Genomic DNA, 144,179 nt, shown 5'->3' on the forward strand with positions numbered 1-144,179 from the left:
AGTATAAAGCCCCAATTTTCTTATTTTTCTCTTTGCCATCTCTTTCTACCTTAATTTCTTATTTTATTTTAGCCAGCCATAAGAACCTAAATTTTAGTCCTTTGCTTACAAATCCTAAAACAAAGTAACCTCTACTCTTATGTTCAGACCTAAAAACTAGACTTGAGAATTTTTTGTAGCCTAACCAATTTAGCTTGGATCCTTGACTCTCATTAATCCCTTTTCAAATCGCTATAGACGAATAGTCAGTTCAGAACCTATAAACACAATGTTGCCATATTATAACCTTTTTAGATCAATAACATAAGGAGTCTCTAATCCCCTTTAGATCTTATTTTTGCATTATACTATACCCCATACAACTTGAGGAGGCATTTCTTGCTACAATAATAATGCCAACAAGCACAAGAATGCAATTCAAGTATTAGAACAATCACTTTGTGCAAATATCAAAATTATGATTGACATTATTTGAAATTATTTGCATAAAAACTAAGGTGGCTAGCTCTAATTTTCCATGTGGAAAGGTCTTGGGCTAAAGCTTACTCCATGGGGATAGGGTGGAGAAAGGACCACATGATGCCAATTTCTATACAACTCATCAAGTAAACTTGGCCCTATGTAATATCATATTTATAACATTAGATAAATGACCTTGTACAAAGCGAGTTGAGTTAGGATAAATCATTCTAAGTCCAAGATTCTCCCTATTTACTGGACCAAAAAACTTGATCATTCTCCTAACTAAGATGGACTGGTACAATCATGCTGACCTTCCACATTCCATCCTTACACTATATTTTCTTGTAACCTAATGTTTATATTGTCCCCTAACTCTAAATCAATAACCCATTGCCTTGCCAAATTCTAATTCTAGAAAAAATTGAGGCTACAAAACCATCAAACCTTATAATGTATTAGGCCAAACTTCATTGTTGTCGTACTTCATAGCTATTACAAATCTATACAAAACATCCTAAAAGAAATTTTCTAAATTTTAAAACAAGAACATCTACCATGCAACATCTTTAGAAAAAATAAACCATGCTAAGACAATGTACAACTTATTTACTGTAATTTCATATATAGCCTTATTTTGCGTACTATGCTTCTCTAAAGAGACTGATGATATTATGATAATACACACTACACCAATGGGACAATTGGAGTTGAACTACATTCTATACTATATATGAATAATGGACAAGACAAAATTAATTCAAAATCCAAAGAAGGTTCCAACTTCCAAGACTTTGCACCAAATACAATGAGGGAAAGCTCGGTCTGGAGAAATAAAATGAACATGAATAAAAGAACCTCAAAAATGGAACATCAATGATTATATTTCCAAATCAGAGGCAAATGAAGCATATCTTACAATATCTAGACTTACCGTTGAGAATGGGGCTATGATGGTGAACTTTTAGGCTAAGATCTAGGTTTGATTGCGATGAAGAAGGCAAGGGCTCAAATCTAGATATGGATTTGAGATATCTCGACTACACAAAGAAGTTATTGACAATAGATATCAAAGATCAGTAATAGTCATTATCATTAGAATTCGACCAAGGTATGTAGGAAGCTGTGACAACAAATGCAAATGGTTAGCTTGTTTCCCATAATTGTTTGAAGAGAACAAAGTTTGCTAAAAAAATTGAAGTAACCTTTGTCCTTAATACCGATGCTTTTTTTTTATAACAAAATGCATATTTGTGTTGATATTCAACACATTTTTACACTTTTTCCAAATACTTACAAATCTAATCCAGGATGCATATTTGTGCTGAACTGGAATTTTAACCCCTTCCAAATGGAGCCTAATATGTAATAGCAATAATAATATCAAGGATGTAAAACAATTGAAATCATTTATTCCTATTATAGATAGTATTGATGGCCCTGAAAATCGACATTTTGAACCTTGCAAAACATAAGACATGTATACTTTAATAATTTACATGGAGAAAAATATTTATATTAAAATCCTTTATTAAGATGGTGTCTAGTACCAACTCAACTCAAAGCCATTGGATTGGGTTCGGATAGGGTTGCAAATGTTAACCATTATGTTTGAATTTGAATTCAAATTTGATCACATTAAGGTTAACCCTTATTTAATCCCTTTATAATTTGATCAAATATGGATCGACCCCTATCCTACCCAATAAAATTCAGTTCAATTCAATTTAAATGTATTTGCACATATATTTAACATTTATATTGTACTATTTGTAAAGTTGGTTTGAATGTCATGTTTTTCCTAAATAGTCATAGCCTTAAGTTTTATACAAGTTGATTTTGATTCAATTTGTTCATGGAATACAATATTAAAGTCATTTTTATTCATTTTATTAATAATATACAATATTTTGGTTATTTTTAGTTTATTTTAATTAACACTATTCAATATTCGATTGCAATTCAAATATGATGGATATGATCCAATTTTATTTTAAATATAAATCAATCAAATTTGGTTATTCCTATATTCAATTAGGCTCAATTTGTTTGCATCCCAGTTATTGTTGGGAGTTCATACATTAAAGTTGACCTCAATCTCATATCACCTATGTGTTTTTTTGGGTTATTTATTTACACATTCCCTTGACTTTCTCATAATTACTAAAACAACCCCTTTAGTTTTCATATTATTAAGACACACATTGTGGTTTGCAATTGTATTATTTATTTTATTTTATTTTTTATGCCCAATTGTATTACTTATTACTTGTTCTCTTGAAATTAAGTGGAACATGGCATTTTAAACCCTAAGATTTGCTCAAACAATTTAATCAAAAGAAAAGAAAGACCTAAAATACCAAGTTTTCCCATAAGAAAATTTATCTAGGAATTGATGTTGGTACCATCTTCACATGATCATTGATTACATGTTTGAATACGCTCATAAAATGATACACCAAGGTTTGGGTCTATTATTTTCAGCCTCTAGTTGTGCCAGTTGCCCCCATCCCTCTTTTAGGAATGGCAATGGGGCATGGCAGGACTGTGTTTTACATGCCCCATCCCCATCCCTACCCTAAATCCCATCGTGGCTAGAAATCCAAACCCAATCCTCATCCCCACGAGGAATAGAGATGACCAAATTTGTCATGCCTTGTCCTAGTCATTTCTACTTGCAAATCAGTTTTTTTATTTTTTAAAGCCTACAATATATTAGTAATTAAGCACATGCATTGTGCATGAAAAATTTTTCTTCATGTTAATTACTTAAATTTTAGATATATCATAGTTAAGATAGAAATTGAAAATTAACGAATAACAATATAAGTGAAAATAAACTTAAATGCTTGTAGTAAACGTACACGTGTATTATACGTGGAAGTTTAATATTACAATAACATTTTATTATTATTATTATTATTATTATTATTATATTTTGTATTCCACTTCTAGTATAAATAAAAAAATATTTTTTATTTTGACAATTATTTTTATTGAATATGATGAATTAGAAATGTTCCCAAATGATTTTAACAAAATTCTATACTTTTTCATTTTTGTGTTATTTTTTAAATATTTATTATTCAATTATGATGTCATGGGTTTCTTTGAAAAATTTGATCATTGACCCCACCATCTAGATAAGAAAATAACTTTGTTTTCATATTAGTTTTAAATTATATATTTCATCTACATTATATAAATAATCTTTGCTTATCACATTGAAAATTTTGGCATAATTAATATATAATTTTTTATATATTATTTTGATTACTTGTACTTTTTATTTTATTTAAGATTTATTATTTAATTATCATCGACTAGTCCATTTGATTTAAACCAGTAACCCACCACCCAAAAAGGAAAATAGTTTGATATCTAGTTTGACATTAAATTTTGTATTATGCTTAAATCATTGATAAAATTATTTCTTATGTATAATACTTATTGTTTTTCAATATTATGAATTACAATATTAAAGATGTAACCAATATTTTATTTTTTATAAATATATAACATTAGATATGTGCCCAAAATTTTCTCTATTTTTTTTTATTGTTGTGATTCTTTGTATTTTCTATTTAAAAAAATTATTACTTGACTATGACACTATTTCATTTTTAGGTTGATTTTAAATTTGGAATTCCATTTTCATCATTAATAAAAGTATTTCTTACATTTCATACTTATTTTTTGTTAGTATAATGAATATACAATATTAGAGATATGTCCAATTCTTTTTATTTTTTGTATTATATATTTTATTTATTTTAATTTTTTATTGAATTATGACATTATTTGTTAACCCATTTGACCCCAAATGGTCGAATTGCTTACCCACTATCGAGAGGGAAAAATGTTTTTGTTTTCAAAATATTTATTTTTGTACTATTAAAGTTAATGTTGTGGATTTAATTAATAGACTTTAATGATAAAATATATCTTAAATATAGGATTTAATGAGAGAGAATAATAAAATAGATTTATTTCCAATTGGTTTCAAATTTTATATACTATTTCCATCGTTAATAAAAACATTTCTTATTTATCATACTTATTATTGTTTAACATATCAAATATATGATGTTAAAAATGTTCATAATTTTTTTTTTAATTATTTTATGAGTCACGTGAGTAAATAGATGAAATCATAGATGTATATTGATAGATGGAACACAATAGGTGCAAACTAAAGGAATTGGGATTTGCTCTCCTTAAAGAGCACTCCTCGTGCCAATCTCATAGCCACATTCCACCGTATATTGGGAACATCTCCCACGAATAATAACATACGAGTATGAGAGATGTTCCTAATGTATGGTCGGTACATGCTGGCATGCTATGATGTCAATATGGGGAGCGCTTTATGAGGAGCAAGGGCCTGCCAGAGGTTGAGAGCTATGGACTTAATGTCTAGAAGCCGCTATTGGGATAGAAATAAACTTATTCAAAACTTTGGTCCAAGTGAAGTTAAGTTGATTGAGAACACTCACATATTCAATAATTATAAGAATTACTGATTCCTCTAGTTGGGATCTCCTCATGGTTAATTTTTGATGAAAAGTTTTATGACTTGACATGAAGAAATTTACATGCAAGAGAGATTAGATAATAACTTATTATAGGTAATTAAAAGAATTTGGATGTTGAGAATGCCAATAAAATGCAAATTGCTCCTTTGGACGGTTGGCTAGAGATGTTGTATATGCTAAAGATAGATTGGTAGTTTGTGGCTTGATTGTTGATAAATCTTGTTTGTTTTGTGGAAAGGGGAGTATATCCTACATTTGTTTTGTTATTGCCTGTTAGGTTTTTCTTTTTGCTTCTCCTCAGGGTATTAGAGTTAATAACGAGTAGTACAATTCCTTTGTTGAGATTTTGTTTGATGTGTTGAAGTTCTTTGGTTGATGTTCATAATTCCCTTGCGTTGTTAGTTGTTACAATGTACATTGTTTGGAACTAGGAATGCATGTCCATCAGTTTGTAGAAGGGATATTGCATTGAGTATCAAAATTTTTCATGAAACTAAGTGAACTTAATTCTGTGGTCTTAAATCCTTTGTTGTCTAGTTATGTGGATGATAAATAATAATAGAAATTTTTATAGACATGGAAATATAAAAAATTGTAGGAAATGTTAAAAACATATTATTTACTACCATCATCATCATCATTAAAAATTTGCTTACAAAGCACATGCTCACTTACTAATCTCAAAAACAATGCAAGAATATAGAAAATGATAGGGGTTAGTGCATCATAAAAATTTATCAATGATTGCTCCCTGAAGCTGCCACCGCAAGCTTCTTGCGCAAATGCAAAAGTCAATAGGGTTAGGGTGTTTTCTCTATTTGAAGGGCATAGGTGGTCATTTTGATTTTTTTTGGGACAATCTTGTCCCACTAAAATGAAATAAGTACTTATTCCTGTTTTTTTTGTCAAATAGGAATAAGCGCTTATTTTTTTTTCACTTATTATGTGCTCCCACCACTTATTTTAAGTGAAATCAAACAATACCTTAAAGCCCTTGTTTGGTATCACTTAAAATAAGTGGTGTTATCACACAATAAGTGGAAATATAAGTATTGATTCCTGATTCTTGCTTGGCTAAAAAGCCAAGAATAAGTTCTTATTTCAAAAATAAAACAACCTTTGGGATGCTTATTTTAAGTGCTTAAAATTTAAGTGTTTATTTGTTTTTCTTGGGACGAGTCTACCCCTAAAAAATTTTTGATATGATGAAAATGTCCCCATGAATGGAGAAAACCCTATCATATTTCTCCATTTGTGTAAGGTGCTTAAGCAACTATAGGTTGAAACATGGAGGGTGGCTTGAGGCTAGAGATACGGCCTAAGAACCTCATGTATGTGATTTGTTTTGCATTTTTTGGGCTCCTCATCCATTTATAGTCCAATTTGGACTATCTTTTGTGAGTTTTTATTAGTTGAAACTAGATTCTTGACATTTTTTGCATAGATATAGTTTCTAAATTAGAAACTACTGAAATTCTCACTGGTGGCAATGGGTACGACCATCCTAACCCCATATTTTGATTGTTTAGAATTTATATTTTGTTTTGTGTATTCCATTGAAAACATCCAATTATCTGATTTTTATTTGGATTTTTAGGAATATTACTCCAATAATATGCAATTCCTGATATTTTTGTTATTATTATTATTATTATTATCATCATTATTATGATTTTATTACCATATATGAATTATTATTGTTGTTATTATTATGGTAATAATGCCATGTGTAGTTCAATGTGCGTTACACGTGACCCATGTGTCTTGAAGGAGTGATGTGGTAATTTCCTTGAAATAAATAATATAATATTCAAAAACCAACAATTATATGGATTTGTGAAGTAGAGGCTAAAAATGTCATTTCCATAAAATTAAGTACTTGTTTGGGAAGTGGTTCACCAAATATCATCACCACAATAAGTGCTTAAAATAAACATAAGTGGTTTGGGAAAGGGGTCTCAAAACAGCAATAAGTACTTATTTTTTAAACCACTTATTTTCCAAATATAGCCAAAATAAGATATCTTAGGGCTACTTACTTTTTAAGTATTTATTTTCAAAATGAATACTTATTCTGTTTTTTTTTTTGCCAAATATAAAAACTTATTTTTCACTTACTGTATAGTCTCATCACTTATTTTAAGTGATACAAGAAAAGGGCTAAATATGCAATCATTGTTTTAAAAGGCTTAAGCCTTGAGACGAGGAACACATATTTTGCCTTTAGGCTTAAGCCTCACAACTTTGATGTAAGGCTTAAAGCCTTTGTTAGAGTAAGGAGTAAACCTCAAGCCTAAGGCATGAGGTGTAACCTAAGGCGTAAAAAGGCATAGGCCTTAGTATCAATGATTACTTAATGATTTAATGCAAAAAATATATATTTTTTAAATTCAAAACATATAGAAAAAACACTTCAATAATTATAGGCCAAATAAAAAAAGTAAAAAAGAAACACCACTAGGGCAATTCCAATTCTATTAGCTTTTTCTAATATTTTAAGAGAGTTCAATGTAAAAAGGACTAGCCAAGCTTTTAGTTTCTTTTTGACAAATGAAGTGAGGTTTTTATTATTATTCTAAATATAATGTCCCAAATTTGTTATTTTTCTCATTTCTTCTACTAATGGCTCTTTTTTTTTTCTTTTTAACAACAACAATAATAATAGTTGATTCTTCTTCTTCTTACTATTATTATTATTATTATTATTATTATTATTATTATTATTATTATTATTATTATTATTATTGTTATTATTATAGATAAAATCAACTAAGTTATTTCCTTTCTTATAAATTATTTTTTTACATGAAATGTACTATGTTATTAGTTATTATTTTATTTAATGCTTAAATGTTGAAATTTATTGATTATAAATTTCTAGTTTATGGATGTATACTTTTTATCATTTTAATTTGACATATTATCTATTATTTTCATCAATTTACAAATTTTAATTAATTTTTCTCTTAAGGCCTATTCGTTTGCTTTTGAAGTCTAACATCTGAAAGTGCAATAATTACATTAGGATATATACTAGTATTGGTGAACTTTTCTTTTCTCTGAAATCTGAATGCATAGATTATTGTTTTGAATTTTGAAAATGATCAAATATCCATTTTGACCCCATATATGAAAGTTTTTGTTTGTCTTTTTGGGAGTACCACTAGAAAACAAGTTGTATGATTACACTTTAAAAGGTAAGAAATAAGAGGAAATGAATAACCATTTTTTTCTTAAAATTAAAATATTCATCTTAAAAGATAAGAATAAGAGGAAACAAATAGACCCTTAAACTTTGAGGCTTATGTTTTGCAAAGCCTTAAGGCTTACACCTCACATTTTTGTGATGCTCAACTTTGTAATTGTAATAGAATTTTTAGAAACGGGTTTTCCTTCCCTTTCTTAGGAAGCTTTTTGTTTGATTAATTGTATTAGATCTTGTCTTATTTCTCTATTTGGCTAATTTTAATTTTTTACCTAGAATGTTTAATAGGAGTATTCATAAACTTGCCTAAATAACTAAATGTTTGAACTCGGAGCACAAACAAAATCCTCTTTTTGTTGTTAGTGGCAGTTTTTTTACTTATCAAAACACAAAAAACATAAAGGGGGTATCTTAATAAGAGGCATTACGCGTGGATGCTTTAATTAATACAGTAAAGTGAAAGGGGATGTCTTAATAAATGAGATAACTCCAATTCTCACCTTAACCCTAGATGCACACTGGTTTTAGCCGGTGTGGCAGCGGCTCTGATTTTGATGATAAACAGAGAAGTCAAAATGGTCAACCATCCTAAGCCTTGATCCCGCGTAAGATTCCAATCCAAGTGCCGATAACAAAAGACTACTCTTCGTTCCGCTGGTGCAGTGTCTGGGGGCTGGGGGCCGCCGGACGAGACGAATGTCGTCGAAAGGGCTAAAGAGGTCTTGTTAAGATGAATGATGAGTTTGAACTTTGAAACGGTGAAGAATGATGAAGAGGATGAAGAGTGGTGATCAAATCAAAGCTACATTGTCATTGGGTTTTACTTTCTTTTAATTTTATCTGGAAAAAGAAGAAAACAGAAGTTGAAGAGAGATTTGTGCACGAAACGCTCACATGTTATACGACGGCGGATGAAACGAAAAGTCCAAAAACGAAACTTCAGTCTTGTGGTCTCCTTCATCTTTTTCTAATCTAATCTAACTGCAATTTACCTCTGATGTCCCTGAGAAGATTTCAGTTGTTAGAACCAATGCGGAGAAGGAACTCCATCGAGTGTTGATGAACTTTGAACATTCAGTTAATGATGGGTTCGTCGACGATATTGACGCCCACGCAGAGATACGCGGCTGGGGCTCTTCTTTCTCTCGCCCTCCACCAGGCTCAGATCCATCAGACCCCTTTATCATCCCTTCTGCCTAGTGATGACGATACTGCCGAGGAACGAACGAGCAGCGGCAGCAGTACCGATTCTGTGACAGAGGATCCTCACATTTCTCACCTCTGGATCCACCAAAACTTCGCTCTCCTCCGCCCTGTATTCAGGTCTCGCCCTTTCAACGTGATGGATTTTATTGAAATCTGAATTCTTGAAACAACTCATACCAGGTTGCTTGTGTTAAATCCTCGGTTTATCTGTTTTGACTGAACGATGCTGTTGCTCTGATTTCTCGTTCTGTTTATGCTATGGTGTCAGTCACTTTGAGATTCACTATTGGTTCTGCATTCTTTTACAAGTTTCAAGTAGAAGTTAATTTGTGGAATGAATTGATTGAAAGTTAAGTTTTATCTCGACTGATGATATTCTTAATGTGAAATTTTAAATTAGTGAAATAGGGTTATTCTATTTTGGGTAGTTATGGTCTTATGGATGATTATTGTATTCGGAACTACGTTATACTACTAAACTTTACATTGGACGTTCACGTAGGATCCTATTTTCAAGAATTACTGGAATCAATTTTGATCGGTTCCCTTTATCCATTTTGCAGCATAAACAGGTTATGGAGCATTTTGTCTCATTTTCTTTTATTGTTTTTGTGCTATAAACAGGTTCCTACAGATAGATCCTAAAGCCTGGACTGGGCTGGAGGAAACTGCTCGGTCTTCTCCAGCCAAGCATCGTGTTGGAGCTGTATGCCTTCTTCCCTACAATTCATGCCTTTGAAATATCTTATCTTATTGCATAGGATATATATGATTTTTTTTTTGATTGGGTTTCTGCTCAATGATCTTAAAGAAGAGGTTGATGATACTTTTATTACTTTGCAATCCATAATCAAGAACCTTCAATCTTTCTTCATTAGAAAATAGTGAAGGTATACAATATTTTTAATAAGCATTTTTTCCAAGGACCAATGGTAAGTGGGAAATATATTTTGAATAAATAAAGGGATACTTTCCCCTGGCATGATGTTCGATCCACATGCTCCAGGGAAATATATATATATATTGGATTGATTTTAGAAGTTGAAAGTGTCAAATACTGGAGCAAGAAAACAACAAACATACTGGCAGTTTTCTTTTCCATTTAATGTAGAATTCAAAATTGTCATTTGAATGCCTGGTTTTGGATTTTAACGTTAATCTTTGGTTGCTCACAAGAAAACATTGCCATATTGGCAATTTCTTTTTCTCTGCTAATCTATAATTGAAATGTATCAACTGAATGGTAAGTGTTAAGTTCTCATTTTTTAATCATTGGGTGCTTTTGCTGCATTTCTGGTTTTATTTTTATGTATTTATTTATTGGTATAACTTTAGAATACAAAAAGAACTTTCATGACACCTGTTAATTATAAGTATTGGACTTTAAACTATTCCTTAGATGTTATTGGTAGGCCTGTAGGGGAGTCTCCAGATTTCCTGATATTTAGTCATCTGGCTAGTACATTTTGGTCCAAGAGATAACTCAATGTGACCTTTTCTGGTACCTTGGTTTGATAATTCATAACAAGGAGAGAGATTGAGGGGGGTGTCATCCATAGAATCGGAGTGGGATGGGCAAATTGGAGGGGGTGCACCTAGAGTTTTATGTAATAGATGGATACCACATAGATTAGAAGGAAAATTCTGTAAAAGAGTTGTAAAACCACATATGTTGTATGGAGCATAGTGTTGGACAGTTGAGAAACAACATGTCCAAAAAATGAGTGTGGAAGAAATACATATGCTGAGATGGATGAGTGGATAAACTAGAAAGGATGGGATCTGAAATGAAGTCATTTGAAGGAACCTGCAAGTATCTCCAGTATGTGATAAAATGAGAGGAAGTAGACTAAGATGGTTCAGTCACATGCATAAAAGACCATCAACAACACACATAAGAAGAAGTGATTTGTTGCAAGTTGAAAGGGTTAGGGTTAGACCAAAAAGGACGTGGGTAGAAGTAGTAAGAAATGATTTAAATGCTAATATTTTAACAATGGATATGACATTAAACAGAATGGAATTGCGAAACAGGATTCATGTAGCTGAACCCCATATGACGGTGAATTGGTGATGATTACTAGCACATCGTAGTCACCAGTCTAAACAAAGTATAGCAATCTATTAAGAAATATAATTAACCAAGTTCCATATTTTATCCTACACCATCCTCCCCCTTTGAAAGTTTCACCTTCTTTTGAAAAAATCAGGTACAATTTTATTGACCTTAATCATGTCCAGGAGCTAGTTATTGAGAAACTGTTTCCACCTGCTTGGTAGTTATTTCTCAGCCGTTATCATTTTCAGGTGTCTTAGTACAGATTATGCGACGAGAATTATGGGTATCTTATAAGATATGGCTTCATGTCTGGCTGAATCTGATATTCTTACTTTTATACAAAGATATATGAATTCTATGGCCATATTTAATCCGGAAAAAAAGACTTTATTATCTGGAGATAGATAAAATGGTGAAGTGGCATTATAGAAGAGTTGTGGTTCTTTATTTTAGATTATCATGTAGTATTATTATAAATTCTATTTTACCATGAATTTAGGCCTCTCAGGATTATAAATTATAACTGTGACAGATGGGTAACTCATATATGTCCCTTTTTTTTTGAGAATTCTTGGAGTTATGAGGCATTATTACTCTCTTTATTGTAGAGACTATGGGATTTTTACCTGAAGGTGTTCACTACCGTTGTGGAAGCTTCTAATCTTGCATATTTGTTTTTCATCATCAGCAGTCATCATTATGGTTAATTAATAATTAGTATTCATCTATTACAGTTTTTTAGGTTACTTTCAGAAGATAATGATGAAACTTCTTCAGAAAGGTTGGACCAGGAACTTGCTTTGGCAAAAGCTGTTGATGCTACGGAAATGAGCATGGGAATCAGTCCTGTTTCTTCTGAAGCTACTATAGAAAAACACCATGAGGATGGACATGCATGCCATGAGAATAGCTCCTCTAGGTGAGAAGAATTTAACATCTAAAGTGTCTGATGTGTCCATTGAAACCTCTCAATATATAAGTTTTAATATATTGTCCAGTAAAGAAGATGCATCTGATTGGTCTGGCAGGGGATCAGATGAGAATCTTGTGGAAGAAGAAACACTGCTCAGTTATCAGAGGAAAGTAGTTGTTCTGTATGAGCTCCTCTCTGCTTGTGTAGCAGATATACCTGAAGATGACAAGAAAGATACTCGACAAAGAAAAGGTTATGATGCTCGACATCGTGTGGCTCTTCGGTTGCTGGCAACATGGCTTGGAATCAAGTGGATTAAAATGGTTTGTCCACCAACAAGTGCCACTATTTGTATACACCTTTTATATATGGCTGTGGTACATTTTGCTACTTGTTTGCCTCTACATCGATGGAACATCTAATATGTAATGATATCCTTTTTGATTTTAGGCTCCAATAGTTTTTTTTGTTTTTCCATCATTGTTGGGACAATTAGTATGCTATTCTTCTTGATTGTAGGCTTTGGTTGCATTAAATTTTTGTGGGCTTAGTATATTTTATTTTGAAGGAAAAGGATGCTTTAAAGCATCAAAACTGTCCTCACTTTCCTCATTGGTACCATACTGATTATAGTACCTGTTATGTATAGACAGCATAAAATGGTAGTTTCTATTTATTTCCCGTTGTATGATACCCATCATAGCTTTATATGTTTTGTGTCAGAATTCATAAAGCTTAGCTAGATGTAGGGTGCAGAGGGCACTTTTCTATTGTTTCTTCTCTTTACCTACCATACTCTTTGTATTTGAGATTTTTTATTGTGGATATTGCATATGTTTAAGATCCTGACATGTAAAATTGTTTTTGCCATATATTAATACAACATCCATAGATCCTGACAACAACCAACAGTGGGATTAAGCAAGATCATCAAAACAATGAAACATGTGTTCCAATGTCCTAAAAGTGAGGTATTATGTCAGTTGTTGTCTCCTTGCTTTACAGGCTATGGATGTGCGGTTTGAATTAAGATAAAGAGAAAAAAAAAAGCCATCAAACTTATTTATTGCATTCTTCTCAATAAAATAATTATAAGCTCTTCTGCTATTTTGATTGTGAATACAAGTTTCTGACACCATATCCAAATAGCTTTTGTTTGAGAGATTTTCCTTGCTTATCACAAATTTGTGTATATGTATTATGGAAAAGTTGACATATATTTAATTATTAAAGTAAAAGAAACAGTGCAGGATGGTCTAGAAACCCTTGATTCCCCTAAAGTTGAAGAGAAAAGTGGAGAAGGAGATTGAATAATAACAATGAAGCTGAAATTGCAGCAACAAGTCTCCAAACTTGAAGTTGTTGATCAGTTCTGGATCAATTTGCAGCTGTCTATCTATGTGCAAGACTTGTCAAATGTAGGATTGATTTTAATACTTGATTGGTCTTTTGTCATTTTTTTAGATTAGCCGTACTATGAAGGCTCCAAATATGGTTTTGCTTGGCTGGAAGTACATAAACTGTTTTCTATAATTATATCATGAATGAAAAACTGGGAAGGGGTGTAATCGAGAGTAAGATGAGTGGTAGCTATCATCAACATGAGGAAGTTTGTGGAGGTAGGCTGATGGAAAAAAAAACTTTGAAGGTAGAAGCAAAGGACTTCTTGTTTGAAGAGATGAGGCTGAAAGGTATGCTGAGCTTAAATATTTTTTTTTGATAAATGAGTGAAATTTTATTAAACCAGTAAATAAGAACTATATGCAACCCATGGAAAGGCATGAAATGCGACCTTTTCTTTAAAGCTAATTACAAAATTATTAGTACAAAAGAAATTACACTGAAGCCCAAAATAAAGTATCCCAGAAAATCCCTTGTTTTGCAAGTGAATCAGCCAATGAGTTTGCTGATCTGCCTACCCACTGAACTCTGATTGTCATATTCCTTGTTAACCATTTAACCTTTTTGAGAAGATCTCTAAAACCCCAAATCACAGTGTCTAGATCCTTCAGCCAACCCACTATCACCTGGGAATCCCCTTCGATAATCAGATGTTCTATGCCTAGCTGATTTGCAAGCTGGATTCCTTGTACAGAAGCCAGTAATTCGGCCCTTAAAGAGTCTCCCACACCCGCAGGACCTGAGTACAAAGATTTCACGTTACTATCTTTGTTTCTTAGCACTCCTCCTATGCTTGAAGGTCTTGGATTTCCTCGGCTACTTCCATCAAAGTTCAGCTTGATAAACTCTTCTTATGCTGAGATTAAATATTAGGGAAGCAAAGAAAGGGATGGTGCTGCTACAAGGTATGGGGGTGATTGAATGGCTCAAGGACTTCATGGAGGAAGCAAGTTAGAAAGGTAAGCAAACAAACTGTAAGGAACATCTTTCCGAGGATGGAAGGAAATTTGTAGTAGAAAGCAAGAAAAACTCTAAAGGATCTTTTATACCACTGACCGAGTATTTTGAGAGAGCTGCTGCAATGGAAGGTTGCTAAACAAGAAGGAAATACAACAGAAAAGGAAACGAATAGTCTCTCTACAGCCCAAGATGGGTTTGACAAGCAAGAGTTTCTAATTGTGGCTAACAGTGCAGGGAGATACAGAATAGGAGTGAATCTAAAGAACGATGATTGGGAAAATAAATTTATAGTTGTACCAAAGTCCTGGGTCAAAGATTGGAAGGAAGTTGTAGACCTGTTAGTAGTAAGATTGAAGTTGAAGGATCTCATTTATCAAAAAAAAAAAAAAAACAAAAAGATTGAAGTTGAAGAAAACCTTCATTTTAACTCCTTTTGAGAAATGTAAGGCAGTGCTGGATCTTCTTGAAGACAGAGTAGAATTTACGGCTTTAAACATTCAAGCAGATTTATTTGTTGAAGATAGGGGTACTGGTGAGAATGTTAGATTTGCCCTTTTCACTTGTGGAAGCAAGAAATTGCTGAATCTATTGCACAGCTGTGTGGAGGGACTCATGATGGAGCTTATTGGGGAGATCTTCACTCGACAGCTATTCTTTTAAGTGGAGTAAGACCAAAGGAGATACCACAAAAGATAGAACTGAGAGTGGAATGGCAGTTTGTATCAGTATGGTTGGCTTCACCCATTGAAGCTTGTCTCTGGAATGAGGCTCACAGGGAGGGGAGATGAGAAGTTTGAAGAAGAAGCACTGTTTGACACTAAACGATTGGTGGATTCAAATAAGAATAGACTTTGCACCAAAATGGAAATACAGGCTCTGGGGAGACCAAAAGGCAGGGAACATGAGGGTAATCTCAAGCGTGTAGGAGAAGGAAACAATCTGACAGGTAGCTGGACCTATGTGCAGGTGTTATCAGCCACCAAAAAGTCAGTTTTAAACACTGGGGAGGTGTTGGCCGAGGGAGGGCCCAATCTTAGTTCCAAAGAAACTGAACCAGGTGTAGGCCTGAATCAGCATGCCCCTTGTAACGTGGGGTTGCAGGTGACTAAAAATGGCCCCCCAAAAGATAAAATTCCCATTAGTCAAGACCTATCGGTTGGGCCAAGGGCCAAAGTTGATAAAGAGGCTCATATTAGAGTTTTAGAATCGAGTAAGTGACGTGAGACTTTAGAAATTCACATGGTTGAATTTTTGAAAGCAACTATAGACCGGAAGGACAGTATATCATTGTCTTCCTCAAGCTCCTCTGCTGGTTGCTGCAAGTCTGGAGCGGATTCTCTCCCCACCAGCTCACTGCAATGGATGCTGACCAAGATTATAAAATCGATCTCACCTGAAAGGCAAAATTCCAGATGCGTAAAAAGAAGGGACCTGGATTTTGCGAAAGCTGGAGATTGGTCTGATGAAGAGGACAGTGAAGATTCATAATCGGATGAAACTGTAAGCTTGGATAGTGTCGATCTACAAGTAGAGGTGAACATGTGGGAAGAAGAAAGCCTTAGCACAGAACTTTTGTTCATTGTAGAGGAAATGTTCGGCATCGGTGAAGTCAAGGAAGACCACAGGATTGAAACACTGGCTTCAGGGGCTGTGCTTGCAACACCAACCATTGTCATGGGAGCTAATTCAAAATAGAAGCACTTTATGGGCATTAGTGTAGAGAGGCATAACTCGCATGTGCCTTGCAAAGGTAGGTTGGAAAAGGAAATACAGGGACAAGGTTCTCTTACGATAAGATTAGAGAGGCATGTCAATCAAACTCAAAACACTCTGCAGGATAGCCAGGATAAGGGGAAAATTGTGGCCTCAGACTTGAGTCTCATCTCCTAGCCTCTTCTAATGTTCCTTCGTCTTCTCAAAGCCAGGTACGACTGTCCATTTGTTTTCTGGTACTGATTATGTGTTGATCCTCCTGCAGATATCCTAACGCCTCATCTGGAAGGGGGCAGGGCAGTGACAGATCTAAGGGTGGAATTACAGTTGTTGTTGATGAAGGAAAAGAAAAGGCTGATTCTGTCTGTAGACTGGAGGAGAAGATTGAAAGGATTTGGAGTCTGATTTGGATGGACTTTGAGGAGCTTAAGCAGAGGGAAGAATTTCTGGAAGAATGTAATGAAAGGAGATTTTGGCCAGAAAGGAGGTGGAGGATGAAGGAGAAAAGGTAGGTAAAGGGGTAGCTAAGAAGGCAGAATTTGAAAAGGAGAGGGAGGCTTTGGAAAAATATCATAGAGAAAATGAGCGAAAGAAGGAAAGTAAAAAGAAAAAAAAGAACTGAGGTGGAAAAGATGATATTTGGCATTGAGGGGGACATAGAGTTTAGTGGAAGGGGAGATAGGAGAAAGAGCTCTAGGTGAGGAAAGGAGCAGGAGAGGGGTGCTAGAAGGGTCTTGAGAAGGAAGGTATTGATGAGAATAGTAAGCTGGAATGTGCGAGGTTTAGGGAGTGTGAGGAAGAGAAGACTAATAAAGGACTTAGGAGGGAAAAGCCTGACATCGTGATGTTGCGGGAGACAAAAATTTTCTGAGCTAAATGGAAGATGGATCAGAAGTTTTGGAGATCCAGGGGTATAAGATGGTCTTCAACTCTGTCTTGGGGAGCCTTAGGGGGAATAGTGACAGTCTGGAAAGATGAGGTAGTGGAACCTTTAGAGGAAGATAGGGAGATTCTCTGTTTCTATCAAATTTAGGCATGTGGAGATGGAGTTATTTGGATTTTAACTAATGTGTATGGGCCAAACTCCTACTGAGAGAGAAATGAAATGTGGGAGGAGTTGTTTGCAATTAAAGGTCTATGGGATGGTCCTTGGTGTTTGGGAGGGGATTTTAATGTCATAAGATTTTCAGATGAAACTAGTAATTCCCAACAGCCAATAATAACAAGTGTGAGGAAGTTTAATGACTTCGTAGATCAATGCGAGTTGAAGGAAATTCCATTATTGTAGAATAAATTCACTTGGTCTAGCCTCCAGAAAACCCTTTGTGCTCAAAGCTGGATAGATTCCTTTTCAACATAGCTTGGGAGAATAACTGGGGCAGCTTGGTTTCTAGAGCCTTGCCTAGGATCACCTCCGACCATTGTCCACTTAAGCTAGGGGTAGAATCCTTCATTAGTGGTCCTAGACCTTTTAGATTTGAAAACATGTGGTTAACACACCCAAAATTTTAGGCAAAAGTGAAGGAGTGGTGGAATGAGGAATTAAGGGGTGTAAAATGGAAGGGCATGAGATTCCATAAGAAGCTACGAAGTTTAAGATTTAAATTGAAGGAGTGGAATAGAGATCTTTGGAAGGGTAGGAACAAAAAATGAATTTATTCAATCAAATCGAACAACTTGATTATGTCTTAGGTACGAGGAAAAATAAGAGATGTCATATCTGCATGGGTGAACAGAATTGCAAAACAAGATTAAAGATGTTTTGGTAAGTGGGAAAAGGGAAGAGGAGGTGTTCCTACTTCACTTTCTTATGTGTTTGACTCGTCAGTAGTTCGTAGGTGGTTAAGGATGTTCTGGAAGTTGGTCAGAGTGTAGTTGTGGAAGCAAGAATGTGGAAAAAGGGAAGAGGAAGAAGATGGGGGCGGGGGGGGGGGGGAAGCCTGGTATAACCCAGTTCGTGCAGGCGTAGGAGTTAGAAGAAACCTTTCCTTCAAAAAGGTGACTACGGTTGGAATTTGGTATCTGGCCGAGTTTTGGTTAAACCTCCTTAAAGTGTTTGGGAGATAGGTCTTTTCTAGAAATGGTGGTAGATGGAGTACGAGTGAGAAAGCTCTTCTGCAAAGATGCCTGGACTGGAAAATCCCAGTAGAAGAGTTAGAAGCGTGGGTGACAGGAAGCTGGAGGGTGGTGGGAAGGGTGAGAGTCAAGAAACTAATTCAAGACTGCTGCCTTTTCATCTTCCCTTCCAAGGACGAGGCGGAGTGGGTCCTCTTGAATGGACCTTGGTATATCGGCCAAAACAGAATGGCTTTGCATTGGTGGATGGAAATGGCGGTGAGTTTGCTACCGGAAAAGCAGAGCAACTTGAACGATCTGAAGGAGATCTGGTTAAAAGTTTTTGGGATCACGTTCTCTCTGTGGTGCCGGAGCGTGATTGAAGGGATTGGCAATTTGTGTGGGGTTTTCTAGGGATAGATGGCTCTGCGGAAGAGCTGAAGACCTGTGAGTGGGTGGGAATAAGAGTGAAGGCTGGAAGGCTGATTCCGGAGAGGATAGAAATAGTTGCAGGTGATTTTTCCTGTTGGGTGTGGCTGTGGCAGGAGAAGATGCCGAAGTTGAGTCTAATAGAAAAGAGGGAGAGGGAAGAAAGGGAAAGGATTTCAGGGGGGTGGGTCGGGCCAGGAGGAATTGATGGTGGGAGAGATGGTGGTACTGATTCAAGATGAGATGGACATCTCTGGGGGGAGATCGCCGCTGGAGAATGTAGAGGAAGGTGTTTTGAAGGGGGAGGCTGGAGCTGGAAGACAACCCGTATCCCGAACAGGTCCTCTGCAACTTCCTCGACCGTCATATGAGGGTGAGATTAAGAAATCCTTTGAGAACCACTCTAAAAAATGATTCAAGGAAATATTATTAGAATGCCTTAAAGACCTGCATCTGCTGCCAGCTAGGGCTGTCAATTGGACTGGATTTGGTCTAATCCGATCCAGTCCAGCATTGGTCCATTTATAAATGGACTGGACCAAATCCAGTTCAAACCCCATAGAAACCGGTTCCAATCCAGTTCACTTGAAATGCAAATGGACCAGATTGGACCCAATCTGGTCCTAACTAAATGAAACCTCGAAAATTACATGAAAGCCCAGAAAATATAAAAAAATGCAGAAATATATTATTAAAAATTTCAGAAAATATAAAAAATTGCAGAAATAAAGCCTACATTAAAACTGTATTAAGAATTATACAGTTGTTGTATATGTGAGTATATTATACAGTTAGGCAGTAATGTCTACTTCCGAATTACGGAGAAATTGCAACAAGTATCAGATATTCTCGTATTCTTAAACAAGTATCAGTTATGCAGTAATGCCTTCTTTCACAAAAAGAAGACCACCAGCCCATATCATCTTCAGCTCCGCTTAAGCAGAACCTTGAGATATTCTGCAATAACTAGCACCTGCAGCACATAAAACACTTTGATCAGTTCTAATAACAAATACATAAGACACAAATTATCATCTTTTATGTCACCATAGCACCTGCAATAACACATAAAACACAACAGTAACATTTTATTCAAAGCGCCATCTGGTTTACCATTAATGGGAACAGAATTTTCCAATCCATAAAAGATGAGGTATGTTTTATGGCTCTTCCACAAGCAAAACTTTGCTTGTTTGTCCCTTTTAAATGGAAAACAAATACAACCTATGTGAAATTCCTCTCTTAGGCAGAAAAATACTGGGTGTTTGAAGCAGAGAAGCTATTCATGCAAAGGACCAGAAGTGTCCAATGTAAGAGAGAAGGTTATGAGAAAACAAAAACATAAGAAGCAGATAAATGACTGGAATGAACATTTCAACATTCATATTACAGCCCTTGTATGAATATAAAACAAACTATCAAATAATAGACCATGTGATCCAAACAGGCAATCCTCCCTCCACAGAAGGGTTTCTCAATGGGACTTAATAAAGGGAAGAGGGCAGAGAAAAGAATAGACCATGTGATCCAACCACAACAAGTGTAGAATGTCCAGTGACACTACCAGCCATTAAGGAACGGACCACCTGTTGCCAACCACAACGAATGGCTAGTGACTGTCAACCAGTGATTTCAATCATAGAATGGCCATTAACCCAAATTCAACCACAACTGGTGTAGAATGGTCACTGGTTCTGTTGACCATTGCTTTTACCAACAGGTAACCCTCCCTCGTGTTTGTTCTTTTTTTTTTAGCATAATTCATCAATGTCAAATGTGTCAGTCAAAGACTCAGAACTTTGATGTAATATTTCCAATGGAAACTCCAATAAATGATGCAAATTGGCTCACATTTACTAAATTTGTCAACTTCTAAAAGCTTGGAACTCTCTGTGCACACCTGTGGACCATCTAATCTTTTCAAGTGCATCTTCATTGTGCTGCTCTAGAATGTAAGGTTTACCATATCAGGCAGGGCACAGGATAGTTATGGCCTGGCTAGTGAGGCAGTTCAATAACAATCCTAGTCAATAACTTTCATTTCTATATGCAGTACATTGCATCGTTGATGGCATTACATCCTAAAAGTTTTCTTCATCTTATCAAGGATAAAGAAAATATTCCAACAAAAATCATTAGACAAAGAAAACAAATATCTATGAGGACAGATCCTTGGATGGGAGATGGAGAGCTCAGATCTTTGAAGATGCTACAAGATGGAGAAAGGCCTTGAAAGTGGAGGCTAAAGACTTTATCTTCGAGGAAATAAGAATCAGAGAGTGTTGCAGCATTAAGATAAGGGAATCTAAGAAGGCTAGAGTTCTGGTGGAAGGCTTAGAGACGGTAGAATGGATTAAGGATTTCTTGAATGAAGCAGAAACAAAAGGAAAACAAATCTGCTGGAAAGAAAATTGCGCAAAGTCAGGTGGAAGATATATAGCGGAAAGTAAACAGAATGCAAAAGGGTTGTTCATCTCCCTAACAGAGTTCTTCGACAAAGGAAGGAAACAAATGGTCTATTTCGCTGCCGGGAAAAACAGTCAAGGGTGGCGAGGAGTGATTGAGATTTTGACTGCTTTCATAGGTCGAAGGAGCCTACAGCAGGAGAAAAAGGAAGTTGCAAAAGAAGGCAAGGGATTATTTGCTGGAAACTCATCAGCATTGGAGGATGAGAGTATCACCCAGGGTTTTATAGCCATGGCAAACAGCAATAGTAACTCTTTATTAAATGCAAACTTCAGTATAAATCACTGGAGTAAAATGTTAGTGGTCGAAGCTAAGAATCTGATTAAGGATTGGAGGTTGGTTGCTGATATCTTGATGTGCAAGTTGGGATTAAGGAAGACTTTCATATTAACTCCCTTTAATAGTAAGAAGGCAGTATTGGGTCCTCTTGAAAACTTGGTGGAAGTTGAAGCTTTGAGCTTTCAAGAGGATATGGGATCCTTTACTCTGTATAAATGGTCTCCTTCTTCTAATTCAGAATCTTATGCCATTGAAGATGGAGTGATAGTCAGGCTGATTGGGCTGCCTTTCCACCTTTGGAAACATGATGTAGCTGTCTCTATTGCTGCATAATGTGGAACTCGGCTTGTTGGGGAGTTTTGGGGAGATTTGTGCTCTGCTGCCCTGTTACTGAATGGAGTTAAGCCAGAGGAGATTCCTAGGAAGATTACTCTTCGGGCTGAAGGACTGTCGTTACAGGTGTGGATAGTCTCCTCCATTGAAGCTTCCCTGTGGTTAGAAGCTAGACAGGGAGAAGATGAACTGGTGGAAGCACAGGTTCTGTTGGCAGTCTAGGATTGGAGAATGAGAGGAAGATGGAAAGTTTCACTAAAATGGACAAACACAGGTTAGACCAACCAAAAGATATGGGCAAAAAAGATGGTCAATTACGTGCGTTAGAAAGTAAAGGACTGACAACCAAAAGGTCCTTTGCTCAGGTGTTAGTTTCTGGCGCCAAAAGTTCAAATGAGTTGATCCATTCGATAAAAGTAAAATGTGGGTTGACCAAGGAAGTTGAGCTGGCTATTGAGAGGGTTGAGTCGATGGGTCAACCCGAAAGGGGCTGCCTTTTAAAAACTCATGTGACCAACCTTTTATCTCAGGCTGGGTCTAATGTATTGACTGGGCCTTTAGAAAAGCCCATTAATGGGCCATCTGGATATAGGCCATTTGATAAGTCACATGCTCCCTTAAAAACACACGTGACTGAAGCTGGCCAGTTGATAGACGATGTAATTCGTCCAACATCGTCCCCATCGAGCTCCTCCAAGTCTGTGAAGACTTCGAACCAGAAAACCTGCTCATTACAATGGGTTCCTTCGAAAAAGCTCCCTCGACCTTCCCAAGACTGTCACAATCCCAGGTCTGTTCGACGTAGTGATCTTGAGAATGAAGAAGATACGCCAACAGAAGTTGAGGGTGTTTCAGATTCAGATTCGGAAGATACTCTAAGCCTTGGAAGTGTGAATCTACAAGCTACAAAGGAGTTGTGGGAAGATGAAAATTTCTCCACTTTTTCTGGAGGAGGAAGTTTCTGGTTCGTAAGGCCTTGGAAACAAGGATAAAGGGAATCTAGCAGCAACTAAAAAGGATGGCCAGGGTACAAGTACTCCAGCAACCAAATCCATTCCAGGAAAGCAACCATCAAAGAGTTTCAGTATGGCAGGGCAGGAACCTTCTTTGCAGGTTTACAAAGAGGCACATACAGAGGATAACCCAGGAAGGTTATGTTAAAACTTCTGGGATTGGGAAAATTTCTGGGGGTTTCAATAGAGAGTTTGGAGGAAGAGACGATGAGATACCTGGAAAATATTGAAAAAAGATGTTTAGATGAGAGGAAAATTACTAGCGAAAAAAGGGAACTCGGGGGGTGAGGAAAATAAGGGAAATGATGAGGTTGTCTTGTGGATTTAAAAATAACAAAAAAGGGAAATAAGGGGTTTAGGGGAGCTCTCTGTTTTATATGGATCTGAAAATTCTTTCTTGGAATGTGAGGGGGTTGGGATCTGGTAGGATGGTGGTGTGTGATCTTCTGAATAGGTGGAAGTCAGATGTGATTTTCTTCCAAGAAACAAAGCTGGAGGTTGGGGTGGTTAGAAGCATCTGGGGGCAGGGTCAAGTGAGATGGGTAAGTAAGCCGGCCAGAGGTTCAGCTGGTGGATTACTAATTATATGGGACATGCAGAAGTGCAATTTGATTTCTTCTTAGGCAGGGGAGTTTTTGGTCTTTGTAATTTTGGAGTTTGAAGGAGGTAGCCAAAGGCAATTCACCAATGTGTATGGTCTGACAGTCAGCTTGGATAGGGAGAGACTTTGGGAGGATTTAGCTAATGCAAGAAGGGGGCTCAACATCCCTTGAGTCTTGGGAGGTGATTTCAATGTTGTCAGGTTCATGGAGGACCGAAAGGGAGAAACCCAGAGAACTAGGGGTATGTGAAGGTTTGTGGACTTTATTAACTAGTTTGATGTAATAGACTTACTTCTCTTAGGAGGGCAATATACCTAGACAATCAACTAATAGATTTTCTTTGGATTTATTTCACTAGTTCTCCTGTAATGATCTTTGGAGGCAGTGGGCAGCAGTGGATTAGTTGAACAGGACTGCAATCAGTCCCAGGTACAATGTGAAATAAATAAAGAAAAGATTGAGAAAGAAAGAAGAAGGCGAAGAGAAGAAGAGAAGAATTCAGAAAGAGAGAGAGTTGACTATCTTGTTGCCCCACTCTACAATTTATATTAATACTCAAATAAAAGGTGAAAGAGCCGAATTACCCTTACTGCTTACATGGCTGAAGAAATAAATAAAAAGAACTAATAAAACTACCAACTGAAACTAACTATAATCATAAACTAACGAACACAGTGGGGAACACAGTGGGGACCACATTATTGTTCTCTACACTCCCCCTCAAGTTGGGAATAGATGTTTGTGATTCCCAACTTGCATAGATCTGCTTCTAACTTTGTCTTTGCAACTGCCTTGGTGAGAAGATTTGCAAGCTGCATGTTGGAGGTGATATATGGAAGACACACTTCTTGAGAAGCAACTCTTTCTCTAATGAAGTGTTGGTCCACTTCAATATGCTTAGTTCTGTCATGTTGTACCAGATTATGGGTTATATTAATAGTAGCCTGATTGTCACTGTACAACATTAGGGTTTCTTATAAGTAATACTGAACTCCTCAAATAGTGATTTCAACCATAGTATTTTAGTCATACCATTTGCCATGGACCTATATTCAGCTTCAACACTGGAGCGAGCAACAACATTTTATTTCTTACTCCAAGAAATAAGATTACCTCCTACAAAAGCACAATATCCAAAGGTAGACCTCTTATCATCAACACACCCAACCCAATCAACATCTGTGTAAACTTCTATTTTCATGTGACCATTATCCTTGAATAGTGTAGAGAAGATGGCTGAATGGCCCATAGGCTGTTATTCTATGTTATATTTATGTTCTTCTCTGTAATGGGCCTTATTCTGGGCCCATACTCTTCTATGCTTTGTTTTTGTAATTTCTTGCCCAACCAAGGGCCTCTTTTGTAATTATTCAAGAATTAACTTAATAAAATTGTATTAGTGTTAGAGGGAGGGTAAGTTCGAAACTCTCATCCTCTTAACGCTCCTTGTCGCCAGCTCTCTCTCTCTCTCTTATCTTCTCCAATCTTCTCATTTGTTTGGTTTTCTGGTTTTCATCTAATCTTACACAGTCCCATACTTCAAAGGGCTGTTTTCAACTAATAGTATACCTCTACCTAGACACCTCTTCAAATATGCCAATATCCTCTAAACTGCAAGTAGGTGAGTAGTTTTAGGAAAGAGCATATATTGACTAACAACACTGACTACATAATTGATGTCCGGTCGTGTGAGACAAAGATAGAGAAGTTTTCCAACTAACCATTGGAACATAGTTTTATCTTCAAGGGGTTCTCCACCTTCTGCACTGATCTTCTGATTTTGTTTAATAGGTGTGTCAATAGGTTTAACACCCAACTTCCCTATTTCTTACGACAAATCAAGAACATACTTTCTTTGGGAAACAAAAATCCCATGTTTAGACTGAGCTACCTAAATACCCAAGAAATATCATAGCTCTCCCAGGTCTTTTACCTCAAACTCTTGATGAAGGAATTGTATAAGAGACTCAATCTCACAGGTATCACTCCCTGTCACAACAATATCACCCACATATACAACAAACAGTGTTAAGGATGAATCCATTTTCTTAATAAATGGAGTGTGATTTGACTGGGCCTGCACATAGCCAAATTTTGCTAGAGCTTGTCTGGATCTATCAAATCAGGCTCTGGGAGATTGTTTTAGCCAGCAAACCTTTTTTCCTATTTCTGCAATATAAAAACCAGGAGGCAACTACATGTAAACTTCTTCTTGCAAGTCTCTATTGAGGAAGGCATTTTTAACATCCATCTAAAAAAATGGCCATGAGTAACTGGATGCAAGAGATAATAAAACTCTGATAGTGGTCATTTTTGCTATTGGTGCAAAAGTCTCCAAGTAGTCTATGCCACATGTTTGAGTAAATCCCTTTACAACTAATCTAGTCTTCTACTTTTCAATGGAACCATCAACATTATGCTTCACAGTAAACACCCATCTACATCCAACCGGCTTCTTCCCTTTAGGTTGATCAACTAGCTCTCGTGTATTGTTCTCCAAAAGGGCATTCATTTCTATCTTCATTGCATCCTTCCACTCAGGTACTGACAAGGCTTCCTGCACTGTTTTGGGAATGGGAATAGCAACAATGGATGCCAAAAAGGACTTGTAAGATGGAGACAAATGATCATAAGACAAGAACTGGGAAATGTAGTGAGTTGTATATGAGGTACAACGGTGTTTGCCTTTACGGACTGCAATGGGAAGGTCAAGGTCATCCAATGGAGATGAAGGCTCAACAAAAGGGGGTGAAGACTCAACAATGGAAGGTATCTCATCTGTAATGGAAGATAAAGGAATTGTAGTACTTGGATCTGGATCCGCAGAAGGAATTGGGGCTGGCCTGGATTGCTGATGACCGAAATCAACTTGCCTCCACCGTTTGTGATAAACTCTCAAATCCCAACACCTCTAACAACCATCCCCACTACACTCTTCAGTGATTGGGACATGTAATGGAACTTATGATAAATGAACCTCACTACTCTCCCCCTGAGAAGAAACCCTAGGATAATAAGGTACATCCTCAAAGAAAGTGACATCCATAGAGACAAACCTCCTCCTTGAGTTTGTGCATAATCAAGGAAACCCATTCTATTGAGGTGTATGAGGACATGTACTTTGATGAATAATCCCATGGTCAAGGAAATATGAGGCTAATGTTTTTGCAAAGTACTCTTTCACATTATTGGATCTGAAAATTTTGATTTCGACCCCAAACTGGGTTAAAATCATCTGATGGAAGATCCATGTTAAGGTAGGAACCTCATCTCGAGAACGTATAGTCATCAACAAACAACAAGAAATATCTATACCCCCCCCCCCCCATAGCAGTGATGTGATAAGGCTACCCAAACATCGTTATGCACAATTTCAAAAGAAATACTACTTTTATTACTCAATGAATAGGTTGTTCTACAATGCTTTGCAAGCTCACAACTTTCACATTTCAAATTGGACATCTGGAGAGACTCAAACAAACTAGGAAACAAACTTTTTTAAGACCTAAAAGATAAATGACCCAATTGATTATGCCAAAGCATAACCTGATCAACAGACTGAGAAACAAAAGACCTCCTAGCTTCACCATCTTCCTCATGTGAGCTCCCTCCAAGCAGATAGATTCCATTCGTCTCACGACTAATCCCAATCATGCTCTTTGTCTCCAAATCCTAAAAAGCACATCGATCAAGGAAAAAAGTTACTGAGCAATTTTGGGTTTTAGTAATGCTACTAATTAAAAGCAAATTAGTGCTAAGTTTAGGAACATGTAAAACTGAAGACAAAGAAATGGCATTAGACAATTTGATGTTTCCCTTGCTAGAAATGGGAACAAGAGAGCCATCAACAATAGACACTTTCTGCCAAAGGATAAGTGATAAGTAGTAAACAGTGAGGACAAACCAGTCATATGATCAGATACACTTGAATTTGTCACCCAACAGGGTTCAGTGTTACCTGGGCTGAAGCATGATAAGCTGAGGCCTGTGTACTTGAATGAGCAAAAGTTGAAGTGGGAGGAGGAGATGTTGTGACTGACGGATGAGATAATGGTGCTGAATTACTAACTTCACCCTCCAACTGAGTCAGAGCAGCCTGGACAACAGCTAAGGTATCTAGGGATATGGCTCTTGTGCCTGATGAGGTTGCACAATTAGTAGTAACAGCCACATTGGCATTTCCCCTTTTGTTTCCGAGTTTTGCTGGAACTAGATGTGGATGTAACTTCCAACGTGTATCTTTAGTATGTTTAGGTTTCTTGTAATGTTCACATATTAGGTCCCTCTTATCTTCCTTTTTCATATCCCTCTCCTTATCACCCTAAAATTTGGTTTAACTATTGCTAAGGCTGATTCAAAAGGCTGATGCTGCAACATAACCTTTCTCTTATTGTCTTCACTGTGCATTAAGGAGTAGGCTTGTGATAAGGTCATACTTTCTCTTGTGAGAATTTGTTGTTTCACAATATCATATTCATAATTCAGACCGACTAGGATTTCAAACACCCTATTAGTTTCAACTTACTTTCTGTAAGTTTGTGTATCCTTCTGACTTTCCCACTCAATTGTTTTTAGGTGGTTAATTTCATGCCATAAGGATTTCAAGGTTGAGAAGTAAACTGAGATTAGTTTCTCTCCTTGCTTAAGATTATTAACTTCACATTTCGGGTCATAAGCCCTACCAACATTAAGGGGTTGGGAGTAGGTCTCTTTCATGATGTCCCAAATTTCCTTAGCTGTTTTTGTCCATAAGTAGTTTCAGCTGATGTGTGGCTGCATGGAGTTGCACAGCAATGTCATAACCAAATAGTTCTCTTGAACCCATTTGGCATAGGTTGGGTCCTCCTTAGTTGGTTCCTTTATATCCCCCAACAAATAATTCAGTTTCCCTCTACCCCCAATGGCCATTATTGCTGATTGGGCCCACTCCAAGTAATTTGATCCGTCAAACTTGATAGTGGTAATCTAAAAGTTGTTATCAGGCATGCTACTAGAACTACCAGCCCCCAAAAAACCTCCCCCTTGATTTTTAAACTCCATTGCTGCCAGCCCTTCTTAATTTATCGGTCAAAAAACCCCTTTTTAGAACTGAAATAGGTGAAATTACACCCAAAGTTCACTTGATTGTTAACCTAGAAGGTTTGGCCACCACCCAGAAAAGATGAATCAGATTTGTTGGTTTTCTAGAAAGCAGAAAACTCACTCTTGAATGCTGAAACTGGTCTAATTATTGCCTTAGAATTGGCAACAATCATAAACTTTAGGGTTTCAATCCTAGAACTGATCGTAGGTCAAGAAAGAAACCCTAAAATCTCAGGAGAGAACTAAAGATCCTCCAGCTGCACCTCCCAGATTGATAAAAAGAATGTCCTTTAAGGTTTGATCTCAAGAAAAGATGTCAACTTATTGAGAAAGGTCTAGCCGCCACCTTCAAACCAAGGTCTGAACCCTAAAATTGAGATTTCTTCCCTTCTGCTGACTCTTCCTGATTGCTGAACTCTCACCAAAGCCCTACAAACCTTTGGGCATCAATTGCATACTGCCAGCAACCTCCAAGAACCAGCTGATGAACATATCTCTGCTGAAACTTCCAACCCTAGGAAGTTCTCATGTAGTCGGCCTGATTAGACTAGCATAAGAACTCCTAGGTTGGCTCTGATACCATAGTCGAATAGGACTGCAATCAGTCCTAGATACAATGTGAAATAAATGAGGAAAAGATTGAGAAAGAAAGAAAAAGACGAAGAGAAGATGAGAAGGAGAACTCGAGGAGAAGAATTCAGAAAAGAGAGAGAGAGTTGACTATCTTGTTGCCCCACTCTACAATTTATATTAATACTCAAATAAAAGGTGAAAGGGCTGAATTACCCTTACTGCTTACATGGCAAAAGAAATAAATAAAAAGAACTAATAAAACTACCAACTGAAACTGCTATCTGAAACTAACTATAATCATAAACTAACGAACACAGTGGGGACCACATTACTGTTCTCTACAAGTGGCAAGTAGCTCCTCAAGAAAGAACAAGGTGTATATGACTTGGGCAGCCCTTCCTGAAGTTTTTATGAAATTAAATTTTGATGGCAGCAGCCAAGGTAACCCAGGCCCCTCTGGAATGGGAGGGATTATAATGAATGAAAGTGGTAATGTGGCTCTCTTATACTCTGGTCTTATTGGTGAGGGGGACTCCTCTAGGGCAGAATTACTAGCTGCCCTTTAGGGGGTACAATTTGCAGTACAGTTAGGAGTGCAACAGCTACTAATAGAAGGTGACTCTAAGGTGGTGGCGGGGTGGTTGCAGAACCCGGAGAATGTAATCTGGTGTTACAAAAATGAACTGAAAAAATTAAAGTGGCTGACCAGGAATATATGTGTAAGGATACAATGGGTGGGGAGATCAGCAAATGCTATGGCTGACAGCTTAGCCAAGCAAGGGGCAAATAGGGAACAATTTTACTAGGCACATTTGTAATTTGTCTTTCTATTTAGTCTGGTGGGAGGGGTTGCAGCTTGTGCCTCTCTCTAAACAGTTTTATCTTTTTATCTCTTTTTAATAAAATCTTCTTATTCATCAAAAAAATAGGATGGAAATTCTTAGAAGTCTTTTTTTTTTCCTCTTTTTTATCGGAAAGATCTATTGTATTTATCTTTGATTGACAATATTCTGGAAATCTCTGATATTTTCTGAAGTAGCTTTGCTTATGGAGAAGTTAGGTTATACATGCCCACAATACTTAAGCTTTTCTATGCTTTTCTTGTGCAAACAGTTGACTGCATACTGAACTGTAATACATGCCTGTTGAATTTAAACATTAGCTCTTACTGATTCTTAGGAAGCCATGGAGGTCTTGGTTGCTTGCTCTGCAAGGGATCTGGTGAAATCTGAAGAGCCAAAGGAGGTAGCCAAATCCCAAGACAAGTCATGGGTTAAATGGAAACGCGGAGGTATTATTGGGGCAGCTGCAATAACTGGAGGGACCTTGTTGGCAATCACTGGTGGTATGGCATAATCACATCCCCCCCTCCCCCCATATTTTCACAATCACACTTTTCCTCTGCAACTTAGTTTCTGACAATTTGTTTGTTTGTTTGTTTGTTTGTTTTTTTTAAATCTTTCACCTTGTATTGCATTCTTTTAACAGGTTTAGCTGCTCCAGCAATTGCTGCGGGCTTTGGTGCTTTGGCTCCTACATTGGGATCTCTTGTACCTGTGATTGGAGCAAGTGGATTTGCTGCTGCAGCAACTGCTGCAGGGTCAGTTGCTGGTTCTGTTGCTGTTGCTGCATCGCTTGGAGGTAAATAAATGGTTTATAAATGTTTGGTTTTCTCTTGACGACTTTTATGTTTTACATGGAACTTTCTACATTGGAAATGGCTGAAGGCAAGACAGAGTATGTATTCACAGAGATTCTACAAGTTTTATGGTCAGTTTTTGTAGGCTAGTATACACTACCTACCTCATGATTTTGTTCTTTCTACGTCAAGTTTCCCCTGGAATCACCCCCCACTCCCCACACATGCAAAAAAAAAAAAAAAAAAGAAAAAAGAAAAAAATCAACCTATAAACTCTTTCTCTCCCTGTTAATACAAATACCAACCAACTCAAACAATCAATTATTACCATGGGGGATAAGATCCTTGATAATGGATATAGTTCTATATTTCTTTTTGATCAATAACAGAACAATTCCATTAATTAAGGAGTATGATGGGTACAAGAAAAGAAAGGGGGAGTGATAAACTCTCTTAGCCCACCCCACCCTTCACCCCAACAGAAATTTTTATTACAACATAGTGCAAAAGAAACTATCCCTTCCCACTGTTTAGCAAGTGTGTCAGCAAAGGCATTGACATCCCTTCTCACCCATTTGACTTCACCTCCACCCCCCTGTAGCAATCTCATGACTTTTCTCTTCCGAAAGATATAGTACCATCATCCAGCCTCCTCCACAAGCTTCGAACCACCCCCAATGAGAAACTTTCTGATATTCATCTTTTTAGCCTTTTGGATGCCTTCCACAACAGCCATAATTTCAGCCCCCAATGAATCATCTATTCCAATTGGACCAGAATAGATCGCAATGACTTCTCCTTCCTCATCTCTGAAGATTCCTCCTATACCAGATGGACCCAGATATCTTCACTGCTGCCATCAAATATGAGCTTGAGGAAGCCTTGAGATGGAAGGGAGGAAAGAGGCCTAATAATCTCCAATTGATATAATTCTATGCTGAAGCCCTTCTCTAGCTAGTCCTTGTGCTTTACCATTTGCAGATCTACAGACCACTGAAATGATTTCTGTAAATTTTGGTAAAGGATTTTTTTTCTCTTATTTGATGCTAGAATCTCGGAGATCCATAATCTCATTTCTTACTATCCTATTATGACGTGACTCCTGACTGTATCATACTATAATGCCAGAAAAATCCTAAAGAAAGCTTAGTCCAAGACCCTGTAGAAAGGATAGTAGTTCTGCCCTTGTAGAATCTCCTATCCTTACAAGACTACAAAACAGCAACAGGATGTGCTGATGGTGATTTTTGAATACTCCTTCCAATTTTAGAGTCACTGGGTTTGCTGAAACTTTTTTTTCTTGATCAGCCTGGTGTTCTGAAACTTTAACCATCATAGTTTAGATCCAGTGGGGGTGGATTCCAGAAAGAGGTCACCACTGCAAACCTGTCAAAATGTCATTGCTGCTGAGCATAGAGAACTCTGTTCTTGATCTAATCCAGTGAACTGTCATGAGAGAAATAAGCTCCATCAAGCCTTCTATGATTTTCTTTTTGTCAAAATATTTTTTCATTCCTTTCTTCATATATTGACTAAAGGATGGTATACCTCATATATTGCCAAAGGATTTTCTCCTCTGTTTTTTTTTTTTGTTTTTTTTTTTTTTATCAGCAACTCTAGAAACTTTATTAATATTAAGGAACAAAAAGGTGCAAAAAGAAGTTGTTAGGGCAAAGACTCTTTACATCAAAATCCCCCACACAATTAATCTTGAGCCCAAAACAAATGCTGCCTATGAATTCTTTGCTTACCTAATCCATCTGCCGACCCATCAGCAGACCTCCTAACCCATCTTATATGGATTTGCATATTTCTTGATATTATCTTGAGTCTTCTGAAATCATTTCTGAATTGCCATAGAACATCTTCATTTTTCAACCAGCTAACGACTACTTTTGAGTCCCCTTTAACAATCAGCCTTGTAATTCCCATATCTTTAGCTTTTTGCACCCCAACAATAGCAGCCATAAATTCCTCTCTCATTGAGTCACCTTGATCATTAGGTCCTGAGTACAAACCACATATATTCCCATTCTCATCTCTAAACACTCCACCAATTCCGGAAGGCCCTGTATTGCCAAAGCTACTTCCATCAAAGTTCATCTTCATCCACCCTCCACTTGGGGGGCGCCAGGGCTCCAAGAGCTTATGATTCCTAGAGGAAGAAAGGGCAATTGACCTCCAGTTCCAGAAGAAGTCATCCATTGAGAAGTCTTGGAATACTTTCAGTGTTTTCACCTAGTGAGCTGCTCTTACAGTAACAATCTCCACTATTGCCTCCTTATTTCTTTCTCTCTCTTCAAAGATTCTTAAGTTCCTTTCCTTCCAAACTGACCATACCACCACTAGGATTTTTTCCTCCCAATCTGATACACCCATTGATACCCAAACTGACCGTACCACCACAGCAGATACGCCTCACGCCTCACGTCACGCCTCCGCATTTTAAAACATTGATAGCAACTGGCCCACTAATCTCTGATACCTTCCAACATCCTTCTCTAGCTCACCTTTTGAAGCATTTATCCTGTGGTTCTGATCAATGGGTGTATCAGCTGCCCTTGCCCCAAGTTTTCCTGTCTCTTGTAGTAAATCCAAAACATACTTCCTTTGTGAGATGAATATCCCATGCTTGGATCTTGACACATCAAGTTCTTCTTTAAGGTATCAATCTCACTCAAATCATTTCCTGTGACTACAATGCCATCCACATACACTATCAAAACTAACACCAGTGATCCCCTCCTTTTCATAGAATATGTTCAGATTGAGTTTGAGTATAGCTAAATGCAACCAATGCACTTCTAAATCTCTCAAGCCGAACTCTGGGTGATTGTTTCAAACCATATAAAGACTTCTTTAATCTACATACCTTTCCTTTAGCCACATCGCTATAAAAACCAATTGGAAGATCCATAGACACCTCTTGCAGGTTACCATTAAGAAAAGCATTATTCACATCAAGTTGGAAGAGGGGCCAAGAGTATGTAGTTGCAAGTGATAGGAGAATCCAGACTGAACTCATCTTTGCTACTGGTGCAAAAGTCTCCAAGTAATCTATGCCATAATTCTGAGCGTACCCTTTTGCAACCAGCCTTGCCTTGTACCTTTCTATACTTTCGTCAGCCTTGTACTTCACTCATACTTTTCAAGGTGCCAAGGCGAGGCTAGGTGGCCATGGGGTGCCCAGGCGCCTAGGCGATGGAATTTAAAAATAAGAAGCCAATGGATTTCTACCTCTTCTAAACTAGTTATTTTTTGGTTTTATGTATTCCATACTTTTGTGCTTGTGTTTCTTGTAGTGTTACTTAATGAGAACATGTATTAAAATAAAAGAAGAAAATGGAGAAGAAAAGTAGGGGGTGGAGCCCCTGTTCTAGACCTAGAAAAGCTAGTGAAAAGATATTAAAACAAAAGAAGCAATGTGAAGAAGAAAAGAAGAGGCGAAGCCCCTATTTCAGACACCAATGCTGAGAACAAAAAAGAGCTGGAAAAATACAAGAAATTAAGAACAAAAGAAGGGTGTGGAGCCCTTATTCTAGACCTAGAAAAGTTGGTGAAAAAATGCTAAAATAAAAGAAGAATATGAAGAATAAAAGAAGGGGCAGAGCTCCTGTTTTAGACACAAATAGTGAGAGAAAAAAAGTTGAAAAAACGCAAAAAAAAATTAAGAACAAAAGAAGGTGGCAGAACCCTTGTTTTAATCCAATAAAATGATTCAAAAAACTTGGGGAAGAGATACAAAAACGGAAGAGAAAAATGGGGTGTAACCACTGTTTTAAACCAGGAACAGAGAACAAAACGAAGAATTGTGGGGGAACGATGGAGGGCTGTTGTTCTCTCCTCTTCCTCTTCCTTGATTCTTTTGTCAAAGTGAAACCCCTCAAAGATTATTTTGTTTTTACTTTCGTCACAACAAAACCTGATAACATGCAACAAGTTCTATTATAAAGACTAAAACCAACCAATAAAATTTTATATATTTTGTATATTTTTTATTTAATAATTATTATATATAATATATGTGTTTCAGTCCCCTAAGCATGCACCTAACATATTTTTTCTTGGCGTTTGGGCGAGGCACTCTTTGAAAAGCGCCTAGTCGCCTTGACAACTATGACTTCACTATATAAACCCATCTACATCCAACTGTCTACTTGCCATCAGGTAATCCACAATCTCCCATGTCTGAATTTTAATCAATGCTTTCATTTTCTCTTGCATAGTTGTCTTCCACTTAGGTTTGGAGAGAGCCTCACTAACATTCCTGGATATAGACACAAAGTCAAGGGAGAAAAGGAATGTCCAATAGGAAGGAGATAATCCACTATAGGAAAGATAGTGTGAGATGCAATGAGCAGTACTCTCTTACCTTTTCGGGTGCAAGAGCCGTACCTGGATCATTTAGGCACCAAACCATTAGTACATTTCCTCTTCCCTTTTTAGTAGTGGTATCAATAGGAACTAAACCATCAGAGGAAACAAGGGTGTACCTAGACCTGTGTTAGTCGATTTTGGAATCTCCAATGAGTCGAAAGGGAATGGCGTGGGTTCCTTTGCATCAACCTCCCTGTGTTGTCGTGTAAAACACTAAGAGGCAGGATACAATGGAGGTGGCAAAGTGGGTGGAGTAGGTGGGTCAGACACTAGAGTGGACAAAGGAGCTAGAATAGGAAGTAGTGTAGATTGCTCACTTCCTTCCCCAAAACACTCCCCCTGAGAAGAACCCCTTGAGAAAAAGGGTGTGGACTCAAAAAATGTGACATCCATAGAAACATATCGACTCTCGGAGACTGGATCATAACAACAATACCCCTTGATTTCCTGCATACCCAAGGAAGACACACTTCTTCGCCTTAGGGTCCAACTTTAAGCAGTGAGAACTAAGACCATGGACAAAGTATACACATCCAAAAACCCTTAGAGGAATATGGAACATCTCTCCCTCAAGAAAAAGAAGGCTGCACGGAGTGCTATATCCAAGAACATAAGAGGATACTCGATTAATGAAAAAAATTGCTGTAAGAATTGCATCACCCCAAAAATGAGTTGGAACTACAGAACTCACCATCATGCTTCTTGCTACTTCCACAATATGTCTGTTCTTCCTTTCTGCTATGCCATTTTGTTGTGGAGTGTATTTACAGTTGTTCTAGTGGACTACTCCATGCTCCAATAGGTTTGATGCCGAGTTTTTTTTTTCAAAGTATTCCCTGACATTATCTGATCTAAACACTTGCACTCGTACCCCAATTTGCGTCAACACCATCTGATGGAACTGTTGAACCAAAAAAGGTACCTCATCACATGATCTCATCAAATGTATCCTAGAGTATCGAGAATAATTATCCACAAACATAAGAAAATATCGATACCATCCATAGAAGAAATATGATATGTCCTCCACACATCAGTATGAACAACTTCAAAAACAGAAGAACATCTTTTATTTCTTGCTATAAAGGAATGTCTACAATGCTTTCCAAATTGGCAACCCTTACACTCTAAGCTAACAAACTAACAAACTCAAAACAATTTTGGAAACAAAAAATACGAAGAAGCAAAAGAGAAATGCCCTAACCGATTATGCCAAAGCATAATCTGACCCACTAACTCTATCTCATTGTTCCTACTGACATGATGACTTTGATGATTGGGAAGCACATCAAGAAGATGGGTTCTATTCACCTCATGACCACTTTCAGTCATCCTCTTTGATTCTAGATCCTACAAAACACAATGATCCGGAAACCTTCGCTCTAGTAGCCAAGATGAACTCTATCGAAATCCTCTTTTCATTGGCATTAATCTTGATTGGGATCTTCACCAACTGGACATAAAAATGTATTCTTGAATGGTGATCTAGAGGAGGTGTACATGACTTAGCCTCTTGGTTTTTGTGTCAAAGGTAGCGAGCAGAAGGTGTGCAGGGTAAAAAAATCATTATATGGGTTGAAGCAGGCACCTAAGGCATGACTCAGTAGGTTTCACTTGGCTGTACAACAGATGGGGTTTAAACAATGTCAGTTATATCATACATAGTTTGTAAAGAAAGGTGAAGGAAAATTTGCAGCTCTAATAATGTATGTTGATGACATAGTGGTCACAAGGATTGGAAAATAAAATATAGAAGTTCAAGGTGGAAGATCTAGGTCCCTTATATTATTTCCTTGGGATTGAAGTTGCCCATTCTCAAAAGGGCATCTTTATTTCTCAAAGGAAATATGTCCTAGATCTATTAGAGGAAACAAGCAAGTTAGGAATGAAGCCAATTGATTCACCCATTGACATGGTTGGATGATAGTTAGGGAGAGAAGTTAGGAGTGAAGAAGTTCCGGAGACTTGTAAGGAGACTTTTATATATGTTCATGACCAGACCTAACATTGCTTATGTTGTGGTTGTCCTTAGTTAATTCATGCATATCCCCAAGACTACACACTTTGAAGTTGTAGAGAGGATTCTTAGATTCCTCAATTTCCTGGGGTTGGTTTGTTATTCTAGAAGTATGGGCATTTGAAAGTTGAGGTGCATACAGATGCTGACTGAGTAAGAGCAGTTGATAACAAAAAATAAACTAGTGGATATTGTACTTTTGTGGGAGGAAACTTAGTCACCTAGAGAAGTAAAACAAAAAAAAAAAAAAAAACAAAGTGTGGTGACTAGGTCCAATCCTAAAGCAGAATACAAAGCTATGTCCCATAGAGTTGCTGAAATTATGTGGATAAAGAACTTGTTAGGTGAATTGGACTTGTAGTCGGTCCCATGTCACTCTATTGTGACAACAAAGTTGCTATCAACATTGTAACCAATCTAATCCTGCATGACAGGACAAAACACATTGAAGTGGACATGCATTTTATTAGGGAGAAGCTTGTGAGTGGAGATGTAAGCACTCCTTATGTTAGCTCAGAAGAACAACTTGTAGATATCTTAACCAAGGGCCTCCATCACTTGCGACACAATGATTTATGTGACAAGTTGAGCATGATTGACATCTATGTCCCAACTTGAGGGGGAGTATTTTGTACTGTACATGCCACAAGGGTAGTAATGTCTTTTTACATCCTCTCTTCTCCCTTCTCTCTTCTCTATTGTTGCTACTCTCAAATATCCCCTCTCTTCTCCTTTCTCTCTTTTGTCTCTTCTCTATTCTTCCTCCATATTTGTGCTTTATTTTACTACTAATAAGAAATAAATAAAAATTACAAGAGTTTAGCTTAGATGCCATGTATACCAATAGCATATGATAAATGTGTAGTCGGTTTGGTTTAAGCTCTATTTACAAAGTCAAAACCCGCAACCAAACTGATAAGTCGGGTTCTACAATCAATAAGCTTTTGCTTCTACTTACCAAATCCCATCTAACCTTATGATCATTTCCTTCCTCCCTTGGTTCCCAAAGGAAATCTTTCATTACTTATTCCAACTTCCTAGCTATCCCCTTTGGAATTTTGAATACTAACAAAAACTAGACAAGCAAATTGACTAAGGTGGACCTTATTAGTGTGATTCTCCCTCCAAGAGATAGATAATTTTTCTTCGAAGAAGCAAGTCTGTTTTCAAATCCTACTACAACCGGATTCTAGAAATTTCCTTTCTCAAGGTTATCTCCTAAGGACAAACCTAAATAATTCAAAGATCATTTGGATACCACACATCTCAAGATACTTGAACAATCTAATACCTCCCCTTCCCCCATGTTTATTCCCACTATACAACTTTTCTTGAAATTCACCTTAAGATTTGACATTTTCTTAAAGAGTTGTACAATAAGTTTCAAATTCCTAATCTAGCTAAAATCACCTCCTTCACAAAAAAAAGTACCATGTCATCTGCAAATTGCAAATGAGTAATTGGTATCCCTTCCCTATCAATTCTTCAACCTCTTACCAAATTCCTAGAGTCTACTTTAGAAATCAGTCTCCCAAGGACATCTGCAACCAAGGTAAATAATAAAGGATAAAGAGGGTCTCCTTCTCTTATTCCTCTCAAGGCCAGGAAAAAAATCCATTGTTGTCCCATTCACCAAAACATAATAATGACATGTCCTAACACACCCCATCATCCATTTGCATCACATATCACCTCACCCAAAGCTTACCATCACCTCTAGCAGAAATGACCAATCTAATAAATCATATGTGTTTTTCTAAAACAAGCTTGCAAACCAGTCCTTTTTTTTGCTATTAAAATGATCAACTATCTGTCTCCCTTTCACAAGAGCTCCTTGATTAGGTGCAATAATGGTAGGAAGGACTTGCCTAATCCTAAGAGACAATACCTTAACTATAATGTTGTACAAACTATTCACCATGCTGATTGGTCTAAAGTCTCTCGGATGGACAACATCTCTCTTCTTAGAGACCAAAGCAATGAAAGTGAAATTCAACCCCATATCAATTATTTCCGTTCTGTAAAACTCATCAAAGACAAACAAAATGCCCTCTTCTAGTATGTCCCAACAATCTTTGATAAAATGCCATTGTGAAACTATCTGAACCCAGTGCTTTGATCCATCCATTGAAAACACCACTTCTTTTATTTCCTCCAATTCAAACTTTCTCTCTAACCATTCTGTAGCTTCTGTTTCTAATCTTGCCCACTCCAATCTACCCATATCATTCAATTTTAGGGGCCTTCTGAAAATAGGTTTGCAATGATCTACAAAAGCCCTAACAATCTCATTCTATTGGGTGATGATTGACTTGACCCCTCAACTTCTGATTTTGAAATAAAATTTTCCCTTTCCATTGCCACAACATGAAAAAGTTTTGTATTCCTGTCTTCCTTCTTTAACCATTTGTACCTTGATATTTGCCTCCAACTTATTTCCTCCTTGTACAAGATATCCTCCAACTATTTTTCTTCAAAATCCACTTTTGTTTCTTGTCACCTTCCTCTAGAGATCCTCTTCCTTCAAATCTAGTTCCTCAATTTGGTCAACCACAGTTTGCTTCCTTTCTTCTAGCCTCAAACTCCAACAAGTTCCACTTCTTAATTTGGTCAACCACAATTCTATCCTTTAGATATTGAAGCTTCTTATAGAACCCCATTCATTTCCATTTCACTCTAGGATTACTTTCCATCTACCAATCTTTAACCTTATTAACAAATCCCGATTGGCACAACCACATATTTTCAAATCTAAATGGAGATGGCACAACATTTCTTCGCTCTTCTTTATAGATCACTGTAGTTCAATGGTATGATGTTACCTCTGGAAATGCTCTAGAAATCAAACCTCCCCAATACTCTTCCCAATCTAGTGAAAATAGGATCCTATCCAACTTAGAGCAGATTGGATTTGTTTGGACATTAGTCCAAGTAAAGTTACTATGTAGAAGTGGGTGCTCCTTGATCTCAAAAAGTATCCACGAATTGTTTATTTCCTCATACTTGTCGTCACCCTCTTTCTTGAATTATTGGTTTCTTCTGTGAATCTAATTACATTAAAATCTCCTTACACGCATCACGATCCCTTCGAACCCCTAATATCCCCCGATTCTTCCCACATTTATTTCCTCTCCCTATAGTCATTGGGACCATGTACATTTTTCAAACACCCATTCAAATCCATTCTCCTCCCATCTGAATTTTAGAGACATTGAGAATTTACCTATTAGCTCCTTAAAACTTACTAATACATCAATTTTCCATAATCCCATATGCTATGAAAATCTTTTCCTCGCACTTCCTAGACCTCTAACGTTCCTACTAACTATTCTCATTTTAATCTAACCTCTTAGCTCCTTCTACCGCTGATAGCTATTGATTCCCCTTCCTCCTTTCCTCCTTGTAATCAATTTTTTATCTGCCTTAACATCCCTTCTTAATCTTTCAATGCCACTCAACTTCCTTTTCCTCACCTTAATTTCCTCCTTTTTTATGAAGACTTTTAGATAATTTGGATCCTTTAATTTACATCTAAGTTTTTGAAAATCTATTGCAGATTGAGTTCTAGCAAGGTTCAAAATTTCGATACAATATGCCTTGTATCGGGCGTATCATTTCATATCAGAAGCTCCCCGAAATCAATTAGGCAAAATCTTCAAAGGATGGATTTCATTAGTAACAAGCTGGGGCTTTATGATATATATGCTCCAACTTGAGGGGGAGTGTTAGAATTATTGACAGCAGGATTTGTTTGTCTCTTTTTCTCTTTTATATTTGGGCAGAATTGTAACCGTACATCATATTATACTAATAAATAAAAGTGGGTGGCAGTTATGAGAGAGTTTGAGTTTGACCTCTCTTAGGCTGAAATCTTTTTCTTTTCCCCCACTCTTTCTCCCTTCCTTTCTCTCTCTTTTTGTTCTTAATTGGACTGATATAGAGGTACTTCCCTCATGTTTATCCTTATTTTAAGAACTTTCTAAGGCAAATCACAACTTCAATAATATCTATGTTAAATATGTTCATATATATGTAATATGTGCTGCATGGGCACTATGGTCCTTTTGTATTCTCTTTATTATTAAGTTATGTGGCCCTAATATAAATAGAAGATCTGGGATGAGAGCTTTAGGAAGTGCGAAGGAAAGAAGGTTGATTAGGGAAGCTCTTAGAAAGGAGAAGCTGGTTGTGGTGTTATTGCAAGAAACGAAACTCCAGGAGATCGACAATAGATGGATTTGGAGGATTTGGGGTGCAAGGGGTTTGAGTTGGGTACTTGCACCGTCTTTGGGAGACTCCAGAGGAATTCTCACTGTGGAAGAATGACGATTTGGAGAGCCTGGAGGAGTTAATAGGACAGTTTTCAGTATCAATTAGAGTTAGAAGAGTGAAAGATGAAAAGGAATGAGTGTTGACAAATGTCTATGGTTCAAATTCTTATAGAGAAAGGGCTCTTTTCTTGGGGGAGTTAAGCGTAGTTAGGGGTCTGTGGGAGGGAACCTTGTGCCTAGGCGATGACTTCAATGTAATATGGTTGTTTGGCGAAGACAAATAACCCAAGTCATTTGTCAACATTCATTCCTTTTCAAAAAAAAAAAAAAAACCAAGTCAAAGTATTATCAAAAGTATGAGGAAGTTTAATGAGTTTGTGGATTCTTTTGAATTGAAGTAACTCCCACTGCTACAAGCCGAGTACACCTGGTCGAATTTTTAGGGCTCTTTGATCTACTCTAAGTTGGATAGGTTTTTCGGTAGATTGGAAAGTGATGTGGGAGAAATTGGCATCCCGAGCTTTACCTTGAGTAACCTTAGATAACTGCCCTACTTGCCCAAAACAAGGAAACTTGTTAGGTGGCCATCCACATTCAGGTTTGAAAACATGTGGTTGGAGGACACCACCTTTGTGGAAATCTTGGTGGCAAGAGTTAGGTGGTAGAGGTTCGAAGAAAGGTGTTGGTTTCTTGGGGATGTTAAAGAGACTAAGGGAGAAAATAAAAGCTTGGAATAAGGAACTCTTTGGTAAAGTGGAGGAATCTTAGGCAAGAATCAACACCTTTATGAATTTTGGGGAGAGGAGTTTTGCCCTCCTAGATCTTCAGTGGGATAGTGTCTGAAGCCTTGTCAGCAGCCTTGGAGAATATCTTTACCATTGAAGAAATAAAAGAAGTTGTTTTTTCGATGGATTGATCAAAAGGCCCAGGACCAGATGATTTCTCCTTGGCCTTTTATTAGGAGTGTTGGGACTTTATCAAAGGAGATTTGTTGAAAGTATTCAATGAGTTCCTTCATGAAGAGGAAATCTCTCGAGGAATAAAGTCAACTTTCATTGCCCTAATCCCTAAGGAGGCAAAAGTTCTAAAGGATGTTACTAAAAGTGACTTCACTGTTTCAAGGAGGCTTTGTTGAAGGGAGACAGATTACTGATCACATTTTGGTGGCAAGTGAATAGCAAAAAAGAGGAAGAGGAGAGGAAAGGGGTTGGTTTGTAAATTGGGCATATAAAGTCTTATGATTTCATTCATTACTTTTTTCTCCTTGAATTACTAGAGAAATTGGGTTTGGGTGAATGATGGAGGATGTGGATTGTTTGAGCTTAGTGCACTACTTAATCTTGATTATTGGTGTGGCTAGAGACTTGTTTTCCAGCAAAGAGGTTTGAGACAAGGGGATCCTTTATCTCCTTTTTCGTTGTAATTGTTGAAGTTCTAAGTATGATGATTGTGAAGGTTAATCGGGATAACCTTTTTAGAGGGTGAAGGGTTGGAAGGCTTGAGGTGGTAGTCACACACTTGCAATTTGAAGATGATATCATTTTATTTTGTGAGGGACACAATCAAGAAGATATAAGAAATTTAAGAGAACTCATCCTCTTCTTGGAATCTGTCTGAGTTGAAGGTGAATTCAGGAAAAGGTTGTATAGCAAGGATCAATCTGGAAGAAGAAGTTTTGAATATGCTAGCTGAGATCCTGGGGTGTGAGGTTAAATAATGGCCACTGGAGTATCTAGGACTACCATTGGGAGGGAATCCAACATCAGAAGTCTTTTGGAAACCAGTGATTGAGAGGTTTAGGAAGAAATTGGTTTAGTTGAAGAGGAACTACTTATCTTTAGGAGGGAAAATTTCTCTGATTAGGGCAACCTTAGCTAACCTACTAGTATATTTCCTATCTACCTTTAGGATCCTAGATAGGATAGCCAGTCGACTAGAGAAGTTGATGAGGGACTTTCTTTGGGAGCACTTGGTTGGGATGCAAAAGTGGTCAGTTCCTCAACTTCGAACTCTGCCTTGAAAGCAATACAAGAGGTATATCCAACCTTTATCAATCTTACCAAGTATGATGTGGGATGTGGATCTATGGTACTCTTTTGGGAAGACCTATGGCTAGCTGAAACTCCTCTCAGTTCTCTTTACCCTGACCTTTATTCAATACCGAACTACAACCTATCTCATATTTCGTTTACTTTTCTTCATCAAGTTCAAGTTGGGTTTAAGAGGGGGTTGAGGGATAATGAGTGTGAGGCCCTTATTCAACTTGTAGACAAACTTCATTTAGTTTTTTATTTATTTTTTGGTTCAATCTATGAGGACACCAGAGTTTGGTTAATCACTTCTAATGGTATCTTCACTTGTGCTTCTTTCTTCAATACTCTTGCGCAACCTCCTACAGGGGGGTGAGGGGTGGGGGAAGAACTTCCTGGTAAAAGAGAGATGGAGTAAGCCCATTCCACCCAAAGTTCAAGCATTGTGTTGAGAGGTTTTTCTTGGTAAGGTGAACACTTGTGGCATGCTTCCAAAAGGGAGGCCAAACAAATGTCTCTCCCCTCATGTGTTTTCTTTGTTTTTATTTTTTTGATAGGTAAATAAATTTTATTAAAACCCGAAAAGCATCAATACAATCAGCTGGGGGAGAGGTGAGAGATTCACCTCAACTAGCAGCAAAGAAGAAATAGGAAAAATAAATTACAACTGAGCCCAGAAAAGCTGATCGCTATTACCCTGTGCTTGGCTAGAAAGTCGGCCAACCCATTAGCTGATTTCCTGTGATATTGAAACATCATTGATAGATTAGCAGTGAGTGATTTAATCTTCTTCCATCATCCCTGAATTTCCAAATAACAGTCTCTGCATTAGCCAGCCCACTACAATCTTGGAGTCCCCTTCCACAATTATCTTGTTCAAGTTTAACTGTCTAGCCATTTGTAAACCTTGGACAACTGCTAACATCCCAGCTCTTATTGAGTCTCCCACACCTGCTGCTCCAGAAAACAGAGTCCACATGTCCATCTTTGTTCCTAAAGACCCCCCAATCCCAGAAGGGCCTGGATTTCCAAAGCTACTTCCATCAAAATTAAGCTTTAAGTATTCGTTCTCAGGAGTCCAAGAAACAACAGTTATATTGCTTCTAGTTGAACTAGCCAGCCACCTGGCCCCAATTACCCTTCCCCTCTTCTTAGGCCATCGAAACATGTTTGGATCAAACAAACCTCACCTCTAACAGTAATGTCCACCTGCTTCCAAAGAGAGAAGAAACAACCCCAGATTTCTGCAACAAAGGGACAAGAGACCAATAAATGGAAACAATCCTCTCCATTAGCCTTGCACAAAATTCACCAGTTAGGGGACAAGCAGAGATAAGGTTTCCTTTTTTGAAGATATCTATAGTATTGATTTTCCCATGAAACACTTCCCAGAAAAAAAGCACAAATTTTAGGGGGGATGGGGTTGCAGTAGAACTCCTTGAAAGGTACAAGGAGAACCTAGAAAGTGGAAGAAAGAGAGCTGAAAAAAGAGGCGCAAGTGAAAAGTCCTTACGAGTGTGGAACCCAAACGCATTGTCAGACTCAAAGAAACCAAAAGAAGCTTTTCCTAGAACCTTGATGTAATCTTAGTTATGTGCTGCAAGGGCACTTATGTCTTTTCAATTATTATTTTTTTCTCTTATGTTGTCGCCCTATTATTTAAATTAAAAGTCTGGCGCCGCCAGAATAGAACAGTTCGATCTCCATCTTCTCTTCTCGTCCTTCTCTTCTTCCTTCTTCTCTTCTCTTCTCTTCTCTTCTTCACTCTTGAATGAAATCATGGTATCAGAGGAGGACAGCACTCTGTAAAAAGTTTTTTTATTTGATCGAAGATCTTACAAACCACATGCCTGGACTGAGAGTGAGAAAACTTGTTCAACCTGCACTGAGAACAGAAACTGAGAAGAAAGATCCAACTCAGAGATTGGCGGATGATTGACTGAGTTTTTTCTATAGGTCGGTAGCTGTTTTCTTCTTCTCTCCCATTCTTCTCTAGACTGTAACTTCCAAAATCAGTCGAACTGATCAGGAACCTTGACTGAAGTTCTCTTTTATCACTGGCTCTTGGTATTGTTACCAAGAACATCCTAAAATCTGCCCTAGTTGAATGGTGTAGGCGTGTTTAATGACCTCTGTAGGTCGGTGATCCAAAACTGTGTGGATGAAGAACCTGTGTAGGTCATGTGTGACCTGGTTCAGATGAAGAATTACATCAGCAGAAGTGTAGATGTTATGTGTAGCTTAGACTATCCCTTGTGAAGTTGGATAGACCTGTAAATCTGTGACAGCAGGTGCTGTGTTTTTGTGGCTGCATTTTGACCTGAAACCTTCAGTGGGGGATGTGTGTTTGTGAGTGTGTGAACTGCGGGAGGAGGGTTGTAGGTCTGAAACTTCTGCTAGCTGCCTTGGTTATGGCCTCTGTGAACTTTCCAATGACCATTACTCCCTTAGATGACAGAAATTATTTGACATGGTCTAAGGAGATGTGGTTGTACATTACAGCCCGAGGTAAGGCATGGTATATCAGTGGAAAAGTGAAGGAACCTAGGACCGGTACTGCGATTATGGTAAGTGGGGCCAGGAAAACTGCATGATTATGTCATGGCTTTGGACTACTATGCTACCATCAGTTAAGCAAAATTTTATGTGGGCTGAGAAAGCCAAGGAAATTTGGGAACAAGCAAGGTCAACTTACTCCGAGCAGAGACACTATGCTAGAATCTATCAATTGCAAGCCGAGTCGGCAACATGAAAACAAGGGGAAAGAAGCTTATCCACCTACTACTCTACCCTTACATCTATTTGGAAAGAGTTAGATTACTATCATAACATCGATTGGTAGAGTGAAAAGGATGCCAAAGCTTACAAACAGTTAGTATCACAGCAGTGGATGTTTGCGTTTTTGTTAGGGCTTAATCCTATGTATGAACCCATTCAAGTTCAAATTTTGGGCAGTAAGGACCTTCCTTCTATCTAAGAGGTGTATGCTTTGGTCCAGTCCGATGAAAGTAGAAAATCTCCGAGGGAAAGACCTTTGTTTTAGCTGCAAGAAGTAATACCAATTCAGTGAAAAGGGCAGATGGTCAGAAAAGGGTTGATGATAAAGATAAATTGTGGTGCATTCATTGTTAGATATCCCGACACACACAGGAGACATGTTGGGGATTGCATGGAAAGCCAAAGTGGGCACAAGGCCTAAATAAGAAATCAGCTCAAGAACATAACAAGAAACCAAATCAGAAGAGGTACACCTCGACTAACTTGGCTTCTCATGAGTCGCAGAGTGGAGGAATTACTATGAACTCTTAGGATTGCCCCCCTAGGTATGATCTCAAGGAAAATATTATCTTTTCCTTCCTTGACCATTTGGAACAATATGGTTGGGCTCTCACACAAGTAGATTCTGGACCCACTCCTTCGACCTCCTTTGCTTCTACCTCAGATAACTTAGCTTTTGCATTCCATATGTCTACTGATACCTCCAAATCTCCATGGATTATTGATTCTGGTGCTTCCAATCACATGACTGGTAAGTCAACCTTTTTTCAATCATACACCATTCTTTCTGGCAAAGATAAAGTGAGGTTAGTCGATGGATCCTTCTCCTCCATTGCTGATCGGGGATCTATATCTTTGCCATTCGGCTTACCTCTATCTAATGTTTTACATGTTCCAAAATTGCCTATTAAACTACTCAGTGACCTTTTTTCCTCAATCCTGTGTCTTTTAGGATTTGGCCTCCGGGAGGACGATTGGTAAAGGGGACATGGTGAATGGTCTCTATGTGCTGGAGAATAAAGTTGGTCTTGCGGTGGTACAAAAGTCAAGGTCGAGATTAACAAGGTTCAATAGGCACAGATCATCTTGAAGCTGTGCAACCTATGCCATCGAACTCTCAGGGGTTGGATCCATCACCACATCCAGGTACTATTGTTCTAGTTAATGTCCCTGAACCTATTGATCTTGATACTTCTAATTGTGATCTGGACCTTCCTATTGCTAAGAGGAAGGGTGTCAAATCATGCACCACACACCACCCAATGACTCGCTCTTTATCCTATGAGAATGTTTCACCCTCTTTCCGTGCATTCCTCTCTGCTATTGATAGCATTTCCCTTTCCAAAAGTGTTGTAGAAGCTTTACTTATTCTTGAGTGGACAGATGCTATGAAGGAGGAGATCATTGCCCTTCACAAAAATGGCACGTGAGATTTGGTAGATCTTCTTGCGGGAAAGGAACCTGTGGGGTGCAAATGGGTATTCTCTGTGAAACATAAGGTAGATGGCACAGTGGAAAAGAACTTGTATGGAGTTGATTACGCGGAAACCTTTGCACCTGTAGCAAAAATGAATTCTACCCGAGTTCTCCTTTCTTTAGCAACAAATTTAGATTGGGAGCTTCATCAACTGGACATTAAAAATGCCTTTTTGAATGGTGACTTAGAAGAAGAAGTGTACATGACCCAACCTCCAGGTTTTTGTGCTAAGGGAAATGAGCAGAAAGTCTGCAGATTGAAGAAATCTCTATATGGCTTGAAATAGTCTCCAAGGGCCTGGTTTAGTAGGTTCCACAAGCCAATAAAATAGATGGGCTTTATGTAGTGCTAGTCTGATCACACACTCTTTGTGAGAGAACAAGGAAGAATGACAGTTTTAATTGTGTATGTCAATGACATTATTATCACCTGTGACTGGGACTCAAAGATACAGAGATTGAAGAGATTCTTGGCTACTCAGTTTGAAGTGAAGGATTTGGGGCCTTTACGTTATTTCCTTGGAATTGACGTTGCCCGCTCAATTCAGGGTGTCTTCATCTCCTAGAGGAAATATATTCTAGATCTCTTGAAAAATACAAGGAAGCTTGGAGCAGAACATGTTGACACTCCTATAGATGTAAACCACAGACTTGGGGATTGCAGTGATGAGCCCATAGCAACACAAAGCAATATCAAAGATTGGTGGGCAGACTTCTCTACCTATCTATGACAAGGCCTGACATTACATATGCAGTGGGAGTCCTTAGTCAGTTTATGCATGCTCCTAGGACCACACACTTGGAGGCAACATATAGAGTTCTTAGATATTTAAGAAAATTCCCTAGGACTGGACTCTTGTTTGAAAAACATGGACATATGAAAGTTGAGGTTTACACTGATGCAGATTGGGCTGGTTCTATGGATGACAGGAAATCGACTAGTGGCTATTGTGCCTTTGTTTGGGGAAATCTTGTTACTTGGAGGAGTAAAAAACAAAATGTGGTGGCCAAATCGAGTGTAGAAGCTGAATACAGGGCCATGTCTCGTCGTGTTGCAAAACTTCTATGGATAAAGAACCTATTGGGTGAATTGGGCTTTCCTTTCAGTGATCCTATGTCACTCTACTGTGACAATAAGGCAATCATCAACATTGCAGCTAATCCTGTTCTCCATGATAGAACTACACATATAGAGGTTGACAAACACTTCATCAGGGAAAAATTGGAAAAAGGAGAAGTTTGTATTCCCTACATCAGCTCTGAGGAACAACTTGCAGACATTCTTACCAAAGGATTAAACTCCATGTGGCACTATAATCTTTGTGACAAGTTGGGGATGATTGATATCTATGCCCCAACTTGAGGGGGAGTGATGTAATCTTAGTTATGTGCCACAAGGGCACTTAAGTCTTTTCAATTATTATTTTTTTCTCTTATGTTGTTGCCCTATTATTTAAATTAAAAGTCCAACGCCGCCAGAATAGAACGGTTCAATCTCCATCTTCTCTTCTCTCTCTTCTCTTCTTCCTTCTTCTCTTCTCTTCTCTTCTTCACTCTTGAATGAAATCAAACCTCTAGCAACGGAGCCATCTCTCTAACCTCACTATCTCTCAGACCCCTTCCAAAACCGAAATCCCAATTAGGAGACTAGAAATAGACTTCTTTTTTAACAAAGAAATACAAAACAACGAAGGTAAAAGATCTTTCAAAGCACAATTACCAATTGAAATGTCCTCCCAAAATAAAACAGAGTTCCAGAGCAAACATCATATGTAATAGACTTCTTTTTCAAAGCACAATTACCAATTGAAATGTCCTCCCAAAAGAAAACAAGCATCTAAAATGGAGTCACCAAAGTTGCCCTTGCAGAGATACCAACATCCCAACCATTTTCCGAAACACTGTGAATGCTAGCCACCACTTTACCCCCACAACGTTTCCCTTTCAAGCGGCCATCTCCACAACCATTTCCTAATAGAGCTGTGTTTTTCTTTGCTAGATTCTCTATTCCCATACATTGAGACATGATATTTACAAGAGACGGGATCAAAGCACTAGGGTCATGCTTACTATGAGTAGGAGACAAATCATAAACGAAATAACAACCAAACACACACATAGGAATAGAGAACAAAGAAGCCTTGGAAACAAAAGTTGATGTGGGGCCTTGTACTCTAACAACCGAGATGGCATATGGTTGTTGATATATGTAGTAGATATAACAACTTCCATATAGGAACATTTGGATACATGCATATGCAACAACAATCCATGGGTAACCTCAAGTAGATGACGATTCTTCCTTTCTACAACACCATTTTGTTGAGGTATTTTACCACAAGAATTTTGATGGAGAGACCTACATAAAGCAAAGAACTACGTGAGATCACTATGAAAATACTCTTTTGCAATGTCTGACTAGAAAATGTGAATCTCAATCTGGAATTGGGTAAACACCATTTGTTGAAAATCCTTTACAAGCTTTGGCACCTCATCTCTAGATCGCATTGGATAAACCCAATTATATAATAGTCATCAATCAATGTAATAAAGTACTTATAACCAATTTGAAAAGGCAAAGTAACAAGGCCCCAAACATCAGAGTAGTCAATATGAAAGGGAAAATCAAAACTTTTATTTCTTAATGAAAAAGAACATCTACAATGTTTGCTCAACTGATATGTCTGACACTACAAATCATTTATTGGCAGACTTAAATAATTTTGGAAACATAATTTTTAACAACTCAAAGGACAAATAACTAAGACGATGATTGTGCTATAAATAGGCTTGACTCTTACTAAACAAATGCAAAGACTCTATAGCCACAAAACCAGCTTTATTCTCTAACACATAGAGACTAGCCACCATATTGTTGTACCAACCATCCTCCTAGATGTCAAATCGTAAAACACAAAAGAAAGGGAAAAGGTTGCTAAACAATTTAAGGGCTGAGTAATGCTACTAATGGAAAGTAAATTAATAAGACAAAAGGAAGGAAGATGGTTCCTTGATTGGCTATGGTAAAAAACCACCCATTAGCCAATCTCACCTTATCCTTCTTGAAGAAGAGATTATAAGCCTAAAACAAATGGGACATTCTAGTCATGTGATTCGAGGCCCTAGAGTCAATTATACAATGTGATTTAGATGTATGGGTCCTATTGGATGACACATAGAAAGCAATGGCAAGTTACCTAGTGTTGGCACAAAAGAGGTAGAGAGAGTAGGGCCAGAATCCATCTACGAAGTATCATACGATACAACTCGAAATGATCACGAAAATAATTGATGATCTCTTCCTTGGGATCGGAACCTAAAGGATGTTCCTGAGATATAGTGGGGCTAGTGGTCTCTTGTGAGGCCATATTTGCAAAATTATACTTCTTTTGGTTCTGCTAGATTAACTTCTTATTTTGATCAGATGCTGATTTTTTACTTAACTCCTAAGCCCACTTTGGCTTCCCATGAAAATCCTGACAAGTCTCTCTAGCATAGTTGTCAAGGCAATGCCTAGGTGACAAGGTGCACTTGGAGGTTCGCCTCATCTAATCACCAAGCAATTTTGTACTTTCTATAATAAAATGCATTTTTGTTCTTTCTTTTTTGAGATTATAATTATAAAATAGACATTGTTAAACTAAAATATTCATTTTGTGTGTTTATATACTAATTTATTTTTATTATTTTCTTATTTGTTAGGGTTTAATTATCACACACATTGCTAAATGTTGTATTGAAATTGAACCCCAAAGATTTCAAAACCTGAACTAATAAGGAATAACTTAAAATTTGTCTAATCAACACATTTTCCTATAACAACAATAAGTGTTCAGCCCCTATGTTTTTTGAATTTTCTTTTGCTTCTTTTTATTCTCATGAATATGTTGATTCTCTATACTTCAACATGAACTTTATACTTTTATTATGAATAATTATTAAGGTAATATGGTTATGGTACACCTTGGGAACTACCCTAGGATCTATGTTCTTTTACATAAAAAAGTCCATCACCTAGGCAATGCCTCGGCGCCTCCCTAGGTGTCTAGGAGTCAAGGCACCCCTTGTCTCCTAGCCTCGCCTTGGCACCTTAAAAACTATGTTCTCTAGTGTGCCTAGACCATTGATAGTCCAGTGAGTGAACCAAATTTTATCCTTATCCTCTATCCTCTTCTAACCATTACCTTCTTAAAAGAGTTTCCACCTTTTGTATTTACACTTCTTGGACTAAAGGGAGATCCTTACTTCCTAGGATTTGCACCTTCATAGATTCACAGATAGGATTCAATCCCAATAGGAAAGAAAGCAGCTGTTGTTGGGAAACCAGAGATTTGTTGGCTTTGGCATCTGCATCACATTTCCATTCCATTTTCTAATAATGATCTGACTCATTCCAAATTGAAGTTAGATCTGAATACTATACTACAAGACTTCTCTCCCCCTGTTTACATGTCGAAGATGCAGCTTGCAGCTAAATAGGTGGACTTTGCTTGTTCCCAGACAAGCATTGATCCCATTTATCATGTTCAGCCCCCCCATACTTCAGTTCCTTAACCTTCCCATTAATGTATCCTATCATCCCTCTTGCAGTGATATAGAATAGAGTTTAATCTCCTTCGACCACTCTAGATAAATTAAGGCCATCTACAGGGATAACTGCCATGGGGAAATTCATATCCACTCCCCCACTTGGTCCATTGTGACTAGAAGAAACACCAGAGATAACTGTATCCTTTGAGGACACGGTGAACTAATTAGACTTCATTGTTCAGTTGCAGGAAAAAAATTGTTCACAACCTCAAAACCACCAATTCTACCACATGACAGCACTGTACAGGTCAGCCACTTCAAACCACACACTGATCTATACAGAACAGCACTACCGGAAGGCAATGGACTATGCGGCAGTTCCAGACACAGGGCAGGGCAAAACTACTATTGGACAGGCCCTACATTCACAGTGACTCCATTCTAGATGCCACACAGTCATCACAGTCACCAAAAAATTGTATCTAACTGCTATTACAACAAGGAAAGATCATACCTGATCTACAGCCCAATACCTGGGTGCAGAAAAGGATCACTCAATCCATGCAAGTGTTGGGAAGCTACAAAACCTTCACAACATTCAACCACCACAAATAAAAGATTTTATCTTGGCACACGACCAAGAAAAGGAAGAAAACTGGATCGATGTAGTTTTCCAGTGATCAAACTGGAAATCAACAAGAAATAAGAAGAGAAACCGGATCGATCTGTCTTCCGGTCCACAATATCTTCTCTGATACCATATTTTCTTGATTAAAATAAGAAAAAATGAGAGGAGAAAAGAAGAGAGAAGAAAAGGGAAGAGAGGAATAGAGAAGCAAAGGTTAGAGTCAAAAGTTGTGCTGGCAGTGCATATTCTAGCTTAAAAGCTTTATTCCAAAACTGAAACTTTGAGCCCCAAAACTACCAAACCCTTTTTTGAAAGCCACCCCCTCTTCTACCTCTTCTTACTCTTGTCCTTTCTTGTATACACCTTTACCCCTAAAGGCTTTTCTAGAGTGGCTTTATTTTTCTTCTTTTTAGGCAAATCCTCTAGTTCCATTGAGCTCTCTCTAATTTCCTATTCTCCCTTCTCTCCCACTGCCCTCTCATTTCCTAACTCCAAGTTTGTGAGGTTAACTGGTTCCAAAACAAGTAGCTTCTCTTCCTTCCCTTCACCCCCCAACTCCCCTACAGCCAAGACGATTCTATGCTTTATGGCAAAAATAATTTCCAGCATCCATAGGCTTTTGAACTAAGGTTGGCTCTGCAACCACAGAGGAGGACACAAAGCAGACAGTATTAGTATTGGATTAAGAAGAGAAAGTGGACAAATAACAGAGGAAGGAAACACTGAGTAGGGAACTCCCTGTACAACACTTTTGTAAGCTACATCCTTGGCAAGCACAAGCTGGTCAGAATCATTCGAAGGTGAAGTCTAAGCAGCCTCATGTGGGTAGGGATCTTGTGCTACTTCAGTCTGCAACAGGTTGCACACATGAATCCCATTGTTCTGTACCATCCTTCGGCTCGTGAATGACTTAACCGAAAGTTTAACAAAGAAGATAGAGGGGAATCTGGTGCAGATAACAACTAGGAAGATGTGTAGTTTGAGGGTGATGAGGAAGTAAATCAACCTTCCAGCGTAGGTAGCCTCAACTCCACTTAGGCTCAAAAGAAGCTGGGTGATGAGGATTTGGGTACCAAAGAGGTCCTTGTAGATTGTGAAATGGTTTTTCCTGTGTTTGAGAGGAAGAACTTAGACAAGTGGAATTTTCATCTACTACCATTCTCCAAGCTAGATTGTTGATTGTCTGACCACTTGAGAATTTCTGATGAACACTGATGGATTGGGAATCTGGCTTTACTAGGCTCTCTATCGTCATTGCAGCAATCAGGTGGGAGTTCTTACCCATCGAGGGGGACGATGATACACCCTTCTTAGCATCCCCTATTGGCCCAAAAGAGCAAGGCATGTGACTCTTTAAAGAGTCCCAGGCCTTACAAGGAGTGCGTGAACCCCCTTTGACTTAAAACTACTAGTTGAGTTGACCCGGCCCACTCCACTACCCGCCTCTCAACACCCTTAAAATTTGAATTTGGTGCCTGTCTATTTGGCTTGTTAGAGACGACAGCCTTTTCTAACACAATTTCAGCATAAGTCTTCTTTCTTGCCATCTGATCTTGAATAGAATAAATCCCAAACTTCTAGTTTATGGAAACCTACTAGAAACCTTTCCCCATGGGGAACGGTTGGGTTTCCTCCTTTGGGAACCTAAATTCTTTATGCTTTGACTGAGTGTCCACCATGTGGCACCAACCAATTTTCTCTTCAGTGCCACATGTCACCCACCCTTCCACATCACCTTCTTCCTCCTTCCTTCTTCCACCCCAGAGTAATGCTTCGGCTTTCAAAGCAACCCAAACTTTGTACCAACAACCTTCTATTAGCAGATGCAGGACTGTTGGAATCACTTCCCTTTTCACACCAACAACTCTGATTCTTGCTGCACTCAAATCTTTTGTATTGAAAGCTTCTAATAATCCTCCTAAAGCCACTGCAACTCTGTGCAATGTAGCTTCTATCCACAGATGGAACAGCAAACCACATAGTTTAATTGTGAAAGCTCCTTCAAGAATCGTGACCTCATTTGACAGGGGACACCAACAATGTATTGGCACCACACTACACCTTTGTTGGTTTCATCTGTTGAAGTCTCCAATGCCTTGTTCCCAACATCCAGCAGAGCCTTGCCCTATTCAAAAGGCCTTCTTTCCCACACCTTTAATACCTTCAAGAGATAGTTTTGGTTCACATGGCAAAAATCAAAGCGAGTCTATAGGATCATTAATATTTGATTTCTTTTGTACCCCTGTCCTGGAACCTGAGACTTGTTCCTTTGCTTCCTTCTCTTATAATCTCTTTCCTAAAGCTTCATCTCTTACCCCCGATCTTTCATTCATTATCCTCATGTCCTCTGTTAAAACTAGAAAAATGTTGTAAAGCTTCCCCCACTAGTTTCCAGCCCCCGCTTTGCTTCTCTTTTGGAAAGCACACCAGCCTTTTCTTCCATGGCTAAAGAACCCAACTAGTGTCACATATGCTCCATTTTTGTTTTCCTTTACCTCTGCCCAATAGATGGTATTTTCTTCTTTGTAGTAGACTGTCCAATTCACCTGCCTCTGTGAATGGATAGCTCCTTCTAGAAAAACTTTGAACCATAAGGTAGCTTTACTCCAACAAAATTGTTGTTTTCGAGAGTTCATTGAGTTTCAATACAACTCTTTTGGTGATGATTTCATCCAGCACAAACAACCTTGACTCAATTCTAAGTTTCTCTCTCCACCTTACAATGCGAACAAAGCATCTCTCTTCACCTTCCATTTTGCTTTTGTTGTATCTTCTGGGATGCTTTTATTTTATGAAATCTGATTTCTCTTAGTTATATCAGATTTGTGGTGATTGATTTAAGACTTGTTCTATTAGTTTAACTTTCTATAACACTAGCTCTTGTTGTTTTTTTTGCTGAAATGACTTCAGGCAAAAGGGAATTATTGTTCGTCAAATTTGATGGAGGGAATTATACTCTATGGAAGTTCCACTTCTAGTTTTATGTTGAGGGCCAAGGACTTTGGGGTTATGTGGATGGTTCGGTGGCCAAGCCTGATGAGTCTAGTATCAAAGGGTTAAAGCAGTGGAAGATAGACAATGCAAGAATAGCTTCATCTATCCTTGGTTTGATGAAACTAACATAGCTATTCGGATGAGGGACCATAAGACAAAGGATATTTTTTAATACATGGAGAAGGTCTACCAACAGTCCAACCTATCTAGATAAACCAAATTGAAACGAAAATCTTCTTACCAACAGTCCTAGAGTATTACTTGTTGTCTCAGGACTATGGAGGAACATTTTGACAAAAGGAAGATCATGCATTTATGACCTTGTTGGATTTCTCTAGGTTTTATATAGGGGGCGGTTTGGTTTCTGGGAGTATTTGAGCTCTCTAGAGTGATCGACTCACTTTTCTCTCCGGTGAGAGAAGAGGGATTTCTCTTTGGATAGGCTTTTCTCCTTCCAGAAGGGTATGTTACCCTGATATGTCCTGAAAAGTTCACACACAATTCTCAGACACAAGGCAAGAACTACAGAACTCAAATAAAGAGAAACTGATATTCATTTAGAGGCAAACATTAACAGTAGGTCGGTTCTTCGAGAGACCGCCGGCTCTACCAACACTCAAAATATTCTTCACTCCAGAAAACATCCCCCTCCCCATCCCCCATAGACCCTTCTTATACTCTTCTGACAGCATAACAGACTCCTCCCCCATAAATGCCCAGCTGGCCTAATTATAAATGCCCAACACTCTTCTTATTCATAACTGACATAGCTATAAATGCCCCAAGACTCTTCTTATTCCCTTCTGACTTCCTCTATAAATGCCTAGCTGGTAAGTCCCATGTTTTCAATTATTTCCCCCCCTTAACTGATTGCTGCCCTTTCCTCTTCCTAGCATACGTAAGGTTAATTGGGGGCCTATCATACCCTTGCGTGTGAGATCAATTTGATCTTGGGGGCCTTCTACCTAGTTATTTTTAGTTTTTGAACTATTTGAAGTTGAAATGGAGAGTTGGAGTATTGAGTAGAAGTCCACCGGTAACATGGGCACAATCAGCCAAGATAGCTATTGGTGCTCTTAAGAAACTGGGGTACATCATTGGGGAGAAGAAACCTGATACAGATTTCTCCCGGTGGGTACAAGAGAATTACATGGTGATGTCCTAGCTGTGTAATTCTATGTTACCTCACATTGGTATAATTTTTTTGTGGGCTAATACTGCAAAAGAAATTTGGGATGGAGTGGCTGAAACCTATTCCTAGAAACAAAATGTAGCTAGAGCTTATCAGTTAAGGAATCAGGTGATTAATACAAAATAAGGAGATAGGACACTTGCCATGTATTTCTCCATGCTGAAAAAACTGTGGCAGGAGATAGATCATTTAGAGAATGTGGATTGGGAGAGTATGAAGGGTGCAACAACCTATCAGAAGTTGGTATATAAGAATAGAGTCTTTGAGTTCTTGGCTAGATTGATCCTCGAATTTGATATTTCCAGGCAATACATCCTTTCTAGAGAGAGTGTGACTCTCTCTCAAGCTTATGCCTTTGTTTCTATAGAGGAGAGCAGGAGGAATGTCATGTTGAGATAGCCTGGGATTGACTATCGGCTATGATTAGTACAGTCAAATCTAAGCCAAATGGAGATAGGGGGAGTGGTGAAACTAGGAGGAAGAATAAGAAGGACTTGGTGTGTGACTATTGCAAGAAGACTAAGCATACCATAGACACTTGTTGGAAGCTCTACCCACATCTCATGCCAACCCAGGTCAAGAACAATATGGGAAATGCAAATGTAGCATTTGCACGAGACTCTTTGGAGTGGGCAATACATCCTTTCTTTTAGTTCATGAAGGCCTTTGTTTCGAAAGTCGTTTAAGTCTGTTCAATTATATAGTTTGGAGTGTGAAAGTTCTTTTGCTCTTGACATCGTTCACATTGATGTATGGCGACCTTATCATATTTCTTCCATGGGTGGTTATCTCCTTTTGTTTGTGGATGATTACACACGGTATTCTTGGATATATTTAATGAGATCACGTGATGAGGTACCTATTATGGTGTGGCAGTTCTACCAGATGGTTCTAACACAATTTGAAGTGAGGACTAAGGTTTTCAAATCAGACAATGCTAGAGAATACTTTTAGAAGGATTAGGCCACATATTTTTTGGAACATGGGGTGATTCATCAGAGTAGTTGTGCATATACATTGTAGCACAATGGAGTGGTAGAGAGAAAAAGTAGACACATTGTGGAGGTGGCAAGAAGTCTTAGGGTGTGTGCTTCAGTTCGTGTTCGTTTTGGGGGGGATGCAGTTCTCACGGTTGTATATCTGATTAACTGTGTACCTTCATGCATTTTGGGGTTTAAGGTGCCATTTAATCTCCTTTTTCTTGATAGGGAGATATTTCATATGCCTTTGAGAGTTTTGGGATGTATTTGCTTTGTTCACATTCTTGGTCCTCATTAGGGGTGATCATTTCAGCCCGGCTCGAAAAATCTGGGCTTGGGCCTAGGTTTTTTTGTTAAGGCCCAGCCCAGGCCCGCAAAATTTAGAGCCAAGCTTGGGCCTAATTTTTTAGGCCCAGCCCAGGCTTGGAATTTTTATGTATATATGTTATTTTAAAATATTTGATAATTGATGTTTTATACATTAAATAGAATAGAGATTTGTAGGAGATTAAAGATTTTAATCCTACGGTCTTAGATCTTACCAAATTCTAATCTAGTATTTAATGAAATATAGAAATTACTAAACCCTAATCTTCTCAGCTCTCTCTCTTTCTCTCTCTCACCAAAAGACGAATCTTCTAGTGATGAAGACTCCATTGATGAAGATAATCTGAAGTTTAAAGTGGTTGCAAGTTTTGGGTAAAATTGAAACCATTTTCAATATTTTATTACTTATTTATTTACATTAATTTGAACTATTTTTTCTTAGTTTGCTAATATCTTTTTTATTTCACTTTTTATTTGTAGGAGTTGAATGGAAGATGGAGCCCCTTATAGAGATGTTTAAAGTTGTACTGTGGATATTACATGACAATGGATGGTTATTTTTTGATAGATATTATAGGTTCTAGGTTGATTTTTTGTTGATAGAAGAATTGGTTTGTTAAAATTATCATTTTTAGCATACTAATGACCAATTGAAACTTATAAATTACAAGGTATAATTATTTAATTTATTTTATGTTAGAAGCTTTTTTCTTGATACTAAGTTTAAAGTTTCTTACAGGTTACTATAGTCTCCATGATAATAAGTGAATTAAAGTACAATTGTTCAATTTTGGAACTGAAATATACAATATTTAGGCCCAACCTGGCCTGAGCCCATGTAGGGTGGGGCCCAGGCTTATACTTTTAGGCCCATATTGCGGATCGGGCCGAGTCGAGCTTGGGCCTAGCCTAAGCCCATTGTTATAAAGGCAAAGCCTGGCCCATGATCACTCCTAGTCCAAACCGCAGGAAGTTGGATCCTAGGCCAATAAATGTGTCTTCCTTGGGTATGATTAAAATCAAAAGGGGTATTGTTGTTATAATCCAGTGTCAGGGAACAGGTTTGTCACTATGGATGTTACCCTCTTTGAGTCTACATTCTTTCTCTCGTGGTTCTCCTCAGGGAGTGTGTCTTGGTGAGGAAAACTCATAGTCTATTCCTCTTCCTGTTTCTTTTGATCCATCAGTCCCACCTATTGTTACATCACCAGCAGATCCAGTCCCATTACCTAATCCACTACGAACAACCTCACAATGTTATCAGCGTCAACGCAAGAAGAGGATTGACTCCACACATGCTCCAGTAGATGAACCGGCACCACTCTTCGTTAGTCCATCTGAGATTCCAGGTTCGGCTAATATAGTTCCAGGTATTTTCCTTGAGTCTGAGCCTGTTATTTCACCTGATGGTGATGTTCCTGTACCTAACACTATTGTCGCAATTGATCCCTTTGACCTTGATCTTCCCATTGCACTCTACAAGGGAAAGAGAAATGTACAACCCATTGCATCTCATGCCATCTCTCCTATAATGCCCTATCACCTTCCTACCGTACATTCCTTTCTTCCTTGGATTCTGTGTCTATACCCAGGAATGTTAGTGAGTCTCTCTCCAAACCTGAGTGGAGAACAACTATGCAAGAAGAAATGGAGGCTTTGATTAAGAACCAGATATGGGAGATAGTTGATCTTCCTATAATCAAAGAGACAGTCGGATGTAGATGGGTGTTCACTGTGAAGTGCATGGCTAATGATAGTATAGAGAGGTACAAGGCAAGGTTGGTTGCAAAAGGGTATACACAAACCTATGGCATTGATTACTTGGAGACCTTTGCACCAGTAGCTAAGATGATTTTAGTTCGAATTCTCTTGTCTCTAGCAACAACCTATTCATGGCCTCTCTCCCAACTTGATGTTAAAAATGCATTCCTTAATGGTGATTTGCAAGAGGAGGTATATATGGACATTCCAACTGGTTTTTATAAGAATGTTGGTGAGGGAAAAGCTTGTAGGCTAAAGAAATCATTATATGGATTAAAATAATCACCTAGGGCATGGTTTGACAGGCTCAAAGGGGCACTTGTATACACACAATCTCAGTCCGATCATACTCTCTTTGTGAAAAGGAGAGAAGCACTTGTGTTAGTACTAATTGTGTATGTGGATGATATAGTTGTTACAGGGAATGATCTGAAGGAGATTGATGCACTCAAGAAGTCACTACAACAAGAGTTTGCAAGATCCAAGCATGGTATATTCATCTCTCAAAGGAAGTATGTGTTGGACTTACTGCAAGAAACTAGGATGCTAGGAACTAAATCAGCTAATACTCTTATTAACCCAATCCATAGGATTAATACATTAGATGGTGAGTTGGTTAAGGATGTGGGGAGATATCAAAGGATGGTAGGCCGGCTATTATGTTTATGTATGACACGTCTAGACATTTCCTATGTTAGTGTTGTGAGTCAGTATATGCAGATTGGGCAGGTTATTTAGATAACAGGAGATCTACATCAAGAGTTTGCACCTTTGTAGGAGGAAATTCGGTTTCATGCAAGAGTAAAAAAATAGTCAATTGTGGCTAGGTCAAGTGCAGAGGCCGAATATAAATCTATGGCCCATAGTGCTTCAGAGCTATTTTGGGTTAGATCCTTGCTGAGTGAGATTGGGATAAAAGCTGAGGAACCCATGATGTTTAATTGTGGCAACCAAGCTGCAATCAATATTGCCCACAATTCGGTTCAGCATGATAAGACAAAACACATTGAGGTTGATAGACACTTCATAAGGGAGAGGGTGACAATCGGAGAAATTTGTCTGCCTTATGTCTCCTCTGAATTACAGTTAGCTGATGTCTTCACCAAAGGGGTTGCAAAGAACAAGCTTGAACATTTTTTTTTTTATCAATAACACTTTGATTAATTCATCAGTAGAAAATTTACAAGTGGAAGACAAACACACTTATCTTCCAAGAGTCACAAAGAACTTCAAGAAATTAAAAAAGAAAAAACAAAGATACAAATACACTAACGTTACAGCTTAGCTCAAAACAAAGAATCCCTTTCTGCCCCTTGTTTTGCTAAACCGTCAGCTAGGGAATTAGCTGATCTTCTAATCCAACATGTCTTAACTTCCATCTCCCGCACCAGCCATTTGAATTTACTCTTCTCTTTATTATACTTCCATAAATCATTTTGATCTTTAGTCAACCACCCTATCACTACCTCTGAATCCCCTTCAATTCTAAGTTTCTTGATGTTCAATTCCTTGCTTTTCGGGCTCCTTCCATAACTGCACATATCTCAGCTCTAAGGGAGTCACCCACTCCAATTGGGCCTAAGAACATAGCAGAGATGACCCCATTTTCATCTCTAAAAACACCCCCGATCCCCGATTGTCTCGGGTTTCCCCTACTGCATCCATCAAAGTTTAATTTCAAGAATCCACTAGGTGGGGGTCCAAGCCACACTCGTTATTGACTTGGTCTGCATGCAATTTGCAATTTCACCCCACTTCCTCAACATGTCATCCACAATGTAATCTGTGAATATTTCCAAAGATTTCAGCCACTGTACCGCCCTAAATTGTATGATAGCCCTCAGATCTGTTGTTCCTCTCTGAGTTTCTAAGAATATCCTGGAGTTTCTTTCTTCCCACAGTGTACAACATATTGCAGCCCTTGGTCCTCTCCACATTGTCCTTCCCCTTTTTAACCGCCACCTGAAAAAGGAAGGTGAGAAAAGGCTCTGCATGTCTGATGGGGGATTCCAGCTGCACCCAAATAAGGAGAAAGCCCAATTCCACAATGACCTTGCGAAGTGGCAAGACACAATTAGGTGAAAACCAGTCTCCCCATCTGCTTTACACAGAACACACCATGAGGTGACAAGCAAGTATTGGGTCTCTTCTTTTGGAGTAGATCACCAGTGTTGATTAGAACAAGCTTGAACATGACCTACGCAAGTTGGGAATGTGTGACATTTACCCCCAACTTGAGGGGGAGTGTTAAGGTTTTGGGCAGTTGTTCAGAATTAGTAGTTGTTTCTGTTTATTTATTGCTTAGATAGGAAGTGGGGACCACGACACTCTTGTTGGGTCCCTTTTCAGTGGATCTTTTAAGTTATATATGCAGTTTTATGTGTTAGCCGCCCTATAAGGGCATATTAGTCATTGTACCCTTTTTAATTAATAGTATAAATGCTAGTGAGGAGGGAGGCAAGATAATAGCTCTCTTTTCTTTTTGAATTTCTTCTCTTCTCTTTCTCTTCTTCTTCTTCTTCAAGAAATATCTTTTTCTTTACAGATTCTTTTGTTTAGCAGTTTTCTACTTTTGGCTTGGCTGGGTTTTGTTTTACTTTAGTTGGGTTGTCACTGGGAGTTTCTTTTCCCTCGAGTGATTGCTTATCACTTTAGATAGATAGATAGATAGATACACGTGGATATATTTTTTAAGACAAAAGTCAGATTCAATTTCTTGCTAAAAATCAGTTTGCTGCCAGTATTGGTGTTTTTCGATCAAACTCAGGGAGGAATACCTCGATGGAGACTTTCAGACCTACTTGAGAGAAAGGAATTCAATCACAAAGATCATGTTCTAGGACCCCACAACAAAATGGGGTGGTGGAGCGGAAGAATGGACACATTGAGTGTTGTGAGAACCTTGTTGCAAGACTCCCATGCACCTACTTGCTTTTGGGTGTAAGCATCCAACATTGTTGTATACCTCATTAATTTGTTTCTTTTGGGTAGAAGCACCCACTTCCTTTTGGGATCTTGTTCCTGCACGCTCAAATGCCTGAATCATTGGCAATAGATGGGCATATTCCATCAATCTGAAATCATGTGGTAGTCTTGATAGATACAAAGCTCGCTCAGCCAACAAGAGTTTAGATTATAAGGAGACCTTTGCACCAGTTGCAAAGATGATGAGAGTCTGATTGGTTTTGACTATATCAGTAATTAACCAGTGTGACATCCATGATCCATCAAATAGATGGTAAGAATGTTTTCCTTCATGGTCACTTAAAAGAAACAGTTTTTTTTAAGCCTCTTGGATATTGTGATGATTCAACTATGGTTTTCCGCCTCAAGAAAACTCTTTATGGACTGAAACAGGCACCTCAAGCTTGGATTGAAAGATTTCATTCTATCATTACATATGATAGATGGGTTTATACAAAGTCCTTCCGACTATTCTCTCTTCATCTTGAAGTAGACTCAAGGAATCAATCTCTTCTTCTGTATATTGATGATATACTTAATACCAGTGATGATCATGATGGCATTTCTCTCCTCAAGGATCTCCTGAGTCACTCATTTAAGATGAAAGATCTTGATCCTTTGACCTACTTTATAGGGCTGGAATTGACTCGTTCCCCTCAAGGGTATTTCGTACATCAGTAAGAGTATGTTATGGATTTACTTCACCTTGCTTGCCTCACTTGTTGATAGTCTCATACACCTTACCATGACAAAGCTCAAATCATATGATCGCGGTCCTTCGAATCATTTGGTACATTAGGGGTACCATCTCTCATGGACTCTTCTCATCATTATCATCTTTACATTTATCAGCCTATGCTGATGTAAATTGGGTTGGATGCCCTGACACTAAAAATCTACTATTGGCTAGTGTGTATTCATGGGTGATTCTCTTACTTTCTAGAAATGCAAGAAACAATAAATTGTCTCCAAGTCCTCCACTATGGCTGAGTATCAAGCCATGTCTTCTGTCTGTAGTGAAATTATGTGGCTTAGAGCTCTTCTTGGTGATTTTCATATTCAGCTTCTGACCCCTATTCCCATCCATGCAGATAATGTCAGAGATCAATTCCTTGTTGGAATCATCACTCTTTTCATGATTGCATTAAACACATAGAGGTTGATTGTCACTTCATCAGAGATCAATTCCTTGTTGGAACCATCATTCTTCCTCATGTTTTGCCTGGTCTTCAACTTGTTGATATCTTCACGAAAGTTATGATGCATCCTTGCTACAAGTTCCTAGCTGACAAACTAATGCTTCTACCTTGGCATTAGTTTGAGGGGGGTGTAAGGATAGTATGGGCTGACTTGGTTGGGAATAGCATGTTATCATGTATCTTATTTACAGTATCTTTTACACTATATACTAAAGTAGTCAGTGCCATGTCACATGGCCTCTGTTTTCTCCCTTACCCAATGGAGAACTCTCAGCCCTTCTTTCATATAGCATTTTTTGCTCTCATGAAGCCATGTCATCCGTGTCTTCTCCCTCTCTCATTTCAACATCTCAGCATGCCCAGTCCAGCCCTCTTTCCTCTATGTTTGTCCCTTCAGATATCCCCTTCAGTCACACTATGGCTCCCAAAATCACCTTCCACCATAGCATGGTTGGCCCAAGAAGGTGATGGACCATAAAGATCATAACAAAAGCTGACTATGTGACCTCATCCACAATGTGAGCACTCATGAGCTGAACTACGACCACCACCACTTCTTGCACCTCCTACCTCTCTACCACCACCACCTCCACCTTTGGGTCCATGGCCAAAGCCTCTCACACTACCTCTACTTCTACCACACATACTTTCCCAGTAAAACCTTCTCTAGAAACTACCATGGCTGATCTCCCTAAAGATGGAACATGATCACTATGTGGTGTTTGGGCTCTCCTTATGCAAGAGAAAACCTCAAATAAGGATGGAAGGTCATTACCATCTAAGATTTGGGCCTGCACATCTTCATAGTCACTACCATCTAACATCTAGGTGTTCTCTTCATTCCTTAGGCTTTTTAAGGAAGGGTGATATTCTTCAACACTTTTATCCTGTTGTTGAAGGGAAAAATAATCTTAATACAGCTGGTATATTCTTGTGACATTATCTTGTCCAGAATACAACTGCTTCGCACGGTCCCAAATGTCCTTGGCCATGTCTAGAAACATGAGAGACACCTTAACCGACTTAGCCTATGGTATATAATTAGTACCATTAAGTTTCATGGTGGTTAATTTTGAATTCATGAGATCTGATTGCACAACTACACTAGGTTTAGTATTACCACTTCATGAAGCCATGAGTTTGAGAAGAAATTACTGATTTTTCACTTAAGCAAACTGTCAAACAGCTGATATACACCTACTGTAGCATTTTTTCACTTAAAACAAAACACCAAAATCACCACACATTAAGGATCAATCACCACACAAGTCGAGACACCACAAAGATGCCCTCTTCAAACTACCAAGTAGAGGGACCTTAGAGAAGCACCACCAACTCACAAAACTACAACATGAGGCATTCCCTTCCTACAAAGAATAGTGTATTCTCTATTACTAGGGCACAAAAGAGAGAGACGTCAATAGTGACAGTTGGCTTTACTGCTTTGATACCATGTGCTAGCTTCAAAAAAGTGTAGTGAAGTTAAAGGAAAGAAAAGGAAGCAATGAAGAAAAATAGAGAATGCCCCCAGACAAGTAAAACTGATATAAGGGAGAAAATAGCAACCAGAAAAAGACAAGTACGCCCCTGTCAACTAATTCTAACAGTCATGATTTCACTTTTTCCTTTTGTCTTTTTCTTTTTATATAGATAATTACTGTATCAAATGGAACGTTCATATCATCTTCTTGTGCTTGCTTTGTCCAACTTAGCGGCTGGAGCTGGGTTAACTGGGTATAAAACGGCTAGAAGAATTGGAAGTGTTGATGAATTTGAATTCAAAGCTATTGGAAAGAATCATAACCAAGGCGTGAGTTGTTCTTGCCTTTCAGTTGGTGGTGGTATTTCCAAAGGGTTACTTTTCACTTAAATCCATAACCAAGTTTTTATTAAATGTGATCTATGGCTTCTGATTTCTGTTTTTGATGGACTTTTCCCATTTTCAGTGCCTGTCTGTTGGTATCTTCGTTTCTGGACTAGTTTTCGAGGAGAAAGATTTTATAAGGCCTTGGGAAGGACGAGAATTCAACTTAGAGAGGTAAACTATATTTACGAACTCTTCAGTGTTGCCTTACATGTTACATTCATCATGCTCAGTTTGATTAGCGTTTCTTCCCTTTCATTATGTGCTTTTCTGTTTATACATTAATTTAGAAAACTCAAATCATCAAATGCAAATGTGTTTCAATTTTTTGAAGATCTTCCTTATTGTTTGTTTCCCTTGTCATCATGATTGTTGTTATTTTGAAAAGTTCAACAATTTCAATCTGCAACCGTAGGAGAAAAAACTAGTTAAAATTTGTTCTTACAAACTATTGTGGCTTGTGAATGAGTGCAAAATGATGGGCAAGGTAATGCAGTCAACTGAGTAACACCGGCTACATGATAGTACAATACTTTTGTTGTGTTGTTTCTCGTTTGGATATTTTGAACTAATAGATTTACCTTGAATTGAATTACAAGCAAGCTTTTGGTTTTACCTAGAAAGGGACAGGAACAGGAATCAGCTTTTTTGCTCTTATTTCTTAGGAAGTATATCTGTACTGCCATGGGTCTTTGCAGTTTAACCTTTAACCAGACAACTACTTTTCAGTCTCCCTCCACCACCAAAGAGCTAATGTTAATGGATTTCATCAATGTAGAACTCAAGCCACTGCTAGAAATTCTGCCATTATGGAATTCCCTTGGCCCAATGGGTCCAAGAACATCACCAAGATTCAACCACAGCCATATATCTAAAGATCCCCCTAACATCTGAAGGACCCAGATGGCCTAGGCTGCATCTGTTAAAGTTCAACTTTATGTTGTTTGGTGGGGTTGGATCTCACTGCCAACAAACTGTGGGGTTTAGCTGTAGATGCAGAAGCGACCCATTGCTTATTTTCATGTATGTGAAAACTGTGAATTTAGCCTGTCTTTTGGCAGTACAAATCTGAACCAGATACAAAATTTGCACCTGGTTCTGTTTGGCATCAATTTGTTTGACTATGATTTGCACTTCTACCTGCTGAAAATTTTGCACTTTGTTTCAGTTGTACTCACTGTAAGTGCAATTTTGCATTTAAGGCTGCATTTGGTAAGAGTGCAAATGCAAATATGTACAGCTTATCAGATGTATTTGGTTGTCATAGGTACAAACATGAATTTCAAGACTGGAATCTATCTTTTTTACATTGACCAACTTTGAGTGCAAAAGTGTCAAAAAAAAGTTTACTTTCATTTTCAGTACAAAGACACATTCTTACCAAATGCCTGCAAAACTGAACTAGAGTGTAAATTCCTTTCAGTTCAGCATTTGCACTCTTCCCAAATGCAGCCTAAAAATCTGATGCAAAATTTTTACCACCTTCCTCCTACATTAATTCTTTCATGAAGTGACGACCACATCATTTTCCCTCCCAAACAAATAATCTTTTCTAATAAAATTTTCTGTTTGGGAGGGATAGGAGGTAAAACGGTGTGGTCCCCACTTGGTATGAGAGAGAATTAAGTGGGGACCACATCATTTTATTTCTCACAAACAAACATGACAAACTCAAATTTGAAGCAAAAGTAACCAGAACTTGCACTCCTCTGCATTTACTCAGGTTCAAATAAACTGAGGCCTTAATGAAATGTCTTGTGGAAGGAGTTTATGGTTGTTTTGTGACCATTGAGGTCTAACATTCTTGGGATACTTACAAGGTGTTATGTCTTGTTCTCTTTTTTGGTTCTCTCTATGTGCCAAGAATTTCAACTTGGATACAGGATTGGCTGTAGGGTACCACGAGGGTAGGAGACTGAATATCTTATCTCTCTCTCTTGTTGGAGAGGGTGTCAGTGTTCTCTTATTTCTGTGTTATTTTCCCTCCTCTTTTATTAATAATAATATTCTGATCTACTGATTCAAATGAGAATGTATTAGTTTCAATGTGCTCTATTTCTCTGCATCCTATTTTCCCTCTCCCTGGTAACACTGCTGCAATTTTATAGGTATGTGCTAAGGTGGGAATCTAAGAATCTGATACTATTGAGCACCGCAATCCAGGATTGGTTGGCTTCAAGTAATTGGCTTGGATAACCTCATAAATTGCTACATCAGTTTCCATGTTGACACAGTGATGTCATTTGTTGACATTATTCTTACCTGCTTCAGGAATTGCAATGGAATTGATGAAACAAGGTGCCATGATGACTGTACTAAGCTCACTTTTAACTGCATTGGCATGGCCTGCAACCTTACTTGCAGCTACTGATTTTATAGATAGCAAATGGACAATCGCAGTAGACAGGTTTGAATCTATGGTTGTTAACTGAATAACACGCTGCATTAGATGGGAGGAGAGGCAGCTCTCCTACCATCCTATAGTAGTCCTGTGGCTGGAAATGCTGCATTGGAAATTAAGGTCAACTGCATTGTGTGTAATAGTAACACTTAAAGTTCTTCGGTTAGTTATTTCTTATTAGTTTTTATTTTCTGCCTTTTCTAGATCAGACAAAGCAGGAAAGCTGCTTGCTGAAGTTCTAGCGAAAGGATTACAAGGAAATAGGTATCTGAGTCATATCCAAATTCAAGAAAATTCATATTTTGTTGCTTTGAAACCTTTTGGTTTCTATACATTAATTTACCAGCCCTTGGCTCTGTAAATCCTTGCTTCAGACCTGTGACACTTATAGGGTTTTCACTTGGAGCTCGTGTGGTTTTCAAATGTCTAAAGTATTTGGCTAGGATGGAAATTGAAGGAGGTACCAGAAAATCCATAGCATTTATGCATTAAATTGGTTGAATATTTCTTAATAAACTCCAATGTTTCTGCAGGTTCAGTTGTAGAAAGGGTTGTTCTTCTTGGGGCACCAGTTCCAATTCAAGATGAATACTGGGAGACTGCTCGAAGGGTATTAGAAACGCTTTACCATCTCTTCAACTTTTTGTACTGCAATTATTTCTCCACTGCATACGCAATGCTCTAGAATTTCTTTTTTGACTTGGTAATGCTCTGCAGATGGTAGCTGGGAGATTTGTTAATGCTTATTCCACAAGTGATTGGATGCTTGGAATTGCTTTCCGTGCAAGGTAATGTTTGAAATAGAAAATATAAGCTGTCACATGTTTTTTCAGCAGAGTAGGTCTCAAAGCAATGTTTTGTACGTCTAAACTAAGCACAACTGAAAAATAAAATGTCTTATTATAACTATCTGGCCTTGGATACCAGTCTTGTTTTGTTATTAAAATTCTGTTAAGATGTCTTTGATAACAATCCAAGCAATGGAACTTCTCTTGGATGGGCCATAACCATATTAATAATCATTGATCGGATGATCTTAACCATTCTAAGTTATTTGACTTTGGTTTGTGGTCCATAAAACACTTTGTTAATTAGATGAGTAGGATGATGGACCAATGATCAAATGGGGTATTGAGCTTGTGGCATATCCAAGGGATCTGGGGTAGATGTGACATTTATTAGGATGCTAATTATAGGTTAGACAACTATAAAATGATATAGCAGTGCTTAATGTACTAAACTTGGTCTTTTTCCTGTTGTATTTATCTCTTCGTTCTTCCTGTTGAATAAAATTGGTCAGTTTCCTCTTGCAGTCTTCTTACACAAGGATTAGCTGGAATTCAACCTGTTGAAGTTCCTGGAATAGAAAATGTATGCTTTTCTCACTTTCATGGTTGATTACTGTGGTCATCCACTCTAACCTTTGATTCCTACTTCATCTTTCAAAGAATAATGGTTTTTGTTTTGTTTCCAAAGGTTGATGTAACAGAACTAATTGAAGGTCACTCCTCATACCTTCGGATGTCACAACAAATCCTGGAACGACTTGAACTGGATGCATATTTCCCTGTCTTTAGGAGTTCTGAAAATTTGAATCAAGTAAAAACTTAGTTCCACTCCAACCTGCATCAGACTGAGTACTTCATCCTTTTCTATTGGCTTCCGAAACATTGTGCAGCACAAAGAATCAGACGGCTGATCAAATGTCCAGATTGATTCAAATCAGTAGTCATCTTGGTACCACTTGACCATTATTGACCTTAATCAGGGCTCTGGTGAAATTTTGTTGGTGCTGCTTCAACCACATGTCACTTTGCATAACAGGCTTAGGCTCAGCGCAGGACAAAAATTGTGGCAGTTCAATTTTCAATATCAATTATTATGAACAAAAATTAGTCACCGCGGACAACCGATCTACAAGTTGCATAAAAAATAGTTCACTTAGGCTTAATTTGTTTACGTTGTAAATTTCATTTGCATTGGTGTAAATGCATGGTAGTGCAAATAGGCAGTGTAAATTCTGGTTTACTTTTGCTGCAAATTTGACTGTCTTATTTGTTTGTGAGAAGTAAAATGATATAGCCAAACTTTATGAGAAAGAGAATGGAAGTAGGAGGAAGGTTATTTGTTTGGCAATGAGGTAGGAAGCAAGATGATGTGGTTCCCACATATGAGAGAATTGAGGTAGGAGGAAGGTGGTGCAAATTTTCCATGTGTTTTTTAGATCCAAAACTGGCAATGCAAATGAGACAAAACAGATAAATTTTGCATGGGATGGGAGTACAAATCGTAATTACAAACAAATGGATGCAAACTGCAAAGCTGAATTGGGTGTAAATTTTGTATTCGGTTCAGATTTGCATTGCAAACATATCTTTATGGTTTGGAACGACAATATCATTCCTCCATGTGACAGACATGAATGATTGAAAGATTCAAACCATCCATCTTGGAGATGGGGAACCAATGGATTGGCAACATTTTTATTCTCTTTTTCAAGCTACGTTCCTCTCTGTACACACAGGAATGGGTTCACTTGAAGGATATAAATACAAAAAGTTCAAATCCAATAAAAATTGATTGGGTTTGGGCCTAGGCTTAGATTCATCTTGGAGACAAATTCCAAGCTCAGTACGTAATTTCGTATAAAATTACAGGTTAGGTAATTACATGCACCTTTTTTTCTGCCTTCTTTTACTTATTCTTTAATGTTATGTTTGGTTTAAAGGAAAGAGTAGGGAAAGGAAGGGAAATGCAGGGAAACCTATACAAGATTTGTAAAAGTTTTCTTTCCTTTCTTTTCCTTTCCTTTTTTTTCCCTACTTTTTCCTTCAGGGGAACCTATACAAAGTTTGTAAAGATTTTCTTACCTTTTTCTTACATTCCCTGCATTTTCCTTCAAACCAAACATAGTCTAAAAGGGCTAATAACTTAAACATACCCTGTATTCTCACTAAGCTACTTGAATATACTTTGTAATCATTCATCTGTGAAGATGGACAAAAAAAATTAAGGAACTAAAGTGCTTTTAACAAAAAGCATTTTCTCTCATCCTTTCGTTCATTTCGGGTTGGTATCATCAAATAGCTGCTATGGTGCCTGAGAAGGTCGTTGTAGAGTTTATCTTACGCCCTGGGACCTGATTGATCTGGGGCATCCCAGTAGAGTTGGGCATTATGGCATTCAAGTGCCCAGCATTATGGATGTCAATTTTGGTTGGATTCCATTTAAATTAAAATCAATTTGGATAGATCGGACAGACCAACAGGGCATATTAAATTTGACCAGTTCAGATTTATGGTCCAAAGTATTTATTGGATTGGATTGGACTTGATCCATACATAATGGATTTATATTGGATTGGGTCGGATTGGATAAATATTTAGTCCATTGATAGAAGATAAGAATGCAGGTATCAATGGACCAGGTTTAATTGAAACCAATCTAAATTGAAACAATTTGAACAGATTAGATGATTTAGACATTGAATTGGACCGGTACAAAATGGTCTAAAGTATTCATCAGATTGGATTGGACCTGATTCTTGAGGGCCTTGACTGCTTATATATGCTCTGTAAACTTTCGATCTAGTTCCTTGGAGTCTTCCATCATATCATCTGTACCAAGTTTTCCACAAACTCTATTACAAATGCCATTTCCTTCTTCCAGTTATCCATCCCCTAACCTTTTATCGGTGATTTTAACTCGTCGGGAAAGCAACTTTGGTCTTTGTAATTGCAGAACAATGCCTTTATTCATAACAATAAGTTGGGAAGCGTGCAGCCATAACCATTGTTGGAATTAAGATTTCCCAAAAGAGCAAAGTTCTCTGTAAATCTTTCTCTTCTATTTGTTCATAAACTATAAATTTTTTTGAACCCAAAATTTACCGCAGGTGAAGGGTGGCCTCCTTAAGATTTTATTAAAGGTTATGGCTGCATTATCTCGGTCAAGAGTAAATGCACACATGATACACCCTTGTTGAATAGGACGACCAAAGGAAGATATTTTACACTCTCATCTTCCCTTTCTAAAGTCCACACGGTCATGGTTTCTTTGAAACTACTGACCAATAACCCCAGGTCCCCAGCTCAGAATTGCTAATATCAACTAGAGAAGTTTGCCCTCCTTATCCTAAATCTATTAATCATCGTCTCTATACCTCTTCGATGTGGTTGGCAGCTGGTTTGGTCAACACCTTTGCTCGCCGGCTACAAAGCAAGAAAAAGAGAAGAGGAGATAATAAGGCAAAAGTAGAATTTGAATAAAATATAAGACACATCTGATATCACATGCAAACTGCTGAAAATAACGTTTGATAAGGGCATATTTGTGTCAAGTGGAATCACCCCACAAAATTTGTATCCACACCATCCTTACAACACTTGTAGCCTTGCATTGGGAACATCTCTGAAAAATATTAGAATGGAGACATTTCAAATGCACAGCTATAGAGTTGTGAGTACAAATTCATCCATCTCAAAACCACAAGTTATATTTAAATAGCTTAGTAAAACCATAAAGTATATTTAGCTACCTCTTGATTAATTGAATAAGCCATCCACCCCAATACTAGAGCTGTCAATGGGTTGGAGAAAACTTCTTAGGCAGCTCTGAGAACATTCTTGGCATGACATGTTATTAACAGTATGGGGTAAAAGAGTAATTGCCCTTAATATTCCTTTCACCAAAAAGACAAACAGGGGACTAAATGGGTTGGCACGCCAATGGATTAGATCAACCTTGATGGATTCAAACCAACCGAACCAGTTTTTTCAATTGGTTATGGTTATGTGATTTTCTTATGATTAATAATTGGGGTTGGAGTTGATTCTAGTTGTTTTGAATCAACTAAGACCTGAATTGACTATATAGTTAATAATGTATAGAGGTATCTTGGTTTTCTTTAAAGTTTTTGTTATATTTTATGTTTAAGGGGATAAATTTTATAGACAGTATATAAGGTATTTTTTTAATTTCATATAATTTTATTATATTTTTTGTCTAAGGGCTTGCTCTATTATGTAGTGAAAAAGGTGTGGCTCATCTCATAACACACCACATTAGTATGATGTGTTCCAAAACCATGGTTCTAGAATGCACCATGCGTTCTGTATGTTGTAGTGTGGTGCATTCTGCGATGAGACACAACATATGATATGTTTTGCACTATGGTATGTTTTCAATAGAATATGTTAACGTAGTACACATGTACAATATAAACTGGTACCAATACCATATGTAATATATGAGTCACATTTTACAATTAATCAAAAGGAATTTTTGAAATTAATTTTTACAAATAAAGCATCATAAACCTAATAAAAAATAAAATAAATAAAAATAGAAAACTAACTTAAGTAAATCCAATAAAAATCAAGTGAACATAATACAGGATAATTTAATAATTAATTAAGCACAATAGAGTACTGATTATCTACTAAAAATAAAATGCCAAAGCTAAAAGAGTTGCAAATCTAAATAGAGAGAGAAAGAGAGAATTGCAACAAAGGACCAATGGTCAATTGGTGGAAGAGAAGCTTGGAATCAGATAGAACATTAAGCATGGGTGTAGCTCATTCCAAAACACAAGAAATTGGCAAGGGTGGAGTAGCATGATGTTTTGCCTTCTTGAACTAGTCATAGCTCATTTTGAAATGTGCCACAGGCTTAAACGAAGCTCATTTGTGTGCTTTGTTCTAGAATGGGCTGCGATGAGCATTTACCATGTTATCAAACACTACCTAATAAGGTAAATTTAAGGGGTCTTTTTTTAACAGCAATTTAAGGCAATTCAAATATCCTGCCCACAAGAATGCTACCCATGCCTACCCACCTGACACTACTGCTGTACATTGGGAACATCTCCCCATGAATGATAACATGCAAATATAGGAGTTGTTCTAAATATACAGCTGTAGTGAGGCATGGATAGGGTTCGTGTGGATAGGAGATCTGAACTCCATGGTCCCAAGTTGCACCCTTCACAACTGTTGAATGTTGATCTTATTCCATATAGGCCTTGATGGTGGGACAAATGGTAGAGAGACTGGTCTTTGATGAAATTAAGCCCTGGCCAATTCATCCATCCTGTTAGGCAATCTAAAGAAAATAGAAGAATGCTATTATAAGCGAGGGTGTTTGAGTTTTTAAGGTGATGTTTGATACTGTAGCCGTTTATTGAAGAAAAATTTTGTACATGATTTATCTTGAAAAACCCAAAAAAGTAATTGAAAAACGTTTTTTGCTATTGTTTGATAACTCCCATGCATTTGACCCTTTTTAAGTCCCACATTATTTTGGAGCCAGACATCATTCAAGATCGAGTTTTTTCTTGTTTTACTTGTTCTTTTGCACTGTCTATACGGTTTCAACATGGAAGAGCTTACCCCAAGTTTTTGCATGGGTTGTACTTAAGGGTGCAAGTCAAGTGGGTTACCCCAAGTTTTTTGTCAACCTAGGCCCAACCCTAAAATTTGGGCATAAGGCCTAAGCCCAAGGTCAAGTCCGATCTTTCTAACTCAAGCCCAGCCCGCATTATAATTTGATGTGCTCAGGTTGGGCTCAGGTTGCTCAATGAACCCACTCTAAAATTATACATGCATGTATGCATTTATGCAAATATGTATAATGTATGTATAGGTACATATTTATCGCTCAGATCATCAAAGTACAAAAGTCACCAAATTGATACCACATGGACACTTGCAATGAATTCATAACTCATCAGTTTCCCGTGATGAGTAACTCATCGAACAACTGCGATGAACACACGATTCATCACATGTCTGTGATAAACTTGTACTTGACACAAGTCAGAATAAACACTAGCTAATGTGAACTTGCAATGAAGATTGGACACACGTGGTTCTACGAAAAACCTCGGATGCATAGTAGCCCTGCGATGAACTTCGATCATGCGTAGTTTTGCGATGAACTCGAGACCATTACAAAATCATGGATCACTATGAACCGGAATTAAATATCAACTGCTCATGCAACTTTAAGTTACGCGCGTAATAAGGCACCACATCGGTTAAATAGGTCACAAAAGGAAGTAGCACATGCGGATTATGAGAATCCTCGAACAAAAGGAAAGTCAGTCCTTGAGAGATCTCATAAGACACGTGGTGGAATCCTAGAAGTGCTCCTTAATGACCGACAACAAGTCTAATATTCCCTTTCCTAATGGGAATCAAACTCTTTTGACTCCTTCATTTCGGGACCTCGAGATCCCTCCTTATAAATGAAGGTCCTCCTCATAATGATTTCATTCATTCAATCATCCTATCCCGGTACCTTACCACTTCCATTTACCCTAGTTTTCAAACCTACCTCTGACACCCGGTCTTCTTTCATCCTTCAAGTAAACCCCTAAACGTAGCCGCACCACCTCACTTACAGTATGCATATATGTAAATATCTATGCAAAAATTTACGTACATACATATTATGTATGTTTGTATGTATGAATGTGTATAGTTGAGTCAGGCTTGAGTTGGGGTCTAAACTACCTAAGGGCTAGGCATAGGCTCAACCCAAAAATAAAAAAGCCTAAACTCTTGGACCCGAGCTCAACCGATATAAAATTTCGAACTAGGTTGGTTTGTGCTCAGGTTGGGCTCACCCAAGTTGCACCCCTAGTTGTACTTGAGTTTTTGAGATTTGGGTTAGGTTTGGATTAGAAAACTTGGGCCTAACCTAAAGTTGGGTTGGACTTGAATACTTGATTTGGAGACTCAGATAACTCAAGTTTGGCCCAATCTATTATGCTTCTTAGATAAAGCCCTATAAAATTTGATTAAACAAAAATATATTCATAAATTCTTTTTAAACCAAATAAACATTCCTAGGTATGACCAAGCCCATCCCCACCCAACCTAGGCCTAAGCCTAGCCCAAAACTGTGTTGGGTTAAGCTTGGTTTGGTCTTTGGTTGCTAAATTTGGGCTTATATCATTTTAGCAGGCTTGAGCCTAAGATTTATACCTCAAGGTTTAGTCTAGATTGACCATCAATCTAATCCAACCTACCCAATCCAGATACCAAATGAAAATACCTACTTTCAGCCATGCAGCATAATAATAATAGAGAAGGGACGGACAGAAAGGGAAAAAATAAAAAGGAACTTCTAAATCTAGAAGACCTTCTCTCATATACCCAAATAATAGAGGAAGTTAGAAAACAAACTGTAAGGCCACCTGTGCTGGATCACTTGAAATTGGAAGTAGATGCTCTCAAAAAAGACATGTAGCTATTAAAAGCAAGGAAGAGCAATTAGAAACCTATAAAGGCTTGGTCTCACAAGAAATGGCAACAGAAGCTGGAACCACATAACCAACTCACTTCATTGAAGAAGAGGAAGAGTTTGTTTAGTCTATAGAGTGAATAGTTCTTTCAAACCAAAAACAACCTTAGAGTGTCTAGTTTTTTCTTTTCCTTTTTTTGATAGTAAAAAAGGAAAAGAAAAATGAACACTTTAAGTCTTAAAACATATGTATTCTTTTCACATTAGAAATTCTATAAATTTAAGCTTCCACGTTCACATAATTTAATAACCTTTCTTGCTATATATAGGACAGACCTTGTGTTTATCGGAATCAAACCTATTTTTCTACCCAATCAAGATAAGCATCAAGACATGTGGGACTACCTAGCTCTTAAAATCAATCCCTCCATTGTTATGGCATGCTCGTTAGCTGGGTCTTGTCGTGTGTGGGTGTAGGTACACTAGAGGCAAGTTTATATTCCCTAAAGTTTAGCCTTTCCCTCACACCATCTTTAGAGAGAAAGTGATGTATTTAGAGCAAAGGTTACTAATGAGGGGTGATTTGGCTCGATCTAGTAACCAGCGGACATGTGGACACAACCTGGTGATTAGACGCATGACTTAGCATCCACGGCCATTTTGGCAGGTTGTGCTACCTCGGGTATCTCGGTCACCTCTAATAGCATCAAAGTTTGAGAGTCTCGGGATGACCAAGCCTGCCAAAGTGGCACATAGCAGATCACTAGAGGCTTGCCAGCTATCTCCAAGCCTTTCGGGATCACACCTCGCAACCGTAGGCCTTATCCTCATCCTGCCCGAATCGGATGGACATGATAGGCCTTATCATCTAAGCACGTTATCCACCTTCCAGAGCAAAACGGACTCCTACACATCAAACCGAAGATCTTGGGAGTGTTTCGTGAGACACATGACAGCCTAGTTATATAAGGGCATCAGCCCCTGAGACCTAGGTACACGCGATTTAGTGCATTCTAGCATTCTAGTTCTCAAGCTTTCAGCTTGCTACTTACTTCCAGTACTAACTTAGGCATCAGAGCAATCTCACCGGGTTAGTCACCCTAGGTTCTCTGATTCCATCGATCTTGTAGTTCGTCTGAGCTGCCTTCCAGCTAGGAGCAACCAGATCACGCACCATCAATTGACGCCATTTATGGGAAACACGACTAAAAGTCAAGTTTCTATTTTCAACTATTCCGAGCAAATTACCAATGGCATCTTCAAGAAACATAGGAAAGAGCGTCGAGATGACAGTCTCTGGGGGAAGGAACAAACCTCTGTCAATGCAGAGTTCCCCATAGTCTGCATCGGCCAGTTCACCATCCCCCTCACTATCTCGGGGGTGCCAATACTACAGAGCCATCAACAGTTCCACACCCAGTTGTTGCACGCTCTGTTACCCTCGGTGAGCACTTCCACTTTGATCCCAGAGCCCTGAGTGGTTCCTCCCGGGGTCGGGCATCAGCAGTTCGACGACCTGGTCCAAAGTGTTTGAGTCATGCAGCTCCAGATGCAGCAAATCCACTAATTCCAATAGTATCAACAATATTATTTATACCAACAGTATTAGTAGCAATTTTCACCACTACAGAACCAGAATCAAAACCAGAACATTCCATATAACCGAAGCCAGAACCAGTAGTAGAACGTGTGCCAATCTCCTCCTCAGTGTGCGGGGGCATCCCGAGTCCCAGCTCCTCCATGGGACCGAACCCCACCTCGAGACCGCCCGGCAAGTCAGTGCATGCCCCCACCCTCTCATGTGGAGAACCAGAAGGACTGGCCCTCGAGCAATCATCACACTCGGACTCACATTGAGACCCCTCTATCCCATGCAGCAGCCAACATCAAGTTCACGATCGTGAAGACGCTGGTGATAGGAACCATCTCCCGCCTCATGACAGAGTTTGGGAACGTTAGTGCACCAGAGTTGAGGTGTCGGATAATACTGAGGTGAATAGCACCAACGTTGAGGCTGCGAAGAAGCGAAGTCATCGCAAGGCGCACTAGACATCAACCAGGAATAGCCCACTGAAGAGCAACCTGCCGTTGACACCGAGCAAGGTGAGGGAGGAAGTGAGCTCTATAGCTACACAACCAGCTCCAGTACTGTCGATCCAACCCTCCCCTAACACCTGAAATTCTCTCGACCCCAAGTACACAAGGATTTAAGGCGCCCACATTAGAGACCTATGACGAGAAGTTTGATCCTAATGATCAAGTTGACGGTTTTCAGTCTCAAATGTTGCTTGCCATAGTGGATGAAGCGAGCATGTGTGTAGCCTTTTCCACAAAATTCAGAAGGTTGGCTAGGTTATGGTACAAAAGTTTAGCACCGGGCTCAATCAAGAGCTGGGGTAGTTCGTAGACTTGTTTACTGCTCACTTTATCATTGATGTGAGATTTGAAGAAGAAATAGGTGAGAGAGAAGGAAAAGGTAGGGAATGGTGGGAGGGTAGTGACCCCATAGTTAAGTGGCAAGGAATGAGGTTCCATAGGAAGCTCTAGATGTTGAAAATTAAAGTTAATGAATGGAACACCATGGAATTTGGGAGACTTGAAGAAAAAAAGAAAACTATGATTGATCAAAGTGAGGAAATAGATTTGAAAGGAGAAAGGTTTGGAGAACATTATATTCCAAGAGAAAATAAGTTGGAGGCAAAAATCAAGGCATAAATGGGTAAAGGAGAGAGATGGGAATACAAAGCTTTTTCATGCAGTGGCAAGTGAAAGAAGAAGGAACAATTTTATCTCAAGTAAGAAGTTGGGGGGAGGCTGAAACTCTCACGTAACAAGATGATATAGTTGGGGCATTTGTGGATCATTTTAAGTCAATATTAGAATGCCCCTAGGTGGTAGAGTGTGGGTAGAACTAGAAGGATTGAAGTGGCCAAGTTTAGTGCTGGAGATTAAGGAGTGATTAGAAAGAAATTTTGATTTTAAGAAAATAAAGGAAGTCATCTTTTCTATGGATAGATCAAAAGCTGTAGGGCTAGATGGGTTTACAATGGCATTCTATCAAGATTGTTAAGATATCTTGAATGAGGATATTCAGCTAGCATTCAATGAGTTTTATAGGTGAGGAGTCATTAATCTAGGGTTGAATTCCACCTTTATTGCTTTGATATCCAAGAAGAGTGATGTTGTCCATCCAGGAGATTTCAGACCTATTAAAGTTTTATGTTGGGGGTAATATCATCTTTTTGTCCTTTGTTTAGTAGTCTTATGTTATATGCAACCATTGGAGGGTATTTTTGTAATTTTGTTTTTATTTGAAGTCCAATAAAACAAAGGTCAATAGGAGGAGGAGAGGCAAGTTCAAATCTCTCTCCTGGATCTTGTTTCTTCTCACTTCTTGATTTGGTTAAAGCATATCCTCCAATAGATTGGCATTCCTATTAGCAAGCTAATTAAGCTCTTCTATGATAATGAAGCTGCCACACACATTACTTTCAATCTAATTTTTCACAAAAGAACCAAACACATAGAAATTGATTGCCATTTTGTAAGGGAAAACATGACAAATGGTGATGTTGTCACAGCTGATCTATTCACCAAAGGTTTAAGTCATGCTAGGTTAGGTTATATTTGTAAGAAGCTGGAGCTTTATGATATATATGCTCTAGCTTGAGGGGGAGTGTTAAAGTTTATGTTGTAGGGTTAATATTATCTTTTTGTCATTTGTTTCCTAGTCCGATCTTATATGAAACCCTTGGAGGGTATTTCTATAATATTGTTTTTACTAGAAGTCTAATAAAACACAAGTCGATAAGAGGGAGAGAGGCAAGTTCGATTCTCTTGCTTGGACCTCATTTATTCTCACTTCTTGCTTTCTTCTCTTTTTTTTTTTTTGGACCTTGTCTTGATTGAATCTCTTCCTCATCTCTTTTCTTCTTTATTTCAACCTTTCTTCACCCTTTTTCTAGCCTTTATTACAAGATCAATTGATTTGGTGAAACAATCTATCATAGTTGTCAAGGCGATGCCTAGGCGGGCCCTTCGAAGTTCGCCTCACCTAATCGCCAAATTATAACTATAAAATAGGCATTATTAAACTAAAAGACCAATTCCCCTATTTGTTTGCTATCTCAAACTACAAAAGTGAGCTCATCTCTACCTTTTTGGTATGTTCCAACTCTATAATTGGGTATGGATGGGATTTGGGACAAAGAAGAGCCATTAGGCATACAGAGGTTAATAACATCTCAAGGCTACTTGATACTCTTGATAGGATTTTCTTGGAACCTACTAAATCTGACATTCAAATCTAGGCCCCTCCATCCTCTTGTGTGTTTTCTTGTGCTTCCTTCGTTAATACCTTAACTTCACCTAATGTTAATGGTGGAAAACTTTTCCTTTTAAAAGAGGTATAGAGAAAGCCTAGTCCCCCTTGGGTTGGGAAAGTCTTCCTAGAAAGAACAAATACCTATGATTTTATTTAAAGAATGAGACCTAAAAGTTGCTTATCCCCCCTCTTCTTTGTAAAGATGATGGTGAGAATTATTATCACTTATTAATTTCCTACCCTTTTGTTAAAGTTATTTGGGAATGGTTTCTTTTTTTTGTTTGGTGTAGGCGGTCCCTCCTGTTGAATGTATATAGTTTGTTTGCTTCTACAACTTTCAGTTGGCCAAAGAAGAGGGGAAGGATAATGTAGAGATGTATTAGGGCTCCTATAAGTTGAATTGTATGGAAAAAAAGGAACTCAAGATTATTTTCAAACAAGGAGAGAAACAAAGAAGCTATCATAGAGGTGGTTTTCAATAAAGTGGGACATTGGATTAAATCCTTGGAACTTTTTAAAGGCTTCCCAATTGAAGTTTTTTAAGAAGCTAAAAGGAAGCTGCCTTATTAGCCTCAGTCAAGAATGCCTTATTCCCCTCTTGGATCCCCCCAATTAATGGGTTTGTTAAGCTGAATTTTGATGGGAGCAATGTTGGAAATCCATGGCCCTTAGAATTGGAGGAGCTTTTAGGGATAAAGAAGGTAAAATCACTACTTTATTTTCAAGCCCCATTCGACGGGGTGCTTCTTTACAAGTTGAGCCATTGGTGGCTTTGGAGGGGTAAAAAGGGCAAAGGATATGAATATTCAAAAGTTAATCATTGATGGGGACTCCAATGCCCTTAGATCCACCGTTAAACATGTTTGATACCAATCCGATGGCCCCGAACGACCCCCACTTACACCTCAAACACCCACCTATGAAATCTCAGCCCAAAATACCATCATTTACCCTTTAACCACACCAAGATTCCATTTCAAGGTTCTAGATTGGTCAAATTACAAATTTGCTTGATTCAGGCCCAATTGGTTCAATCTAACTTTACCAATCACCCCATAATACTCAAATCCCTTACCTTGAGAAGTTTCATCCAAAATAGACCCTATTTGCCCTTTGACCGCACCCAGATTCTGTTTCGAGGCTCTAGATTAGCCAAATCAAACATTTTCTATATCTTCCTGATACGGGCCCAGTTGGACCAAGATGACCCCACAAATCACCTCATACCACCCAAAAACCCCACCCTATGAAATTTCAGCCAAAATTATTCTCATTTACCCTTCCATCTAAAAAGATTCTATTTCGGTCAATCTTGTTAGTACACTTTCACAAAACCCTTTTCGGCAGTCAAACCCATCTCAACCTTCCATTTTTTTACCCAAAATCTTGGCCATCCATCCAAAACCCCAGTTTGACCACCCTTTGACCTAGTTTGACCATACTTTTTTAAAATTACAAAAATGACCCTCAAAGTTCCCGAAATTATGAAAATGCCATTTCGTCGAACCAGCTACCCTCTCGCATCCCAGAATACCATCATTGGCATAGGAAGAGTCCCAAATCATTCAAACACATTGCAAAAGTTCCCGGTTATAAGCCACATTATAAATGAGTCTCCAGTCAATCTGGCGATAGTAGTTATCACCCGGAGATCTCTTCCCTTCCCGTTTACTTAACGATTTCAGGCCAAGATATTACTCAGGTAGCCTCACTGAAACTCTTTTTCCTTTCTTTTTTTTTTTTTTACTATGACGATTAAAGGTTAGGGAATAGATCGATGGAGTAGGTTTCATTGAGCTCAATCCCGTATATATGTTCTTTAGCTCAATTTGACCTAGAATTTGCTATTTTCTATGCTTCGTGTGGTTAGATCTATGATTAATTCGGTTATACCTTAATTCTGGATATCGAATGGATATGGATTTATGTCAGTTTTTTCTCTATGAAGTTTATGTTGTGTTAGGCCGATGAAATATAGAAGCGTTTGTCATTTTCCTTCTTTATTTTGTTTCATTTTGATTTATCTATTCGATTACAGAAGCCTGTTATTTTCTTCATTTTCCTCTAGTTCTTTTTAGTTTATTATTTTTTTGTTGTTAACGATTTATGAGATTGGGGTTTCTGAACTAATACCTGCTTGTTCATGCTAAATGATGAAGTATGCTTTGTTTAGTTTTATTTGATCTTATTGATGCTTTAAGATTGCATGTGTCTAGTCTTTTTGTATAAGAGCAATAAATCCCTTTTAACTCATCACTATCAATGCTTTTCAAAAGAACAAATATGCACGGTGTGGACACATGCATTTTTTTATTGCTTAGCTGAACTCTAGTTTGGCATTTGGGTAAATTACAAAGAATATCCTGTATTATGGGGTCTGTGACAAAGACCTCTTGTACTTTGTTTTGCGATAAAGGGCCCTTTGTACTATGACCGTGAGACAAAGACCCCCCTTCCATTAGCCTTCCATCCAAAAAGGCTATTGTAATATTTTTTAATCCCCATACTACCTTTGTAATAACTATTTTGAATGAGTGAAATACTGTTCATCTTCCCCGACCTCACGATACACAAATAGCAGCGACGGTAATCCCCATATGGGAATGGGATCGTAAAGCTGGCAAACGTCGAGCACCTTAATGGTAAAATAGCTCAAACTTCAATCCAGCAAATAGAAGTTTGAATTAGAGGTCTAGAGAGAGGAAAATAAAAAAGAGAAGCAAAGAGAAACAAGATTGAACTATGTTTGGCTCACCTATGTAGGATGATAAGCATATAACCAGTCCTAGGTAGACAAAATACAGAGCATACGACCGTCATTGACGATGATGACGATGCTTTGGCAGTGGTCGAGTGTGGACCTGCTTCGCTCTAATCGGTACAATGAAGCACATCCGGCTGAAAGAAGTCTCGGCTCTGATTAAAGTGATGCGCAATGGAAACCCTCAAGTAAGGCATCGTTCAAATGCCCTGGTGCAGATTTTCATCCTATTTACCCTACTAGCGCAGAAAACTAGCTAGTGATGACTTCTGTTGTATATTGTGCTAATTAATTACATACTTGAACAAATGTCCTCACTGATAATGTGCATATGAAAAGTATGATCTGTTCCAAGGAAGAATCCACCAATCCTTACATGATGAGAGATTTCCTCCATTGAACACCTGGCTAGTTAGAGGCCTCTAGCTGCAACTACTTGCCTTGTAACCTATCAGCCTCGCTGAAAGAAAACATAAAAAAAAAAAAAGAAGGAAGCACAGTGATGATGGAAATAATAGAACCAAAACACAAATGCACCCAAATGGTCGAACTATCAAACAACAACACAAATATGATCAAGAAAGTGCAAAATGAAGAAGAATTTCAACTATCGCCGCCACCACCATCACCATTGTGGCCCCCAATAACAACAACACCGTGATGAATAGTAACGCCTTTATTTTTGTCTCCACTATGACCACCACTATCATGATGTTGGGTAGCAGCTTCACCAAGATGTTCGATAATATCATGAAAACTGTTGGATTTTAATCTCATAAGAGTTAAATCCAATGGGTTTGATTGGTCAATTACATGAGAAATTGCATCTACACACTTGGTTGAAAAATCAGTTTTTCTCTTATAAAAAAAAAACCTAGTTTTGAACTTGTCCCACATTGGATAAATACAAGGTTTGTTTTCAGTATTTCAATAGGAACTGATTTACACTCCTTAGAATTAGTAGAGGAGAGTATGGGGATTCGATACCGCGCAACGCACGCGCACGGGTGTGCACGCATGTGTGTGGTGCAATGAGGCGCACTTTGCTCGCACCCGCGTGGCTCGCGATGGGTGGCTCTGGTTTTGGTGCGCTGATGACCGTTGATCACCGTTGATGAGATCAACGGTCACAATTCGATCAGGTGTGATCAAGAGGCACAATTCAAAGTTAACAGTCACCAACTGTTAACTTCTTTTTAAACAATCACAATATTTGAAATTGTGACTTTTCAAGGTGCCTTATCTAAACCAGCACCTACCTTTTCCTCATACCTCTTCACAAATTATTTAAGGAGCATGAATAAGACTCCAAAACACACAATTTCGAAATTCACTATCTCTCTCTCTCAGTCCGGTCTACTACAGTCTCACAGAAGGTTTCTTTGGAGACTCTTCAACTTTGCTGGTTGCAGATTCTCGCCCAAGGTTCTGTTGTATCCTGGGAACGAATTTGCCTGTTACCCAACAGCAAACTCAGTAAAACTGAGTGGGGGCAAATAACGTTCTAAAGACAGTGTCTTTAGATGCGCTTCAGAGCTTCTCCTCCTAACTTACAGTGACCCCATCTTCCCCAACATTTTTAGAATGTTATTCTGCAATGGAGGTGGAAACAAGCATGACTTCGATCAAGATGATGAACCAAGATCTTGTTCTATTAGACCAGTTCGATGGAGCAAATTTCAGCCAATGGCAAAACAAGATGATCTTCTTTCTGACCACACTGAAGTTATATTATCTGTTGGACCCGAATCTGCAATCACTTCCTAAACCCACTGACAAAGACTCTGAGAAACTAAAGAAGGAAAGAGCAAAGCGGGAAGATGACTCACTTCTGTGCCGATGACACATATTGAATGCCTTATCAGATCGGCTCTACAACTTCTACAAGGAACTTACATCTCCAAAAGAAATCTGGAAGGCCCTGGAATTCAAATACAAGGTGCAAGAAGCAGGTATGAATAAGTATCTTATTGCAGAATACTTTGACTTCACCATGAACAACCATAAACCTATACTGGAGCAAGTTCATGAACTAGAGGTGATAGTCAATAAAATTCGATCCCTTAACATCATCATTCCTGAATCTTTCCAAGTGGGAGCAATCATTGCCAAACTTCCACCCTCTTGCAAAGATTACAGGAAGAAGCTTCTGCACAAGGCTGAAGAACTTACCTTGGAGCAAATTCAGCAGCACCTTCGTATTGAAGAAGAGTCTCGAATTAGAGACAATAGGGATAAAACCCTAACCAGTATGCTGAACTCTAAGGTAAATTTTGTGGAAAACGGATCGAAAAAGACTAACCCTACATTACAAGTAAAGAAGAAGGATGGGAACTTTAAAAAGAGCAACAATAAGAAAGGATCCTGCTATGTTTGTGGGAAGAAGGGGCATTATGCCCAAGTCTGCCGACATCGAAAAGACGGAACCAAGTCTGCAAACATGGTAGAAGACAATCTCGTGGCCATGATTACTAAAGTCAACATGGTATAATCGTCTTCTTGATGGTGGTTTGATTCAGGCGCCACAGTCCATGTTTGTAAGGACAAGTCCTTATTCAAGACATATGAAAAAGTGACTGATGGCTATGAGGTACAGATGGGAAACCAAACATGTGTCAAAGTTGCTGGAAGAGGCAACATAGAGTTGAACTTCATCTCCGGAAAGACACTGACTCTCCTGAATGTTCTCCATGTTCCAGACATTAGAAAGAACTTGGTCTTAGTAAATCTTGTTTGTAAGAGGGGATTCAAAGTTGTCTTTGAATCCGACAAACTAATCATATCCAAGAATGGGATGTTTGTTGGAAAGGGATATGGTTGAAATGGTATGTTCAAATTAAGTATTAATGAAAGAAAAGTTTCTGCTTATATTGTTGATTCTTTCTCTTTATGGCATGATAGATTAGTACACTTGAATTTTAAATCCATAAAGAACATGATCAAACTAGGTATAATTGCTTACAATAATGAATCAACTGAAAAATGTGAAATATGTGTAAAATCTAAAATGGCTAAGAAACCTTTCCCTAGTGTTGAGAGAAATTCTCAACTTCTAGAACTAATCCATTCTGACATCTGTGAACTCAATGGTGTATTAACTAGATGAGGCAAGAGATGCTTCATAACATTTATAGATGACTTTTCTAAGTACACCTGTGTCTACCTTATGAGAACTAAGGATGAAGCCTTTGACATGTTTAAACTATATATGATTGAAGTTGAAAATCAACTAGAAAAGAAAATTAAAATCCTTAGAAGTGATAGGGGTGCTGAATACTTTAAAAATGAGTTTAATTCTTTCTATGAAGAATTTAGAATAATACATCAGTGTTCTGCTCCCTATACCCCTCAGTAGAATGGCCTAACTGAAAGGAAAAATAGAACACTTACAGAAATGATAAACTGCATGTTGTTAAAAGTTAATAACAAATGCCCATATGAATTATAGACAGGAAGAAAACCTAATTTGGCATATCTAAAAGTGTGGGGGTGCTTAACATATTATAGAGTTCCAGATCTTAAAAGAACCAAATTAGGACTCAAAGCTAAGAAAAGTATATTTGTTGGATATGTAGAACATAGCAAGGCCTATAGGCTTCTAAACTTAGAGTCCAACATAATAATTGAAAATAGAGATGTTGAATTCTTTGAAAATAAACTGTGTTCTGAACCTGTACAAAATGAATCCATAGAAAATGATAGAGAAACTCTGATCTCAATACTTGTTGATAATAATGGGACTGAAAAAAGAAATGGCACAACTATAACACCTGCAATTGGACTTAGAAGAAGTCAAAGACAAAGAACAGAGAAACACTTAGGTTCAGATTTTATCTCTACTCAGTCAATTGTATTTTTGGTTGAGGCTGATAGAGAGAATATTTTAAATAAAATACCCATTGTCCTAAACATTGAAAATGATCCAAAAACCTATAGTGAGGTCATGACCTCTAGAGATGTTGCATTTTGGAAAGAAGCTATAAATGATGAAATGGATTCAATAATGTCAAATAACACATGGGTACTAGTAGATCTGCCTCTAGGATTAAAACCAATAAAATGTAAATGGGTGTTTAGAAGAAAATACAACACTAATGGAACTGTGCAAACTTTTAGGGCTAAATTGGTAGCCAAAGGATTTAGTCAAAAGGAATGGATTGATTACTTTGACACCTATGTACCAGTGGCTAGAACAACTTCTATTAGAACACTTATAGCAATAGCATCCATTTATCACTTATCTGTTTACCAAATGGATGTTAAAACTGCTTTATTAAATGGTGATTTAAATGAAGAGGTTTACATGGAACAACCAGAAGGATTTGTTCTTCCTGGAAATGAGAAAAAAGTATGTAAACTGGTTAAATCACTAGCTTTTGGTTTTAAACAGAATAGTGCTGATAAATGCATCTACTCAAAATTCTCTAAAAATTATGGAGTAATTGTGTGTCTTTATGTGGATGATATGCTTATTGTGGGTACAAATATGGTTGGCATAAATGGAATTAAAAACTACTTATCCTCTGTTTTCAAGATGAAAAATTTAGGAGAAGTAGATATCATCTTGGGAATAAAAGTTAAAAAGCATAGTAGGGGCTATGAATTAAGCCAATCACATTATATTGAGAAAATACTTGAGAAATTTAAGCATTTAGGGTTTAAAGAATATAGCACACCATATGATTCTAGTATAAAGCTAGTAGAAGATACTGGTAGAGCAATTGCACAACTTGAGTATGCTAATGCAGTAGGGAGCTTGATGTATGATATGCTTTGTACCAGACCTAATATTGCATTTGCAGTAAGTAAACTCACTCGGTTTACAAGTAATCCTGGTGTAAAGCACTGGAAGGCAGTTGGGAGAGTTCTTGGGTATCTCAAGAGAACCTTGGAACTTGGCTTGTTTTATTGTGATTATCCAGCTATACTAGAAGTGTATACTAATGCAAGTTGGATTACCGGTAATGGAGATAACAAGTCCACATCTGGATGGATTTTTGTCCTTGGTGGGGGTACGATCTCTTGGGCATCCAAGAGACAAACTTGTATATCTCACTCGACCATGGAATCCGAATTCATAGCCTTAGCGGCAACTGGAAAAGAGGCTGAATGGATTATGAATTTATTATTTGATATAAAACTTTGGCCTAGTCCTATGCCTCCAATTTCCATTTACTGTGATAGTGAGGCAACTCTGTCAAGGGCCTACAGTGGTACCTACAATGGTAAGTCCAGACATATAAGTTTGAGACATGAATTCGTTAGGCAACTAATTCAAGATGGAGTCATCACTATAACCTATGTGAGGTCAAGTAAAAACTTGGTTGATCCTCTTACCAAGGGTTTAGCCAGAGAATTGGTAAGAATGACAACCAAATATATGTGATTAAAACCATTTACTTAGTCACCTATAATGGTAACCCAACCTGAACTGAAAAACCATCAGTATTGGGTTTAATGGGTAACAACAAGTTACAGCAATGTGACTGTTAGCACAGACATTGAGAAATTTCCCATCACAACATAAACAATGATGTCCGTTATGATGAGAAGTTGAGATAAACTCTTAATGAAGTTCTGAAATGTGTCAAATAATGGAGCACATAGTGGAATTTCACCTATGTGAACATAGAAGTGGTGCTGCTTCTCATGAGGGTTTGGGTTTGCTCTCGGGATTATTCATGAAACCAGGAAAGAAGCACATGGCCATAACAGCGCTGAGCAAAATTTGAAACTCTTGTAGAGACTGAACATTTTTATGTGTATAGGTGTCTCCGGTCTATCTTGAGAGTAGTTGGTTTAAGGTCTTACCACCAATAACTTTGACAAGGCTCTAAGATAACTATACTAACAAGAGGTTTAAGTTGATAAACACCTTTTGTATGCATAATTGTGTCATAGTAGTTTGGATTGAGAGAGAACTATGTAATTGATCAATCAATGTAGGAGATTGTTGGATTTTAATCTCATAAGAGATTAAATCCAATGGGTTTGATTGGTTAATTACATGAGAAATTGCACCAGCACACTTGGTTGAAAAATCAGTTTTTCTCTTACAAAAAAAAAAAACCCAGTTTTGAACTTGTCCCACATTGGATAAATACAAGGTTTATTTTCATTATTTCAATAAGAGCCGATTTACACTCCTTAGAATTAGTAGAGGAGAGTATGGGGATTCGATACCGTGCAACACGCACGCACGCATGTGCGTGCATGTGTGTGGCGTAATGAGGCGCACTTTGCTCGCACTTCGCGCGCACCCGCGTGGCTCGTGATGGGTGGCTCTGGTTTTGGTGCATTGATGACCGTTGATCACCGTTGATGAGATCAACGGTCACAATTCGATCGGGTGTGATCAAGAGGCACAATTCAAAGTTAACAGTCACCAACTGTTAACAACTTTTTAAACAGTCACAATGTTTGAAATTGTGACTGTTCAAGGTGCCTTCTCTAAACTAGCACCTACCTTTTCCTCATACCTCTTCACAAATTATTTAAGGAGCATGAATCAGACTCCAAAACACACAATTTCGAAATTCACTCTCTCTCTCTCTCTCAGTCTGGTCTGCTACAGTCTCACAGAAGGTTTCTTTGGAGACTCTTCAACTTTGCTGGTTGCAGATTCTCGCCCAAGGTTCTGTTGTATCCTGGGAACGAATTTTCCTGTAACCCAATAGCAAACTTAGTAAAACTGAGTGGGGGCAAATAACGTTCTAAAGACAGTGTCTTCAGACGTGCCTCAGAGCTTCTCCTCCTAAGTTACAGTGACCCCATCTTCCCCAACAAAAACCATCCCCTTTATCCTCGGCACCATTTCTAGAGATGCAGGCAACCTCAGTAGCAGCTATCGTAGTACCGCCCACACCCAACAAAATGGCCTCGCCACTATCTTTGGTTCTCTTGTGCTTAGTAGCTACTCCTTGTTGTTCTACATCATGAGAAGCATTGTGAGCCGAAGGCCTACGACCTTCACTTCTGGCAACCTTGCACAGTTTGATACTTAGCTTCTTATGGCCGCTCTTGCAAAGGTAAGCTAGAAAATCTCCGAGCAACATGGTCTACAATAGGCCCATAGGTAGTACTCAGGGCATTTGCAAAGGCTTCATCTTCCTTGTGGATGCCCCCCACTAAAGGTTGTTTATACTCTTCTTCTTTTTTTTTTTTGTCAAAGTTGGTTCTGTATAGTGTATACCTTAGATTATTAAGGTGATGCTCTTTTTGTCGTTAAGTTCTTGTTGTCATATGCATGTTCTCTTAAGCCTTCTTGACGAATCCACACTCTAATTGCGGACTATAGACAATCATGCATGGTTTTAGTGGAAATAGAGGAAAGCGGGAAGAAGAAAGGGGAAGGGAAAGAAGAGAGGTCGGGGGGAGAGAGAGAGAGAGAGAGATGTGAAGGAATCTGAGGTAGAAGGGATTACCGTTGTTGTTGTTCGTGTATCGTGAGGTCAGGGAAGATGAACAAGGTTTTTCTCCCAAATATCTAAATAGTTATTACAAGGGTAGTATAGGGATTAAAAAATATTGCAACGGCAAATTTCAACGGAAAGCTAACAAAAGGGGGTCTTTGTCACAAACCCCATAGTACAAGGGGTCTTTGTAATTTACCCTTGTCATTTAAATGCCTTCCTTTTATAAGCTAGCTATTGTTTGTTTAAGTAATTACTTTTGTTTCATATTGGAGGCTATAATACCATGTGGGCCCCACCTATTGGACTCGGGAGAGGGGTGCCTAACCCCTTCCCTCTCCCATCTCATTCTTACCCGGACTAGTTGGATCAATGCCTTGGGCTTTGGAGTCAATATTAAAACAAAGCATTTTAAAAATCATTCTCAGAGGTCCCATCACATTCATTTCCTAATCCGATGAGTGGTGAATCCATTTCCAGCCCAAGTGGCAAGTGAGTCATTTTTCCCGATGCTCATAGATTGGCGATTCCATTGGGGAGTTCTCGAACCATAGGTGGGGTCCACATGGGGCCCACCTAGCTTGATAGCCTTTTTCTTGTATATACACATGCTTTTATGTTACTTTTCTTTTATTAGAATAATAACTACTTATTTCATGTTGATTAGTAGATAGTTGTTTATTGTTTTATTTATGTAATTCCTTATTTTTTATGCACACTCTACACGCACCATTTGCATTAGATTTTAGCATCCTATCTCCTATTAGGAGGAGGGGCAATAGGTGCTAGGCCATTTGGACCGCACCGACAACCTGCAAACCAACCACTAACCAGAAAAACCCTGTTTGTTCGACGGGTGGAGGTTTGAAGGCTAACAACCTTGTTGGAGCCTTGAATCTAGGTGTCAAACTCTTCCCACATGCATCACTTTTTACATGTCAACCTAGTCATTTAGGATGTCAGCCACCATCACTTTGTTTGCTTGCATGCCCCCTGTGGGGCCCACATCAAATAATAACATAAAATCAAAAATATTAAAAAGGATAAAAAGTCAAAAATAAATAAAAATCAAAAGTCCAACACAAAAAAAAAAGTATAAAACCAAAAATTAAAAAAATAATTAAAAACAATACATATAATAATATAAAGAAAAACAGGTAAAACAAAAAAAGGGTAAAAAACTTGAAACAAAAAAAGGGATAGTAAGGTTTAGTTAAACACAAATACATATAAAAAATTAATTAAAAAACAAATTTTAATCTAAAGTTTTGAACTAAAAAGGTAAAAAAAGAAATAAAAAATGAAAATTAAAATAACCAAAAGTCAAAATCAAATACGGGACAAGTTTTTAAAAGAGAAAAAAGGTAGAAAAGATAAAATATATAAAAAATAAAAAGAGGGATAAAATCACAAATTTTTGAAAAATCCAAAACTAAAGTGTTAAAAAATAACAAAATGAATAAAACACAAAAATAATTGATTGAAAATACTGATGTAAGAGAAATCAAAATAAAAAAAATAATAAGATAAGGAATTCAAAAAATCAACAAACATAGAAATACTAACAAAATAAAAAGAAAGAAAAAATTAAAAAAGAGAAAGAGAAGAAAAAAGAAAAATGAGAATAAAAAAATGAGAAAATGAAGGAAGAAAAAGAAATAAAGAAAAATGTATAAAAAAGAAAAGAAAAAACAAAATCATTTAAATAAGAGATATCCTGAATAATTTTTATGGTAATTAAGAAAATTAATTATAGCACAAATATAAAAAAAATAAAAAAATAAGAGAACATGAATTAAAGATCTAAAATGAAGAAAAAAAAAAGAGAAAAAAGGAAGCAAGAACAAAATAAAAAAAAAACAAAAAAAATTAAAAAATCAAAAATAAAATAAAGATATTTTCAAAATAAAAAAAATAAACAAAAAATAAAATCACCTTAGATCAATCAGGAGTTACAAGTAAAAAACACAAAGAAAAAAATAAACAAAAAAACAAAACAAGAATTAAAGATCTAAAAAGAAGAACAATGAATAAAAAAAGGAAACAAAAAAATTCAAAATAAACAAAATAAAATAAAAAATAAGAAATAAAATAAAAATATTTTCAAATTCAAAAATAAAAATAAAAATAAAATCACCTTAGATCAATGACGGAGTTACAAGTAAAAAAAAAAACACAAAAAAAAATCGAAATGCAAAAAAATGAAAAAATAAATGTAAAACCCAAAAAAGAAAAAAAAGGAAAAAAAGGAAGAAAAGAAAAGAAAAAAGAGGATGAGGATGATCCAAATTTCTTTGAGTTTGTTTTAATTAACCAAAGTTTTGGGAAATGTAATAAGTGCGTTATCAAACAAAAAAATGATCAAAAATCATATCATTATAAAAAGAGAGAGAGAGAGAGAGAGAGAGAGAGAGAGAGAGAATAAAAAACGAAAAAGAAGATGTATACAAAGGTGAAATAAGAAAGTAAAGCTAAGAAAAGTATAAAAAAAAATAAAATAAAATAAAACAAAAGAAAGACAAAAGAAAAAAATTAAATAAAAAGAAAGAAAGAAGGAAATGAGAGATGCTCAAGGTAAGACATAAAAGAATAAGCAAAATATGAGACAATGGTGCATAATGATCTAATTGATGTCCTTTTTCATAAGAGGTTATTCTCCAAGATCTAGAATTCATAAGGCATTGCAGTTCATCCCGAATATTTTATCATGTCTAAAGTCCCTTCTAAAAATGATTGCATCCCTCAAGTGGCGGTCCCACCAAACACAAAGACAACAGTGTTGATTCATGTCCCGTATGGTGACTACCTCCATCTCCAAGAGACATTGAATGAAATGTCAATTAAGTTGGCCAAATTGGAAGCCAAGAAATCTCAAACTACTCAATCTGCTCCCGCAATGGGAACCCAACCATCTTTCCCTCCTACATCCTATTCCTTTGTATCCTCTTTATCCTATAACCCTAGTCCCATGTTAGAAGCATCATATTGGTTATCTCCCTTTGTTTTTACTACAAGAACCAAATAGACTCATCAATCAAGGACATTTCACACCTCTAATTTTGAGAATCCAACCTTACCTCAACCCACTGTTGTTTCCTTGGGAGGAAAGAATTTGAATATGACTGCCACCTAATCTCTGCTCCAAGATCCCTTCAAGATTGAATTAGAGCAGATTAAAGATGAGCTGAAGAGGTTGAAAGAAGTTTAGAATTTGGGAGTTACAGATTTCAAAGAGTTGTGCTTGTACCTTGATGCGGAGTTGCATGTTAAGTTCAAAATGCCAGACCTTGAAAAATATGACGAGAAAGGATGCACACAAACAAGAAATTACTCATTCAGATGTTTCAGAAGAGCGTTACAAGGAGTGCTAGAACTTGGTTTGCAAATATGGCATATGAAAAGAAAAAGACTTGGAAATGTGTTTCAAAGGCATTCTTAGACCAGCTTTCTTATAACATGGAGTTAGCACCTGATCAAACAGATCTCGAGTTTATGACTTAGAAGTCAGGAGAAAGTTTATTGGATTATGCATATCGGTGGCAAAAATGGCAGCTAAATTACGGCACCCAATGCCAAAAGAAGAGGTGGTGTGGTTGTTTATCAAGACATTAAAGGATCAATATCATACATTGTTGATTGCACAACTTTGAAGGATTTTAGTGATGTCGTGAAGGGAACTGTCAGAATCAAAGAGGCTCTTAGGTAGGGTCGGATCAACCCGATGATGATCCCCAGAAATTCACCATCATTCGGGAAGTCCTTTCCAAAGTATAATGAAGAGAATGAAGTGCAAGCTACTTCTGCTTTTAAGTTTCAAGTACCTCGAAACCAGGTTCGATCCAACTCGTTTGAGAAGTGCAAGCTATTTCTGCTTTTGAGTCTCGGGTACCTTAAGCTCATTTCCCAAAAGTTTCAAAGCTGCATTTTATCTCGAATCTTCTCAAACGAGTTGGATCGAACCTTAACAGACATATTATCCCTTGCCCATACAAGCACAGATGTATCATTTGCCTACCATTATTAGACAGTTATGCCCTTAGCTCCAATCAGATTGATGTAAATGAATAAAGTACATAATTGATTCATGTCATTGTGGTGTGTTTCTATGTAATACCCTTAAACTTGACACTTATGAGACTTGTGTTAGTTTAGAATCTTCACAATCGTTGGATAGATCTGGGGAGATTTATCCTGCCAAGGCTGACACTAATGTACCATCAAGTTGGTTGGGGTGGCTTGTCTCAGCTACCAATGTGAGACTTGAGGTACATGCAGTGTGAGTTTTCTTGAAGCCCTGAACCGGACCGAAATCACAGTATTGCCTTGGACCTTGGAAATAGATGGGCAAAACCGGAATGTTACATCAGACCCCTAGACTCAATTATAGTACTGCATCAGGTGTCGAATTGGGTTGCCTTTGATATGCCAATTAGTGAGATCCTTAGAGGGGGTCAGAACCTGGGTATGTTGGGACAGTTCGAGAATTCATCTGAGTGGGTGATCATAGTGACAAGATCAGCCCCTTTATCAGACAAAGTGAATGATCGGGGATGCACTCTCTCTGATGGAAACCTAAAATTGTCGGTAGTTGATTTCAACCGTTGAAATTTGTTTTTGCAAAATATATTTATATAAAGATACACATATGGTTTCAAAATGATTACAAAAGGTTTAATTCTCGAGATCCATGTTAGTAGAGAGTGCAGCATTGTTCCTTGCAGGCAAGGGAGATGTCCTCTCTTTTCGGGCATTGTTTGATCATTATGGGCTGAGAGGTTAAGTGTAAGACCATTGAGAGTAATACCTGGTGGGCTAATCTTGCATCTGCCCACAGTCATTGGGTTTTCATAGGTGACTGGACCCAATGACCATTTAGTGTAAATGTCGGGCCCATTAAGAGCGCATGGTGATGGACTTAGGGGTTCATTGTCTCCTATAGTGAATTCGTCCAGGCCTTGTAACAAAAGCTGAGTTAAACCCATGTGGCTGATGTGTAGATCAATGTTTGGGTTCCACGCCATACAAAGAAAGCCAACTAGGCAGCAGGTTAGGAGGTTAAGTGAGCATATAAACTTAATGGGCCTAAAGCCCAATTCGAACTGTGTTAATTAGATTAATTAAATAGGGGCAAATCTGGGTTTAGATCAACTGATGAGGATAAGAGGATAAGTCCTATCCACTTAAAGAGTCTAGATCCAAATAAAGATTTGGATCAAGAAACTTTTAATTTGATTAGGATCAAGCGGATCTTAAACTACAAATAAAATAGGGGATTATCCTTATCACTTAAAGAGTTCAGATCCAAATAAAGGTTTGGATCCGAAAACTCCTAATCAGATTAGGAGATTGTCTCTTTAAGGCTATAAATAAGAGAGCAGGGCGGACATGCAAAAACACAATTGACATTACAGCAGTCTGTAGAGTTCTCCCATGTTCTTGTCGCCCCTACCTAGTTTGATCTCCACTTATAGGAGTGATCAAGAATTATTCTTGATATGCTTCTTGGTAGAAGAAGCAATCTGAAGTCATGCTCACCAGCCCTCTACCTCATTCTTGCTGAAGAATTCGATTCTTGTTGAAGAGTTGTCCTGTTGATTCTGCTTTACCTCACACTGTGTCATCTTCAGTGGAAGCAGTTTTTTGTCTTCTCCTTAGGTGTGAATACTTTCATTGGAAGTTACTATTACTTTGTATCAAGTATAACCCTCTCCTCCCTTTTAGTTTCAGATCTAGTCCAGTTTGGTTCAAGATTGATCCTTGAAAATACAGTTTTTTAAAATAGGGTATGCAATTCCCATATGGGAGAGAGAAATTTTGAAATTTCACTCAACCTTCTTGTAGGGTTCGTCCAACCATATGATGGATCTCTCATCCCTTCACCCATAACCTCGATCACTCAACATTTTCCTCAAAAAGAAAGAAGAAAGCTTTCCCCCTTGCCATGTGCTCATTCTCAATTGTTCCTTGCTTTAGTTCAAGGTGAATTTTTGCGGTTGCTTACATGGAGGCCTCCACGAGAGCCCAAACCTAGAATTATGACAAGAATGCTCATTATGATTATCATCGAGGACCCGATCACGGTCATTGTTGGCAGTTGAAGTTTATAATTCAATATTTGATTGATGACAACATTCTCACTTACCAAGACCTTGTGCAAATGCAACATTTTATAAAAGTCCCCCATAACCCGTTGCTAAATTCAAGGGAAAATTTTGACACTTCCATCAATTTCCTAGGAGAAGGGAAGGCATTTTTTTATCCTAACATTTTCATTACTCCCGTTGGAACTCCACCAATAGACCATTTTCTTATAGTCAAATCATCAGCTAATTGGACCTCTCAACCTTGACCAAAGCATGCTATTAATTCTCCACCAACTCTCAGAAGAAGTAGTCATTATAAGGTGAAAATTTTGGTATTGATGCAACCATGATTGAGCAAATTCAATAAATCCAATTTTGAGCCATCATCGGTAATTAAAGACCTGACCTTTGCGTGGACTACAGACTATGTTATTGAAAGTCTACCTAAAGAAGACACCTCTGTGATCGATTTGGATGTTTCGCCAAGAGCTAAGAATAAATTTTCTATTTGCTCGACTATCTCAAATGTTGCCTTTGATATTGGGGCACCTTTTCTAGTTTAGATGTAACTTCCGAAGTAGGGAGACAATGCTCTCTACCCTACTACTCCACATTCATTGAGAGCACCTTTGTGTCATTGTATATAGCTCATATCCCTTTCTGTTTCTATGTTATTCAAAGACATATACTAAACTACGTTCGCCTGATCCTTCTCGTAAGAGTATGTAGAGTAGCCCATTTCACGGGTCTAGCCTATTTTTTCAATAAATTACCAGTTTTTCCCAATCCTTTTTTATCATTTGTTTTTCCTAGAATCACATAATCATGACTAAACAATAAACCCCTTTGGGTCCCATTACCCTTAGTATAAGATGAAGATTCCCCATTGTAAGAAAGTTGTATAATTAAAGCCTAAAAAAATGAAGGATTTGCAATGAATCTCAAAGTCATGTTTTCGTAAAAAGTTAGTTGACAATCATTGACTCGCATTTGGAGATACCCAACAAAAGGGGATATCCAAATGAACAAAAGCATTACTGCCCACCCTTACCCACCTCATTGAAGATTTCAAATAGCCTTGAGCATAAATCTCAACCTTTTTTCGGGAACACCCAAATATCCTAAACTGGGGCAATTCTAACCATTTAAGCATTACCAATTTCCCTAGAAGCAATATAGAGTAAGAATATCATCATGACCTAGTGCTTCACCAATTTATAAAGAAAAGGACTGGAGGCCGCCTTTGGCTATTTTTAATTATTAAGTGACCCTACCATTTCTTAAAATCCGCTAGTCAGCCTGATTGAGTCAATGCATAAATACATTTTCCTTGGTGAACTTGTTAATTCCTAGTGTGCCTTTTGCAAGGCAAAAAAGAGAGAAAATAAATAAAAAGAAAAAAAAAGTAAAAGTAAAAAATGAAATAAAGAAAAAAGAAAATAAGAATGAAGAATGAGCAAAGAATAAGAAACTGGGGCAACTTTAGAATTGAGAAATGATTACAAAAGTTTGGAAGATTGGAAAAACTTTGAAGAAATGAAAGTCAAAGAAATTCAAAGTAGGGAATCAGGGGTAGATGGAAAGCGAAAGGGAATGATATTGAAATATTTGCAAAAGGTTGGAAAAGAAAGAAATGGTGCAAAAATAAATAAAAAAATGGGGTAGAATATATGTTTCAATCATTTTAGAATTAGTTGGCTTGAGTATTTGTCTATTAATTCTCTAACATGTGAAGAACACCATAATCAGTGAAGAAACATAGTTCATATTGGAAGATGTGAAGTGTATGTAAGGAAAAAAAGAAAGAAAAATGAAGAAGAAAAGATAAACAAAAATGAGGATGAAGAAAAATAGCAACCCTACATAAAGGCCAAAAATCTGATTTCCCGTTGTAAATATGTTTTTTGAGCCTTTTTCCCTTCGTTTCAGATCCCGTGTCCTAAACCACGTTTCGTCCCATTCACTAAGTCCTCATCGATCCTTTAAAAATTGGTAATTTAGCATAGGATAAACCTAATTGGCTGGCGATGAAGGATTTTGTTTTGAACCTTCTTTGATTAATCATTTATCATAACAATTTTTCCTGTTAACCAAGAACCGGGGTAGTTTCCCATGAAACTCAAGTGTTTTCCAAAGCGAATATATGATTGTCTCTTTCGCATTTTCGATGCACATGCCTTTATAATTGCTAAGGTTTCGATCAGCTCTTTCGAAGAGGGGCAGAATACTTTTATCTTTTGCGAAGGCGTGACGTGGGTCCCTCTGAACATAATTGTTCTATCATGAAGCAATGCTAGTGGCATTTCCTGTTTCAGTCTCATAACTCCCTAAAAAAATGTACAATAAAAAGGAAATTAGAAATTTCCATCTCCTTTATGTCTGAGTTGCATTTTCCTTTTACTTCGGAAATTATAAAGAAAAAGGCAAAAAAAGAGAATAAAAAGAAAAGAAGAAAAAAGAGATAAAATGAGGATAGCACATGGCATTTGACACCCAAATCGAGCATTGATGTCTCAAAGAAGAAGCTTAAGATGCACCACTACAAAAGTCTTTCAAAAAGGAACTAAATTGTTCATTATGCACAAAATAAAGCAAAAAATAAAATAAAAAACAAAAAAAATAACATAAGCAATAAAAAGAAAAATGCGAAGTGTGGTAAAAATGTGAAGAGAAATGATCCCCAACAAAGTGGTCAAATGAGAAATGACAATTAAGTTAAACCAAATCTGTTGAGGTAATACTTCTTCAATTTTTATTGCAATTTGCATCTGGCATGCTGTTGGCATTTTCGAATTTTCAGTCTTATCATTTTCATCATTTTGCACAATAAGTTTTCCACTATTGCACAATAAGTTTTCCGCCATTGCACGTGATTTTTTTCTGCTATTGCACATAACCTTATCCACTATTGCACATGAATTTCTCCGCTTTATAATACATTAATTTTTTCGTTGCACAACACAGATATTCCACCCTTTGGCAAATCATAAATCAATGTTTTTTGCTATTAGCACATGTTTTTCTGCCATTGCACATGATTTTTTTTACTACTCCACATGAGTTTTCCACTATTGCACAACCATTTTTCCGCTATTACACATGAATTTCTCTACTTTATAGCACATGCATTTTTCCATTGCACAACACATGGATATTCTGCCCTTTAGCACATCACAAATTGGTGTTTTCCGCTATAATCACATGTTTCTATGCCCTATTATACATGAGTTTTTTCCGTTGAATAGCACATAAGTTTTTCCACTATACAACACATGGATATTCCACCCTTTTTATACATCACAAATCTAAATTTTCCGTTTTTTTAGCACATGTCTCTTCGCACTATAACACATATTTTTCTGCTTTAAAGCTCATGAGTTTTTCCACTACACATCACATGGATATTTTCCTGTTTCTTCGCCCCTTTAGTACATAATGATTTCCGCTATATAGCACATGGACATTCTGCCCTTTTGCACATCACAAATCAAAATTTTTTGATTTTTAACATATGTTTTTCCGCTCCATAGCACATGTTTTCCTGCTTTATAGCACATGAGTTTTTTCATTGTACAACACATGGATTTTCCGTCCTTTTGTACATCACAAATCAAAATTTTCTGCATTTTAGCACATGTTTCCCTACTATATAGCACATAAGTTTTTCGTTGCATAGTACATCGACATTTCGCCATTTCGCACATAACAAATCAAAATTTTCTGCTTTTTTAGCACATGTTTTCCCACTTTATAGCGCATTAGTTTTTTCTGCTGCACAACACATAATAAATCAGAATTTTCCATTTTTTAGCACATGTTTTCCCTACTATATAGCACACGAGTTTTTCACTGTACAGTACATTGACATTTCGCCATTTCGCACATAACAAATCAGAATTTTTCACTTTTTAGTAAATGTTTTTCCGCTTTATAGCACATTAGTTTTTTCTGCCTTTGCACACATAATAAATCAGAATTTTTCGCTTTTTAACACATGTTTTCCCTACTATATAACAAATGAGTTTTTCATTACACAGTACATCGACATTTCGCCCTTTCGCACATAACAAATTAGAATTTTCCATTTTTTAGCACATTTTTCTTACTTTATAGCACATTAGTTTTTTTCGTTGCACAACACAGATTTTCCTCCCTTTCACACATAATAAATCAAAAATTTCCACTTTATAGCACATGAGTTTTTCCGCTATACAATACATGGATATTCCACCCTTGGCATATTAGAAATCCGAGTTTCTTGCTGCATAGCACATAGAGTATCCGTCTCTCTGACACATAATGATTTTCGTTTTATAACACATGAGTTTTCCTACTAAAAAGCACATGGACTTTCCACCTTTTGACATATTTCAAATCAATCATTTTCGCTTCATAGCACATGTTTCTCTGCACTATAGCACATGTTTTTCTGCTTTATAGCACATGAGCTTTTTCGCCTCTAACGCATCATGAGTCGTGGTTTTCCACCACTTTGACACATCATAAACTATTGGTTTTTCACTTAATAGCACATGAGTTTTTCTGCCTCTAATACATCATGAATCATGTTTTTTCGCCACTTTAACACATCATAAGTCGAGTTTTCCGCTGCATAACATATAGATTCTCTACCATCTAGCACATTATAAATTAGATTTTCTTTTACATAGTACATGTGTTTTCCGCCATCTAGCACATCCAAAATCAAATTTTCTGTTGTATATCACAATCTTCCACTATTTGGCACATTATAAATTACCAAATTTCTAACTTCATATCACATAAGTTTCGCTGCATAGCACATAGTTTTCTTTTCGCCACTTTTGCACATCATAAATCACCGATTTCTTCACTTTATAGCGCTTGAGTATTTTCTATTACACTAGCACATTATAATTTTAATCAAGGCTTCATCATTGTTTTCATCGATACATGGCACATTATTGATTATGATCTTATGCTTTCTCACCTCACAACAAGTAGTTGACCTCACTCCATAAGATTATCTAATACTTGTTAGAAAGTTAACTATTGCCAAAATTAAATAGATTTCATACATTGAGATACTTTTGTCTTTGTTTTATATATTTTTTTAATGCTTTTCTTTACAACAAATGTACCTTGATTCCAAAGGTTCTTAATGCCTAAGGAGGGTCACCTTACCAAGAATCAAATGGCTTGAACATGTTGAAACGATGCTACATGAGAACTTCTTTTCGTCTCAATCCCCTTTCCTCCTCTTGCCCCTCTTCCAAGCTACCTTTCAAAAAACTATGTGCTTCTTTTGGTATTTGTTGTTTCATAGTTACCTACCTCACAACAAAGATAGGTAGTTGTCAGCACTCGATTTTTGCTCAGTTCGCTGCCTGAACCTCCAATTTACCTTAAATACTTGATCAAACCCATTCAACCTCTTCGAAAACACCCAAAAACCCAAAAAATCCTAACTTTTAGCTCAAAGGCCCTCAAATCAACTGTTAAAGCTATCCGATACCAATCCAATGGCCCCGATCGACCTTCACTTATACCTCAACCATTAGATCAAACTTCATCATCAGATCCCAACACCTCCAAATATCCACCTGTGAAATTTCAGTCTAGAATACCTTAGTTTACCCTTTAATCGCACCAAGATTCCATTTCAATGTCCCAGATTGACCAAATCACAAATCTGTTTGATCTGGGCCCAATTGGTTCAATCTAACTTCACAAATCACCTTAGAATACCCAAACCCTTGCTCTGAGAAGTTTCATCCAAAACAAACCATGTTTGCCCTTTGATTGCACATAGATTCCGTTTTGAGGCTCTAAATTAGCCAAATCAAACATTTTCTAGATCTGCCGGATTCAGGCTCAATAGGCTAAGCTGACCCCACCAATCACCTCAGACCACCTAGAAACCCACCTTGTAAAATTTCAGCCAAAATTATCCTCATTTACCCTTCCACTTAAAAAGATTTTGTTTCGGCTAATTTCACTAGTCCATTCACACAAAACCCTTTTCGGCGGTGGAATTCATTTCAACCTTCCATTTTTTTTATTCAAAATCTCGGTTATACATCTAGAAACCCGGTTTGATCAGACTCTTTTGAATATACAAAAATGCCCCTACGAGTCTCCAAAATTGCGAAAATGCCATTAACGCTATTATAAATACAGACCTAACTCTCTCTTAAAATCTAAGTAACTGTTCCCCTTTTCCCCGTTAGTAATAACAGAGGCGGCGGCAGCTCGGCGAGAGAACAATCCTTCACCGGTCTCTATCTCAGAAGTCTACCTCTCTCTCTTGTCTCCATCTCTCCTCCTCCTCTTCTTCTTCTTCTTCTTCTTCTTCTTCCCTTTCTCTGTGATTGCAGCGGCGGATTCGAACTCAGCAGCGATCTCCTCTCCGATTTCTCACCGCCGAGCTCTCTTCCATATTTTTATTCTTCTCTATCTTCCATTTCCCCTTTTGTTCCAGTTTTCGTCACCGCCCCTGCAAGCGGCAGACCCTCTATCTTTCATTATTCATTTTTTTTCTATTTGTGCTCCTTCTCACAGTTGCCGCCACCTCTCTCACCGCCGAACCAGTTGCCTTTCCCTCTGTCATTCTGCCGAACCAGTTGCCCTCTCGCATCCCGGAATGCTATCATCAGCATAGGAAGAGTCCCAAATCGTTCAAACACATTGCAAAAGTTCCCGGTTACAGGCCACATTACAAATGAGTCTCCAGTCAGTCCGGCAACAGTAGCCATCACCCGGAGATCTCTTCCCTTACCGTTCACTTACGAATTTAGGCCAGGATATTACTCAGGTAGCCTCACTGAAACTCTTAGTCCTGTTTTTTTACAGTGACGATTAGAGGTTGTACCTTAATTCCGGATATCGAATGGATATGGATTTATGTCAGTTGTTTATCTGTGAAGTTTATGCTGTGTAGGCCGATCAAATATAGAGGCCTCTGTTATTTTCCTTTTTTTTTCGTATTTTGTTTCATTTTGATTTATCTGTCCGATTACAGAGGCCTGTTATTTTCTTCCTTTTCCTCTAGTTTTTTTAGTTTATTATTACTATTTTTTGTTGTTACTGATTTACGAGATTGGGGTTTCTGAAGTAATACCTACTTGTTCATGCTAAATGATGAAGTATGCTTTGTTTAATTTCATTTGATCCTATTGATGCTTTAAGATTGCATGTGCCTAGTGTTTGTCTTTTTGTATAAGAGCAATAAATCCCTCTTACCTCATCACTGTTAATGCTTTTCAAAAGGGCATTGCTTTGTCATTTAAATGCCTTTTTTATTAGCTAGCTATTGTTTGTTTAAGTAATTACTTGTGTTTCATATTGGAGACAATAATACCATGTGAGCCCACCTATTGGGTTCGGGAGAGGGGTGCCTAACCCCTTCCCTCGTTGGATCAGCGCCTCGGGCTTTGGAGTCACTATTAAGACAAAGCATTTTAAAAATCATTCTTGGAGGTCCCATCACCTTCATTTCCTAACTAATGGGGTGGCGATTCCATTTCCAGCCCAAGTGGCAAGTGAGCCGTTTTTTCCCGACGTTCACAGGAGGACCTTGCCTAGGGTTACTTCTAACCATTGGTCCATCTGCCTTTTCTAGTGGAGTTCCTTAGGTGGCCCTTCATCTTTAGAGAATGAAAATATGCGGATCAATCATCTAGGTTTTAATGGAAGGTAAGATGTTGGTGGGATATGGATTTCCATGCTCTATTGCGGAAAAGCAAAAGGTTTTAATAGAAGCTACAAACGTTGAAGGTGGAAATAAAAGAATGGATAAAGTTGAATTTGGGAGATTGAAGGAGAGGAAGGATACCCTCATTCCTTAAATTGAGGATATTGATTGAACGAAAGAGGACAGCTTTTTGGAAGATGGGGATAGAGAGAGGAGGTAGAGTTTAGAGAAGGAATTAGAGGAAACTTTGCCAAGGGAAGAACTTGGGTGGAAGTAGAAATCGAGAGAGAAGTGGATTAAGGAGGGGGTAGTGACACTTGTTTCTTTCATGCAATTGCTAATGGAAGAAGATGAAAAGGCTTAATATCCTCTATAGTGGTGGAGGTTGAAGAAATTACAGACCAAGGTAAGATAGCAAAGGGCTTTATAAATCATTATATATCAATTTATAGAAGGCCTCTCAATGGAAGATGGTTAGTGGAAGGTCTTGATTGGGATGTTTTGGAAGCTCATCAAGGTTTTTTTTTTTTGGAAAGAAGGTTTGAGGAGGAAATTAAGGAAGTTTACTTTTTTATGGATAGGTTGAAGGCTCCAGGACTAGATAGTTTGACAATGACCTTTTATCATGATTCCTAAGACAATTAAATGCAATTTGGTTAATATGTTTAGGGGATTCCATAAAAGGGGTATAATTAGTCTAAGGATGAATTCAACCTCCATAACCCTGATCCCTGAGAAAACCAATGCTTGCCATCCAAGGGGCTTTTAGACTGATTAGCTTAGTAACAAGCATTTACAAATTGATTGGTAAGGTGTTATTTCTCAAGGTCATAAAGGTGTTGCCTTCATTAATCTCCTAGCTACAAGGTGCTTTTATTCATGATAGGCAGATTATTGATTAGATTCTAATTGCAAATGAATGTGTTGAGGCTCAAAAGAGATCAAGGAGGGAGTATCAATCAAATTGTGTTTGGAAAAAAAGCTTATGACTTGGTGGATTTGGGTAGCTTTGGCGTAAACGGATTAGAGGTTGGTTGAAATCTAGTCATTTCACCCTTAGGGGTAGGTTGGCTGAAATTGAATTTTGATGGTAGCAATGTTGGTAATCTGGCCCCCTCAGGAATTGTAGGGGTATTTAGAGATGATGGTGGTACTATATGTGCTTTGTTTTTAGGCCTAATCGAACAATGTGACTTGGTGAGAGCTGAATTCCTACTAGCTGTATTTGAGATTGAAAAAGCCAAGGAATTAGGAGTTGGTTGGCTGATAATTGAAGGTGACTCAAAGATTGTGGTGGGTTGGCAAAAAAAGGGTGTAGGTTATGTTGGAAGTTGCAAAATGAATTCGGGCACTTATAATGTTCCAATCAAATGGGCTAGAAGTGTTAGCAGTTTTGTAGATACTTTAGCTATGCAAGGCGGTCAGAGACAATAGATGTTTTGGGCACAGTTGTAATTTCTTGGGGGGTTAACTTTGTATTGGCATTGTTTTCTTTTCACAACTTATTGGTTGTACTCTGGCTCTGGAGATTCCCTACTAAATCTAATGCTCTTTGCAACTTTGTTGTAAACAAGTATGGGAAGGATGCGAATGCTTGGGACAACAATCACCACTTGGTCTGGGTCAAATCAACCAATCCTTGGAAAGGTAGTACTCAAACCTATAATATTTTCATTAAATTCACTAATTTCAGGTGGGGAATGGTAACAAAATTAAGTTTTGAACTGATCTTTAGTGGGGAGAGAGGCTTCTTACTGAGTCTTTCCGCCACTTATTTGGCCTTTCTTAGGTTAAGAATGCTTTCATTTCTTCTTGTCCTCGATGCCTTCACCCCACGGAAATAATCAGAAGTTGTTTCTTAGAAGACTTCTTAGGGATTATTCTTAGCTGAAATAAGTTACGGGCCTCTTGAACTTCTCAAAGTGGTTCACTTGCCCCCTAAGCCTGTGGCTATAGATTTTGGAAAATCCATCTGTATTGGTAAGTTCACCAACTCTTCAAGGCCCTTGTTTCAGATCTACAAGAACCCAAATTTCTAACTAAGAAGGTGTGGAACTCTATTATTCATCCAAGAGTATCATTTTTTGTGTGGGAGGTATGTATGGGGAGAATCAATACATGTTACATCATGCAAAAGAAGAAACTAGAAAGATTGTGGATATCTCCTTATGTGTGCATCATGTGCTTTCAGGATGGAGAAATAACAAATAACCTTCTTATTCATTGTTTAATCGAAGGCTTCCAATGGAACTTGTATTTAAACCTCGATGGTTATATAGCTGGGCTGCTTTGGAGCATATTTTGGACTTTTAAACTAGTGGCATCTGTGTGGCTTCGGTAGTAGAGGAGAGATTTATTGGAACATTACCACATATGTAGTAATGTGGGGCATGTGAGAAGAGAGAAACAGAAGATAAGGGTAGATCCCACCTTTGTAAAGGGTTCTCACATTAAAGGATTATTTTGAATGATCTCCAAAGGAATCTGGTGGAGATTCTTTACACTTCATGGGGTCTCACATCCCGTTGCATTCTCCAAGTAGGGTGGAGGAGGCTTCAATGAATGGACAACCTTGGTGCGACTAGTGCTGGAGGTGAGATTTAAGAAGAGATAGTAGTATTTTTTGGGTTTTCAGTTGGTGGATTGATGTGATTAACTCTATAAAAGCTGTAGTATTGGCTGTTTTAACAGGTTCAAGGCTAACTAAGCAATTGGGATTGTTGTCCCTTTCTATAGGAGACATTACAAATACCATTAATTGGTTAAGGGAGAGTGATGGCTAAAGTGTCGTTCTTCTTGGAGACTTGACGAATACCATGGCAATGTATTTGGATTTTGGAAATGTCAATGCGCCTCCAAAGTATCATTCTTCTTGTGGATGTGTAGTTAGAGGATTCTCACCATTGACAACTTCTTAACAAATGTAGCTAGAGAATAACCTATGGTGTATGGTGAAGGATGACGTGATACGAGGATGGTGAAGGATAATATGATATGCGGATGGCCAAAAAAATGGCTGAAGGTTGAAATGGAGTGGTCAAAATTGACACAAAGATGGTGAGAAAAAGGGTTGAGAGGATGGAAGTCATAAATGCAAGTTTAGTGAGAAGGTTTGGATTGGAATTGGAGTAAAAAGTGGAAGCATGGGTAGCATTTGAATGGGGTAAGGATAGAGTTTTAGGAGTGCGGAAGTTAAAATAGGGGCTTGTTTTTGTTTATGTTTCATAGTAGAAATGATGTTGACTGAGTTTTGGAGGTAGAGTAAAGGAAAGCAGGGACTACGACTTTAGATTAAGTTGGTAGTTTCCAGCGATAGGCTTGGCTCAATAAGTTAATGAGAATATAACATTTGGAAATGCATTGAAATATATAGGTCCTTGGTGTAAGCTTTCTTTTGTTACCCTTAGTAAGGAGTCACTAAACCTGCTAAGAGTCTCGTATGAAGTTCAATGTAGTTATCTGTAATCTTAGTTTGGCTAATGATTTTATGGCCACTTGTATGAGTCCAAAATGAATAAAATTAGACTTAGGTTTTCTTTTATAGGCTTCAATTGTCTCTTGACCTATTAGGTGGAAGTCTTCATATTTAATTCCTAATGTTATTGTTTTTTCTATGGTTTTTTATGTTAAAGTCTGTCTTAGACTAAATATTCCCTTTCTATATATTTTTGAAGGTGCTATTTTAGGAATTGCCCAATTCTGTAGAGATTTTTCTATATTGTTATAGCTAAGTTCTTCCATATTTTTAATGGACAGGGATTTGGTGATGGTTGGACTAGAGCTACTAGTCAGAAGGGTTCTCTTTATTAGACAAAGAGATTCAACCTAGCAAAGCAAATTGCCGAATTTGTCCCCAACGACACCGCCTCCCTACAAGCGGTTGCTTTGGTCATTCGTTTGTGAAACGAAATAGAGAAAGGGCTCCAACAGAATTCAAAAAATTTGCAAAGAAATAAATTTAATTTCTTCGGTCCTCCCTTCTAACATTCCCAAAATCCGCTTCGAAAACCTATTTTCCCTCAATTGTTCGTTCAAAGTCCAAAGAGACCATGAGTGGTGATTATAGCCGATAAGATTACTACATCGGCGAATCTCTCTCCTTCATACTTCTGTTTGGGAGGTTTATCTTTATCATGTAAAAGAAGATGAGAAAAGAAAAGGTTGATGTCTTGCGCTTCAAGGAAACAAATAAAACTCCCTCACTGAGTCTCCCTCTTTTTATCTATCTACTGGCACTATTTATATTGAAATCGGTGGAAAATCTTCTCGTCTGACCCTTCTCTTCAAAGTTCAAACTTTAAAGCTAAAACAAACCAAATTGAGAAACGTTGTTAATGAAGACGATGAAGAAAGGGACTCCAAAGATCGATTTCGTAGAGGGTTAAGGGATGGTGAGTCAAATTATGTTATTGAGCTAATTCATTTACTAGAATCTGTTTGCTTGGACCCCACTTCTTTTGATCAAAGGGTTTGGACTCCTCTTCCAAAAGGTACTTTTACTTGCTCTTCTTTTCTCAAATTCCTCAGTTCTAACCCCTTTTCCCAAGGATTCCCTGTCAAAGAAGTCTGGGCACGTTCCTTGTGTAAGGCCGAGAATGAGGACTGTGTCCATTTGCTGATCTTTGTTCCTTTGCTATAGCTATATGGAGGTGGAGCCTTTGTTTATTTGGAGGTAGGTGGTTTTTGCCTTCTGATTTAAGCTTGTTATTCAACCCATCTGCCTTTGTTTGGCACACTAGAAGAGGTAAGGTCATGTGGAAATGTGTTAGGGCAGCCACTCTGTGGACTCTTTGGGAGGAAATGAATGCAAGAATTTTCTTAGAGAAGGAAAGAGGGTTAGATGAAATGAAGGATTGTATCCTAACAAGAGCAATCCATTGGCTGAAAGCTGTGGTTATCTTTGATGATTTCTCCTTTGATGATTTGTGGAGAAATTGGCTAGTAATAGCTAACAGTTCAACAAAGAAAGATAGAATTCTGTCAGAATGGATTCCGCCTTTAGAAGGTGTCATCAAGCTGAACTTTGATGGAAGTAGCCAAGGCAACCCCGGGCCTTCAGGTATAGGGGGTATCCTAAGAAATAAGGACAGCAACATAATTTCCCTATTCTCAGGACCGGTGGGAGTGGGGGATTCCATAAGGGCAGAAATCCTTGCTGCAGTACAAGGAATTCAGATCGCTAACCAGCTCGGGGTGGAGCATCTCCTAGTTGAAGGGGACTCTCAGGTGGTAACCGGGTGGCTCCTATACTTGGATACCACCATTTGGGGCTACAAAGATCTCATAAAAAAAGTAAAGTGGTTAACCAGTAATATGAGAGTTGAGGTAAAATGGGTTAGTAGGTCTGCTAATTCTTTGGCTGATGCTTTAGCCAAATAGGGGGTTTCTAGGGAAGATCTTTTTTGTGCTTCTATGTAAGTTGTTATTAATTTGGAAATCTATACTTAACTAGCCCGGAGAGGTTGCAACTCATACCTTTCCTTGATGACTTTGTACTATTGTCTATTGCTGTTTTATAAAATCATTTCAATTATAAAAAAAAGGGGACTCCAAAGATCTTCTCCCTTTCTCAAAAATAGGTTGTTGACTGGGACCATTGGGTGCTTTCCTCGCTACACGGTTGCTCGCCCAAAACCAAAGTCCTCTCTTTGAACTTTGAACGAACAATAAAGGGAGAATAAGTTTTTGAAGCGGATTTTGGGAATGTTAGAAGGGAGGACCAGAGGAATTGACATTGTTTCTTTGTAGATTTTTTGAATTTTGGTGGAGCCCTTTCTCTAGTTTGGTTTCACAAACGAATGGCCAAAACAACCAGTTGTAGTCGGGCGGTGTTGTTGCGGACGAATTCTGCGATTTGCTTCACTAGGTTGATTCACTTTAATGGATCAAATGCGGCAAATGCTATAGATTGTATGTCGCCTGATTCTTCCATTAGGTTGTCTAATTCTTTCGCTTTGAAGTCGTCACCTTTTAACAGATTCGATTGCGATTGATATCTCAACTTGTTAAATCAAACAACAAGCGTGCATTTCTGGTTGATACATTGGCTTTGGTAATTAATCGTTAAAAGTCTTTTCATTATTGTTATATTATTGCTTTTCTTCAAGATTAAATTAAGGAAATATAAGTCTAGGATTATGCAAAATATTTTTTCAAGCAATTTGGTTTCTGTTGAATCAATTTTATCTTTTGATTTAATTGTCTTGAGAAAGTGTGAACTTGGATATCCAGGTTAGAAGATTGGAAGCACAAGTCTGGTGGATTCCTTTCTCTAGTTTCGTTTCACAAACGAATGGCCAAAGCAGCCGCTTGTAGGCGGGCGGTGGTGTTGGGGACGAATTCTGCGATTTGCTTCACTAGGTTCAATCACTTTAACGGATCAAATGCAGCAAATGCTATAGATCGTTTATCGCCTGATTCTTCCATTAGGTTGTCTAATTCTTTCGCTTTGAAGTCGTCACCTTTTAACAGATTCGATTGCAGATTGATATCTCAACTTGTTAAATCAAATGGCAAGCATGCATTTCTGGTTGATACATTGGCTTTGGTAATTAATCATTAGAAGTTTTTTCATTATTCTTATATTATTGCTTTTCTTCAAGATTAAATTAAGGAAATATGCAAGTCTAGGGTTATGCAATATATTTTCAAGCAATTCGGTTTCTGTTGAATCAATTGTATCTTTTGAGTTAATTGTCTTGAGAAAGTGCAAACTTGGATATCCAGGTTAGAAGATTAGAAGCACAAGGTGTGCCCTCGAAGCAAGCCGAGGCAATAACAGCTGCTATTACTGAGGTGTTGAATGACAGTTTGGAAAATGTTGCACAATCCTTTGTTTCAAAAGGAGAGATGCAGAAAGTAAGGAAGTCTCACCTGTCTTCTTTTAGGCTCCTTTTGGTTTGTGGGAAGATTTGGGTGGGATGGGTAAAGTTCACTTTCCATCGTTTGGTTATACAAGGAAAAATAATAGAAATATTCCTTTTTTGTGGGCAAATAAATGGAGAGAAAAATGTTTGGTTTACCTTTTTTTTTGTCAACTAAACCCAAAAATAAAATATTATGTTTTATTAAAAAAGATTTGTCCATCAATGCCCAATGAAGGGAATACCACAGTTTCTTTCCCTTCTTACAAATAGTTTATGCTATTTTATGAGCTATCTCATTTTTCTGCAAATAGCCCTATTACTTCATTCCTATATATTTAATCACAGCAGTTACAATCTAATTTTGATGTTTAAACACAACTACATATACATGGCATTCGAAAAAAATTTATCTGCTAGGTTTTGCCTTTATAGCTGCTTTTATTCCTTATAGTATTGCCTGCCATTTAGATTCCAAAGGATTCAGATTGAGATGTGCAACCTACCATTTGCTACACCCTGCAATTTTGCTTGATTTCTATAGCAGCAGCTATAAAGGGCTCTATATTGTTGTATCTTTAGCAGTAGTAGTAACTAGAAAGAGTGAATTACACCCATAGCTATAACCATGGGGTTAATCATGCAATATTTTGTTTATAACATCCTATATGAACCAGAATACAATAGCAACCTTCTCCAATGCTTGTCTCTATTTAGATTTAGCAATGTTATTAATGAGTTTTAATCTGTTTCCGTTCTGTGATGATTCCATAGAACATCTTAGTGCTTGCTAGAAGATGTTCAGATGGAGATCCAGTCAAATTTCTCTTGCAAAATGGCAGGAGAAAAGTAAATGATGCATTGTTTCCTAATGTACACCACAAAGAAGACATGCTTTATCTTCTTCATATAAGAAAAAAAAAAAGCTTGTCCTTAGTGGGAATTGCATCCCAGTAAACTCTCCATAGGAAAATATGGAATCCAAATGGAATTTTTAGCTACCATATATTTCCATTGTACCACTTGATGAAAATAGCTGGGATAGGACTTTTTAAAGAGCTTGTATGCAGGATTTTACTGTCTAAATGCAAGAATTTGAATGTTTCCATAGCAATTGATCATGGTGCAAGTGACCCGAAGGAATGATTATTATTTCCTCCATAGTGCCTTGAGGGAAAATTTAAACAAGAGTTTGTAAGTCCCATTGGTCATTTGGTGGGGATGAAAATTCGATACATCTTCTTGGCTTAAAAGAAAACGAGAAAAAGTTAATTGTTTAATGCCCCAAATAATCTACTACAAAGAAAAACAAATAAAAGGCCATATTAATTAGATATTACGAGTGTGCATAGTTAGTTATGAATCAACGAGCAAAGAAGAGGGATGGAGGTTTGGTGGAAGGTGATAAACTTAACTAACTAAATTGAAACAAGGCAAAACACCAAAAATGAAACAGGGCAAAACAAATGTGGAGGAATCCTGTACAATACAGACCCACCAACTTACTGAAGGAATTTTTGAAATGAAAGTACAGGTTAAGTCCTTAAGCTATGTTAGGGATAAGAAGAAATATGAAAATCAGCCTATGCATCAATGGAGGGGGTTGGAATTGTTTTGAGGCATTGTAAAAAAATAGAAATAAGAAAAAGCCCTTTTATCATATTTAGGAAAACCCAGATTTAAGATATTAAACTCAAGTGGGTGAAAAGTTTAGACCTAGGAAAACCCAAATATGAGATATTGAACTCAAGTAACTCAGACCTGGATTATAAATAGCTCAGAAAGGTATTGGTGCATAGAAACAATTGACATAGGCAGGCCGACCATCATTGTTAGGTACAAAGGAAGCCGCACTGGTGATAGCATATCAAAGTTGCAGACCAAAGGCAGCCATGGTGGTAATACCAAGTAGTGTGGAAATCATAAGGAATCTAAATAGAGTTTTACCTTGACTAAGAAACATGAGATGAGAACATAGCTTTTTATGTCATTTATTGGAGAGATCTGCTTGATGCACAAAATGGAGAAGACAAACTCTCTTTGACAAGCCCCGTTAAACTTTCCCTCAAATTTCCTTTCCTACCGGGGTTACACTGTTTTGGTGTGACCCAGCATCCCACTTTTTGAGAAATCGTGTCCCACAATTTTCCTGTCCCATCCTTGTGCATCCCACAAACCAAACTCAAGAAAATAGAATCTTTAAAGAATATTCCTATCATCCCTTTCTCACAAACCAAACACAGCCTTATGTTTTATCTTAAGCTTGTATTTCATATTTGAAGGCATTGGTAATTTTTCCCCAATAGCAGCAACTATACCCTTTGCTGTTCTGAAGAACAAACTGCTTTTTGATTTGTTAAATGCCACAAAATCCCCTCTTTTTTTTACTTCTAATTGTCTAATTTTGTTTTTTCCACAGAGTGAGATGACACAAGAATCTAGCCTGTCAAAATTCAAATCCGAAGTTAAGAGTTCTCAGGTGCTAATTGCAATTCCTTTCTATGAATACTAGATTTTAGTTTTTCATATTTATATATCTTGATGTGTAAAATATAAGGCAGTTTATGCATAACTGTTTTGAATGTGAAATTAGCTGATTGTCGACAACATGGCATTGGTCCATATTTTTACTGTTCTAAAATAGAGTTCCATTTAGAAAAATGACCCAAGGATGAAACAATTTTATTTGCATAACATTCATTGGAAAAAAAACTCATTTATGAATCTTTCCAAAGATAAGTTAGATTTGGTACCAAATATTACAAATCAAATTTGGATCTAGAAATATCCAATTTGATATGATCCTTTTGTAGCCCTAATTTGGGTTGGCAATGAAGTAATTTAGTTAATTGTCAAAAAAAAGCCCCCAGCTACTAGCAAAGAAAAGGAAACCTAAATGAAAAAAATAAAGAACACTTGCCTATATTATTTAGTGAACATAGAGCTGGTATCATGGTGGGTAGGAGATTGCTCTAATTATTTAATGTCCATATATGAGCTTTTACTGTGTTTTTTATTCTGCAAAAGCTGTTTGGTAAATGTTGCTTTCACAGCATTATTTTGAGAGTAAAAGTACAAACAAGCAATTGATAACATATATTTTACTTCACATGTGCTATGTCATATAATATAATTCATGTCAACGAATATTTAATTTTAAACTTGAAACATTCAGCTGCCACCTGTATTGGGATTGTTTTCTTTTCACAACTTACTGGTTGAACTCTGTTTTCTTTCATCTTTAATGAAATTCTGTTTTCTGGGTTGCTGATAAAAAGTAAAAAAAAGAAAAAAAAACTGCGGAAGGGGGATGGTGAGAAAAGAAGTTGTTGAGTAAAATGGGAGAAGATTTGCATCAAAAGGAAACTGGTGGGTTGGGATCGGGCATATCAAGGAAAGGAACATGGTTCTCCTACGAATATGGCTCTGGAGATTCCCTACTAAATCTAATTCTCTTTGCAACTTTGTTGTAAACAGAAAGTACGGGAAGGATGTGAATGCTTGCGACAACAATCACCACTTGGTCTGGGTCAAATCAACCAATCATTGGAAATGTAGTACTCAAACCTATAATATTTTCTTTAAATTCACTAATTTCAGGTTGGGAATGGTAACATAATTAAGTTTTGGACTGATCTTTAGTGGGGAGAGAGGCTTCTTACTGAGTCTTTCCCCTGCTTATTTGGTCTTTCTTAGGTTAAGAATGCTTCCATTTCTTGTCCTCAATGCCTTCACCCCACGGAAATAATCAGAATTTGTTTCTTAGAAGACTTCTTAGGGATTATTCTTAGCTGACAGAAGTGTGACTACAGAATTTGGAAAATCAACCTGTCGGGTAAGTCCACTAACTCTTTCTTTAAGGCCCTTGTTTCAGATCCGCAAGACCCCAATTTTCCAGCTAAGAAGGTGTGGAACTTTATTATTCATATGAGAGTATCATTTTTTGTATGGGAGGTATGTATGGGGAGAACCAATACATGTGACATCATGCAAAGGAAGAAACTGGAAAGATTGTGGATATCTCCTTATGTGTGCATCATGTGTTTTCAGGATAGAGAAATAGCAGATAACCTTCTTATTCATTGCTCAATGGCGATATTTTGATGGAACTTGTATTTAAACTTGGATGGTTATATAGCTGGGTTGCTTTGGAGCTTATTTTGGACTTTTAAACCAGTGGCATCTGTGTGGCTTCGGCAGTAGAGGAGAGATTTATTGGAGCATTACCATATATATAGTAATTTGGGGCATGTGGAAAGAAAAGCAAAAGATAAGGCTAGATCCCACCTTTGTAAAGGGTTCTCACATTGAAGGATTTTTTCGAATCATCTTCAAAGGAATCTGGTGGAGATTCTTCACACTTCATTGGGTCTTGCATCCCCTTGCAGTGTTCAACTGGGGTGGAGGCGGCTTCAATGAATGATTTTAAGAAGAGATGATTTTCTGGGTTTTTAGTTGGTGGATTGGTGTGGTTAACTCTATGAAAGCAGAAGTATTGACTGTCTTAACAGGCCTGAGGTTAACTAAGCAACTGGGATTGTCGTCCCTTTCCATAGGAGACTCTACAAATACCATTAATTGGTTTAGGGAGATTGATAGTGGTCCTTAGAGGCTGGCTAAAGTATCATTCTTCTTGGGGACTTGACAAATACCATCGACAGGGAACTAGTACCATGGGAATGTATTTGGATTTTGGAAATGTCAATGCCCCTCCAAAGTATCATTCTTCTTGTGATGTGTAGTTAGACAGGATTCTCACCATTGACAACTTCTTAATGAATGCATCTAGATAATAACCTATGGGTTAAGAATAACGTGATACGAGGATTGTGAAGGATAATATGATATGAGGATGCCAAAAAAATGGCTGAAGGTTGAAATGGAGTGGTCAAAATTGACACAAGGATGGTGGGAAAAAGGGCTGAGAGGATGGAAGTCATAAATGCAAGTTTAGTGAGAAGGTTTGTTGGATTGGAGTTGGAATAAAAAGTGGAAGCATGGGCAGCATTTGAATGGGGTAAGGATAGAGTTTTGGGAGTGCAGAAGTTAAACTGGGGCTTGCTTTTGTTTATGTTTCTTGGCAGAAGTGGTACTGACTGGGTTTTGAAGGCAAAAGTAAAGGAAAGCAGGGACTACGTTAGATTAAGCTGGTGGTTTCCTGTGGCAGGTCTGACTCAATAAGGTAGAGGAAGAAGAGTGATTTGGATCGGAGTTTTGGCTTTCCCCTGCATGTGTGGTGTATCTTTGCCTTTAACACGATTGGGGATTTCTGTGACAAGTTTATGAAATTGGATGAGAGGAATAGAAGGTGGGAGGAAATTGATGTTGTAAGAATCCTAGTGGAAGTTGAAGAGATCTTTGCTGTTCTAAGTTCTACAATGCTTATGTTTGAGAAGAGTACAAATTAAGGATTTATGTAGAAGGGGAAGATATCTCATTCTTTAGGGCAAAGGATGGCATTGAGAGGGGAGAAAAAGAAAGCAGGGGAGAGGAGAATGCAGATTGGGGGAGGAGTCTCGGGTCTATTGCTCTGGTGAGATGGGAAATGCGAACTACTGCTCAGAAGTGGAGGACGATGGAGGAGATAGGTTGAGGGGCAATGAGGAAAATTTGAGTAGGGATGAGGAGTTAATTAAGGAACACATGGATAAAGACAGTGAGGTGGTTGTGGAAGCATGTGTAATTGATGATAGATAGCTAAAAGAGGTTTTTGATGAGACACAACCGGTTATTAATGTGATTGGCATTGGAAGCTAAGGCCCACTTATTAATTCTGAAACATAGGTTTCGAAAATTGGGGAGAAAAAAAGGTCATGCCTTTAAAATTGGGGAGAAAAAAAGAGGTGCATTTAAACCCTTAAAAGGAAAGGCGGAGAACTTCGTTTCGATGGTAGCAAGGTAGAATAGAATTGGTAGGAAGACATTGGTTTCAAAGGGAGTGGGTTGGATTGAAGAATCTTCAAAGCTTTGTTTGGTGCGAGCAGATGACCATTCCAAGTGAGCTGATTGATGGGATTGTTGAGTTGGAGAGGTTGGACTCCAAGTGGCAGGTTGTTAATGTGATTTACTTCGGTTCCTTCTTAGTTGAGGTTCAAGCTGAAGTTGCTAAGGTGGGTGGTTCTTTTCTAGCAATCTGGGACAAGGAATGTCTTCAAATAGCTTGTTCTCAACCCTTTTAGAAACCCCCCCTCCTTTCCTCCCCTTCTCAATGCTCCTCCCCCCCAACTACTCCCTCCACTTTGTCTTCCACATCCACCTTTTCTCAGCTGATTGATGGGATTGTTGAGTTGGAGAGGTTGGACTCCAAGTGGCAGGTTGTTAATGTGATTTACTTTGGTTCCTTCTTAGTTGAGGTTCAAGCTGAAGTTGCTAAGGTGGGTGGTTCTTTTCTAGCAATCTGGGACAATGAATGTTTAGGAGGGAGGGAGAAAAGGTGGATGTGGAAGACAAAGTGGAGGGAGTAGTTGGGGGGGAGGAGCATTGAGAAGGGGAGGAAAGGAGGGGAGGTTTCTAAAAGGGTTGAGAACAAGCTATTTGAAAACTATAGAAAAAGGTAAGCCCTAGAGTTAATGCAACCTTCTTAGCCCTTATCCCAAGGAAAATAGATGCAAAGCATCCTAAGGATTATAGGACGATTAGTTTGGTGACAAGCATCTATAAAATCTTGGCCAAAGTGTTGTCCATGAGAATCCAAATAGTACTACCATCCATCATTAGTCAAGCACAAGGTGCATTCGTGCAAGGAAGGCAAATAACAGATCAGATCCTAATAGAAAATGAGTTTGTGGAAGGCATGAGAAAGTCAGGGAACCAAGGTTTTGCGCGTAAGCTAGACTTAGAGAAGGCTTATGATCTTGTGGGTTGGAGTTTTTTACTAGAGATCCTTGGGTGTTGTGGCTCTAGAGATAGATGATGCAACTGGGTAAAGGGATGTATTAGTTCCTGCCATTAATTAGTCTTGGTCAATTGCATGGTCAGAGATTTTTTCCCAGCTTGTAGAGGCCTTAGACAAGGTGACCCACTCTCCCTGTTTCTTTTCACCTTAGTGGCAGATGCTTTCAGTAGATTAATCTCTAAGGCAGATAGGGAAGAGGAGGTGAGTGGTTGGAGGATAGGAAGGAACAATGTCCGGGTAACCCATCTACAATTTGTTGATGATATCATAATATTTTGTGAAGGGGGTGACAGGCAAAAAGTGAGGAACCTTAGAGCATTGGTACAACAGTTTGAGAAGGCTTCAATTTGAAGATAAACATGGATAAGAGTTGTGTGGTAGGAGTCAATATGGATGAGGAGAGTATTTAGTTTGTGGAAAATTGTCTAGGTTGTCCCGTTTCTTCGTGGCCCTTGCAATACCTAGGTCTCCCTCTAGGGGCTAACCCAAAAGAGAGTAGTTTTTGGAACCCAGTTTTGGAAAAGTTTGAGAAAAGATTTGCTGCTTGGAGAAGGAACTATATCTCTATAGGGGGTAGAGTGACTTTATTGAGAGCCACCCTAGTGAACCTACCGATCTATTTCTTATCTGTTTTTAGGATTCCTAATAGGGAGGCTAAGAAGTTGGAGAGATTAATGAGAAATTTTCTTTGGGAGTTAGGGGAGGAAAAGAAAGATCATTTAATTAATTGGGAAATAGTATGTAGGAGCAAAGAGGAAGGTGAAGGTTAACTCTCAAGAATAAAGCCCTCTTAGGAAAATGGCTGTGGAGATGGCCTAGAGAAAGGGAGAGGTTGTGGCATGAAGTGATAGCGAGTATACATGCCAGATTGGAAAATGGTTGGGATGCGGGTGTATCACGGTGGCAAGAAACATTGGCATCTCCTTGGAAAGCAATCTAGAGTACCCTCCCTCAATTTCTCAACCTTGTCAGGTATGATGTCAACTCTGGTAACTCTGTTTTATTCTGGGAAGACACTTGGGTGGGTTCTATTGCTTTAAAGGACCAATTTCCGTTCCTTTATTCTATTTCCCTTTACAAGGAAAAAGTTATCTCTCATTTTCTCCCTTCTCCTTTTTCACCCTCGTCCTTAAGTTGGGACCTCGGCTTTTGGATAGGGTTGAGGGATGATGAACTTAACAGTGTTTCAGACCTGTTATCTCTGCTTGGCAATGTTTTTTTGGACCCTCTTAGTGTAGATGTGAGATTATGGTCCCCTCATCCAAAAGGTTACTTTTCTTGTGCTTCCTTTTTCAAGGCTCTTTGCTCTTCCTTGAGTTAGTGGGGTTTTCCAACTAAAGAGATTTGGTCTAGACCTGTTCCACCTAAAATTGTTATTTTCTGCTGGGAGGTGTTTTATAGAAAGATTAATACCTTGGATTTCTTGCAGAGGAAAAGACCTTTCGTGTGTTTATCCCCTAATTGGTGTGTACTTTGTAGGGCTAGTGGTGAGGATTGCTCCCACCTACTTGTATTTTGTTCCTTTTCTAGAGCTATTTGGAGTTGGATTTTCTCTTTATTTGTGTTTTGGAATGGTAGAATACTGATATGTTTCATTCTATTGCCAATGGGTGTATTTATACATTAAGCTACTGTAATAAATAGAAAGAAAGAAAAATAGAAAGAAAAGAAAACAGAAAGAAGAAAAAATAGAAAGAAGAGAAAATAGAAAGTACAAAAATAGAAAGAAAGAAATAGAAAAAAAAAGCTTTCTAAATCAATCCTTCCACAATCCTAGGAATATATACAATTCTATTTTTAGATCTGAACCAGTAACCCCACGTTTTCCAACACTCTCCCTCAAGCTGGTGAATAGAGATCCTACATTCCCAGCTTGGCTATAATTCTCCGAAAGTTTGTACTATTGGGCCCTTTAGTAAGTACCAGTTGTCCTTTTGTAGACACATAGGGAGTGCAAATCAACTTGCTGTCCAGTTTCTCTTTTATAAAGTGTCGGTCAATTTCGATGTGCTTCGTCCTGTCATGTTGAACAGGATTGTGAGCAATGTTGATGGCTAACTTGTTGTCACAATATAGTTTCATATGCTCTTCTCATGGAATCTTCAGGTCTTCTAAAATTATCTTCAACTAGAGTAATTCACACACTCCTTGTGCCATAGCCTTGAATTCTGCCTCTGCACTTGACCGAGCCACTACTTTTTGCTTCTTACTCCTCCAAGTGACTAAATTTCCTCCTAAGAAGGTACAGTAACCAAAAGTGGACCGTCTATCTATTGGAGATCCTACATAATTGGCATCTGTATATGCTTCAAGAGTCAATCATCCATTTCTTTTGAATAAAATTCCTTTTCCTGGATTGGCTTTCAAATAGTGTAGAATTCGATGAGCAGCTTGCAGATGAACTTCGTTAGGATTATGCATAAAATGACTTATTACACTTACAACATATGCAATATCCGGTCGTGTATGTGCAAGATAAATGAGTTTTCCAACTAGTCTTTGGAACATCTCCTTGTCTACACTTGCATTCTCGTTGGCTTCTCCAAGTTTATGATTGGGATCTATAGGCGTGGAAGCTGGTTTACATGCCATATTTCCTGTTTCTCTCAAAAGATCAACAACATACTTTTGTTGAGAGATAAAGATGCCTTGTTTAGAATGTGCAACTTCAATTCCGAGAAAATACTTTATTCTCCCCAAGTCTTTTATCTCAAATTCTCTAGCAAGACAGTTTTTCAATGCTTCATTCTCCTTTTTTTTCATTCCCAGTAACGATTATATCATCCACATAGTGCTTTAAACAATGTGTGGTCACCTTGACTTTGCTTGTAACCTGTACTCAGCATTACCTTCGTAAACCTTCCAAACCATGCTCTCGGAGATTGTTTGAGACCGTATAGTGCTTTCTTCAACCGACAAACTTTGTTCCCTTTAATGCCTTCTCCAAAACCCGGTGAAATGTCCATGTATATCTCCTCTTCTAGATCATCATGGAGAAATGCATTTTTTACATCAAACTGTTGCAAATCCCAATTATAGTTAGCAGCCAACGACAGTAACACCCTTACTGTATTCATTTTAGCTATTGGGGAAAAAGTCTCCTGATAATCTACCCCATAAATCTGTGTATATCCCTTGGCTACCAAGCATGCTTTGTACCTTTCTAATGATCCATCAGATTTGTACTTAATTGTGAACACCCATTTACAACCTACCGTCTTCTTGTTTCTTGGTAGGTCCATAACTTCCCATCTGTTGTTCTTTTCTAATGCCTCCATTTCCACTCTCATGGCTTTTCTCCACTCCTTATTAGAAAGTGCCTCGGCTAGAGTATTAGGAATTGGAATGGTGTTAAGGCTGGCTAGAAAACTTTTATGGGATTTAGAGAATCTTTGGAATGATACATTTTTGGCTAAAGGGTACAATGGGCGTTTGGTACATTCTCTGGTTCCTTTTCTCAGTGCAATAGGTAGGTCATACTCATACTCAGACTGTGAAGGTGTAGGTTCAGGGTCTGGATTAGGAGTTGAATCTTGGACTTGCATAGGTTGAGGATCTGGATTTTTCCTTCTAGAGTAAACCTGCATATATCTCACATTATCATGCACATCATTTGTGGGGTTAACAGTGTCCGAATTTGGTTCAATGGTCGGGTTGGTTGACTCTTGTTAAGACTCGGGAATGTGGGGCTCAGAGGAATGTGACTCAGAGGGATGTGATTCTTGACGATTGAATGTCTGTGAGGAGGGTAATACATCTAGGGAGAGTAGATTCGAGACCTTATCTTCCATTAATGAGGGCTCCCCCTGAAGATAAGGTTGAGTGAAAAAAGATTTTCCTTCCTCAAATGTGACATCGATGGAGGTGTAGAATTTTCTGGTGGCTGGATGATAACATTTATAACCTTTCTGAGTTGGGGAATATCCCAAGAAGACACACCTGATTACTCGTAGGTCTAATTTTCCCTTATTATGGACATTAACAAAGGTAGTGCAGCCGAAAATTCTTGGTGTGAGATTATTTGAAGCTCGAATATTAGGGTAAAATTGAGAAAGGACTTGTATTGGGCTTCGGTTGTCAAGAACTTTAGATGGTAGTCTATTTATGGTGTAGGCAGCAGCAAGGACAGCTTCCCCCCAATATTGTTTTGGCACCTGATTTTGAAAGAGAAAGGCTCGGGTGGTTTGCAAAAGATGGCCATTTTTTCTCTCAGCCACCCCATTCTGTTGGGGAGTGTTAACACAGGAGGATTCATGTACAATGCCTTCTTTCTGAAAAAATTGGGACAAATTTTGATTAAAATAATCTGTAGCATTATCAGATCGAAACCTTTTAATTCTCACGCCAAACTGAGTTTGGACCATGTTATGAAAGTTGGGAAGAAGCGTACCCACATCAGGTTTAGACTTAAGAAGAAAAATCCATGTGACCCTAGTGCAATCATCAATAAAGGTGACGAACCATCTAGAACCAGTAATGTTGGGAATTTGAGAAGGGCCCCATATATCCAAATGAATCAAATAAAAAGGAGTTGAAGATCTTTTATTGCTGATTGGGAAAGAAACCCTTTTTTGCTTAGCAAGTTCACAAACATCACAATGAAAGGTTTCAACATCAATTCCTTTAAACAAGGAAGGAAGCATTGTTTTTAAAATAGGAAATGAAGGATGACCAAAACGGAAATGATGACGCTAAATTAAATCTTTATTGGAGGTAGATAAGAATGACTCGTGTGTGACATGCATAACAGTGTGAGATGATTTGCTGGTTGCTTCAAGGTAGTAGAGTCCATCTCTTTCCTTAGCAAGTCCAATCTTTTTCCCCGAAACCTGGTCCTGAAATACACAGTAAGAAGTGAAGAACACAACATTGTAGTTCACATCCTGGGTGAGTTTATGTATAGAGATAAGGCTAGTGGATAACTTAGGAACATGAAGCACATTTTTAAGTAATATGGATGGAGTAATTTGAATATTCCCAATCCCTGCCACTGTGGTGAAAGAGCCATCAACAACAGAAATTTTTCTATTACTAGGACAGGGTGTATAGGCGAGAAAATGTAGTGAAGAGGGTGTCATGTAGTCAGTAGCTCCAGAATCAAGAAACCATGGAAAAACACTAGCCGAGGCATGTAATCCTAGAGATAAAGACTCACCTGAGAGAGCAAGAGAGGTAGAACCACTTCTTGGTTTCAAGGATTTCAGGAAGCACCTTAGCCTTTCAATTTCTTCATCATTAAATGGTCATTGACTTGAGTGTTCTTGCTGCGGGGTTGTGGAGACATTATGGACCTATTGAACTCCTTTTGAAACTCCTCGATTTCCCCATTCTTTGCTGGATGTGGGAGGTTTCCCATGAAGTTTCCAACACCGATCTTTCGTGTGTCTGGGCTTCTTGCAATAGGTGCACTAGAGGTTATCGTTAGAGTCACGGGTGGTTGTGTCATGAGCCAGATTGTTCTCACCTTTTGAACCACTGTAACTTCCTCCCCTTGCCACCATGGCCGAGCCTTCGGGATCTTTAGGCTCAAGCATGATTCCATGGCGGCTTTCCTCGGCTCTGACAAGGGATATGACTTCATTCAATGGAAGCACTTGTTCTTTGCCAAGAATTTGTATTCGAACCTGATCAAATTCAGCATTCAGTCTGACCAAAAAATCATACACCCTATCTCTTTTAATAAAATTCTTCAAGATCATAGCATCATCTGTGCACTTTGTCTCAAGAACCCAATAATGATCAAGCTCATGCCATAAATTTTGCAGCAGATTTGCATACTCTGTAACACTCCTACTCCCTTATTTGGCCGCCACAGTCTTTACTTTGACCTCATAGACACGAGCAACATCATGGGCTTTGGAATAGGTTTGTCGGACAACATCCCAAATAGCCTTTGCAGAGGGAAGAAACATACAAGTATCACTAATCTCGGGTGTCATTGAACTCCACAACCATGACATAATCATGGAGGCCTCTTCGTCCCAAGCATCAAAATTTGGCTCGCCCAACCTTGGTCCTGTTCCAAGAAGGTGACTAATTTTTCCTTTTCCCTTCAAATAGGCACTCACTAGTTGTGACCACTTCAAGTAATTCTGGCCATTCAGTCTATATGTTGCCTGAATATTCTGCAAATCACCAGTGTGAGGATGAAAATTTGTTGCTCCTTCATCGGTTTGGACGGGAGCACTTGTTGCAGTCATGTCGGACATTGTTAATGGAGGAAAAATAAGGCCAGCAGGAAAGGAGAATAAATGAACACTTCTGGCTACAGATCAGCACTGAAAGCCAGAAGAGAAAAACACAAAAAACTGGCAATGAAGGCCGAAAAAATCTCAAGGTCAACAAACCTAGAGCTCTGATACCATGTTTTGGAATGGTAGAATATTGATATGTTTCATTCTATTGCCAATGGGCGTATTTATACAGTAAGCTGCTGCAATAAATAGAAAGAAAGAAAAATAGAAAGAAAAGAAAACAGAAAGAAGAAAAAATAGAAAGAAGAGAAAATAGAAAGTACAAAAATAGAAAGAAAAAACTTTCTAAATCAATCCTTCCACAATCCCAGGAATATATACAATTCTATTTTCAGATCTGAACTAGTAACCCCACATTTTCCAACAATTTGAGTGTAGGTGGAATCTGTCCACAGACTTAAGCCAACTGTTCGATCCCTCCTTTTTTGTGTGGCCTACAAAAAAAGGAAAATTGATGAGGAGATGTATTAGAGCAGCTGCATTGTGGACAATTTGGGGAAGGAGCGCAAGGATTTTCAAAGAAAAAGAAAGAAGCATTCAGGCCGTTGAGGATTGTATCTTGACTAGGGTTATTCACTGGTTAAGAACTTTGGGCTTCTTTCATACCTTTTCCTTTGATGATATTTGGAGAAACTGGGTAGTGGTGGCTAACAGCCATACAAGGAAGGACAGGGAATCTGTAGTGTGGACCCCTCCGCCTGAAGGATGGGTAAAGCTGAACTTTGATGGCAGCAGCCAAGGAAACCCAGGCCCATCGGGGATAGGAGGGGTGCTGAGAGACATGGAGAGCAACATATTAGCTTTGTTCTCAGGCCCCGTGGGAATAGGAGGCTCTAATAGAGCTGAGATTTTAGCAGCGGTACAAGGTATTCAGATTGCAGAACAATTAGGGGTTCAACACTTGGTAGTTGAAGGAGACTCTCAAATTGTGGTGGGATGGTTGAAAGACCCAGCTTCAGCCATGTGGCAACACAGATTTATTAAGGAGAGTAAACTGGCTAACAAGAAATATGACTGTTACCTCTCTATGGGTGGGAAGATCAGCAAACACCATAGCGGATGGGTTAGCTAAGAAGGGGGCTACAAGGGAGCAGCTATTTTGGGCTGTTTTGTAATTTTATTTAATGTTAATTCTGTTTTATTTTGATGTAATACTTTTTTGAAGAGGTAACAGCTCGTGCCTCTTCATTGGTGTTTTTTCTGAATTAATAAATTTCTTCATTCATAAAAAAAAGAAGCTATTTGAAGACTGTTGTCATGTACTCATGTAGAGGAGGTGGATGAAGAGGGTGAATGTGATCTGCCAGATGAGGGTGAGGAATTATTGAACATCGAGGTACCAATTGGAAGCTTGGAGTTGATTTAGAGCAGGAAAGGAAATCTGCATTCAGTGTTGGAGCTGCTGGTGATTTGGAGGTTTTGAAGAAAGCTCGAGTCTGTAGTAAGTCTCACATAGTCCATGTTACTAAAATATTGTCAAGACTGAAATAAGGTCTAGTTGGGGCAGGTCCATGAACAAGTTTATGTGAGTCTATAGGAAAAAAGGAACAAAGGCCAAAGCCTTGAGTAAGAAGTTTGCTGTGGGTTTGAGGTTCAGGATTAGCTGGGGCGGACTTCCAGATTCTGGTCTCTCAAGAGTAAAGTTCTTCACTAATTTAAGGGTTAGAGAAGGAGAAAGATGGTGGCTGCCATGGCGAGAAGTGATATGGTGAGGAGTTGTTAGTTAGCAAGGAGTGGAGATTGAGAGTTTGTCCGATAGGAATATCAAGGTTGGAAAGAGCTTAGGCTTGTTTCTGGGGCAGAGAGGAGTTTGCAAGAAGAGCATTTGAAGCTTTTGCACGGAGTGGTATTCTCACTTTCAATAACTTTTGGACCTCTTCAAAACCACGTCAGGACTCATTCATGTTTCTGATCCCCCATGGCATGCCACATCTGCAGTATTTCAAGATTCAGGACCTCTGCTGTTCATTGATTCCTAACTAAATGCCAAAATCAGCACAGTTGGATGGTTTTGACCATTAAATTTGGGAACTATTTGTAAAGCTGCTTATTTTTAAAATTTTAACAGAAAAATATCCACCATCAAATTAAATACGGTAAAACCACTCAAGTTTAACCTTCTTTGCATGCTGACTTTTGGCCCATCTGATTTATCAGACAGTATACCTATCAAATGGTCCATCCTAGTCCATGGGGCATTGATATCCAGCAAACTTATTACCATCTATTGGGTTCTCTTCCCATGGGCCTCAGAATTGACAATCTTTTGATTAGTTTGGACTAAGAGTAAATTATTATGTTTGAATTATCAAAGGATTTTATAACCTTTTGGCTTTTTTCTATACAGTTAGAACTTTGGACACTACCTAATCTGATAACTAGCCAAGGCATTTGAAATAATTTCTTTATGTGTCAATAAAGAAGTAACAATCAGGATTGTTGCGGTTTTACTGTGCGATTATGCCTTTGACTATGGTCAAGGACTACTGCATGTCCTTTCCTTTGCCTGTAGTTTCTTTCCTTCTTTTTTTTTTGAAAGAAATGTTAGTTTCTATTGCCTCCACTTTCTATGACTATAGTTTGTATTTAGGTGTTATGGAATGGTACGCTTAAATCTAGCTGCTAATTAGCTATATGAATTGTTTGGACAACCTGTTGACTCCAAAAAATAAACTTGTTCATCAGCAGTTGCTGAAAACTGCTGCTTTTGCGTTGCTGTTTCCTAGGACTATCTGATATTTAAGTCGCTTAGTTATTTGGTATGGTTGCTGCATCTTGCTTTTATGAGGCAATTTGATCAGGTTCTGGCCTCTGAACTGGTTATGAGCTTGACTTGATAAGGAAAAGTTGTGCATTACTGCATTTGGTTTAAGTTGCTATTTCTTCTTGGCAGCTTATCACTGATTGGTACCTCAAGTATGCTATTCCCAACAGCCAAACATTCATATCTGATCATGACAAAAGATCTTGACTCATTCACTTGCAATTGAGATTAACTTTATGCTTGGTCAGATAATGTGGATATGATATATTACTTTTACCTGACATTGTGGAGATACTATTATGCTATATAATCATCATCATCATCATCGTCATCTAAACCTTGTCCTAACTATATGGGGTCAGCTGCCTACCAAACATGAAACCTAATTTGCCATTCCGTTTGGTTTAGTGCCATATCCATTGTTAAATTATAAACATGTAACTAACTAATTTGATAAGCTATAGATAACATATGTGGTTTTCTTTCTAATACATAAAGTTTATGTTTTTGTTCTTTCGTTTTCAACATCATGCCTCTGGGTTTTAGTTTTTGTTTTATTTATGCTTCAAATTTTTATGCCTATACTTCTCAAGATGGATATTATTTATTTTGGTGCAGGAGCACCATTTTTCTATGTTACAACGAGAGACTGAAAAACTTCGTGGTGATATAGAGAAGATGCGCAGTGAATTGAGGTATGTCTCAAAATTGTGTTGTTTTGTTTCCTTGTTTATTTATTTATTTTTTAAATTGTAAGCTGACGAGAACATTGATTTATTACAGGTATGAGATTGACAAGGTTACTGCAGGTCAGCGTTTGGATTTGAACCTTGAAAGAGGGTATGGAAAATAGAAAAATAATAAATTCCTTATTTTCTACAAGTTGCATGTTTGGATGTTTTGCAGTCAGGTGCCATATTAATTAGATGGTTCTTTGCCCCTGGTATTATATCCTTGGTAACTATTGGCCACTTAAATGTAGACGCATACGTGATGAGTTAGCTAATCAAAATGCAGAAACCACCAACCTTACTAACAAGCTTGATCGGGTGAGCTTTATGAATGAAGTTGGTACTTAGATATGGTTGAAACATAGTTTGGCGTATATATTTTTTTAATTATTTATTTTTGGTAATTAAACATACTTGGCTTATTGTATCGACTTTCTGGGCATTTTGAATCTTATCTATAGGAAATCCATGCATTAAGGGCTCAGTTGGAAGCAGCAAAATATGATGTCATCAAATATTGCATAGGAACTCTTGTGTCCATTTCCGCTGTTGGCCTTGCTGTAGTTCGCATTCTCATGTAAGTAAATTGCTACTTTTGCTATTTAAGGTAACACAAGCATAAGAAATTTGAATTTCTTCATTTTTTCCTATGTGGACATTGGATACCAAAAATTTTGAAAATTTGTTGGCGATGTCAATTGGAAAATGTGGCTGGCTCAAGGGAGCATGCCACTGGGCTTGAAGCTCTGAACAGTTAGTTACTTTACGGTATTAGACTATTAGGTTTAAATAGAAGAGAATTGTATTAATTTAGGAAGAATGCATATGAATCTAGCGGGAAATGGTAAAGATTGAGTTTCTTGGGATTTAGGTGGACGTCGGTGTTGCCTTTTCTTTGGCAGATTGGTTAGATTGGTTTTTGTTGGCCAGATTGTTGTTGTTCAATGGAAGGTCGGTGTTGTTTCTGCTTGCAGGATCATGTTTTTCCCTAATACATAATTTATATTTAACGATTTTTTCCCCTGGTAGCGACCTTCAATTATTAAATCACTCCATATAAAATACCAAACATACCACATCAGATCCTCATTTATGAAAAGAAAACAAACAATTGCAACCCGCTGGTACGTTGTGTTCTACGCAATTAATAAGAATGGGCTTAGAATTTATCTTTCGTAGGCGGCAAAGGGCTGTGAACCAACAAAGCTGAACTGACCCAAATTATATGGGTATGGGTATGCAAATCTTATCTTTTGGTCTAATGGGCTTTCATTATCCAAACCAAGGTTTAAGATATCGTAATGTATCAGTTTGTATCGTTTGATGCATACCGTTTTCATAAGAAACCGATACACGGAACATGTAAAATTCATGTATTCTGTTTCTTTTTGTATGTATTGGCTGATACAGGCCTGTATCAGGCTGCTTTGGATCTGTATCGGCCTAAACAAATTGAATCGTTTTGGTTCCCAGTTTTGGATCTGTATTGACACAAACTGAATTGTTTTGGTTCTCTTGATTCAATTAATCTATATTTAACACCGAACTTCTCTCATTAATGTCTTTTATTATGTATCTATTTAAGTCTAACTTTTTCGTTAGTTAGTTAATTACTCCTATATTTAAGGTAAATCTAAATTTAAATTTGAATTTTAGTGCCTAATCACACATCTCATTAATTTTATTATTTAACGACTCTCTCTCATTAATTTCGTTTTGTTGGTGTAAAATCTACAAATTTTAACAATAGTAAGATTTGAATCCTGGTCACCAAATTTTAGTGCACATAATTTTTCCACCAAATCTCTCCAATTTGTTTGTTGTAATTACATGCATTTTTAGTTTTAAGACGATTGTTTTTCTTTTCTTAGTAGTGCTTATTAATAAATACTGAAATTAATTATTAAAATTTATATATTAATAAATAATAAGATAATTATATCGGTTATTTGAAAATTGATGTATATACATTAATGTTTTAGTTTTTGTTTTGTTTTTTCACATTTTAGTTATCCCATCATTTTTCAAGTACTACTAATCTTGTCTCAATGTCACATTTTATAAAAAAAATAAAATTATGGTTTCTTACATTCATATAAAACTTGTAAGCATTGTTAATAATATATTTTTTATGATTTATTTGAATTTTTTAATATATTTATGCGTATTTTGATTTTTTCTGTATCCATGTGTATCTAAAACGTATCCCAATATGTCTCTTAAAATTATCTTTTTGATACACCTTGCATTTTGGTACTTAAAACCTTGTTCCAAACAAGAAAAAGATAGTTTTTGGTCTTTTGGGCTTTTAAAAGCTCATTAGATCTTTCAAATAGATTTGCCAAACAGGATCATAATTATCGCTTATTATAAAGGCATCCATTCTAATGTGTATTTTTTCATGATCTATTAAAACATATGATATTTATGTGTCAATAAATATGTTATCAAATTACAACCTACAAGTATAACTATCAATAATAATCATGGGATTATTATTTCTGGACCAATTAGTTCAGAACTGGTTCATCGAGATCGCCGGGCCATTGTCGGCACTACATAGGTGGGACCTTCTCACTGGTAGGGCCTGATTCTCTGACCATGCAACTGGTGTCAAGTTAATGTGTGATGTCCAACATAACACATTATCTATAGAAGGAATCATCGATGGCTCCATCAATTGTCCTCTCAAAGAAGTTGCTGATTCAACAAATCCAACTAAGAATATCAACCCAGAATACTCCAACTTTGGATTGCGCATTTCTCATTCGGTTTGGGAAGCTTTAAGTTGTGTTTGGTTTGAAGGAAAAGGTAGGGAAAGGTAGGGAAACCATCTTTCCCAACCTTTTCCTTCAAACCAAACGTAGCCTTAGAGAACGCCTATGCTCTCCTTCACCAGCTAGAATACTCCAACTTTGATTTCTATTAATGATTATCAAGAAGGGATCATCCACCATAATATAATACATTCAACAAGTAAAAAACATGACCGGATTTACTAGGCACAACATATAAGCACATTAAATGAACACTTTACATGTATTTTGACAAGTGTCATAAGTGAGTTTTAATCTTTTTTAAGGGACAGGTGTCAAAATTTTTTAAGTACTTGTTGAACGTGGTTACAACGTTGTGCCTACTAGATCCAAACTGGTAAAAAACATAGCTGATCAATTTGCAGGCTTCAAGCGATCCAGTACATCCTTGAGGTCTTTTCAATGTGCATTACATGGTTTCAGTGCTGATTATCAATCTTTCATCACATCAATCACCACAAATTTGGACTTTTGCTCTCTTACAATTGATGATTTACATGGCTTACTACGAAATCATGAGATATGGTTGAATAAACGATATTCTTCTTCTATTCTTCACCACATACTAATGTTGCCAATCGCCAACAGTAGAACACTCACTCACTACCTTTAACTTGTTTCGTACCTTGTTATTCCTAAAGAAGCTTGGTCAGTCGGGGTTCTACTACTTCTTGGTTCGACAGAATCTAAAAGTTTTGGAGGGTGCCCTTCTTCCGTCCATAGGTGGAAGGGCAAGTACTTCATGAGTCGAAAGAGAGGATGGTCCCTAAGATTGAAGCTGATGACCCCAGTTACTAAAGTGGAAGTGCTTGTGACCAAGTGTCTGACCTATGAGGAGTGGGAGACATTAGGTAAAATGGACAATCTTTGGATCAGCATGATGGAGTACACACTCGAGGCTCGGTTGATTAGTGCGAAACTGTGACCAACTCAGCATGGTAACGACGTTGTACCACTATCCTATTCTGCCTTTGCTTCATTAAGATGTATTGATCAACTATTTCTTTTTTATAGACTTGAAAATGCTGCCGATAGAGGGTCACCAAAAATTAGTCAAGGAGTTAGATAAAGAAAGAGCCAAGGCGGCTCAATTTCGTCACCTTCAGTGTGTACAAAATCGGAAGAAGACGGCGTTGAAGTGGCTTTACAAGGAGGTGGTACCTCCTCGGCCTTTGAAGTGCCTCTATGAGAAGGTGCTAGAGGTTGACTCAGACACCAGAGGGAGACAAGTCCTCCTCATCCTGCATTGCCACCGAGATCCTAGACTCTAGAGGGTGAGAGTTCAATCTATCGATTGAACTAGAAGGTCCGGCTTACTAGCACCCTGGACGGAGAGAGGGTGTGTGAGGAGATCAACTAGGGTATTCTTCTTTCGAAAACTGAGATCGAACTAAGGTTTCTTGGGTGACAAGAGAACAAGAGAGAAAGTAGAATTCATAGAGAGATATTGAATAGTTCGATCTCTTCTTCTTTTATCCTTTATGGAGAACCTCTCCTAATTGAATTAGGAGGTTTATCCAAATCTTTATTTGGATCTAGACTCTATCAAGAGATAGGTCTTATCCTCTTAAGAGAATGGGTCTCCATACTCATATCCAAATCCAGATTCACCCATGTTACATGACAACTTAAGTATTCATGTAACATCTTAATTAATCATATCAATTATGGGATTTAGGCCCATTAGTTATATGGCTCACGACCCAAGAGTGTTACTTGGACAATTACGGTTCGATCTGTATGGTGTGGGACCCCACAATGACTTCACATAAGCCCCCATGGGTTCAGTTCAGCCTCTATGAAAATGCCTAACCGAATTCACTACTAAATGCAGTGAACCCCTGAGCACATCATTATGGGTTCAAAATGAGCCCAACATTTACACTTGAATGATCATTGAATTCAGCCATCTTATGAAGACCCAAGGATAATGAACTTAAGTAAGATAAAGCCCATTATGTAATCAACCCTTAATGGTCTCTTACACTTAACCTCTTGGCTCATAATGATTAGACACCACCTTATAGGGAATGACCTCTCCCCTGGTTGCAAGGTGTAGTGTCACACTCTTTGCTCGGATGGATCGCAGGAATTAAAACTTTTTGCAAACATCTTTTATAAAACATAATATATATTGCAAAACCAAATCTCAAACACAGTTGAAATCCAGTGCTAGCAGTTTAGGTTTCCATCAGAGAGAGTGTAAACCCTATCATTCACTTTGTCTAACAAAGGGGTCGATCCTATTATTATATCACCCACTCAGTTAGATTCTTAGACTGCCCTAATATACCTGGGTTTTGAACCTCAAAGGATCTCACTGATTGATATATCAAAGACAATCCAATCTAACACCTAGTGCAGTGCCATAATTAAGTCTAGGGGTTATGTGTAACTTTTCAGTTTTGCTCATCAATCTCCAAGGTCAAGGGCATAGCTGAAAAATGATCCAAGTTCAGTGTTTTGACCAAACACACACTACATTGTTAGACAATGTATCCAGTGCAGTGCCATAATTAAGTCTAGGGGTTATGTGTAACTTTTCAGTTTTGCTCATCAATGTCCAAGGTCAAGGGCATAGCTGAAAAATGATCCAAGTTCAGTGTTTTGACCAAACACACACTACATTGTTAGACAATGTATGCGCTTAGCTCCAATCAGAATGATTTACATTATGACATTTAATGTAAATGAATAAAGTACATATTTGATTCATGTTATTATGGCGTGTTTCTGTATAATACTCTTAAACTGAACACATATGAGACTCGTGTTAGTTTAGAATCTTCACAGCCGTTGGATAGATCTAGGGAGATTTATCCCGCCAAGGCTGACATTGATGTGTCGCCAAGTTGGTTGGGGTGGCTTATCTCAACTACTAGGGTGAGACCTGTGGTACATGCAGTGTGAGTTTTCTTGAAACCCTGAACCAGACCAGAATTCCATTATTGCCCTAGACCTTTGAGAAAGATGGGCAAAGCTGGAATATTACACTTAACCCCTAGATTCGATTATGATACTGCACTAGGTGTTGGATTGAGCTGTCTTTGATATGTCAATCAATGAGATCCTTAGAGGGGGTCACAACCTAGGTATGTTGGGACAGTCTGAGAATTCATCTGAGTGGGTGATCATAGTGACAGGATCAACCCATTTGCAACACTGTAACTTATAGCCGAGGGAGAGGTTCTCTCTTGTTGGGCAGTGTTTGATCATTATGGGCTGAGAGGTTAAGTGTAAAACCATTGAAGGTAATACCTGATGGGCTAATCTTGCATCTGCCCACAGTCCTTGGGTTTTTATAAGGTGGCTTGACCCAATGACCATTTAATGTAAATATTGGGCCTATTAAGAGCCCATGGTGATGGGCTCAGGGGTTCATTGTCTCATACATTGAATTCGGCCAGGCCTTGTAACAGAGGCTGGGCTGAACCCAACTGGGCATCAGTTTAGAGGGTAAGTGAGCAGATGGACTTAATGGGCCTAAAGCCCAATTCGAACTGGCTTAATGAGATTAATTAAAACGAGGCGGTTCTGGGATTTAGATTAACAGATAGGATAATAGATTATTTTTATCCACTTAGAGAGTTCAGATCCAAATAGAGATTTGGATCAGGAAACTCCTAATTAGATTATGAGGGCTGATCTTTATCTATAGATAAGGGATTATCCTTATCTCTTAAAGAGAGTCCAGATCCAAATACAAGATTTGGATTAGGAAACTCCTAATGGGATTAGTAGAACATCTCTTTAAGGCTATAAATAGGATAGCAAGGCAAACCCTCAGTACAGAATAGAAATCTGTTAGATTGCTGAATTCCAGAGAGAGAGACAACATAGTTTGACTGCACTGTCTTCTTCTCCCTGCTCTTGCCGACATACCAATTCGATCTCCACCTATGGGAGCGATCAAGAAGTGTTATTGATATTACCTTTTGGCAGAAAAGGTAATCAAAAGTCATGCAAACTAGCCCTCCGTCAGATTCTTGTTGAAGAATCATGTTCTTATTGAAGAGCCATCCTGTTGATTCTGCTTCATCCTGCACCGTGTCATCTTCGGTGAAAGAAGTCTTTGGACCTTTCCTTGGGCGTGAACACTTTCATTAGAGGTTATTATTATTACGTATCTAGTATAACCCTCCACTCCCTTTTTGGATTCAGATCTGGTCTGGTTTAGATTAAAGATTGATATTTGAAAATGTAGTTTTCTAAAATTGGGAATGTGATTCCCACATGAGAGAGAAATTTTTGAAATTTCGCCCAACCTACCTGTAGGGTTCAGTCATCCATATAATGAATCTCTCATCCCTTCATACATGTGCTTCAGGTCTAACCCTAGCAGCTGGGACAAGTTGCCCCAACTTCTTTGGTAGCACAACAATGTCAGCCTTGGCAGGATAAACTCCCAAAGTCTATCCAATGGCTTAGAACATTCTAAACTAACATGAATCTTATAAGTGTCCAATTTAAGGGGTAATTTTGTAGAAACATACCAATATCAACATGAAACAATAATGTACTTTTATTCATTTATAATAAATGTATCTATACATTGATCTGATTGGAGATAAGGGCATACACTATTTAACAAGCCATAAAGGCTGTGCTAGATACAAAGAAGGCCAAGGTGAAGGTCGAGGATAAGCAGGCCCGCTAGTTGAAGAAGCAGCTGGTTGAACTCAAGGCTACCGCATAATAGGTCAAGAGGTAGGCTCTTGCGGTTGAGGAGGCTCGGGGCTTGGTTCTCGAGGAGGCCAGGAGTCAAGTAGTCAAGGATTTCCATGTTTTAACGTAGTACAAGTAGGAGTCATATGACTTTGCCTTTGACTTCTACATATTTCAGTTCGAGCGCTACCAAAAGAAGGTGGTCGAGATGCTCCTAGAGGTGGCCAAAGTAGTGCTCAACCTTGAACCTCCCAATCAACCCCTACATCCCCAAGTAGGAAATTAGGCTAAGGAGGGAGAGGTTATCGAGTAACCTGAGGATGGGGAAATTTTTTTTCTAGGACAAATGAAATGAAGTGTTTTCTACTTCTACCCAACTCTTACTCTTTTTCCTTTATTTCAAAGCACTTATCTAGGGGTGACCTTGGGATTCGAGCGAGCTGAGGACTTTAACTTGGCCTTAATTTTTAAGCAGCCAAGGTTTTTTACTTGTCCTCAAGCGGGGCGAGGGCACCCATTCAATGGCTCTCAGTCCTCCTAAGCCGAGCTAGATGAGGCACTTCTGAGCTCTTATAACAATTGGGGAGCTTAGTGGTGCTTGCACACATAGGAGCTGGTTGGCAAATCCTTAATGGGCTAGTTGTGATCCTCAACTAGTTCGACTCTTGTGCTAAGCTAGGGAGTTGATCATGGGTCCTTGGCTATAGGAAAAAAGACGTCGATGATGTCCATGCCCCACTAAACAAAAGGCAATGGACTGTTAATCGGTGTTAAGTGGACCACTGGTTAGTGGAGTAAATTGGAATGCCTTTGACAATAGGCACACTTCTGCATGAGTTGTGCAACATCTTTCTTCATGGTTGGCCAAAAATACGCTTATCGGAGAGATTTGTGTGCAAGAGTTTAAGCATCGGGGTGACCACCACAGATTCCTTCATGTATCGCTTGGAGCACGTACTCAACATCATTGGGGCAAGACACTTCAAGTGCTATGTGACCTCTAGTAAAGGTTTCCTCTGAAGATGCAATATCGAGTTGCTCAGTGTATTAGCTTTTTAGATTAATTTCAGTCATGCGGAAGGGAGTTTGGTGAAAGGAAGGGAGATCCATCATATGGATGGCCGAACCATGCTGGGTGGCTGGGCGAAATTTCAAAAAATTTCTTTCTCCCTTTCGGGAATCCTATTCACTGATTTAGAAAAAAATGCATTTTTCAAGGTTTGTTCTTGAAACAAACCAGACCAAATCAGAAAACAAGATTAAGGGAGGGATATACCTGATACGGAATCCACGCAAGTAGCTCCCAATGTAGGTGTTCATGCCCAAAGAGGATACCAAATCCCACCTCCACTGAATATGACAGCTTAGGGTGAGGCAGGATCAACAGAGCAATTCTTCTATAAGAATTGGAATCCTTCAGCAAGGATCATGCAGGGGATGTGAGCACAATTTTAGATCTGATTATTCTAGCAAGAATCAAAATCAATAATTCTTGATCAGTCAAAGAATGTGGAGATCGAACTGGATATGGTGGCAAGAACAGAGAGAAGATCTGGGATTTGCAAAAATGTTCCACAGAAGGACTTCTCCCTCTATTTATAAACCTTCTTGCTTCAGCTTCCTAATCATACCAGGAGAGGGTTTTTCGATCCAAATCTTTATTTGGATCAAAACTCCTAAGTGGATAAGACATATCTTATCCTCTTGCTGATCTAGAAGCAGATCTAAACTCAAATTTGCCCATCTCTTATTAATCTCATTAAGCCAGTTCGAATTGGGCTTTAGGCCCATTAAGTCATTAGGCTCACTCTCCTTTAATTTGTTGGCTACCTTGGCTCTCTTTGTATGGCGTGGGACAATAACATTGATCTCCACAAACTCCATATGAGTTCAACCTAACCTTTGTTACAAGGCCTAGCCAAATTCACTACTAAAAACAAAGAAACCCCTGAGCCCATCAGTATGGGTTCTTAGTAGCCTAATATTTACACTAAATGGTTCTTGGGTGCGGCCACCTTATGAAGGCCCAAGGACTATGAACTTAAGTGAGATTAGTCCATTAGGTAAAAACCCTAAATGGTCTTACACTTAACCTCTCATCCCATAATGATCAAATACTGCCAGACAATAGAGGACATCTCTCTCGACTGCAAGTTACAATGTTGCATTCTTTGCTTACATGGATCTTGGGATTTAAAACCTTTTGCAAACATTTTGTGAAACCATAATATGTATGTATATCTATATAAATATATTTTGCAAAAATAAATCTTAACAAGTTTGAAATCAACTATTGGTAGTTTAGGTTTCCATAAGAAAGAGTGCATTCCCCGATCATTCATTTTGTCTGACAAAGGGGATGATTCTGTTAATATGATCACCCACTCAGGTGAATTCTTAGACTACCTTAACATACCCAGGTTTTGACCCCCGCTAAGGATCTCATTGATTGGCATATGAAAGACAATCCAATCTAACACCTAGTGCAGTACCATAATTAAGTCTAGGGGTTAGGTGTAACTTTCCAATTTTGCCCATCTATCTCCAAGGTCCAGGGCATAATTGAAAAATGGTCCAGTTCAGGGTTTCAAGCAAACCCACACTACATGTGCTTTAGTTCTCATCATAGCAGATAAGACAAGCCACCTCAACCGATTTGGCAACACATCAGTGTCAACCATGACAGGATAAACCTCCCCAGGTCTATCCAACGTCTGTGAAGATTCTAAACTAACACGAGTGTCATAAGTGTCAAGTTTAAGAGTATTACACAGAAACACACATCAGTGTCAACCATGGCAGGATAAACCTCCCCAAGTCTATCCAACATTTGTGAAGATTCTAAACTAACACGAGTGCCATAAGTGTACAGTTTAAGGGTATTATACAGAAACACACCATAGATAACATGAATCAATTATGTACTTTATTCATTTACACTAAATGTTAATGGTCATGAACCTGTTGGCTCTCGGTCATTTGAGGGGCCATAAACAGCTTTAGAACCTTTTGTCGAGTAGAACGATTATGCTTTTCATACATGGTCTTTAGACTATCAATAATATCCTTGGACAATTTGATCTTATCGAACTATCTTTGTATCAGATTGTCTAAGGAGACTATAATGTAACACCGGGCAAGAGAGTTATTCTCCTCCCATTCTTGATATTCCCTCCTATGGGCCTCAGAAGCCCTATCACCTAGATGTTTCGATGCAAGGTTTTTGACTACCTTGTCCAGTTTCTCGAACCTCAACACCAACATAAGGTTATAGAACCAGTCAGCATAATTTGGGCCCTTAAGCTTATTATCATCCAATAGTATCGCTAATTGTCCATTTGCCATTTCTAATAAAAGGTAATGCAAATTATTATTCCATAACCTAAATTGATTCATGTTATTTACACAGAAAATTCTTTTAATCTATGTTCCATTTCCATTTCTTTATCTCTGAGATTTTCCTCCCATCTCAGTGACGGAACATGGTTATGTCTCTAGAAATGTAGGAAATCACATATGGTGCATAGAGCCAACTGTTTCAACTATAAAGTCCCACCACTTTTTGTGAAGGATCATATCCACACATCTTATGAACTTTCCCTTTGGCCTCTGTCAGACAAGGTTCATTGCCATTTTAGGTTAAACCTTTTTGTCCAATAAGTGCAAATCCATCATATTTGTGAACACCAAAGTACTATGAGAGAATCTTCCATTTTAGAATAAGCCCCTCCCATGTCGGTCTATGACGCTCTTATCATCTTATGAAGCAATCAAGCAGACTCACCAGCAAATGGATAACCTAATTTTATGGTGCATCTCCTCATTACTGATAAATCCATCTTCATGCTAACGATGGAAGGCCTTTAGAGACTTCATCATATGAATTTCCTTATCACATGCAATTATATATATATATCTAGAGGTAACAATTTGTTACATCCCTAGATCTGATTTAGGTCAAACCAAAGTGGCTCCCATTGATCTAAGGCCCATTGAAAGGGACATCATCTAATGATCTTTAGGGCACCATGGCAATGATGTGCATTCATCCATAGTGCACGTAGAGAGCCAGTAATGAATGAACATGGACCAAGTGCTTATGGCCCATGTACGTAGCACATCACATATCACATATATCCACATGCATGATAATTGATCTAATCAATCAAATCAATTGAAAAACCCTAATTAATTTAAGTTAAATCTATATCAGCCCATTAAAACCCCATAGTATTATCATATAACATTATCTAGGTATATGGTCTGAACTGCAAAAGGCAGTTTGGCTCATATAGCATTTATGCTAAAATAGGGCCAATGCTGTTTTAACTTAACAAATGGGTTTTACAGGGTGGGCCGAATTACATCTTGTAATGGGCTATCAAACCCTTGGCCCAAATCAGAATTTGGGGCTGAGAACAGACCCCTATTGAGCCACAAGTTTGGTCCAACCAATTTGGACCAATCTTGGGCCAAACCAGCCTAGGATTTGGTGTTCATTACAAGATATAATTCAAGATTATGATTTGAAAAAAGTTCAGCCAATTAAAGACAATCAAGAATTACATTTAGAGGGTTGTATGTGTGATTGCAAACCTGCAAAACAAATGGTCAATCACAGATAGTAAATTTGGTTTTTGCAAATTGCAGATTGCTGATCTTGTATCAATGGAATGTCTTCTTCTCCTCCACGTGAACCGACACTTTTTCCAATGTAAAAAATAGAAAAACCTAATTTTCTATTAATTACATTAGATCAAATCCTATACATTTTGTCTAAAAAATAAAAAAAATTATTTGTAGACCAAAATAATAGAACAAAAAATGTAGGGCACATAAATCTTGGAGCCAAAAATATTTCGATCTCCCTCATACGTACAACCCAAAAATTAAGAAACAACCACAAAACTATTCCACAATTATAACAAAATAATAAAGAAATATTTTTTCAGATTATACACCCAATACTGAGAACCGATTTCTCAGAAAACTACAAACTTGCGCAAATCGGGTATAACAGTTTCTGCCCATTTGCACAGGTTCAGATCTGGTCCAGATTTGGTTCAAGACTTGAACTTGGCTCTAATACCACTGAAGGGAAGGAGAGCCCATCATATAGATGTGCAAACCATGCAGGGTGGCTGGGCAAAATTTCAAAAAATTTCTTTGTTCCTTTTAGGAATCCTATTCCCTTATTTAGAAAAAGCTGCATTTTTCAAGGTTTGTTCTTGAAACAAATCAAACCAAATCTGAAACCAAGAATAAGGGAGGGATATACCTGATACGAAATCCATGCAAGTAGTTCCCAATGTAGGTGTTCACACCCAAAGATGGTAGCAAATTCCACCTCCACTGAAGACGACACAGCTTAAGGCGAGGTAGGATCAACAAAGCAATTCTTCCGCAAGAATTGTAATCCTTCAGCAAGGATCACTTAGGGGATGTGAGCACAACTTTAGATCTGATTCTTCTAGCAAGAATCAGAATCAATAACCTTTTGTGATCAGTCCAAGAATGTGGAGATCAAACTGGGTAGGGCGGCAAGAACAAAGAGAAGATCTGGGATTTGCAAAAGTGCTCAACAAAAGGATTTCTCCTTATATTTATAATCCTTCTTGGATTGGCTTCCTAATCATATCAGGAGAGGGTTCTTTGATCCAAATCTTTATTTTGATCAGAACTCCTAAGTTGATAAGACATATTTTATCCTCTTGTTGATCTAGAAGCAGATCTAAACTCAAATTCACCCATCTCTTATTAATCTCATTAAGCCAGCTCGAATTGGGCTTTAGGCCCATTAAGTCATCAGGCCTACTCCCCTTTAATTTGCTGGCTAGCTTGGCTCTCTTTGTATGGTGTGGGATACTAACATTTATCTCCACAAAAGATATATGGGTTCAGTCTAGCCTTTGTTACTAGGCCTGGTCGAATTCACTACTGAAGACAGTAAACCCCTGAGCCCATCAGTATGGGCTCTTAGCTGACCCAACATTTACATTAAATGGTCATTGGGTCCAGCCACCTTATGAAGGCCCAAGGACTATGGACTTAAGTGAGATTAGCCCATCAGGTAAAAACCCTAAATGGTCTTACACTTAACCTCTCAGACCATAATGATCAAACACTGCTTGATAATAGAGAACCTCTCCCTTGACTGCAAGGTACAATGTTTCACTCTCTCCTCACATGGATCCTGAGAATTAAAACCTTTAGCAAACATTTTGTGAAACCATAATATATATGTATATCTCTATATAAATACATTTTGCAAAAATAAATCTCAACAAGTTTGAAATCAATTGTTGGTAGTTTAGGTTTCCATCAGAGAGAGTGCATTCCCTGATCATTCACTTTGTCTAACAAAGGGGCTGATTTTGTCACTATGATCACCTAGTTAGGTGAATTCTCAAACTGCCCCAACATACCCAAGTTTTGACCCCTACTAAGGGTCTCACTGATTGGCATATCAAAGACAACCCAATTCAACACCTAGTGTAGTACCATAATCGAATCTAAGGGTTAGGTGTAACTTTTCAGTTTTTCCATCTATCTCCGAGGTCTAGGGCATAAGTAGAAAATGGTCCAGTTCAAGGTTTCAAGTAAACCCACACTACATGTGCTTTAGGTTTCACCCTGACTGCTAAGACAAGCCACATCAACCGACTTGGCAATGCATTAGTGTCAGCCTTGGCAGGATAAACCTCCCCAGGTTTATCTAACGGCTATGAAGATTCTAAACTAACACGAGTCTCATAAGTGTCCAATTTAAGCATATTACACAGAAACACACCATAGATAACATGAAGCAATTATGTAATTTATTCATTTATAATAAATGTGAAAATGTACATCAACATCGAATTGCTCAGTGTATTAGCTTTTTAGATTTAGTTCAGTCATGCGGAAGGGTGTTTAGGGTTTTTCTAGGATGGTTGGGACTATACTAGGAAGGTTTTTAGAGTTTCTTCAACAATGCTTGAATGAGCTAGGCCATCGACTAGGTTAGTTCCCCTGAGGTCAGCTTATGATGAGCTGGCTAGCTTTGACAAAGCATTGGCTCAAACTTTCACGTCCATGGTATCTACTCTATGGAGAAGTGCTCAAATGGGGTAATGAGCTCTCAAACCTTCTTGGGATAGCTTGGCCATATTGGGCTTTCAAGCTTTAAATTTACCATTGACTTAGTTTACAACGAGTGGGAGTCATTGAAGACTTGGATGTGCCTCATACCATCTTCTTAGGCTTGTTAGAGTCCAACGATGAGGGATTTGTACTCAGCTTCATTTTGGAGGTTTTGAAGTCGAACCTTAAGGCATATTCGAGGGTGGTGTCATCTGGTATAAGGAGGAGACCAACACTACTCCCTTACTGGTTGGAAGAGGCATCAACGTGGATAGTCCAAGTGGCGGGCTCTTTGTCTAGATCTAGGGCTGAGAAAGTGCATTCTGAAGTAGTCTTCCAATGCTTGAGCTTTGATGGTGGGCCGAGGAGCATTGTTGAGGTCAATCTTGTTTAGCTCTATACTCCAATTTATCAAGCACCCTAAGGTTTTTGACTTTTGTAGTAATTTCTTGAGGGGTTGATTTGTGATAGCCTAAGTGTTGTGGTCATGGAAGTAAGGTTTGCGCTTGTGGGCTTGGGTCACCAAGGCAAGCACAACTTTCTCTAGGTTTGGGCATCTGGTTTCTGCATCGATGAACACTTTTCTAGTGTACTAGATCCACCTCTAAGCATCGTCTTTTTCTTTCACGAGAACTGAACTGGCCACTTCATCACTAGAAGACTGGTATAATAGCAGCTGATCTTCTAAGTCCGACTTTGTCAGTAGGGGCAAAGAATTTAAGTATTGCTTCAGCTGCTAGAAGGCTTGCTTTGTCTCTTCTATCCATTAGAAGTCTTTCACTTTCTTTAATGCTTTGAAGAATGGGAGGCAATCGAAGGCACACTTCGCCAGGTTCAACTTCATTTGGTACTATCAAAG

General features: G+C 38.0%; 2 protein-coding genes and 1 long non-coding RNA gene across 7 annotated transcripts; all 3 read left to right on the forward strand.

Moving 5' to 3' along the window:
* The first annotated feature begins 8,644 nt into the window (after positions 1-8,644).
* On the forward strand, positions 8,645-70,847 carry LOC148849105 (transmembrane and coiled-coil domain-containing protein STS1-like). The gene is made up of 16 exons (XM_088950559.1): positions 8,645-9,522; positions 10,030-10,111; positions 12,199-12,383; positions 12,493-12,700; positions 30,463-30,628; positions 30,772-30,924; positions 66,159-66,256; positions 66,393-66,484; positions 68,419-68,489; positions 68,582-68,717; positions 68,916-68,975; positions 69,086-69,171; positions 69,245-69,321; positions 69,429-69,499; positions 70,025-70,082; positions 70,188-70,847. Exons 1-16 carry the CDS (start codon positions 9,281-9,283, stop codon positions 70,320-70,322), a joined length of 1,920 nt encoding a protein of 639 aa, XP_088806685.1. The 5' UTR covers positions 8,645-9,280; the 3' UTR covers positions 70,323-70,847.
* A 32,872-nt stretch (positions 70,848-103,719) lies between these two features.
* Positions 103,720-129,737, forward strand: LOC148849106 (protein FMP32, mitochondrial-like). Of its 5 annotated transcripts, none has more exons than XM_088950089.1 (9): positions 103,720-104,331; positions 108,967-111,262; positions 111,442-111,757; positions 111,937-112,068; positions 114,493-114,552; positions 128,605-128,681; positions 128,770-128,826; positions 128,969-129,035; positions 129,179-129,737. In XM_088950089.1, exons 3-9 carry the CDS (start codon positions 111,503-111,505, stop codon positions 129,296-129,298), a joined length of 768 nt encoding a protein of 255 aa, XP_088806215.1. In that variant the 5' UTR covers positions 103,720-104,331; positions 108,967-111,262; positions 111,442-111,502; the 3' UTR covers positions 129,299-129,737. The 5 variants fall into 5 exon arrangements, with proteins under 5 accessions (XP_088806215.1, XP_088806216.1, XP_088806217.1 ...); XM_088950090.1 differs by lacking the exon at positions 108,967-111,262 and having other exon boundaries at positions 111,442-111,570; positions 111,682-111,757; XM_088950091.1 differs by lacking the exon at positions 108,967-111,262 and having other exon boundaries at positions 111,442-111,570; positions 111,694-111,757.
* Positions 129,738-131,593: 1,856 nt separating this feature from the next.
* Positions 131,594-133,223, forward strand: LOC148849107 (uncharacterized). The gene is made up of 2 exons (XR_016100172.1): positions 131,594-132,471; positions 132,548-133,223. It is a non-coding gene; the product is annotated as an uncharacterized LOC148849107 (long non-coding RNA).
* Positions 133,224-144,179: the final 10,956 nt, after the last annotated feature.

The sequence above is a fragment of the Nelumbo lutea genome, chromosome 6 (assembly GCF_056320005.1).
Source record: "Nelumbo lutea isolate HS-2025 chromosome 6, American lotus-T2T, whole genome shotgun sequence".
NCBI classification, from domain to species: domain Eukaryota; kingdom Viridiplantae; phylum Streptophyta; class Magnoliopsida; order Proteales; family Nelumbonaceae; genus Nelumbo; species Nelumbo lutea.

Excerpts from the sequence above, each read along its gene's own strand:
- LOC148849105 (XM_088950559.1), top strand. The coding sequence starts at position 9,281 with ATGATGGGTTCGTCGACGATATTGACGCCCACGCAGAGATACGCGGCT. Across the intron at positions 12,701-30,462 it reads GAATCAAGTGGATTAAAATG|GAAGCCATGGAGGTCTTGGT; the intron begins GTTTGTCCACCA and ends ACTGATTCTTAG. Across the intron at positions 69,322-69,428 it reads ACTGGGAGACTGCTCGAAGG|ATGGTAGCTGGGAGATTTGT; the intron begins GTATTAGAAACG and ends AATGCTCTGCAG.
- LOC148849106 (XM_088950089.1), top strand. The coding sequence starts at position 111,503 with ATGGCCAAAGCAGCCGCTTGTAGGCGGGCGGTGGTGTTGGGGACGAAT. Across the intron at positions 114,553-128,604 it reads CCGAAGTTAAGAGTTCTCAG|GAGCACCATTTTTCTATGTT; the intron begins GTGCTAATTGCA and ends ATTTTGGTGCAG. Across the intron at positions 129,036-129,178 it reads TTACTAACAAGCTTGATCGG|GAAATCCATGCATTAAGGGC; the intron begins GTGAGCTTTATG and ends TCTTATCTATAG.